Here is a 114,352-nt window from a genome sequence, read left to right on the forward strand (position 1 = left end):
TAGGCGACAGTCTCACTCAGTGCAATATCTCCCATATGATTCACAGTAAATTTTCTGTGAGACTGGAATTATTACATATATAATCTGAATTACAAAAGATTTTAGAGAGGAGCAGCTGATAATTCATCCTCTTGTGTTTAACCTCAAAACTACACTAGAAAAATGTCAGAAATTCCATCCACACTCTGCACTCCTTGGAGCACAGTGACTTTCTCTTGGTTCTTTTATAAGGGGCATGTCTACCACTCAAATTTCCCTTGATTACAGTAATATTTTATGGAATTACTATTTTTTTAATAAGTCTTAAAAGGAGATGGCATCAAAAAAGGAGCAGAACATAACTATTTCAGAGGAAACTCCATCAAATGACCCAAAGTACAACTGATCTCATCACAACATATTAAATAGATGAATGGAAATTCTGGGCAAATTCAATTCCTAAAAGTCTTTTAAAAATATTATGCACTGAAGTGGCTGTTATGAACAGCAGGTGAAAAATAACCCCCCAAAAAATCCCTGTGAAGGGTGGTAATTATAAATATTCATTCTATTTTGTTTTTAAATTAGCATTTTTTTTCTCCTGCAAATTGAAACAAAGCTCAGAAATACTTAAAACTTGCAAAATGTCATTGGATATATGATTTAACAGCCCTGATTAAAAAAAATAAATTGGGGGAGGAATGAAAACATTTTTGAACCTATTTCCATCTTTAGTAATTACTGTGCTATAAAATTAATGGTCAGTAGCTCAAAGTACTGCACAAATAATGAGGAAATCCTTTGTATCTCTCAAACTGATCAGTCAGCTGTAGGCTATTTGTATGATTTAATACATTAGAGACAAAAAATAGCGATAAATACAAGTCTCACTGTGATAAGAATTACTACAAGCTACTCCTTGTGTAAAATCAGTGAACTTGACACACTTTTGTAGCTACCAAGCTTAATAAAAACTGTGCTGTAACCTAAAATCACTGGGTTTTATTTTTTTTTTTTTAACTGCCTCCTCTCTCAGCAGTCAAAAAAGCCAAGCCAAACACAAATGGTGACACACTGAAAAGTGACCACAACCCCAACAAGAGCACAAAAACCTCCCTGGCCTGAGGCTACACTTGGAATTGTTTGTCCTGTCTGACACAGGCTGCAACTACAGAGATGCTCATCACGACTGGAAATGGTATTTTTATAAAAATTATTACAATTATTACACCTATCTGAGGCTAACATAGAATGTTCCACTTCAACTCACAGAATTAGACATGGAGACATCAAGTATTTATAGAAATATCTACAGACTGCAACTGTCTTTTATTTTTGTTGGTTTTTTTCTTTTTTTTTATTTTTTTAAATATCAGTGAACTGACTTTCAGAGTAAGGGTTTCATGACAACAGGTCACCCCACACTAGTTTATTCTTGGTGTTGCTGTTTCTTGGGCTAAATTGGTGTTAAACTTCTTCCAGAAGAGAAGAGAGAACTCTTGCTAAATGTTTTGCTGTGTGTTAAAGTTGTAGATTATTAGATTTAGCTTCACCTGTATTATTATCTGATGAGAAATGTTTTTAACAAAAGGGGAAACACTGTCTTAACCTCCTCTAAATGCAGATACACATAGAAAATTGGAAATTTCACACCACCCAGCTGCCCTAGACAATTAAAATGTTGCTCTAACAAGCAGTGCTGAAGTCCTGATCTTGGTATCGAGCAGAGATGAAAAAAATAGACATGAGAAATGTGTGGCATGAAAAGGCTGAATGTTAAATAAAGCAAAAATGTTAAATAAAGCTAAAATCCTTCTGGTTTTACTGATTATTCTGCAAAAAAACTGAAATCAATGGAATGTACTTAGGGAGGTTCATAGACCCACAATGCCATTTTACCTTCATCTGAAATGTAAAAGGAATGTAAATGTAAAAACACCCAATTAACACAGCTCTGTCACTGAACTATTGCTCTTCATTACAGGTTTAGGTGTTGCCAAGGTTAAACAGAACATTACCCAGAAGGACTGAAACTAAAGGATGAAATATCCATGGAGAGAGCCAGTCTAAAGATGAAACTTGCCTTTGTGAGATGTTTTGCTCGATATTTTCAACAGGCTGGACAAGTTAAATTGGCCTTTGAAGCATCCACAAAGAGAAACAACCACCCAAACCTCTGCCTTTGCATCCATCCACTCCCATGGTTTTCTCTGATTACATTCTTTGGGAAAGCAATCCTAAAAGATACTCGAGGGCAAGAACACAAATTCACAGAATCAGGGCAAAACCCCTCAGGTCCCACAAGGCCATTTTCAAAGCAGACACTTATAAAGAACTTAGGGAAGTGGTATCCAAAGATCATTTTTAGCTCAGAAACTTCTGAAGAACCGTGTCTGCTTCAGAGCTCAAGAGAGATGTCATGAAACTCCTACTGTGGCAAAGAGTCCTTGGTGGGTGGATCCTTGTCCAGGTGACACTGCAGGAGCTGGAGGTGTTGGGATCCCTGACGACTTCCAGAGGGAAGGGGAGGAAGAAGAGGAAGCCATCCAGGCCAGGCTCAAGGTCCTCCACTGTATGAATAATCTGCCTTGTTGTGCATCACCAGCTTGTTGTCTACAAAGTAGAAACTGTCCGACTGTGTCTCGTAGGGGTGCAGGATCATCTCTCGAACTGTGAGGGGGGGAAGAAACCCAATTAACACAATTGAACCCAAAATTAAACCAAATTAACCCAATTTAACCCAAAAACCCAATTAACAGGGACATATAGGAATGTGCTCCCTGTTAACAGAGTGACAAAACTGTCCTTTGTCTCCTCAAAAAGGAAAAGAGCCCAGAAGTTTCTCTCCTCAATCAGGTGAAAAGACACCTCATGGGACCTGGGGGACTTCACCTCAAACTTGGACAGGAGCCAGAAAGTCCCACCTGAGCAATTTACTGGAAAAAGAAGAGAACAAAGAAACTAATGGCTTTTGTGAGGTGTTTTACCAGGGGCAAGGGCCTCCTGCACCTGGCTGGGTTTTTCTCTGTAAAGGGTTTTGTTATTTTGCCTTTTATTAAAACTTTTTGTTTCCAACACTACCACAGAAGCCATCCTGCTGACTTTATGCTTTCTAAGGTAGCTGAGCTATCTTGGGTGTGAAATAGATCTCCAAGAGTTTATGAGACCTGGCTGGAGGAGACCCTTATTTCAGGCATACTCCCCAATGCTGGGCTCAAGCATTGTTCAGCATCCCCCAAGCAGCTGCAAAATCAGGTGAAAAAGCAAAACTCAAGTGGGAATTGCCCAAAACCACTCCTTGTTGGTGTCTTTTAAATAATTCAAGCATAATCATGGAGGTTTTAAGTTGGAAAAGCCCTCAGAGGCCTTGAAATCCAACCTGAATTCACTAAACCCTTGTGCCACATCCACAATTTCTTTGAATAATTTCAGGGATTAAAAATGTTCATAATTCAAATATATTATGGCAACATATAAAGGCGACCTCAGAATAAAAACCCATTACATTTTAGGTTGGGGTTCTTTTTGTTTTGTTTTTAAAAACAGTGATAAACCAGCAAACCCAAAGTAAATTTGTTCCGGCCAGACAGCAGAGCCTCACTGTATTTTCCACAGACTGCAATATTAGTGCTGACACACACAATTAGGGGTTGTAAAGAGGAAAATCACAGAGATTTAGTGCTTGTGCTATTGTCTCTTTTGAGAGAGGAGAGGAAATAAAAGTTATGTTCATACTAAAACCTCTCAAGCTCACAATATAGCACATCAAACATTAAAACAGATCATAACATTTAAGTTATCCATTTATTGGATGTCTTTTTAATCTTATTTTTTGCTTGTTTTATAACACAATTATCTTTTTTCTCCTTGATACCAAAGCTTCCCTTTTATGAATTAAAAAAAAAATAATAAACCCAAGCAACTGCCTGGTGTGTGATGAGATACATCCTACTAGAAAACAAAATCAGTGTTAACACAGATTTTAAAGGATGAATTATTCTACCCCATCCACTCTCTGGAGACAGCTTTTAAGAAAGGGCTCCCCCAAAACACCATGAACATCATGGTGTGACAATCCAGAAATGAAAGTTTACAGCAAAGAACTTACTGAGATCCTCCGAGAGCTGGGGGAATTCATAGATGTGCTCACAAGTATTTTTACTGCTGGGGATGCAGAAGCCAAATTCAAAATCAAAACTTTTCAGCAGCTGGTCACGGAAGTAGTGCCGCTCGATCATACGGAAATTATTAATGGGTTTGTCCCCTACTGTGAATTCCACCCTGAAAAACAAGGGTAAAACTGACGTGAGCTTTCATGCTTCAGTAAGATCTGCAATATTCCTGCAAGGCAGAAGAGAGCTCTGAAAAAAAAAAAAAAGCCAAAAATATAAAGCAACAGCACTAATCAAATTGCTGTTTCCTCTTTTACTTAAAGCGTTCTACAGGGACACACCACAGCATTAGATAAACATCCTAAAGCTGCCATGGGCAGGGACACCTTCCTCTATCCCAGGTTGCTCCAAGCTCCATCCAGCCTGGCATTGGGCATCTCCAGGGACGGAACAGCCACAGCTTCTGTGGGCACGCTGTGCCAGGGCTTCAGCACCCGCAGGGAACGATTCCTTCCCAATATCCCACCCATCCCTGCCCTCTGGCACTGGGAGCCATTCCCCCTTGTCCTGTCACTCCAGATCCTTTCCAAAAGTCCCTCTCCAGCTCTCTTGGAGTCCCTTCAGGCACTGGAAGGTGCTCTAAGATCTCCCCAGACCCTTCCCACTTTATTTTTCCTTTTTTAGCACCAATTCCTTCAGCACCAGGCTGAAACCTAAAGCGACAGAGATTTGGAGAGCCTCATAATAAATGAAAAAAGCCCCCTGTTCAATCACCTTCCTGGCAGGATGAACATGGAAAAGAGGGGTTTTTTTCCCCCAAGATTTCAACTGTTTTCTGTGCCAGGCCAAGGAGCAGGGGGGTTACTCACGTGGCTCCCACTTGCCGCAGTCTGAGGAAGGCGGGCGTGAACTGATAGCGCACGAAGCGTCCGGCGTTGGGGTCCACGTCCTTCCTGTCATTGTGCTCCCGCTCTGCAAAAGCACAAGGAAAGCTCTGTCAGAGCTGCCTGAGAGCCACAAACTCAGGGGAAACACTTGTGGTGGGGTTCTTGAGCCACCCGAGCCGGGGAATCGCTCTGGTGCTGAGCTCACACTTCTGTCCTGAGATGTCCACCCCTGGTCACTCACAAGGTGGAATGTTGAGAGATGGCCCTTTTGTTTGAGTAATTTCTTATCTTCTGGATTCCTATTCCTTATCTACTGGAGGATGATAAGGAATAGGAATCCAGAATCTTCTGGATTTCTATTCCTCACATCAGGACTGCAGAGTGACTCTGGACATGATATTTCCCCTCAGCATGCTTGGTTTGCTATCTATAAGCTACAGAAAACTTCCTCTCACCTGCAGGGAGGTGGGGAAGGGTTAAAAGTGCTTGGCCGGGAACAGAACAGCTGCCCTGGGTTTTTATCACCACTGGCAACAGGCAACACTTGGATGCTTACAAGTAACACCTAAAAATTAATCAAACCAAAAATAAAAGGCGAATGTTCAGTTTGTTTCGTTTGCCTGTTGGCAGTTTCTCCCCTTTGGAAATACCATTTTCCTGACTCCTCAGTGAGAGATGTTTAAACTAAGAGCTAAACTATGTGCAGGGGGCACAAGCTGAATAACAGCCAAGAAAAAACCACCCGGTGATCTCCTCCTCCTCCTCTGCTCCTGTTTACAACATCCATCTGTCCCTTCCCATCACAGATGGCAACAGGAAGAGCACAGCAGCAGCCAGCTCTGCTCACCCTGCTAGTACAAAGAGACACCTGAATAACATTCCTGCAGCAAGATGGGGCTCCTGCCCTCCTGCAGTGGACAGATTCTGCTACTTTTGTGAAATGTGTGGAGTTAAAGGAGTGGGAAAAAGCAAAAGAAAGCATTTGTTCATGGAAACCTTATTTTGCGTGTGCACTCACCTGAAGCCGCTGGCTTGGTGATTTCAAACAAGACTGTGCCAGATTCCATGTCCCGGATTTTGAACCTGGTGAAGTCTATCTTGTAAACATTTTCCTCGGGAGTGCACAAATAATCTGCAGGGGGGAAGCAAATTTAAATGAAGGCTGCCCTGAAATATCAGGAATTTCTGGCTGCTCTCTGGAGGCCACACCAGCAGTGAGAGCAGCCCAAATGCATCTCCACCACTGCCTGTTTTAATTCAAAACTGATGTCCCTGAAGACATCTCAGTTCTAGAGGCTCACACTGCCCTGCTCAGACAGGACAGGGGAAAGAATTCTCTCCCCCAACACTCAGAGGTCATCACCTTTTTCCAACTCTGTGCCAGCAACTCCTGCACCCATTTCCTCCCAGACTAGTCAGCAGCTCCATCAAATCCCAGCCTTTCCAGGGTTAAGAGGCTTTGCCTGTTTTAAAAACTGCCCTGTGGCAGAATGCGAGGGCTAAGCAGCTTTGGGAGCTAAGCTGACTGCACTTAACTGGAACAGGAGTGTCCTCCCCTGAGCCACCTCCCTGCTCCAGCCCTCTGCACACAAAGGGTGGCCTCTTCTCACCACACCAGGCCTTGTTTTCCTCAGCACTGAAATTATGGTGAAGCCTTTCCCTGTGTCAGGAAAACAGGGAGCAGAGCCCTTCCCTGCTGCGAGTATCTTTGAGAGGAAGTCAAAGACGGAATCACAGGATTGTTAAGGGTGGAAAAGCCCCCTAAGATCATCAAGTCCAACTTTTCACCCTGCGCTGCTGTGTTCACCACTAAACCATGTCCCAAGGGCCACATCCACAGGCCTTTTGAACATTTCCAGGGATGAGGATTCCACCACTAAAATCCCCCCAGCTTTGGCCTTCAGCCTTGCTGTGCCCTGAGCCAGCTCCTGGCACAGGAATCATCCTCCTCCTCCCTGGGGAAGGGAGCACAGATTAAATGCAGCTCCAATAACTCACTTTACCCTCACAAATTTAAAGAAATGCTCTATGCAGACAAGCCAGGTCAGCTTTCAAACAACAGCACATTTGCTTGATGTAGGAGACTGGTTCTGGGGGTTCCAAGGTGAAAATAACACTTTAACATTCTAATTCAAAACACTTTCTCAGCTACTAATTCCTGCTGTTAATCTGAGCTAATCACTTATTTCTGCGTGCTTTCCTGTTTCTGAAACTCCAACAAATCCATCCACCTGAATACATAAAAACAAGTTACAACTGCTCAGATCTCAGACCTGCCCATGCCAACACAACTTCAGCACAGCCCTAAGAAATCCAAGACCACTGTGAGAGACTTCTGAGCTCCTGGACACAAACACCTGGCACCAGCACTTTCCTAGAAGCCTTTTATTCCTTCCAAACCTCCATAACTTGGAGGACTGTCCAAATAAGCTCAGTACAAGGAGCAGAGGTGTTAAATGTTCTCCCTGGCCAGTTTTACTGCTCTCCAACAACCCCATATGGTGAATAGTCAAAGGAATGCCAGAGAATTTGTAGATGCCCCATCCCTGGAAGTGCTCAAGGCTGGGCTGGATGGGGCTTGGAGCAACCTGGTCTAGTGGGACGTGTCCCTGCATGGCAGAGGGGATGGAAGTGGATGATCTTTAAGGTCCTTCTTAAGCCAAAACACTCTGGGTTTCCACAATTCTATAAATGGGTGTTCAGGCAGAGGACAGTGCTCAAAGCATCCCTGGCATTTGGCAGGGATTTTCCCTTCCCTATCAACACAGCACAAGGAAAACTGACACAAGCACTCAACGTTTTTACTCCCACAAGAAAACACAAGCCTGTGTTAGGTCAAATATCCCAAGTACTGCACCAAAAAATCTTCCTTTCGCGCCTTTAGCAGTAGCCACGATGACAGGACAGGAATTTAAACCCATCCCTCGCCCTAGGCCCTGATGTTTAGCATTCCTCAGGGAGATGTCCTGCAATTACCCTGCGATTCTGGGCTCTGACACATCAGCCACCCCAATTCCTAACCCGCCCCACAACTTCCCAGCTCCGAGCGCCAGCATGCAAAACACAAACTGATGGAAGCAGGCACAGCTTCCCACAGCCCAGCTTCCCCTCCCCGGGCCCACGGCCACTGGCTGTTCCCTGGGAAGGCTGTTGGCAACAGGCAGAGTCACCCAGGAGCCCAGGACACCTTCCCTGGAGCGCGCTGGCGAATCTGAAGCGCCGCGTTTGTCTGCAAGTTAATTATTAAGTGTTTCTACTCCTGCAGAATTCCTGCCCATCCAGCACCATGGCAACAGCTTTATCCCCCTCCTTGGCAGCAGCGTTGCTGCAGTAACAGTGTCCATGACTCATCTGGAGCAGAGCAGAGCCAAGCAGAGCCTCCAAAGAGGAGTAAACCCCGGGTAGAATCCCCACCAGGCTCCTGCTCAGTGGTGCCTGCACCCTTATGCTGCTATTTTCCAACTCTTTTTGCCCTGATAATATTTTAAACCCTATTTTTTGGGGTTTTTTTGGTCTTTTTTTTAATCAGCATGCCAATATACAACTGGATGCCATCCGGGAAGATCAGCTGCCAGAATACTGCAATGAAATGGGTTTTTTTCCTCCTCTGGCAGTGCCCAGTCTCTTAGAAAGAAAAAAAAAAAAAAAAAAAAAAAGAAAAAACAGAGGAATATATATTCCTCTCACTCAGTATTACCTATATATTCCTCTCAGTCCGTACTACATTGGTTTCTGCTGTTCCTGCTCAAAAATCAATCAAAGTAGTCACGTGCTGGTTTTTTCCCCCCACACGTAACAGGAGCCTGGGGCTGCACTGGAAGGGCTTATTGGGAATGGGCTGCTTGCAATTGGCAGATCCTTCTGCTTAGCTGAGCACTGTCAGATTTGCTAATCTCATCCCATACACACTTATTTTTAAATTACTGTAGGGCCCAGTTGCCCACACTTCCGTGACTCACTGAAATGTCTCATCTGCCTCCCTTTTCCTAATTCAGCGTCGCCAGGATTTGGGGAAGGGAGGCAGCAGCCCTGGTTATTTCAGAGATCAAACCTCCATGGAGGGGATTGTTACAGAGAAACTGACAATGGTGGGTTGATCTCTCAGGATACAATATTTTCTTGTTTCTTCCACTTCCCCTGAAGCAGGTTGTGCTGTTTCCCTGTTAATAACCGAACCATCACGGTGTGTCCCTGAGCCTTCAGTACTCACCTGATTTAGGGATGAAGGCATGGACACAGCAGCACTGCCATGGAAAACCCATTCAGATTGGTTTTTATCCATAAGAACCCACATTCAGTAGTGTAAAAAAAAGGTCACAAAAGAGGAGTACTTCCTACCCTTTCTTAAAGCCCAGGGAACTGTCATATCCCAAACCCTTCCTGAAAACAATTCACCTGGTATTAGCAGCCACTTTTCACTCACATCACCATTCCTGATGGTGCCTTTCCAGCTTCTTTCCCAGAACCTCTGGATCATGCCCAAAGATCTGCAACTGCCCACTTTTAGAGACAATTTCTATCTGAAGATCTATCACAAGTTGTGAAGAGTTTGGATCGCAACCAACACCACTGTGGTGGTCTGAGGAAGCAGCAGAGGTGATTGGCTTCCTGAATCTAGCTCAATTAATTCCTTCACAAATCCTTCCTTTGTAGGAAAAAGCGATTCCAAAGTGACCCCAAACAGTTCAGTGGCCTCAAGCTTTGTTCTCAGAATCAGCAAGTGCTCCTTCCCCTGGTACATTTCTGAGGTGGTACTTCCACTGCCTAATCCTGGGAAGAGACAGTTCCTACCCAGGAAACCTCCCTGCGCTCCCAAACCCAACCAAAATTACAAAACAAACCAGCAGAACAATGCCAGCAGGCACTGCCTGTGAGCACTGGCACATCCTGAACCCTGGTGCAGAACTCCAGGTGTGTGTTTTAGCAGCTGGTGTTACAGAGGAGCACAAAAGGTGAGGGATAATGCAGAGCTAAATAACACAGGAAAGCAAACAAAGGCACTTTGTCCTCTGGACCTCTCCCTGTCATTTAAATACACAAGATCAGGTTTGCTCCTCGTGACAGAAAGCTAAAATTCAATGCTGTATTTCCAAATTTCCTTTGCAACCACCCCACCAGGCCTATTTTACAACAAGCTCATGGGCAATAGGATTCAGACTTTGTTGTGCTCCTTTTCAAGATCCCTTCTCCATCTCTGCAATCAGCAGGAAGCACGTGTCCCCTCTCACAGACACCAGGGATATTTCTGTGCTCATCAGAGTCTAATCTCAGATGGGGCAGCTCCTATTTTAAGGCCTTAAGAGCCCGCTAAGGAAAGCAGAGTGCACCCAGGGTAAGAAAAAACTGAAAATTTGGTTCTGGAAATGGGTGTAAATCAGGAGGATGCTGTACAAGAGACTGAGGCAACAGCAGAGACTTGTAACAGGAATTTGTCTCCCCAACACAGACAACAACAACAATTTAGGGAATGGATGAGAAGGGTCCTGTAGTTATGCAGGCCTATTTCCTAACATGCATTAACCAACAAGGTCAGGAGCTATTTTAAAGCCAACTCCCAAGACATAAGCCAGGTATAAAGCCAAGACAACTGCAGAGGAATTGCCAGGAGCTGGAGATTAGGAGATTATCAGATTGAAGAGTCTCAGGAGGAAGCAAAAATAGCCCAGACCCCACGAAGAGGCCGAGCAGTGACGCAGGACACGGAGCAGGACCTGAGGGCAAGGCAGGGCAGGCTCCAGGTGCTATTGATACACCTGCCCAGACAGCTTGGGTTCAGTTAAAGGAAAAAATAAACCATTTCCCTGCCCTCTGCCTCAGCCCTGTGACACCAAGGCAGCCAGGAAACAGGATCTGCTCCTGTAAAATAAATCCCTCCAGCCCAAACCATGGGGTTTGGAGAAGCAGAGAGCAGGGGGATTGCACAGGGAGGGAGCAGCTGCCCTCTGACCCAGCACTGGAATTAGGCTGCTGCAGGGCCCCAGAGGGACAATCCTGCACCACAAGGATCCCACGGGGGTTTTTCCACAGCAGCACATTTACTGTCAAGGAAGCAGAGGGATTTAGGGCAGGAGGCACTCCCCAAGGTCCCCAGAGCCCCTCAGCTGCCAAGCCCCACTGCACAGCTCACCAGGCTCTGATTTTTGTGGCAGCCTGCTCATCTCTTTTTTTCTTTTTTTAATTTTAGCTAGAGCTTTCCAGACTTCACCCTCTCACAATTAATTTGATCACAGCCCTGCAGCCTGTGGATGGAGCTGCTCTTCCCCCATTTCCAAGGCACCCAAACACTTTCTCCTACCCCCTTTTCACTGATTGCATTCAAAGTCTGAAACCACGTGCACAACATCAACTAAATCAGCTATTTTTGGGCTGAGCCAAAGCCAAGCTCTGCCCAGACCCTCAGGCTGAGCTCCTCTTATCTTTCCCCCTTCCACCACGGCCCAAACCCACCACCCCAGGAGAAGGAGGAATCCCCATAGCACACACACACACACACACTGTGTGTGCTGCCCCTGGGAATCCTAACAGCTCCTGTGGTGCTGTGAGACTTTGGGAAACACAGAGCCCTGGAAAAGCTCAGAGCCTGTGTGGGATGCTGAGGGAAGGGTCGTGGGGAGAGCAGCTTGGCACAGCTCTGCAACAAGAAATCAGCACATCAAAACACAGCCACACATCACAGCCCTGGACAGGGCAGGGCAGGGATTTATTAACCTCACAGACACACACAGCTCCTAATAAAATGCATTCTCCCCATTAATTGGGGAGGGAAGTCATGGTCCAGGAGCAGCTTTGAAGATGGATTCGTGCACATCTGCCTCACATTCCTGTTAGTGCCTCCCTCTCTCCTTGCCTATCAAAACCTCATGGATTTGGAAACTGATTTCAACATGGATCCTGTATGGTTTAGCATTACAGAACTTGAACTGCTGAGGCAGAGGGGAGGGAAATGGTTTATTTGGGGTTTTTTTCTTTAATTGACTGCAGGAAACTGTTATGGAAGTCCCTCAAGAAGGGCCTGGCCTGCCTAACCCACTGAGGCAGCCCTGTGCCAAGCTGGCCTTTAGCTAAAGCTGCCTAGAAAAGTCTCAGAGAAATCCCAAGTGACAGCTCAAGGAAGAGATTACTTTCAGAAATGATTACGTGCGTGCTCCTTATTTTTAGGGTTTGTTTTGAAACTCTTTCCAAGCATGTAATCAATTATTTAACCCCTTGGTTTCCTAAAATAAAATCAGCGTTAGAATAAAATTTAAAATATAAGATTTGATCTGGTATTCCAGGCAAAGTGTGTAGGTGATAAGCAGGGCAGCCTCAGAGGCTGGAGCTTGTCTTTTGTTACACATCTGACTCCTCTGATGCTCTGGCTGCCTCAGTAATTAATTGCAATTTGAAGTGAGCTCTGCCCCACTCCTTTGCTAATCTTAAATTAATCACGTCATGAGCTTTTTCCGCTTTTCCCAACCACAGTTGTGTGAGCCAGTGACAAATCTCACTAATTGCAGAGGAAATGGTTCTCCAGCCTTACACCTGATCCAGCTGGAGCAGAGCCAGACCCAGCCTGCCCAGGAGGCCCAGATATCCCAGGGCAGCATCCCAGACCCACCAGGCTGGACCCAGCGTGCCCAGAAACGCTGTGGGCACAAAAGCTGATGGGGAATTTAACACTGGGAGGACACAGAACGTGCAGGGCAGTTCACACAACTCCCCAGTTAAGCTTATTAGAAGCACATTAAGAGCAGAGCCCAGCTGGCTCCTGTGGCTGCCCACAGAGCCACATCCTGCCTCGCCACCCTGCCAGCTCACACTGGGTCAGCTGCACCCACTGGGAGAGCAAAGTCCAGCTGTGCTGCCTGATGGAAGGGTGATTAGGGAGGAATTCTTCCCTGTCAGGCTGCTGAGGCAATGCCAGGGGCTGGGCAGAGAAGCTGTGGCTGCCCCATCCCTGGAAGCGTTCAAGGAAAGGCTGGGTGAGGCTTGGAGCAGCCTCATCTAGTGGAAGGTCCCTGTGCTCCTGTTCTTGGTGAGGCACTTGGAACAAGGTGGGGTTTAAGGTCCCCTCCAACCCAAACCATTCTGTGCTACAGCCAGAATTCCACCTCTCCCTGGAGAGCTGGAAGGCTGCTCCTGGTGTGAGCATTCCTAGAACACACTTTTCCTGTGGCACCAAGCCCAGCTGGGCTCTGGTTGATGAAGCAACCCTAAAGCACAGCCAGCCCTGCCCAGGTCCCAGGCAGGACACAGCTCAGTGTGTGAGCTGAAGTGCCACTGGCCCAGGAGTTTGGATAAGGATGGATTATCCTCTCTCTGGAACAACAAAGGGCAGCCAGGGCACCAGGACATTTCTGCTGCAGCCCCACCACCGACTCCTCCTTCACCTCCAGCCTGCCAAAGACAGAATTGCTGCAACAGGGTGTGGTGTCTGCCCTGACACCCAGCACGTCCAAAAGGCTGGGGCAGCTGTGAACTTCCCTCCCACAGCCTGGTCCTTCCTCCTCCCCTACCTGAAGCAGAAGAGTGGAACAGTTTCACATTGCTATTTCTGGCCATCTGTTTTTAAGGGTGTCGAAATGAGCAAAGGCCATAGAATGCCCCAAATAATCATTAGGTGTTTAAAATCTGAAAAATATTCTTTGCTGTCTGTTAAACCCAACAGGACAAAAAAACCCTGAGCTTGAGAAGGGGAGTTGCAAAGTGTTCCTGGGTGATAAAATACAATATGCTCAACATGGGTGTACTGTTTACCTGTATCCCCAAACTCAGTGAGGGTTTCAGGTGTGGGGAGCATTTCCTGCCTCCCACACATCCAGCAGGACAGGAAGCACTTCCCAAGGTAAGCCTGGGACATCATCACAGTGCCTGGCTCTGACCCTGGTACCAGCAAGTCTCACAGCAGGATGGGAACACAACATTTTCATGCATTTCACATCCTCCCTGTGCTCCAGAGCACTCTGACCCAGGGCTGGAAGAGGCAGACAACAACCAGCTCTGCTCCAAGCCTGGCTCACCAGCTTAGCTCTCTGGGAAGGCAGGAGCTTACCAAGAGCAGCATCCATCCCCACTGATGCCACACGAGGTGACAGCAGGGCTGTGGGGTGGCCCTGTCCCCTCCAGACAGCCCTGGCGAGGGCAGGGACACTGAGGCTGCCATGAAGTGAGCACACAGAGCTTCACACGGCCATGGCTGGGATCCACCATCCAGCTGAGGATGCTGGCAGGATGCTCCAGTGCCTGCTGCGTGCTCTCCCTGCTACAGGCAGGGGATTTCTGGGCACTGAATCACGCAGCTGCACCAGCAGAGCTCGCAGAAGGGCACCCAAAGGTCCCCAGCAACAGCAGCCCCTCTCAGAGGAGCCTCTGTGAGCCCTTCCTGAGGGCTGACACGAGTCCCTGCTGGGCTGTGCTCCTCCCTTCCTGCTCACACACAGCCCCACGGGGCTGCCTGCACGCAGCAGCACCCACACCGCATCCTTCCTCTCCACGGCTCCTCACAGCCCCGGCCCGTGACACTGAGCTGGCTTGGAGGGCAGAGTGCTGAGGGGCACAGGGAGCACAGCCAGCCCCCCGGGCAGCCCCTCAGCCCTGACAGCACAGAGAGACAACCCAAAGGTCCTGGGAGATGGAAAAAGGACTTTTTGGGACACCGGGGCGGATTGTCCCTGGGCATTGCTGGCCTGAGGCAGTGCCATGGAATGGTTTGGGTTGGAAGGGACATTAAAGACCATCTGGTTCCAACCCCCTGCCAGGGGCAGGGACACCTTCCACCAGCCCAGGCTGCTCCAAGCCCCATCCAAGCTCATCTTGAACACTTCCAGGGATACAGCAGCTTCTCTGTGCCAGGGCCCCACCACTCTCCCAGGAAGGAATTTCTCCCTAATATCTAATCTAAACCTGCTCTCTATCAGTGTGAAGCCATTCCCCCCTGCCCTGGCCTTTCCTCAGCCCCGTGTGCTGCTGTCCCGAGCTCTTCTGCCAAGCACCACAGCCCCTCCAGGCACACACTCCCACCACCGCCTCCAAAATGCCCTCAAGACCTCGGGTGCTATTCTGGAGAGGGGGAAAATGGGTTGGGGGCTGCTTTGGAGTCCCCCCATGCTGTGGCCAGGGATCCAGCCCGTCCCATTGCCGTGGGAGCAGACACAGGGAATGGGGTGATGGGGAGAGCAGTGAGGAGCATCCCAACACCGACCTTCCAGCAGAGCTGGGGGGCTGCACTCAAGAAGAGAAGGGAGAACCTCTGCTCTCCCGCCGGTCCCCAGCCCCCGGGGTGGCACATCCCTCTGCGGGCTCCGTCCCCTGCCCTGCTGCATCCCCACTCCTTGTCCCCAGGGAAGGGAGCACCGCTTCCCCTTTTCCCTCTGGGTTTGAAAGGGCAAACAGCTCCTCTTTTCCCCCCGGTTTAGAGAGGAGAACCGGCTGCCCTTTTCTCCCCCCGGGGACGCGGTCCCCATCCTCCCGCCGCGCCATCCCCGGCACGCACCGCTGGTGACCCGCTGCAGCCCCAGCACATCGTCGGGCCCGATGAGCGCCTTTCGGCCCAGCTCCTCCTCGGTCCTGGCCGCCGCCGCCCCCCCGGCCCCGCCGCTCTTCTTCACCTTCATGGCCCCGCCGCCGCCGCCGCCGGTGTGAGCGGCCCCGGCCCCGCTGCGCGCCGCCGCACCGGGAGGGGCATCGCCATCACCGCCCCCGGCCCGCCCCCGGCCGCCAGCACCGCCCGGCGCCGCGGGAAGGCGGAGGAACGGGCCAGCAAGGAAAGCGGCTCCTCCACGCTGCTCCCAGGGGCTCGGGGCAAACCCTGGCTGCTGCAGGAGAATGGGGTGTCCCCTCCTGAGAAGCCCCCCCAGGTGAGGTGGGGACAGACCCCACACCTGGCCCAGAGCACAGGGATACCCGCCCCGACCATCTCCAGACCGACACACGGTGGAGGAGCTGCATGCCGGGCTGCCCCCGGGGGCTCTGGACCCACGGCTGTGATGGATTCCAGGAACTGTGCCCCCTCCCCAACCAAGTATTTTTGGCTAAATAGCCATAAGATAGGCGCCAGACCCATAAAGCAATGGAGTGGGGACAGGAAAGCTGAGCTAAGGGAAGGCAGGGCAGTAGGTACCCCCCCAAAAGGTTAAAGGAGTCACACAGCCCCACATCAGCCCCCCTAGAGAACAGGGGGTTCTTTATTTACACAGCAGCTTCTTCTGAACACAGCACCAAGCTGGGGGTGCACAAAGGCAGCACCCTCCCTCCCCTCTCTTTGGGTGCAGGAGGGCTCAGCACCCAAATTGAGACCCCTTCCCACTTCCCAAAGCAGCCTCTCTTCCCACTCCTGCATCCTGGCCCTGGCACACACAAGCCAAGCAGCCAGGCCTGGACCCTGGGGTGCCTTTCTGGGCCATGAGTCTGTGACAACAGCCCCCACAGGGTGGGGACAGCCCCAAGGCAGGGCAGCATCGCTCAGTCCATTTTGGTGGGCTCCTTCTTCCGCAGCCTGGTCTCCCGGACAATCTTGGCCAAGGACAGGAGAATTGGGACAGCCATGGGCAGGAAGAGCGGGATGTAGATGGCAAATTTCTGGTCATCAGGAAAGTAGAGGAGATGGAGGAGAGATGGGTCAAAGAAAGCCCTCTCTGAGCAGGTGACAGCCTCCTTGCTGGCCTGGAAAGCTGCGAGCAGGTGGCCCAGGGACAGCTCGGTCACAGCGCTCTGCACTGAGGCCACTGCCCGGTACACCTGTGTGGGAACAACACCAAGGGTCAGTCCTGGCCAGGGAGGGCAACAGGAACACTCAGCCCCTCTGCTCTCCAGCCCTACCTCAGAGGCAACATCATCCTTGATGACGATGTTCCCGATCTTGTCCAGGAGCTGGGCCAGCGAGGTCAGCGTGGTGGACACGGTGGCGATGTTCTCCACGGTGTGGGCCCACAGCAGGTGATCCAGCTCCCAGTCTGCCAGCCCCTCATTCCCTGGGCTTTCCAGCAGGAACTCGGGGGGCACCTCTTCCCGAGACAGCCCAAAGAGTAACCTGGGAGTAGAAGGGATAGTCCCAGCCTTCATTCCCATGAGCTCCCTGCTCTTCTTCCCTGTTGTGTTTAGTCCCAATCCTGCTTAATTGTCTCCTGGATGTGTGGCATGATAAGCCAAGCTTCCTATCTGAGGAAATGGGAGATGTGCCAGCATTCCTGGCCACAGAGCAGTGATGGCCAGTAGCCAGCACCTCGAAGGCCACAGAGAGCCACCCTCAGAGCCCACGGAGGGAGGAGTGAACAAGCTGTTTGGGTACAGCCTGTTCTGACCCCACTGATTTCCACAGAGGCCTGGGAGGGAAGAGCACATCCTCACCGGAGCTGGGCCAGGAAAACCTCCATCACTCGTGCCATGTCCACATCCACATGCACAGGGAGGGAGGCTTGGGGGGAAGCAGGGGCTTCAACGTTGTAAACCTGTGGGAATGCATGTTAATGAGACATAGCCAGGGCCTCAGGGACAACAGCTGGGACAGGGGAGCCACCAGCTTGTCCTAGCACCCCCGTGGTTCCCATACCATGATGCCACCCCAGCGAGGGCTGTGGAAGGCGTTGGTGCTCACTGGGGCTCCATCCTTGTCCTGGATGTACAGAGGGGAGTGGGAGCGCTCTGGCACATAGAGCAGGAAGTTCAGCACGGGGTAGAGTGATGCAGCACTGGAGCCTGAAGTGGGACAGGGTCACAGAACTCTTGTGGCTGGCAGGGACAGCAAGAGCAGCCCACAGCCCAGCTCCTCCTTCACAGCTGGGGGGAAAGGGAGCCCTGAGCAGATCCCAGTGAGCCACGAGCACAGTGCTCACCCAGCCGGGCCTCCACGGGGTTGATGACGTGTGGGAGGCTGTGAGCACTCAGGAGGAAGCTGGAGGACTCCTTGTCATAGCGTGGTGTCACTCCTAGGACAGCGTAGTACAGGATCTGCAGGCACACAAGGGACACATTGGCAGAGAAGTGTACCCCAGGGAGGTCAGGGCTGGGCTTTTCCCACCACCTCTCCCAGCCCTCACCTGTGAATCCACAGAAAAGTTGGCCACCAAGCTCAGCTTGTCCAGGACGGGCTTCACAAAGCGGTTCACAGCCCCCTCGATGTCCCAGTCCACCGTGTGGGACTTGGGGTCGGGGTTCAGCAGGCTGAAGGTGATCTCATACCCTGCAAGAACCCACAGCCTGTGAGCCACCGAGGCTGTGACAGAGCTCCCAAGAGCAGCAGGGCCTGTCCCCTCCTCCCTGGGCCAGCCCAGTGTGAGATGACACCAACAGAACAAAACAACTGCTACAGGCAAAGGGGTCTGGTAGCCCAGAAACCATAAAGGGATGTCATAAAAAGAGAAGGAATGGCATCTTCCCCAGGAGCAGAGGGTTTCCTGAGGCCTGGGAACACCTTCCCCAGGAGCAGAGGGTTTCCTGAGGCCTGGGAACACCTTCCCCAGGAGCAGAGGGTTTCCTGGAGACTGGGAACACCTTCCCCAGGAGCAGAGGGTTTCCTGAGGCCTGGGAACACCTTCCCCAGGAGCAGAGGGTTTCCTGGAGACTGGGAACACCTTCCCCAGGAGCAGAGGGTTTCCTGGAGACTGGGAACACCTTCCCCAGGAGCAGAGGGTGTCCCAGCCCAGGGAGCAGGGATGGATCCGTACCCAGGCTGGATTTCAGGCTGCGCCGTGCGTCGGGGCCCAGCTGCCCGTCGGGCACACGGTCCGAGAGGGCGGCGGCGATGGAGGTGGCAGTGAAGGACATCAGCTGTGTCACCTCCCTCAGCCGGGCCTGCAGGGCAGCCAGGCCACCCCCAGCCCTCAGCAGGGCGCTGCGGTGCTTCCCCACGTAGACACTGATGCCCTGGGGATGGGAGCAGAGCCCTGAGAGCAGCACGGTGCCACCTGTGACAGCCACCTGTGACACGTGCCACCTCCCAGGGGGGAAGCATGCAAAGGCTGGCACCACAGGGTGTCACAGACATCTTCTATGAAAGATCTTTTCCTTAGGATTTTTCCTCCTGAGAAGCCGAGAGGCCTCGGGAACAAAATGCAAACATTGATTATCTGCTGCTGTGGAATGCAACAGGTGCATCTGTGATTGGCCCATGTTGGATGTTCCTAATTAATGGCCAATCACAGTGACCTCGAGCCACAAACTTTTGTTATCATTCTTTCTTTTTCTATTCTTAGTTAACCTTCTGATGAAATCCTTTCTTCTATTCTTTTAGTATAGTTTTAATATAATATATATCATAAAATAATAAATCAAGCCTTCTGAAACATGGAGTCAGATCCTCGTCTCTTCCCTCATCCTCAGACCCCTGTGAACACAGTCACACAGGGCGCTGCTCCTTACCTGAGGCAGGAGAGAGGAGGTTTCAGGGACCACATACATGGTCAGAGAGCCCAGGGTGGTGTCCTGCAGCGGGTACAGAGCAGCATCAGCCTCTGGGGAAGATGGAAGCACTGCCAGGGTGGGGAATTTCACTCCAATCCCCGTCTCGCTCTGACACAAAGCAAAGTGTGTTCTCTGCTGTGCCAGCCTCAGGAAAAGGAGCTCCCCAGCAATTCCCTGCTCCAGTACCTCGTGCAGTGGCTGCAGCCAGTGCTGCCTCCTCCTGAGCCGTGGTGCTGCGATAGCGCATCTCATAGCGGGACGTGACGCTGCTTCTCACTGCGGGGCAGAAACCTGAGTGAACCTGCTGATGCCAGGCCTCCCACAGGAGCCTGGTGCTCACAGGGACAAGGGACAACCCCACGGGACACACAGCAGAAGGTCCTTTGGGTGCCAGTGGGATGAACCACTATGGGATGTAACATTGCACTGGCAGTGAGACAGCCCCGTCCCTTCCCTGCAGCACCCTGGGACCTCATTGTCCCAGCCCTGCTCCCTGCACTGCCAGCTCAGGGCAGGGCGATGCTGATGAATGGGGCTCGGGGAGTGAAGCCACGAGCAGGTGGGACCTCCACAAAAGAACAAGGCCACCCATGAGGAGCACGGGGCAGGGACAGACAAGGGAGTCTCTCACGGTTCACGGAAATCTCCATCTCCTGCACGTCCCTGAAGGGCAGCGGCCTCGGCAGATCCCTGGGCACCGATCCCGGGGCGAACACCACGGCCATGGGCACCACCAGCTGAACCTGCACAGGGCCAGCGTCAGTCCGGCCTCCCGAGCCCCCAGAGCCGCCGCCCCCGGGCCCGCCCGGCGCTCACCGGCTGCTGGCTGAGCCCATCGATGTCCGCGTAGGGCAGGGCAGCCCGGTAGGTCTCGGTGGTTTTCCACCACAGCGGCAGCCCCAGCACCACGGCGATGGTCGCGAAGGACAGGGCGGCGCGCCGGCCCCGCGCCCGCTCTGTTGGGACAGCGCTCAGCACCGGCCCGGCTCCTCGGGGAGCGGGGACGGGGAGCGGGGAGCCAGCGAACAAACACCGAGCATCCACGCCCGCCAGTACCTGCCTCATCCGCCGCCATCGCCGCCGCAGCCGCCACCATCTTCACTTCCTGGCCCAGCCGCGGGGGCGTGCCCTGCGCCAGCCCAGCCAATCAGAGCTCAGAATACCGAAAGCACCCAATGGGCGTGGCGTGCGCCGCGCGGCGGCACAGACGGGCGGGCAGCGGAACCAATCAGAGCACGTATCGGCCGTGAGGCGGAGAGCTTTGCCCTCTACGAACGCCGCGGAGGGACATGTGGCGTCGCCTCCCGTGGGCACCGGAGCAGCGCCGAGTACGGGGATCGGGCGAGGGACACAGAGGGAGCGGACCGGAGGTCGTCACCCGCCCCATCGCCCGTAGACGGAGCCCACCCACCCCCCGCCAAGCTCACGGAGCCTCACGATGTGTGCGGGCGGGCTGAGACTCAACACGGCTCGTTGCGTAAGTGAGTACAACACGCTGCCGGTGATGCCCGGAGCGGGAAGCGGGGGACAAGAGCTCCGGGGTGCGAGGAAAGAGGCGGCACAGCGCTGTCTCTACCATTTATTCGTTGTTAGGCTATTTGGTACACGGGGTGCACACGGCGAACACAACACAGGCGCCCCAAGGGCGGCAGCGACCAGGACTGCAAAGCTACGGCAGGGCAGGGGCACCCCCAGGCCTCCCCTCCTGCCCCCCACGCGGCCTGCCCTCCTCCCCTCACGGCCCGGCCGGAGCCCCCGGCCAAAGGGGCCCCCGGCTGGCTCCCCCCAGAGCCCGGCTGAGCCGGACCCCCCATTCCATCTGCGGACATGCCGCGGGGCGCTCTCCCCTTCCCCTCCCCGCGTGGCGGCTCCCCTGGGCGGCTGGGGTGGAAGCGGGGTGTGAGCGGTGGCGGGGAGGGGCCGGGGCGGGGGCCGGGGCCGGTGGGGTGCCCGGCCGGGGCTCAGTACGCGTGGTTGGCCACGTAGAGGGACTGCCCGGCGGCCCCCGAGTTGTCCCCGCTGCCCTCGTACTTGCCCAGCGCTGCCAGCCCGTTCACCTGCAGAGGAAGGAAAGGTCAATGGTTATGCTTGGGGTGTCACTCGAGGTCCCCAAGTCACTGGGGACACGGCCTTCAGGGTCCCCTAGCTCCTGGGGACACCTGGGGAGCAGAGCCTGGGGATGAGGCCCTTGGCACCCATCATTCCCCTGTGGGAACACAGCTCTCAATGTCCCCCCACAGAGACTGAACTGTGTCCCTTCCATGGGGACCATGGTTCAGGGTCCCCCAGCTCCTGGGGACACCTGGGGAGCAGAGCCTGGGGATGAGGCTCTTGGCACCCCTCATTCTCTTGTGGGAACACAGCTCTCAATGTCCCTCCACAGAGACTGAACTGTGTCCCTTCCATGGGGACCATGGTCCTTGGCATCCTACAGGGCACAGCCCTCGGTGTTTTATATCAGCCTGTGGGACATAGTCCTCAGCCACCTCCCCTCCCATGGGCACACAGTGTCCCCACCTGCCCCGCCCTTGGCACTGCCCTCCCAGGAGGGCCACCCCCATCACCTCTGCACGCTTGACAAACTCCTCGGTGGCAGCTTCGGCGTTGTCCTTCTGCCCACGCCAGGCGCTGAGCGCCGACGCCTGCAGCGCCCGCCCGTAGGAGAAGGTGAGGGCCCATGGCCGCACCAGCGGGCACGTGTTGATGGCATTGAGGTTGATGGAAGCCTCCTCCTCACTCTGACCCCCGGACAGGAAGGTGACACCTGTGGAGAGCAGGGTTGTGGCACGGGAGGGGACACAGGGGATCGCTCTCCTGGTCTCTGCCACATGCCAGGGCTGGTACCTGGCACGGCTGGGGGCACAGTGCGGCGCAGGGCGGTGACAGTGGCCATGGCAATCTCCTCCGGGCTGTACTTGGTGGGGCAGGAGTGCCCAGGGGTCACCATGTTGGGCTTCAGCAGGGTCCCCTCCAGGTAGATGTGGTGGTCGCTCAGTGCCTTGTAGACAGCTGCCAGCACCTGGGGAGGACAGGCAGCGTGGAGTCTCCCTGGCATGGCATGGCACAGCACGGTGCCCGCCCTGCTGCCAGCCCACCGCTCACCTTCTCTGTCACGTACTGGCACCGCTTGAGATCGTGGTCACCATCAGGCAGGATCTCTGGCTCCACGATGGGCACGATGCCGTTCTGCAAACAGCACAGCAGCAGATGCCATCACAGTGATGCCCCTGGGCACCCCTCAGCCCCATGGCTACATGGGGCAATGCTCAGACCTGCAGAGCAATGCCCAGCCTCGAGGCTCAAGGCCCCCCTTGGCGGTGACGCCCAGCCCCATGGGGGGATACCCAAGCTGGGAGGGTCAGTTCTGGGCCCTATGGGGTAATGTCCAGGTTTGTGAGGTGCACATAGCAATGCCTGGCCCCATGGATTGACACCTGACCCTGTGGGTGATGCCCGTGCCACAGGGCAATGCCCCATGCCCACCCACGTGAGGTGTTACCCAACAGGGGTTATGTGCAGCTGCTGAGGATGATCCCCAGGGATCACCAGCCCTGCACAGGCGCAGTGCTGAGCCTCACAGATGTGTGCCCACCCCCGTGGGGCAGTACCTGCCCACACAAGTCAATACCATCCTGCCCATCACTGCCCACCCTGTGGGGGACGGCAGCAGGCACATACCTGCTGGCAGATGCTGGCATAGCGGGCCAGGACGTTGGCGTTCTCCATGATGGCCAGAGCAGAGGGAGTGTGCTCGCTGATCTTCAGCACGCAGCGCCACTTGGCAAAGTCTGCCCCGTCCTTCTTGTACTGGGCACAGCGCTCCCACAGCCCATCCAGACCTGGGGGGCAGCACGTCAGCCCCACAGCCACAAACCCCATGGCCCCAAACACTCCAGCCCCAAACCCCCTGCCTCCACACCCCACAGCCCCTGCAGCACCTACCCTGCGTGGTGGTCTCGCCATCAGTCCCAGCCAGAGGCACAACACCCTTGTCCACCTGTGGAATGAGAGGAAGGTGATGCTGAGCCTCACCAGCACCCCCCAAGCACCCTGAGCACCCCACAAAGCCACCCGGACAGCCCCCACACCTTGATGCCCACAACGATGCCCTTGTCCTTGATCATCTGGACGAAGGGGGTGCCATCATCAGCCTTCTGGTACATGGTCTCGTGGAAGAAGATGACGCCCCCGATGCATTTCTTCACCCGGCTGTCAGCGCTGAAGAGGATCTGGCGGTACAGCCGGCGATTCTCCTCCGTGTTTTCCACTCCAATCTGGTTGAGGCGCTTGGCCATGCTCCCTGCAGGCACCCAGCACCCTCGTCAGCCTCCATCCGGAGCAGGGAAAAGGGGTGACGGGACAGATTCCCCCCCAAACTGACCTACGGACTCATCGGCTGCCAGGATGCCCTTCCCCGGGGCCACGATACGCTGCGCGATGTCCGACAGCTCCTTCTTCTGCTCGGCCGTCAGCGCGGGGTGTTGGTGCGTCATGGTGGCGGTGGCTGCGAGCGGACGGGGACTGAGTCACGCAGCAGCGCGGCGACACCCCGAAACCACGCACAGCCCCTTCCGCGGGCAGCCGGGACCCCGCGGGGCTGCCAGCGCGACCCCAGCGGCCAGGGCACGTTGTGTAAGCCTCGTGGCAGGGATCGTGGAGGATGCCGGGCAGCTCCCAGCCATTTTGCTGCCTGCCTGCCAGCCCGCCCCCAGCCCAGCCATCTTGAGGGAGCGCAGCTCCGCGGGGACCCACGCAGGACACGAGGGGACCGGGATGGGGGTGCCCTGGGGATGGGAATACCCCGCGAGGAACGGAAACAGCCCGAGATGGGGGTGCCGGGGGGGCGGAAATACTCCGGGAAAAGGGGAAAGAGAAACCCCAGGGAGGCTCTACCTGAGTTCTGGAGTTAGCCGGACTTTGGGGTACCCCGGAGACGGAGATACTCCAGAGTCGGGAATGACCCGCGGGGAGGTTACGCGGGCGATGACGATAACACGGGCGTGGGGATACCGGGGGGACGGAAATAGCCCGGGAATGGGGGACGGAGCCGCCCCAGGGCGGCACAACCCGGGGATGGAGGTACCCAAAGTTTGGGGTACTCCAAGGATGGCGATCGCCCGGGGCTGGCGCCTTCGTGGGGCCGGTGATGCCCCCCGGAGCCGGGGCGCTCGATCCCCCGGCCGACACCGTAGGAACTCGAGCTCCGCCAGCGCAGGAGGAATATCCTCGGTCCCCCCAAATCCCCAATACCCCCATGCCCGGGGGTCTCTCTGCCCTGGAGCGCCCCAGCGCGGACCGACCCCCGGGATGCCGCACGGAAACACCCGGGATGCTCGGGGGGCTGCCGCCTCCCGCCGGCGGGATCCCCCGGCTGTTCCCCCAGCAGCTCCCCCCGGCTCCCCGGCTCTCCCCGACCCCCGGCTCCCCCGTACCGTGTCGGGCGGCGGCGACGAGTACGGACTGCGGGCTGCGCGCTCTGGCCCCGCGGTAAATGTGGCTGCGGTGCCGCAGAGCTACGTGACCGGCGGGGCGGCACCGGGCAGGACCGGCCCCATGCCCCGCCCCGGCCCGCCCCCGCCACCGCCCGCTCCCCCCGCCGGCTTCGGCCCCCCCTCCCACCGGGGTCGTGCCCCCCGCCGGAGACAGCCCCCGCGCTGCTGGCGACCCTAAGGTGACAATCCCAGGCTGGGGACCCCGCTGTATCACACGTTTGCAGTGCTTTTCTGGTGATGCGGACCCGTCTGTGCCCCCCCTGCCGCCGCCCAGGGACAGCTGAGTCACCCCTTGTCACGGGAAGGCCCCCTCATGCCAACCAGGCACTCCACTGTGCCATCTCCAGTTGCTGCTGGAGACCCCTCTGTCCCACCACCCCTGCTTGGTTATGGGCAGGGACCTCTGCCACTCCCCTGCTGCTGATGGGGACCCTGCTGTGCCCCCCTATTGCTACTGCCAACTAAGGACAGCAACCCCTCTGTGCCACCCCCAGGCTGTGCCCCCTATTTCCACTATTATCTAAAACTGGACTTCCCCTTCATCACCCCTGGGCCGGGGACCCCCCTCTGCCACCCCCAGGCTGGGGCCACTGTTACTGTGCAGGATACCCCATCTAGGCCACCACTGTGCCCAGGAACCAGCAGCACTGAGCCCCAGATCCTCCAGGACAGGGTGGGGACACTCACAGGAGACCAACCCCCCTAAAAACCACCCTGAGCCGGCACAGGGACAATACCAGTGTCCCCACTCGCCCCAGGGGACGGCTGCCAGGGCCCCGCTGTGCTGAATCCCGCCGTAAAAGGAGGCTCAGCCACCCTGCATGGCCCTAATCCAGGGAAGGGAGCACATCTCCCTGCATCCCACACCCGGGGCCCCCCACTGCTGACCTCGCACCTTGGCAGCTGTACCTGACACCGTGGGGTCACAGGGCAGGGAGGAAGGCAGGGCCAAGGAGCAGAGGGCACTGCTTCCCCACGAGCCACCCACGCACCCGGGACATGCGGGCACAGCCCCAAACATTTCCCGGTTGATAAATCGGTGCCAGCGCCCCACGTGTCACGGCACCCGCCCCACACGGCTGTGGCAGAGGGCAGGGGAAGGTGATTTCCATCCCCCTTGGGCAGGAGAAAGAGGCCATTAAAAACCAGAGCACTTGTTGGAGTGCTGCTATTTTGGGCCATCGCAGGGGAGGGAGGGTGCCGCGTGGTCCCCATGGCGGTGGGGAGCATCCTCGGGGTCAGGAACACCGGGAGGGGGATCCCGCAGGAGCTGCCCCCGCAGGGAGGAAGGGAGATGAGGCTGGAGCTGTGCTGGGAGCTGGGGAGCCCCTAAGGGAGCCCCCCCTCCATGCAGCAGCAGCGACCAAGGGGGGTTGGGAGCAGGAGCTGGCAGAGCTCCCAGCACTGGCTGAGCCATGGGGATGCTGCGTGCTGGAGCCAGGCTGGGAGGGGGAAACATCCTCGTGCAACAGGCATGTGTGTGCCCACAGCCCCGTGATAGGGGTGCAGGATCCAACCTCTGGAACCATCCGTGATAAGGAGAGGAATCCAACCTCTGGAACAAGTTTCATGCAACAGGCTCGTGCCCGCAGCCCCGGGATGGGGTGCAGGGTCCAGACAAGCCCCTGCAGAGCAGGGCAGGGAGGGAATCTAGGGCAGGAGGAGGAGCAGGGAGCAGGGGAGGGAAGCTGGCTCAGCCCGGGCGCTCTGGCTGCTGCCGGGACCGCGGGGTGGGAGCCTGGGGAACGCGGGCCCTTATTGAGAGCAAACACTGGCACAGAGCGGGGGACGTGTCCCCCGCCAAGGAGAGGCCCTGGGGTGGCAGGGAGCTGTGCCCACAGCCCCGTGACGGAACAGGAGCAACCGGCACAGGCTGGACAAGTTGTCCCCACCCACAGCACCAGGAGCTTCCTGAATGCACACAGCAGGCAGGGTAAAAGCCAACACAACTTTATTCAATAAATAATTACAACATTAACAACAGGAAAGGTTTCAGGCTACAGGCTATAGCGGCTCAGCAGCTTCCTTGCTGGCTGGCTTCAGGCCCAGGTAGCGCAGCAGGCTCTGGAGCTCCTGGCAACCCAGAGCCGCCTCAGGGAGAGCCGGCAGGACCTGGGGACAGCAGCAGCAATAGTGTTTGGGTTGGTGGTGTTGCAGCCACAGCAAGGGTGAGAAATAAACTGTAAATCTCACCTCTTTTATCTTCTCCCGCATCTCCTCATGGGTCCTCAGCATTTTCTGGGTATGGTGGAACTTCATTTCCAGCCCTCGGACCTATGGTGGTGGGAAATGCCCGTCAGAGCTCTGCTCCAAACTTGGGCAGGGACGAGCCCAGAAGGGAGAGGGGACCCCTGCCCAGGTAAGGAGGGTTGGAACTAGGTGACCTTTATGGTCCCTTCCAACCCAAACCATTCTGATTCTATGACTGGAGCCAGGACAGCCCCTTGAGGCTCCCCATACCTGCTCCAGGTGCTTGTCAGTGAGCCGTATGTTCTCATCCTCTTTTTCCACGAGCAGCAGCCGCAGTTTATCCACCTGCAAAAGGAGCAAGCCCTGCTGAGACCCCTGTGGAGGAAAGCTCTGAAGTGGGGGACAGGGTGGGAAGAGCAAGGTCTGCAGAGGTCTCCTTGTGCATGGTGGGGTGACAGGAGGAGCCCTCAGCCCCGCAGCTCCCCGGCCTCACCTCCCGCCGCAGCATGACCCGCTCCTGGACGTAGGCAGTGTCCCCCTTGTGCTCCTTGCCCCTCATCTCCTCCCACAGCACCTTGGCCTCTGTCTCTGCACGCTGGAGCAAGCGCTTCAACTCAGAGACTTCTGCTTTCAGCCTCTACAGGGGAAAAAGAGATGCTGGGAGGGGTCCTGTGCCCAGCATCCCCCCGGGGTGCTGCCCAGCCATGCCCCCCTCACCCACCATCACTTCCCCACTCTTGTCGATGAGTTGCCACATCTTCTCTTCCTGCTGTTTCACCACGTCCTGCAGCTCCTTCTCATTCTGACAGGGAGGAAGAAGCAGGGTCAGGCAGTGGCCAGCCCTGGCCACCCCCAGCACCTAGAGCGGGTTTTCTCAGGTTTGAGGAGGTCAGACAAGCCAGGAGCACCCATGGGGCATCACCAGATTCTCCATGTCCTAGATCAGCGCCCGTCCCAGTTTGGCTCTGCCCTGGGGTAAGCACTGGCCCACTTCTGGCTCACCTCAAGCTTGGTCCTCAGTGCCTTGTTCAGCTGGGCAATGGTGGCAGCCTGGGCATCCACCTTCTCCTGGCTCTCAGCTGTCGCTTTCTCCAGGCGGAGCTGCAGGTCAGAGCTGGGAGAGGACAGTGGTGGTGAGAGTGTGGGGACCACAGCCAAGAACAGTACCAGGTACCAAACCCCTCCTGGGCCCTTGGTGAGAGAAGACACCTGGTCCGGTCCAGCCCAGCCAGCTGGAAAAAGCCCATCTAGCCATGACAGGAGAGGTCTGATCCAGGGCTGGACAAGAGGCAGACTCAGGCAGGCTGCCTGCAGGAAAGGCCATGCCCAGGACAGTGATGCCCCTGCCCAACCCTTGACACAAGCCCACTCTGAACTCACATCTCTGTCTGCAGTGCCCTGAACTCGCTCTGCTCCAGTTCCTGGATGCGGGAGCTCAGCATGGCAAGGCTGGAGACCACAGCTCTCAGCTCCTTCACGCTCTCCAGCAGAGTGTCCTCAGGATCTGCAGGCAGGAAAGAGCCCAATGAGCAACACAGAGGGAACATCAACCCCAGGGCACACAAAGGAAGGTGTGCTCATCCCTCTGCACAGCAGCCCTGCAGCTTCAGAGCAGGGTCCCAGACAGGGTGACAGCCCCAATACCTATTGCCTTTGACACAGATGCAACTTTGTCCTTGGCAACTCTACTCCCACTTCTGCTGGTTTCATTGGCGTCTATAAGAGGAGAGAACAGCAGCTGTGCCCAGCCCTGCGCATCCCCCAGCATGGGAGGGAGCAATCCCCATCCTGGGACTCCCCAAAACCCAGAGAGGGGGTGCCAGCTCACCTTTCCCTGCCACAGCTTTCAGGACGCTGCCCACGAAGGAGCTGCCAGCACGGTGTGGGGTGTGGCACGCCGGGGTGTGGAAGGCCGGGGTGCGAAATGCCGGGGTCCAGGCACGGCGCGGGGTCTGCCAGCCCGGGGTGCGGGCACCGGGGGTCCAGGCTTTGCTTCTCGATGGAGCATCATCATCATCCTTCAGAGGGGAAGGAGAGCACAGCACCAGAGTGCAGCTTGTGACTGTCCCAGCAAGCACAGGGTCTCAAAGCCATGCTATGGAGAGCCACCAATGTGTGACACCCCCCCCCCCACCCGGGCCATCCTGTCATGCTTGTCCCTAGCACAGGGCTCCCTACCTGCTCTTCCAGAGCAGCCTTGAGGCAGTCAGCGAGCTCCTGCAACCGCATCTTGCTCTCCATAATGTCCGTGGAGCACCAAGAAACTTTGTTCCTCTTTGTCTGCAAGTTTAGGAGCTCGGCCTTGGTGCTGTCCAGCTCCTTGCTGAGGGCAGCCTGCTCTTCCCTGTGGGATGGCACCAGCCTCAGCAGGAGCAGCATTTCCCTTCCTCGATGTGGGATGGGGACATGCCTGCCTCTCACCATGAACCAGCAATAATGCACATCCCACAGATTTAGGCAGCTTCCCTCAAGATGGGATCTGCTGTCCTTCCCCATAGCCTCCTCCACCCACCTGGACCACCACACTTAACTGGTGCGGCAGTGGTCAAAATGTCCCCTCTGACACCCCAGGAAGGGCCTGATTTCCAGAAACAGAGGGGTTTGAGTGGAGCTGGTGAGTGGGGCAGTACCGCAGGTGTTGGTGGGACTCCATCAGCTCCTGGTGCTGCAGGACACGCTCCTGCAGCGTGGCCAGCGTGGAGTTCAGCCTGGCCTCCACCTCCAGCAGCTGCGTGCGGCACATTTGGTTCTCCTGATCCAGGAACTGTAAGAGGGTGGGGAGACACAGCTGTGAGCAGTCAAGCAGAGACCCGAAGGGGTTCATTGGGACCCCCAGCACAGACCCTGCCATGCCTCAGGGCACTGTTTCTAATCAGGGGCAGCTTTACCCCAGCAGCCCAAACCCCACAAACCAGTTTACTGGGGACATAGGAAAGACTGAGGGACAGCTCCATGCCTGCAGGGGAAATTTATCTCCAAGAAAACTATCTCCAAGAGCTGCCCAGCCCCCTCCCTGGGAATCCCTGCCGGGCAGGATGAAAAGCTGCGCTACGTGCGGGATGTCAACTGCCCTGACGAGCTCATCCCCCTCCGTAGGAGGGCTAATCCCACTCCTGGCCATCTGCCAGCCTTCCCAGAGAGGAGAGGCCGTGATGGGGGCCCGGCAGCGCGTGATGGCGTGGGCAAGGTCAGGCAGCTCCTACCTCCCGGCACTCGGTGGCCTCCCCCAGCTCCTGGCACAGCTCCTGGCGCTCCTGCTGCAGGGAGTTCCTCTCCTGAGCCAGCCTGAGGGGATGGGATGGGATGGGATCAGGGGGTGCTGTGTTTTGGGGGCCAGAGGTGGGATGGGGCTCAGGATATAAAGGCTCAAACCCACTGGGCCATCTCTTCCCACTGCTTCTCGTTCTCCTGCTGCAGTGCATCCCGCTCCTGCTCCACGCGGGCCAGATTTATCATCACAGAGTTCAGCTCTGCGAGGGACAGAGCTGTCAGCCAGGGGGACAGGGGCAGCTCCAGCCCCCACGTCTCCCACCCCTACCTTTGCCCAGGCGTGAGTTGGCCACTGTCAGCTTCTCCAGCTGAGCCTCTGTGTCCTTCAGGGTCACCAAGGTCTTCTCCAGGTGGCAGGATGCCTGTGGAGACACAGTGCTCGCTCTGGGGTGCTCTTGGGGTGCTCACCTCCCCATGGGGTGTTCTCACACCAAGGGGTGCTCCAAATCACCCCGTGCCTCAGACACCTCACAGCACTGAGAGGAGGCACCCCTGTACCTCCTCCTTGGCTTGAAGAGCTTCCTCTGCTTGTTCCCGTGCGGCAGCCAGCTCCTCCAGGCAGCTCTGCAGCTTGCCAGGCACACGCTCCAACAGGCCATGGGTCTGGGACACCAGGGCCCTCATCTGCTCCCGCTGGGAAGGGAGACAGCACCAGGCAGAGCTCAGCATGGCACTGCCATGGCACTGTCCTGCTGTGTGATCAGGGACAGGTCATGGCACCCAGGGCACAGAGCCCTGGCAGGGCTGAGCCCCCACTGGACACCCCTCACCTCCTCATCCAGGGCCTTCCTTTCCTTCTCCAGATTTTCAAAGGTGACATCTAAGAATTCTCGGAAAGACTGTGCCTCGGCAGACAGGGATGCCTGTAGGGTAGGAGGAATGAGTCAGCACTGCTGTGGTAGAAAAGCCACATTTAATGGCCATGAAGGAAGACAAGTACCAGCCCTGAGGCCAAATCTGCAGTAGCTTCCCAGCAGCAGCACCAGAAAACCTCTGGTGCCCCCAAGCCCATCACAGAGCATCACCCAAGCTCAGGATGTGGCAATGCCCTTGCAGCCCCAATCCAGCGTGGGTAGCTGGGGATGGCACCACACTCAGTACCTGCAGGTTGATGGCTTGGGCCAGCAGCGTACTCAGCTCTTGCTGGGAGGCCAGGCTCTGGTCACGGGCACTGATCTGGGCGCTGGCGTGGGCACAGAAAGCCTCCAGGAACAGATATCCCTGCAGAGGAGAGGATGCTGCTCCAGCCACGCTGTCACACAAGGGGAGACTCCCAGGAGCCATCCCTGCACCAGCCTAGGACTCCTGCTCCCAGGGGGGCACAGCCCACACCAAAAATACATCCAGAGGGCTCCATCACATGGCACTCCTTGGGATTGTCTTCCTCTGGGATGCCAGGGAGATTCTCATCCCCAGAAATGGGTGGAGATGCAGGATGCCCCACCAAAGGCATGAGGACAGCTGAGACTGCCTCGACCCCACAACAGCTGCCCCCTTACCTGATCCTTGGCTTGTAGGGCTTCATCCACTCGCTGCCTGATGGCATCCCGCTCTTCCAGGCAGCTCTGCACCTTGCTGGGAGCACTCTCAGGCACAGCCTGGCACTGGGACACCACGGTCCTCTCCTGCTCCCGCTGTGGGAGGTGACAGCACCGTGAGACACCAGGTACAGCTGCTGTGAGTGCCAACAGGTCTCCCAGAACCCAGGGGAAAGGGGAAGCAGAGGGATGTGTGGAGCTCACCTCCTGCACCAGGGCTCCCTGCTCATCCTGCAAGCTCCGAAAAGCGGCATCCGCGAGGCCCCGGAGCAGGAGGCTCTGGCTGCTCCAGGTGCTCTGGGGAAGGGACAAGGACACTGGTCTGTCTTATGGCAGCTGGCACAGGCAGCACCAGGGGGATATCTGTGCCCTGTGTGGCTGAGATCTGGCACACTCATGGCCAGTGGCACCCAGCTCCAGCTGCAGATCTCGCTCCACTCCCCACTGCCACTGCACAGCCTCTGCTTTCCCCCACAGCTCGAGGCAGCGCTGCCTTCTCCCAAGGGCATCCTCCAGAGCAGAGGGCACTTCACACCAGCCCCGCTCCACCCTGGGGCCAGCAAAAGCTGGCCAGCCATGACACCTCCCCTCCTCCTGCCACGTGCACCAGGGATGTTTCCCCCACGAGGGTTCAAATCCAGCAAGACTCAGCGGGTTGATCCAGGCATGATAATGCAGGACCGGGCGCGTGATGCAGCAGCCGCGCTTTACTTCCACTCCACCAACCCAGACGGGGTCACTGCTTGCCAGGGGCACAAGGACACCGTCACGGCACCGAGGCTGCAGGGGACAGGGTGGCATCACCTCAGAGAGGCTCTTACCCCTTCGGGGTGGGTGGTGTCTGTCTGTGTGAGCACGTCCCTCTGTCTGGCCGGCCCCGCGCCAGGCCGCAGCCGCTGGCTCTCCTGCCAGTCACGCAGCTGCAGCGAGAGGGCCTCGATGATGATGAGGGTGCTCTCCAGCCTCCCCTCCAGCTCTGCCCGTGGCAGGGTCTTCATGTGCTCCCGGGGACAGCTGAGGACAAAGAGAGGGGCTTAGGGCAAGGACAGTACCCACAGGTACCACAGCCAGGTGGGGCACGTTCTCATACTTACTGCCAGAGCAGGGAGTCTGTTTCCGCAGCGCTGTCCTTGGCACAGGGGAGGCTTCCCCTGGATGTGTTCACACTCCTGTCCCACATGTCCCGAGGGGTCATGAAGGTGCCAGTGGCCATGGAGAGCACTGGGGTCATGCTGGTGCCCGTGGCCATAGAGGGCACTGGGGTTATGCTGGTTCCAATGGCTGTGGTGGGCACTGGCGTCGTGCTGGTGCCAGCCACCGCAGTGGGCACAGGGGTCATGCTGGTGCCAGCGACCACAGTTGGCACAGGGGTCATGCTGGTGCCAGCGACCACAGTTGGCACTGGTGTCGTGCTGGTGCCAGCCACCACAGTGGGCACAGGGGTCATGCTGGTGCCAGCGACCACAGTTGGCACTGGTGTCGTGCCAATGCCAGCCACCACAGTGGGCACAGGGGTCATGCTGGTGCCAGTGACCACAGTTGGCACTGGTGTCGTGCCAATGCCAGCAACCACAGTGGACACAGGTGTTGTGCTGGTGCCAGCGACCATGGTGGGCACAGGGGTTGTGCTGGTGCCAGCGACCATGGTGGGCACTGGGGTTGTGCCGGTGCCAGCGACCGTGGTGGGCACTGGGGTTGTGCTGATGCCAGTAACCACAGTGGGCACAGGGGTTATGCTGGTGCCAGCAACCACGGTTGGCACAGGGGTCGTGCTGGTGCTGGCGACTGCGGTGGGCACAGGGGTGACACTGCTGCTGGCATCCTCCTGTAGCTTGCGGAGGGGCAGGCTGTGCCACAGAGACTCCGTCAGGAGCGAGGTGTTGAGGGTCTTCTCCAGCCACACCAGTGGCAACACCCAGGACACAGCACCCAGGGTTGATTCAGGTGAGGTGACAGGGGTGACAGTGGCTTCTGACCCAGCAGGCTCCAACCCACTTTCCTTGATGGGAGAGAGGCCAGGTGGGCTCTCTTCTGGGGGGACAGGGGTGGGGAACTCTGCTCCCTCAGGGGTGCCTTGGCAATGCAGATGATCAGCACTCCCATTTGCAGATGGGGGCTCTGAGGCCGCAGAGCTGCCGGAAAATTCTGGAGGTTCTGCTCGCCACCTGCGGAAGGGAGTCTTCTGCGGAGTGGAGCTGGTGCCAGGGGGCCCTGGGGTGCAGGAGGCTGTGCTGGCATTGCCAGGGGACCCAGAGCTGCACGGGGGTAGAGCAGAGCTGCCTGGGGAGTTTGGGTTGCGAGACACTGAGCTCATAATGTTGGGGGGCCCTGGGGTGGTGCTGCCAGGGGATTCCAGAGCGCAGGGCCCCAGGACAAGGCTGCACATGGTGCTGCCAGGGGACTCCAAGATGCTGGCCAGTGGCATGGAGCTGAGTGGGGAGACTGGCACGGTGTTGCCAGGGCACTCTGGGGTGCTGGATCCTAGGATGGAGCTGCACAGGGAAACTGGAATGGTGCTGCTGGAACGCACTGGGGTGCTGGGAACAGGGAGGGAGCTGCACACAGAGACTGGCACAGCGCTGCTGGTGGGCTCTGGGGTGCTGGACACTGGGATAGAACTGCACATGGAGGCTGGTATGGTGCTGCTGGGGGGCTCTGGGGTGCTGAGAACAGGGATGGAACTGCACACAGAGACTGGCACAGCGCTGCTGGTGGGCTCTGGGCTGCTGTACACTGGGGTAGAACTGCACACAGAGACTGGCACAGCGCTGCTGGGGGGCTCTGGGGTGCTGAGAACAGGGATGGAGCTGCACACAGTGACTGGCATGGTGCTGCTGGGGGGCTCTGGGGTGCTGAAAACTGGGATGGAGCTGCACACAGTAACTGGCATGGTGCTGCTGGTGGGCTCTGGGGTGCTGAGAACAGGGATGGAGCTGCACACAGAGGCTGGCACAGTGCTGCTGGGGGGCTCTGGGGTGCTGGACACTGGGATGGAGCTGCACACAGAGGCTGGCACAGTGCTGCTGGTAGGCTCTGAAGTGCTGGGGCCCAGAACTGGACTGCACAGAGGGGCTGACACAGCGTTGTCAGGGAGCTCTGGTGTGCTGGACACTGGGACAGGACAGCCAGGGGCCTCTGGGCTGGTGCTGCCGGAGGTCTCCAGAGAACCAGGAACAAGGGTGGCATTGCTGGGAGCTTCAGAGGCACCAGGCTTAAGGATGGGAGTCCCGAGGTCACGGGTGGAGGTCCTGCGGGACTCCAGGGTGCAAGGCACTGGGGTGGTGCTGCTGGGGGGGCCCATGGTAGCACTTCGCGGGGGTTCTGGGGTGCAAGGCACCGTGGTGATGCTGCTGCGGGGGCCCCGGGCACAGGACACCGGGGTGGCACAGTCCTGCAGGATATTTTAGGGGGAAAAGGGGGTCAGGGCAGCCCTGCCCTTTCCCCCTGCACCCGCAGCCATTCGCCCCAGTGTCCCCATTTCCCCCATGCAGGAAATACGCCCGTCATTCCACTGCGCCAGCAGCATCTGCCCGCCCAACATTCGCGGTTCCGGGACACCCCGTTACCCGGCCCGTCCCGTTCGCTATCCCGCACACCGACCTTGAGCCGCAGCCGGCGGAACAGAGGGGTCAGGCTGGTCCGGTCGGCGCCCGACTGCAGCTGCAGCTCCTGCAGCGGGGCGCGCCGGGGCCGCTGCTTTGCCTGGCGGGGAACCGGGGCGGGGGGGTCACCGGCGGCAGCACCGGCAGCTCCCCTCCACCACACACACACACACACACAGATACCGGGAGCGCTGCACTGCACCCGCCGCCCCTTCGGGGACCCACCGGAACATCCAAACCCAACCCCGCTCCGGCCCGCACTCACGGCGGGGGTCTTGGCGCGCCGCATGGCCCGGCAATGCTCCCGGTATCGGCCTCGACTGCGGCTGCGGTAACTCTCAACCTCGGCCCCGCCGGGTTGGGGCTGGTCTCGGTCCTGGTTCCCGGTCCGGGCCCGCCGGGTTGAGGTTTTAGGGCTGGTCTCGGTTCCCGGTCCGGCCCCGCCACCGCTCGCGCGCCGCCGGTTTGAAAACCACGCGCGGCTCTGATTGGCTGCGCCGCGCGCGCGTCACCCCGCGGGGCGACCGTTGGGGCACGTCCACTGCCGGTGATTGACATGGGGTGGGCGTGGCTTCACCCATTGGCCACGCCCCTGCCGCAAGGCGCAGCTCCGGTAGGGACAGACGGATGGACAGAAGGATGGGCAGGCGGATTTAGCTCCTCTTGCATCGCCTGCCCCGCGATAACCATCCCACACGGGCCCCAGACCTGCCCCAGCCCGCCCCGAGGGAGGTTGTCCGTCCCCGCTCCCCCGCCCCGGTGGTCCCGCTTTGCCCACCACGAGTCAGGGCAGCACCGCAGCAGTGCCCGCGGCTCTCGGGTTTATTGCTCCCGCGGGGAGAGGTACAGAGCTGAGGTACCCGGGGAGGAGATCGGGGGGTACCCGGGTGACCCCTTGGGGACCCGGCCCAGCAGGGTCCGACCCGCTGCCGGGGTGGGGATGTCCCTGAGCGATGCCGAGGGTCCCAGCCGTGGTGGCTCAGCCAGGCCAGGGCCGGTCCGGGAGGGCGGCGAGGTCGTAGTCAAAGTCAGCGAAGGTGGCGGGGTCGGGTGGGGGCTGCTCGGGGGGTCGCGGGGCCACTGCCACCACCACCGGGTCCTTCTGCAGCAGCTCGGCGTCGAAGGCCACCCCGCGGAAGAAGGGATGGCCCTGAAAGTGGTGGAGGTAGCGCAGGCGGTACAGGGGGTTGTGGCACAGCAGCTGCGGGCAGAGAGAGGACAGTGAGAATGGAAATCTCGGCTTCCAGCCCAGGGCCCAATGGGGATCCCAAAATCCGGGCAGAAGGGTTACCTCGGCGAGCAGCCGGGCCAGCTCAGGGCTGAACTCGGGTGGGCTCTCGTAGCTGCTCTGTTTGACACGTTCCAGCATGGCCACATGGTCCCCCGCTGGAGCCACGGGGAACTGGGGGAGCACAGAGTGAATTCAGGGTCTCCCTGAGGTGTCCCTGTCCCCCCACCCTGCAGTCCTTACCTTCCCACTGGCCAGGGCAAAGAGCAGGACTCCCAGGGACCACCAGTCGGCTGCATGGCTGTAGGGCCCCCCACTCAGCACCTCTGGGGCTGTGGGGGGAGTGGGTGAGCACCTGGGGGTCTGTGCCCCCCAGCACAGCCCCCCAGAACAACCCCCTTACCCATGTACTGCAGGGTGCCACAGATGGTGTGGGCTCGCTCACCCCACTGCAGGTACCGGGAGAGGCCGAAATCAGTGAGCTTGAGGTGCCCTGTGGGGCCAGAGGGTGTCCCCATTGACAGGATGTCCCCATTGACAGGGTGTCCCCAAGGATGGGGTGACCCCATTCACAGGGTGTCCCCACGGATGGGGTGTCCCCAAGGCAGCGCCACAGGCTCTTACCTCTCTCATCCAGGAGGATGTTCTCCATCTGAAATGAGACAGGCACTGAGGTGGCCTCTCCATGCTGGGGGTCCAGAGACCCCCCTACCCCATCCTCCAGCCCCCAGCCCCACTGCCACCCACCTTGACGTCTCTGTGCATGATGCCCAGGTCGTGGAGGTACACTGGGGACAAAACAGAGCCATCAGTGTGTCCCCTCCCAGCCCAGCCACCCCGGGGGTGGCTGACCCTGCTTGCAGGTCTCTGCTGCTGGGGACACTGGTGGCTGTCCCCAGCTTGGGGGGTCACTCACCCAGCACCAGCACCAGCTCGGCGGCGAACAGGCGGACGGTGGCCTCGGCCAGGCAGCCAGCTGTGCGCCACAGCGCGTGCAGGTCCCCCGTGCTGCAGTAAGTGCACACTGCGGGGACAGGGGACAGGCCTGAGTGGCACCGGGGACACTGGGGTGGCACGGTGTGCAGAGGGGTCAGACACTGGGCTGGCACAGGGGTGCAGGGGGTCACTGGAGCCATGCACTGAGGTGGTGGAGGTGCTGGGGTTATAAAGGCAGCAAGGTGGCACAAGCACCTGGAGCACACTGGCAGCAAGGTGGCACAAGCAGCTGGGCAATACGGGCACTGGGTGACATACTGAGGTGACAGGGATGAGTAAGATGACATCAGCACCAGAGCCCTGTGGGCACTGGGAACACACAAGCACCTGGGACCACACAAGGTACCAAAGTGACCAAGTGGTCCTTGGGGGTCACACAGGCACTGGAGCACACGAACCGCAGGCACAGCCATCAGGGCCGGGCAGGCACCAGCACTGGGGTGCTCTGTTCACCCCCACACTGGTCCCTGCCCCGCCGTGGCTTGTCCCCGTCTGTGTCCCCACCCGTGTCCCCCCCGCAGGCCGCGGTGGGTGCGGGGCTGGAGGCGGCAGCCGGAGCGCCCGGCTGGCCCCGGGGCCGCGGCGGGGGGAGCGCGCAGTGCGGGGACACGTGTGCGGGCGGCGGGGACACGTGCGCGGGCAGGGGGGGCCCGCGGGCAGATGGTCACTCACTGATGAAGAGGTGGCGCTGGCCCTGCCAGCTGTCCCCCAGCCCGTGCACGAACGGGTGCCTGACCTGTCTCTGGGGACACAAAAGCGCACAGAGTGAGAGGCCCCCGGGCAGGGGACCCCGCTCCTGCCATCTCCCATCCGCAGCTCCTGGGGTCCCCATGGCCGCCCTGAACCCCTTCACGGGCTGGGATCCCTCCCGGCCCCCCCTCACCTGGATGCTGACTTCTTCTTTGCACTGTTTGAGGGTGTCACGGCGCAGCACCTCCACTTTGGGCACAACCTGGGGGGCGAGGCGCTGTCAAGGAGGGGGACAAGGGCAGGTGGGGGCACCCAGGGGCCCCAGGGGCAGCACCCACCTTCACGGCGCAGACCTTCTCCCTCCCACAGTCCAGCACTTTGAGGATGGTCCCGAAGGAGCCTTTGGCCACGAAGCCCAGGATCTGAGGGGAGGAACGGGCTGAGCACGCCATGGAGATGGATTTGGGGCGCTCAGAATGGGGTCCGGCCTGGGGTAAGGTGAGGGGCACAGAGCACCCAGAGCAGACGCTGGGGACCCAACAGAGACCGCAGCAGGATTCATGGGGACCCAGAATGGAGCACAGGGACACGGGGGACAGGGACACGGGGACACCAAGGAGGCAGCGGTGGATTTGACAGAATGCACAGAACCCTGCGGGTCCTCGGTGGGATGCCACGCTCCGGTGGGGTGCGGGGGAACCCCGGTAGAGCACACCGAGACCCGGTACGGGCACCTGGCGGCGGCGGGGATGGAAGGGGAGCCGGCGGAGCGGCCGGGGACGCCGGTAGGATGCGCAGGGAGCCGGCAGAGCGTGCGAGGGGAGCCCGGTGAGGCAGCCGGCGATGCCGGGATGGCGGCACGGGATGCACGGACGGCACGAGAGGATGCTCAGGGCGCTGGGGGACCCCGGTAGAGACGTGCAGGAAGCCCGGTAGGACGAGCAGGGACACCGGTACGGGGTGCGAGGGGACCCGTTAGGGGACTGCCGGGACTGCCGGGGCGGGATGCACGGGGGAGCACGGTCGGGGACCCCGTTCGGAGGGTGGGGGCTCCGGGACGGCACCTTGAGCTGCTGCTGGCGGGCGGAGGGGCGGACGGGGAACTCCGGCAGGAACAACGAGACGAGCTGCGGCAGCGGCCACCCGGGCAGCGGCGGCTCCTCGGCGGGGCCCCGCGGGGCCAGGGCGAGCCCCGGTACCGGCACCGGGACCGACACCGGCACCGGCACCGACCCTGCTCGGCTCAACAGCGCCCGCACCCACGAGCCCACGGCGCGGCCCTGCGGAACCGGGGACAGCGTCAGCGAGGGGACCCCGGGGCGGGGGATGCCCGGGGGATGCCCGGGGCTGATGCCGCCGCACGCACCTGGGGGGGCCGCACCGGAGCCGGGGTCGGGCCGGGGCCGCTGCTCGTCGCTCCCATCGCGGCGCCGCCCGGCCGCGCCCCGGGCCCGGTCCCCGGTAATCGCCGCCTTACATAACCCCGCCGCCCCGCCCCGCCCCGCCCGCCGCGACCACCCCCCGCCCCGGGGCTCGGCGGCGGAGCTGCCCCTTGCACGGTGACACCCACCCGTGACCGATACCCCCCCATCCGGGACCCCCACTACACACCGGGGGGCTGCTCACCCACCCGGGACTGATCCCAGCCCCTCTCCGGGACCCCCTCATTGCACACTCTGCGGCTCCCCCTTCAACCTTTCCTTTTCTCTTTACACCCCACGTGCTGCAGCCCTGAGGGGATGCCTGCAGTCCCTGCAGTCCTCTTTATTTAAACTCATTCCTTTTCCAGCATGGCCCTGGGCTCACCGAGAGGACTGCAGAGGGGTGAAGGCACAGGCTGAGCCCAGGGGTGCCCTGAGCCCCAAATTGTGTGCCCTGAGCAACTGCTGGGGAAGGGCAAGGGGTGAAACCCGCAAGGATGGGGGGCTGCCGGGCTGAGATGGGGCACGGTGCTGAGCCCAGCACTGCAGGGTGAGGCACTGACCTGAGCCTGTTCCAAATTAAAAACTCTTTATTTAAACTCTCTCCCTTTCCCCTTTCTCCCAGCCTGGAGCGATCCTGCTGCTTCACCAGGCCCAGGGGCTGGGCCCAGCACCCGCACAGCAGGGAGGGGGGGAAGCTCCCAGGGGCCCTTGGCACGAGGGTTCTGCACCCCACAAAGCAGCCCCGGAGCACCCTGTGCCCACATCCCCGTGCTGCTCCACCCCTGCCCCACAACAACGGGGCTACCGAGGGCCTGCACGTGGCTGAGCCCTCCTCGGGCACTGCTGGGCAGCACAGCCCCCCCTTCACCTTTGGGGTGTCCCCCCAAGTTGGGGGGGAGCACGGGGCACCCCAAGTCCCTTCCCGGCCTGCCGGGTGCTGCCGTCATTTGCGCCTGCCGAAGATCGACTTCTTGCTGGGGTTCTTCTCGCCCACGCTCAGCCCGATGAGCAGCCGAGCCTTCTCGTCCTCCTCCTGCTGCTGGATGGTCCCGTCGGATTTGTTCTCCAGCTTCCCCCGGGCCTCGGCGCCCGCTGCCGGCTTCAGGCGCAGCTTCTCCTTGATCACCTGCCCCGGAGTCAGGGGGCTCAGCCAAACCCCGGGTGACAGCCTGAGCTGCTGAGCCAGGGCAGCTGCTCCCCACGCTGGGGAACGTGCCACCCACCCTGGGGTCACCATCTCCATCCTGGGCAGAGCAGCTCTGGCAGCCTCAGGGATGTGGTCCCACGTACCTGCGCCACCAAGGCTTTGCGGCTGTCCCTCTTCACCGCCATGGCAAAGTCCAGCCATGTCCATGTGTTGTTGTGGTACTCCAGGCACGGCAGCACCAGGTTCAGGTCACCCCAGTCCACGCTGTTCTTCTCCCCCTGTGTGACAGAGGTGTCAAGCAGTGTGGGGACGATGGCCCAGAGCACCCCAAGCACGTCCTGTCCCACTGGTCCCACACCTTGTAGCTGACACAGAGTGGCACCTGCGGGATCTTGATGTAGATGAAGGAGTTGTTCATGGCTGCACGCTCCTTCATCTTGTCGATGTCATCCACGGGATGCTGGGGACAGAGCAGAAGCCATGAGCAGAAGGGAAGGAGAAGGGACATAGCCAGGAACCAGCAGGGAAGGGACAGCCGGGCACTAGGCCACAGCATTGCTTCATCAGGGAGAGGTGAGAGCTGCTCTGGCACAGTGTTGGAAAAATGAGATACAGGGATCACATCAAGCCTGCAGGCGCCTGGTTGTAAAGGATGCAAATCCTCGTGGTGGGAGGGAGCAGGAGAAAGCAGACAAGCGTGGGAGGGAAGTGTGGGAGGACATGGCTACCCAGCACTGCAGTTAAGGAAAACAGACTGGCACCACAGCAGGGCTCTCAGATTCCCCCCTCATGGCAGCAGGAGGTACCTCAGGTGCTTTTCGGAACGATCTTCTGACCCCTGATGTCCGGTTCAGTCCCTGAGCAACTCCCTTCCCTGAGCCCAGCGAGTCATCGGCCCCGATCAGCTGCCGTGGCTTCACCACGGGGATCCCTGGGGCAAACAGGGTGCAAGGTGGTGGTGGGGGTGTCCAGCCAGGGGTTAGCCATGACCCCAACCCTCCCACCACCTCCCTGTCCCACAGGGGAGACCACAAATCCCTGTTCCTCAACTCATGGCCGGACAGCAGCTGCCCGCAAAGATAATCCTGGACATGCAGCCAGAGCTGCTCAAGGACATCCAGAGAGGAGGGTGATCATGAGCCTCTCACCTGTTGTCACCAGCTTGGACTTATCTTCCTCATCCCCCACCTCCTCCTCCTCCACATTACGGCCAGGGAAGAAGAAACCCATCATTCTGTGGAAGAACTGGTGGGTGAGCTGGATGGTGAGAGGCACCACGTTCACCTGTGGGAAAGTGACATGTCAGAGCCAGGCACACATTGCCTGTGCCCCACAGAGAACCTGGCACCTCCCAGCCCAGCCCTGGCACCTCAAAATGCTCCTTGATGGAGATGCCTCCCACGGGAGGCCGGACCTTGCTGAAAATCCTCAGGGCCAGCTGCCGGCCGGACTGGCAGGAGCTCTGGGGACGCAGCACCACCTGCAGGGAAGAGGATGGGTGGCTGGGGTGAGGACAGGCCACTCTGCCACACCACGTGGGTCCCCAGGATGATGCAGAGCTGCTCCTCCAGCTGCCACTTGCCTTGTACACAGCGTTGGGCAGCAGGTTGTTCATGGTCACCCAGCCCAGTTCCAGCAGATGCTCGGCCGTATCATCCGACTTGTTGACCTGTGCAGACAAAGCCATCAGCTCCCACTGTCCCCATGCCCAGCTCAGGGGCTCTGGGCACTGTCCAACTCCACACCTTGCTGTAGAGGAAGCGCTGGAGCTCCAGCTCAGCAATGCCCAGCTGTCCATCCTCCTCTGTCAGGCGCCAGCGTGCCTGGGCAAAGTAGAACTCAGTCCTGCGTGCCACGCTCACGTCCTCCGGCTGCTTTCGCAGCTCCATCTTGTTGGCTCGCTGCAGCTGGAAGTCCTTGAAGCACCTGCAGCACAGAGGAGAGAGCAGGGATGTGGGAGTCCTAGAGCAAGGGGGACACAATGCTGGGGAAGGCTGAGATCATAGAATCAGAATGGTTTGGGTTGGACACCTCCCACTGTCACAGGTTGCTCCAAGCCCCATCCAGCCTACCCTTGAATACTTCCAGGGATGGGGCAGCCACAGCTTCTCAGGGCAACCTGTGCCAGTGCCTCACTGGGAAGAATTTCTCCCTAATATCCAATCCAAACTTAGTCTCAGTTTAAAGCCATTCCCCCTTGTCCTACCTGATCAGTATGTTCAGCTCCTCGCTCTCCAGCTGCAGGTCAGCTTTTTCCTGGCTCAGCTGCTGCTGCAGCCGGTGGTTCAGGTCGAGCAGCACCTCGTTTTTGCTGTCATCCTTCAAGGACTGAAGGACAGACAACCCTCAGCACCCTCTGCCCTGGAGCAGGGATCCCAGGGAGCCAGGGATGCGGGCTCACCTTCATGTTGGAGTACATCTGCTTCTCCAGCTGCCGGATCTGGGCCACGTGCTGCCTCACGGCCTCCTGCAGGTGTAGGATACTGCTGCGCTGCTCCTCGGGGTTGCTGGAGATTTCCAGCTGGAAACGCACCCTCTGCTTCTTCTCACTGTGCTCCTGAGCATAGAACAGGGCAAGGTTAGGCCTGCCTGGGTGCAGGGAGTGGCACGGACACCTGGAGCCCCGTGAGTACCTTGCGTTTGGGCTCCACGTGCAGCAGCAGGTTGTTGACTATGTCGAGGATCATGGCATACTGTGCGGGGTTGGTGGAGATCTCTAGGTCGTGGTGGATCAGGGTGAAGGTGTCCACAGCTCCTGTAGGCATACAAAGGGCAAGTGGGGCCTCAGCATGGCCAGAAATGTCTTGGGGACCCCTCCTGTATGCAGCCCTCTGACCTCAGCAGGGCCAAAAGAGATCACCCCTGGAGTTAGCCATGGGTCAGCCCAGAGCTCTAACCCCACAGCACACTGCCTGGCTGCACCCACCCTCCTGCTTCTTCAGCAGATCCTCCTTCTCCTGGTTGGCAGGGGTCTCAGGGGGCTTTATCTGCGTGGCCAGCTCGGGGTCGATGTCGTGGCTGTAGCTGATGTAGTACATGCGGCAGCTGCAGCGAGAGATGATCCTCTGCACCTGCTGCGTCTGCTGGGCTTCCGAGGGCTGATTCCAGTCTGGGGACAGGCAGAGGGACCACAGTCAGAGTGCCACGTCCCAGCACAGTGGGACTGCACAGTGCAGGGCTTGGAGCACCAGCCACCTCCTGGAGCCACACAGGGACGGGACAGGTGCCCTAAGCTCTACCAGCCTTGGAGTCACACCCAAGCGGGACTGGGGTAGGCACAGCAGCCAGGGCTGTGGGCAGTACCTGTGGTGGTGCTGACCATGCCCCCCACTGCTTGCCCGCTCTCCATCAGCTCCTGCACTGAGTCCAGGCTCCGCTGACGATGCTCCTCAATATTTTTCACCTGGGGAAGCAAGGAGGGACTGGCTGTCCTCACTTTCCCTGGCTTGGCCAGGGCACTGACAGCCCTGCCTGCGCCCCACGTAGCTCACCCACCACACACTCACCTCCAGCCAGAGCTGGCCATGCTCCCCCTCAGAGGGGCTGCTCTCTGTCGTGGCAAAGTACTGCATGCCGTCCAGCAAACAAGTCCAGGATGTCTTCTGCTTCAGAGTGTCTCCATACCAGGCAGGGTGGTGCTGGCATTGCAGCAGCTGTGCCTTCGCAGCGGACACTATCACACAGCCCTCCGTCTCTGCACCACGCAGAACCATCTGTGGGGAGAGAGCCCCCAGGGGTCAGATGGACCTTTCTGGGGCAGGCACAGCCCCTGTCAGAGCCAGGCTGAGGGGACAGGCAGGTACCTGGCAGTTGACCAGCTCGATGAGGCAGTTGCGGTTGTAGATGTCGTCGGTCTGGCAGGCGGCGATGCCGCAGAGCTGCTCGCTGGCCCCCGACTCCTCTTCTGTGAAAACCACGAACTTGTCCGTCTCCTCAATGAGCTTCTGCAGCATGTAGGCCCCTGGGGAAGGAGAAAGGTCAGTGCAAAGCTGTGGGGGGGATGTCTCACATGTACAGAATGAAAACAGGCACAGCTTTGAGCTGTGGGTTTCCCCTTGCTCCCCTCCCGGCTGTGCTCACCCCCTGAGGAGGCTCTCTCAGGCCGGCCGCTGGTGATGGGAGCGGTCACTCTGGCAGGGATGGAGTGAGCAGAGAGGGGGCCACGCTTCAGCTTCTTGGCCTGCAGCTGTGTGTCGATCTTCAGCCCCTTCAGGGCCTCTGTGGACAGGTTCCGCTTGAGCACAGCCGCTTTCTTGTAGCCATCGTAGAGGCCGAAGGCGATGTCCCGGTTCGTGGTGGTCCAGGACGCCCGCAGGTCCACCAAGTGCAGCTGATGTGTGTGGAAACCATCGTCCCCATCGCGCAAGGGCAGCTCCTGGGCACAGAGGGACAGTGTCTCAGCACAGCAAAGTCACCCCTGCCCTGCCCAGTGGCCTCGTGCACTGGGATTAGGAGCCCTGCCAACCCTTCAGGCAGAGCATGGGGATTAGAGCCCAGACCACCCCAGCGACCACAGCATGGGCACAAAGTGAGGTGCTTGGTAGATTGGAGACTCTGAAATTCACTCTCTTCCCCAGCCAAATCCCTTCCCCATTGCACCCAACAACCAACATCCCCTTGTGCTGGAGTTGCCACCAAGCTGCTGTGCCCTATTTGCAGTGGTACCTCCTCAGCCGTGCGGTTGCTGTGCCGCTGGTAGGTGAGGGAGGACAGGCTCAGCAGGTGGGTTTTCTTCACCAGGGTGTCGAGCTGGTGGTCAGCGTTCTCATCAGAAGTGGAGGCCATGAGGTGCACGGTGACCTGGCTCAGGTCACTCACCATCTGTGTGATGCTCCACTCCGAAATGAGGCGTCTCATCACCGTGCCAGCTGGGGGACAGGGACAGGGCTCAGCCAGGGCCCTGCTGTGCCTGCAGTGCTGCTGGCAGGACTCCCACTCACCTTGTGGGATGAGCCGCTGTGTGCCCCGAGTGAAGATGTGTCCCTGGCAGCATTCCACCTGGATCCCCCGCTGCTGGGCAAAGGAGGCCCAGTAATGCACCTGAGAGGGAGCAGAGAGCAGGAGCTGAGAATCCAGCAGAGGCAGAGCAGGGAGGAAACACCAGATTTCCAGCCCTAGGGATTACCTGCAGCCGGGGGAAGAGTGCAGTATAGGACAACTGCTTGTAGTGCTGTCCCAGCTTCTTCTTGCTGGGTTTCATGTTGTTGAAGAGCTTCCCACGGCAGATGGGCCGTGTCACGCTGGTCCACGTGGCCCAAAAATTCTGCATCCAGCGGAGGGTGCTGCTGTAGAGCAGGATCCGGGGCTGGGAGTACTCTGAGAATATACCCACCATCAGCCAGCACCATGGGGCCAGGACCCAACCCACAATCAGCATGCCCTGCCCTTTTCCCCCAAGGATCCCCAGGATGCTGTCAGCCACCTTTACTGGGTTGTGTCAGGTCCATCCGGATGGAGAGGTTGAGGTTCTCGGAGCGGAAGGCACGGTAGGAGTCATACTGCTGCCCCACTGGCACCTCGGGCAGGAACTCGGGGGAGCGCAGCACCACGCCGTGGTGGTCATGGGGGTTCCCATGGCACAGCCACTGCAGGTCCAGCGTCATGCACAGGTCAGGCAGGTGCAGGAAGCAGCAGTCGTCATATCTGAATGCAGAAAGAGATCCCAGTCACCCCCCAGCACTGGTGAGGGCCCCCTGTGCTCGTGGCCCCACACTCACTTGGAGGCTGTCCGGACGTTGATATCCAGGTTGCCCTTGAAGACAAACTGCCCGGGCTTCCAGTGGAAGGAGAGTTGGCTCCATTCCCAGTGCATGTTCTCTGTAGTGTTGTAGGGGTCCTGCAAGGGCAGGTGTGAGGAGAGGCAGGTGTGAGCTGACCCCAAACCATGTTGCTCCCCAGTCCAGCAGCACCCACCTCGGTGGCCAGCTGGTGCAGGTTGGCCTGTTCAATGTCCATGTGCCAGTTTCCATGGAAGAGAAGGCGGCTCTTGTCCCACCAGGGCAATGGGGCACTGGGGTCCTCTGAGGGCTTGGTGAGGAGATCCACACACTGGCCAATCAGGGTCCAGGCTGGGTCCCAGCAGGGCCCCCACACGATGGTGTACTGGGAGATCACAGCTGGGGACACAGTGCTTGGCTCAGCCATTTGCCCTGTCCCTACCCCACCACAGACCTCCCCATTCCTCCAGGTCTTACAGTGAAAGTCATGGTAGAACTTCAAGGGTGGCATGTTCCTCTCCACCGTGGCGTCGCCCCAGGGCAGCCCCAGCTTGAGGAGCTGGCGGCGCCGGGAGCAGGCCTGGCCACACTGCTCGGCCCCGAGCAGCCGGCCCGAGAGCTGCCAGTTCCGGATCTCAAACAGGTACCGGGGGTAGTCACGGATCCGCACTGCGGGGGGAGGAAGGGCTGAGGAATGGGGCAGCAGAGAGACAGGCAGCCCCCCACTCTGGGACACAGTAGGAGCCATCGTCCTGTCACATCTCTGCTTCCTTCCCACTCCCTTTGAACCTCCAAAAATCATCTTCCCTCCCTGGTTACGCACCACGTGGTGCCAGGCCACACAGCCATTGTGCTATCCCCCAAGGGCACCCCCCACAAAGCAACTCACCAAAGAAGCTGCCAACTGTGCCCTTCATCATGCGGCACCACTGGGTGACCATCTCCAGACCCTCTGTGGGGAACGGGCTGACATCATCCATGTCCCTCATCTGCTCCAACACACGCTCCGTGCCATGGAAGGACTCATCAGCCATGGCCACCAGCTCCAGGTGGGCCAGAGTCCATGTGAGGAGGGCTCTCCTCATGGGGGTGTTGGCGTAGAGGCGCCGCGAGCGCTGGATGTAGATCTCGATGTTCTTCTTCTCCAGCGAGGCGTAGAGCTCCTCGATCTTGCGGGCAGGCAGCAGCTCCCCGTGCTGCTTGCGCAGCGCAGCCACCTTGGCGTCCAGCAGCTGCAGCCGCTTGGCGCTCTCCTTGCTCTCGTCCTTCATCAGCTCGTAGTTGTCTCGCAACTTGACCTCAAAGACGTCATCCAGGAAGACCCAGGAGAAGTGGGTGACTTTGAGCAGGAGGTCGGGGGGCAGGGCAGCGCTGGAGGGGCGCCCAGGGCGGTGCAGGCCCTTCAGCCACTTCTGCACGCCCACGGCAGCGTCCAGCGTGCGGGAGAAGTCGTACTGGTAGGGGAACTCGATGGTCACGCTGGCGAAGGAGAAGGCCCAGCCGCGGTTGCGGAGGGTGCGCAGCGTGGGGAAGGCGTCGCGGTGCCGCACGACCTCCTCCAGCTCCGGCAGCAGCTTCACCTCCACCTCCTTGAAGCTGAAGATGCTGTGTCCATCAAAGCCAGCGGCCAGCTCGGGGCAGTAGCCGTGCAGGGCGCCGCCGTGCCAGCTGACCGAGGTCCGTTCCGCAGCCAGGCTGATGTAGTTGGCCTCAGAGACAAAGGCTGTGAGCTTGGCAGAGCTCAGCTCCAGGGACAGTGACAGGAGTCTTTTGGGAGGGGGCCCTTTTGGCTGGAGGGGCGCTGGTGACTCGGTAGGGGTGGCTGGGTGGGACACGGGGCTCTCTGGGGCTGGGGAGGGAAGCGTCCTGTGGCCGAGGGCGCTCCGCAAGGCTTCGTGGCACTGCAGGGTGGCCAGGGTGTGATGGTACAGGTGCATGTGGTCAGGTGGGCTCCACAGCACTGCCAGCCCCTCGCCGCACTGCACCTGCACCAGAGACAGTGAGCAGGCACCACGTCACTGCAAGGGCCAGCACAGAATGGCCCCGTCCTCCCCACAGCACCTTTCGTGCCAGCCAATCCTCCCCCTGCCCCATCTACCCCAGAACAGGACAAAGCAGTGGCCCAACAGCCAAACCAACCTCCAGGGAGCGGATGCTGCTGTGGTAGGTGACACAGAGCACGGAGACGTTGGCCACTGGGTTGGGGATGGCAGGAGCTTTGCAGCACGGCTGCATTTTCTCAGTGATGCTCTTCACCAAGGCCAGCACCATGCCCTGGACGCTGAGCGTGCAGCTCTCAGCACTTCCCAGGACAGTCAGCGTGTCCAGCCGCAGCTCCAGGGCACCTGGAGAGACAGCAGGTCAGTGCTGGAGGCACAGCACAACATGCCAGGGTTATTCCAGGACAGCCATCTGGGATCAGCTTGGATGCTACCTACCCACTACAGCTGAGAGTGTGAACAAGTTCACATCCTCCACCTTCAGATCCACCTTCCAGAGCAGCCCCCAGGGCTCGCTGGAGGCAGAGGGCGGCTGCTTGGCAAGTTCAGCCCCATCAGGCTTTGGGCAGAACAGGGGCAGGACCCTGGCCAGGCACTCAGTGCAGGTGTCAGACGACTCCACTTGCAGCCCCCGGATGGTGCAATCCAGAAAGAGCGTATCCGACTGGGCACTGGACATGCCCAGGGGCTGGTTGTAGCTGCCCTGTAGGACAAACAGGATGATCAGTCTCAGGCTGCAGGACATCCCTGTGCCACCCACATGGAGTCTGAGACTGAAAGCCCCCCTTCGTCCCTCAGTTTGCCCCTCACCTGGAGGTTGAAGGAGTCGAGGATGAGGGCCTCTCCCCACACGTGCATGTTGGGGGGATGTGGGGCACGCTGGATGTGGGAGTCGTTGCCCACTCGCCAGCACAGGTGGTCCACGGCCACCACTGCTCGCTGGTGCACGCTCTGTGGCCGCAGGTGCTGGTAGTCTGTGGGCACAGACGAGGGGGAACTGCAGACAAGGCTCACCCAAACATGGGCACCCCAAACACAACCAGGCAGGGATCCACAGCCCCTGGCCACACACACATGGGCAGCACCACCTTCTCCATCCCCACCCTGCTGCCTCTCCAGCAGACCCCAAGAAGAGCCCAGCACGTCCCTGATCCAGCCTGTACCTGCAGAGATGGAGTTGAAGCCCAAGGCGAAGGGTGGCGTGTCCCCCAGCTGCACGGACACGTTGACGTTGGACAGCGAGGCACACAGGATGATGGGCGCTAGGATTTGGGGATAGCTCCTGCACAGACAAGCAGGGATGGGCTGTTACTGGGAGCTGTGTGCCACAGAGCCTGGCAGGGAGCAGGCCCAGAGGGATATCCTCCCTGCAGAGGCTCCCTGATCACCTCCTGACCAGCCTCCCCATCCCACAGGTGGTGCACAGATAAGGTGCTGAGTGCCCAGGAACCATGCCAGAGTGTGGCCAGCAAGAGGAAACAAGCTGTGATACCAGCAGCTGCACTGAGGCCATGTTTACCTTCCCTTGTGCCCTTGGCTGGGGACAGGCACCGCCTGGCACCTGTATTCCTGTGCCAACAGCCCCAGCCAGTGCGAAAACTCTTGGTGACGGTAGTGGATGATGCAGGTGTTGAGCAGCACAGCAGCCGAGAGGTCAATGGCTGTGACCTAGAGCAGGGAAAGGGCCAGGTGGCAAAAAACTCATGCCAGGAGCCAAACCAGCCACCCCCAGGGGACAGAGTGTGCCCAGCGCTCGCTCACCTGCACACTGGTCTTCAGGGAGTTGAGGCACACGATGCGCTGGCGGCTCTGGGACAGGAGAAGGCCATCTGTGGGGGACAGAGGAGCACAAATGAGGGGTGGCAGAGGGCAGGGATGGCAGCCCTGTCCCATCAGTGCTCTCCTGGCTACTTGCCCTCCAGGTGGAGGTCTACACTCATTTGGTCCAGGTCTGAGGTGGGCGTGAAGTTGCGCAATGGGATTTGCTCCTCCTCACGCTGATATAGAAACTGCAGCAGCTTCAGGCTCCAGGTGAGGTGCCTGGAAGACACAGGGAGTCACTGCCAGGAGGGAACTGCACTGTCATGTCCTCCACTGTCATCTCCTTGTCTCTCATCACCAGCTGACCAGCACGCTGGCATGGACAAGCACAGCAGCCCAGCTGCAGCACAGCTCAGCGCTCTCATGCCATCGCCTGAGGATCCTGTCAGCTGTCCTACTGGAGAACCAGCTCACGTGCCTTCCTCCCTCCCCAAGAGCCCAGCTCAGTCCTTCCCACTGGAGTGGGCTCTAGATCTTGATCTCTGCAGTACAGCAGAGCCAAGGGACAAGAAAGGAATGGCACAGTTGTCCCCAGGTTCACGTCCCCAGCACATTACTTTGGATTCAGACAGCCTGCCCCTCACCTCTTCTGGCTGTTCATGGACAGCACCATGCTGGTGTTCTCCAGCTTCATCTCCACCCTCCTGGGGATGAGCTTCAGTGTGTCCCTGCTCAGCACAGACAGGGATTTCGAGGGCTCCCCTGGGCCTGCAGAAGGACAGACAGAGTCACAGGAAGGACTTGCCCAAACCCCCACACTCGGGGGTGATCCCACAGCCAAACCCTCTGGCTCCAGAGCAACCATGGGGACCACCAGCCCCTGCCCTGCCCCAAACTTGTTCCTGTCCTCGTCCTGACCTGCGCTGGGCTCTTCCCCCACGCTGCTGTGCTGGGCCCCAGCAGTGACGTGGTGCAGGAGGGGGCTGCAGAAGAGCCCCTCGTGCAGCTCTGCCTGCAGCGCGCGGACGCAGAGCCGGACGCCCACCAGGCGCCGCTTGCTGCTGATCTCCAGGGACAGGGAGAGAGCCAGGGCCAGCTCTGCCAGGCACGTGTCATCCTGTGCACAGGGGACACAGCAGGGAGCACACAGGGAGTCACACAGTGCCCTCCCAGTGCCTGCTGCAGGTGGAGAGCAGGGCACAGCAGAGAGCCCAGCGCCTGCCAGCATCACCCAGCCTCGGGGACACCTGAGACAGGTCCTCAGCGTGTCCCAGAGAGGCATTACCCAGGTTCCAAGTGTGGCATTTCTCCCTCCTCCAGCACTCACCAGCTGGCTGCTCCTGAGGACTTTGCTGTTCACCTTTGTCAGGCTCACCTCGCACGTCAGGCTGGGGAGAGCAGAGAACAGAAGGAGGATGTGGGTCCTGCTGCTGCCAAAACAAGTTCCTGCCCTCTTTCCTGTGGGACACAGGGACCCCCAGGTCCCTGCTCCAAGTGTTCCCAAAAGCAGAGCATGCCCTAACTCCATGCACGTCACATTACTGAGAGAACACACAACTCAAGCTTCCTGTGACAGGAAAAGGAACCAGGCCAGCCTCAGAGGAGGTTAATGCGTCACACCACAGGTGACATGGGATGCTGCTGAGTGGGACAGAGAGAGGACACACACAAGGCTGGGCTCAGAGGAGCTTCCCTGCCCTGGAAGCAGACAGGGGTACGAGCACAGCATTACCTCTTCCCATTGCCATTGAGGAGGAGACGTGTCTGGCTGGCCTGGATGTGCCAGAGAGACTCTGAGGTGGCCACGTGCAGAACCATGATGTTGATGGAATCCATGTGGATGGAAAAGAGCTGGGGGGAAGGTGCTGCTGTGAGGGATATCCGACAGCAGCGCAGCCCACAGCAGCCTCTCACAGCCCACAGTGCCTCACCTGGCTAAGGAGCCTCAGCAGGGAGGGTTTAAGGGTCAGCTCTGTCTTGCTTTCATTTCCATCAGCTTCTCTGGGAGCCTCTGGGACGGACGGCTGGAACCCAGGGCCTTTCTGGAGATCCGTGCGGATTCGCACCTCGCCAAAACACAGCTCAAAGTAGTGCCTGGGGAGCAACAGCACAGGCAGCTCTGACAGGAGCTCACACTTGGCACACCTGGCCCTGGCACCAGGGATTCCCCTACCCCAGGGACGTGCAGGACCAGCACAAGGGCACCCAAAAGATACTGTCACACGACCAGCAGAAGGGCAGCCACACTGTCACCTCCAAGTGTGGGTCACTCCCTCACAGAGCTGACCCAGGGCAATAAGGATGGCAGGAAGGTGTAAAGGCAGCAGGATGGCAAGCAGGGCGAGGGGTGAGGCAGACCCCCAAGGGGAGCAGGCAGGGAGCTGGGGAGGGGGCACGTACGGCAGCTCCCGGCTCAGCTTGCTGGAGATCCAGATGTTGTCGATCTCCTGTAAGGACACACAGCTAGATCAGAGAAGAAACAACTTGGCTCTGCCTTGTGATGTTCATCTCAACATTCCCACTCCACCCCCAGTGCCTGGGATCATGCAAGGAGCAGCCAAAACCCCAAGTCTGGCCATGGCAGGAAGGGACTGGCACCAGCCATGGGGGTGTTCAACAGAAGAGTGGCTCCATGGATTTGCTGCCAGCCTGGAAGTGACAGCAACCACCCTCCCTGCCTTGTCTGGCAGTGACCACCCCTTGCCCAGGTACCCACCACAGTCTGCTGCTCCCGCTGGAACTTGAGGCTGATGTTCTGGGCCCAGAAGAAGCCAAAGGAGCCGATCTTCAGCTCTGCATGAAGCTTCTGCCGGCACCAGGTGACAGCCAGGCGACATGCCAGCCATCTGTGGGGACAGGGGGAAGGCCAGGGTCAGCCTCCCCACTGGGGTTGGGGTCTAGAGATGCTCTTTGTCCTTTGAGCACCAGCTCCAGCATCCACAGCTGGATAGGAGCTCCAAAGGACTCATGGTGGGAAACAGACCCTACAGGACCATCCCCAACAATCCCTGACAGCCCCCTCCTAAGACCAGACACCTCCACACCCCCCTGGCCCCCATGCCCACCCCTGTGAGCTCCTCTGAACTTCTCCAAGCCCCCAAGCCTCTAACACCAAGCTCTACAACCCCCCAATCCCCTGCAGGCTCACCTCCCAGTCATGCGACCCCCCAAATTCCTGACACCCCTCCAAGCCCTCTGTGTCCCCTTTGCTCCCTTCCCCCAGACCCCCAACACCTCACCCCCAGCCCCGCACGCCCCCCGCATCCCTGACACCACCCCAACCCCCCTTTACCACCCCCAAAACTCCCCCAAAACACCCGCACGCCACCGCCAGCCCCGCGGCCTCCCCTCGACCCTGCCAGCTCCTCCCAGCCCCGCTCAGCCCCACCCGCCGCGCTGCCGCCCCCCACTCCGCTGTCCCCCCGCTGTCCCCGCCGTGCCCCCCGCCCAGCCCCGTCACCCCGCTGTCCCCAGCGGCAGGCCCTGACCGCGCCAGCAGCCCGGCGAGCAGCGCCACGAGCACCACGGCGAGCAGCGCGGCGGGCAGCGGCGGCGGCATGGCGGGCACGGCCCCGGCGCGGCCCCCGGCCCCGGAGAGACCCCCTCCCTCCCGCCCGCCCCTGCCCCGGCCCGGCCCCGCCGCCGCCGCCGCCGCCCGTGGGGCCGCCCGCCCGCGCACCCCGAGTGGCCGCTGGGAGGGGCGGGACGGGGCGGGGCCCGGCGGGGACAGCGGCGGCCGCAGCGCCCCGCCAGGGCCGCACCGGCATCGGGACACGGCGATGGGGACACGGGGATGGGGACACAGGGACAGCGGCGGCCGCAGCGCCCCGCCAGGGCCGCACCGGCATCGGGACACGGCGATGGGGACACGGGGATGGGGACACAGGGACAGCGGCGGCCGCAGCGCCCCGCCAGGGCCGCACCGGCATCGGGACACGGCGATGGGGACACGGGGATGGGGACACGGGGACAGCGGCGGCCGCAGCGCCCCGCCAGGGCCGCACCGGCATCGGGACACGGCGATGGGGACACCGGGACAGCGGGATGGGGACACAGGGACAGCGGCGGCCGCAGCGCCCCGCCAGGGCCGCGGGACACGGAGATGGGGACACGGGGACACAGGGGTGGGGACACAGGGACAGCCGGACAGCGGGATCGCACCGGCACGGGGACAGAGGGACAGCGGGGTGGGAATAGAGGGACAGCGGGGACACCGGGATGGGGACAGCAGGGACACCGGGAAGGGGACAGAGGGATAGCGGGGACATGGGGATGGGGACAGGGATGGACTGCAGCGGCACCAGCATGGAGAGAGCAGGGACATCAGGACAGCACAGGGGTGACACCAGGGCAACACCGGCATGGGGACAGCAAAGACACTGGGAGAGCACCGGGATGGGGAGACAAATGACACGTGGGCAGCACCAGGATGGAGAAAGGAGTGGTATCAGAACAAGGACAGGGGTGGCACCAGGATAGGGACAGGAGTGACACCGGGTCTGGCACTGGGATGGAGTGAGGAGGGTGACACAGCAGGTCCAGCACAGAAATGGAGCGAGGAGTAGGGCACGTCACACCAAGTCTGGCACTGGGATGGAGCAAGTGCAGATGACACCAGGTCTGGCCCCCAGTGCCAGAACATCCCCTGCATCCCGCACACAAACAGCCACACCACAGGGCACAGTTCAGCACTTTTATGGCCCCAGGTCCTTGCAGGGCATGAGGAACAGTTTGGGGTACAGCAAAGGGTAGAGCTCCCAGGGACAGCAGTCCTTTAAGGGCAAGGGCCTTGGACAGAATGGGCTGCAAAGGGACAGGGTGGAAGCTTGGGAATTTGTTTTCGGTCAGGTCTGGACGTTGGGCTTGGCTTTGTGCTAATTTGGGATCTTCAGACCTGCTTTGTGCCGACCTAGGATGTTGAGCTCTGTTGTGGGTCAGGCCTGGACATTGGGATGTACTTTGTAGTGGTTTTAGGATGTTGGGAGCTGCTTTGGGTCAGGTCTGGATGCTGGGGCCTGTTTTGTGTCAGATTTGGAACAATTAAATCTGCTCCACTTTGAATTCAGGATCTGCTTTGTGCCGGGGCGCTGTGTCAGTGGTGTGTGTCAGTCCCAAGGTGGGGACAGGAGCCATCCCCTGGCCTCAGCAGTCCCGAACACAGCAGGGCAGCGCCCAGAAGCTCAGCATCAGTCTGTCCGTCCCTCACAGCTCCGCGTGGTGCTGCTCCATTTGGAATGCCTCGCTGGGCTGCATGAAGATACCCTCCATCACCTTCCAGTAGTTATTCTGGCTGGAGGCGGCCATGCCGTGCACCTCCTTCTGCCCGTGGATGGGCCGCCCGTACTGCTCGCCCGTCACCGAGAGGAAGACGTCGGTGGAGGTGTGCTGGAAGCGCACCTCGTCCTCCCGGGCCCAGTAGGTGCCACTGCACACCACGGTCCAGTCATCCAGGTAGTCACCCTCGCCAGCCTCCCCGAAGGCACTCACCTCCTGGGGGGAAAGAACAGCTCGTTTGGGGCCGGGATGGAAAAATGGAAAAATGAGGTGGGCAGAGAAACCTGGTTGTGATTGAGGCTCTGGCTGGGATTCAGGCACTGGCAGGGCACTGGGGGGTTGGGAGGGAGTTGGGAATAAGGTGGGACTGGGCAGGGACCCAGCTGGGACCAGGGAATAAGGCAGTGCTGGTAGGGACCCACTCTGAACTGGGGAACAAGGTGAGACCGGTGGGGACATGGGGGACACATCTGGGGCCAGGAATTAGGAAATGCTAGTAGACATATGGGGGATCTGGTAGGGAGAACCTAGGAGAATGACTGGGGAATAAAGTGGGGCTGGCAGTAACATGGGGAACGAGGGGACCCCAGCCGGGATGGGCAGGGACAGGAACAACCCAGCAGGGACTCAGGGGACCCGCCAAGAGCCGAGTGACAAGGTGGGCCCCATCACGCCCAGGGAAGCACACCGAGCCCAGGGACGCGGGCCGGTGATCCCGGCCGGTACCTGGTTGCCGGAGAGCGGCGATGTGAAGCGGTGGCTGTGCAGGTTGCGGCCGGTGCCCAGGTGCGTGAGGCGGATGGCCTGCCCGCAGCGCACCGGCGTGCCCCGCTGGCACACGGCGGCCGTGCGGCCCCGCACCCGCCAGTAGCTGTTCCCGTCATCCGCCGCCGACACGCCGGTCACCGACTGCTGCCCGCTGCCTGCGGAGGAGAGAGAACCACCATCACTCACACCCAGCTCAGCCGACCGAGGAAACCGAGGCGGAGGGGGGCGCGCCCGTTACCAGAGCCGTAGCGCACATCGTGCGAGTGCAGCCGCACGTTGTGCCGCACGTTGAGCAGCTTCACCACGGAGCCGCAGGTGACGGGCCCGGGGTCGCCGCGGCCCGCCGCGCCCAGCGCCGCCGCCAGCAGCGGGAGCAGCAGCCGCAGCAGCGGCACCGGCGGCCGCCGCGCCGCCTCCATCCCGCAGGAAGCGGAAGCGCGGCCGCTCCGCCCGCCGGGAGGTCGCGGCTCGCCCGCTCCGCCCCCCGCGCTCGCCGCCGCCGCCACCGCCTCCATTTTCCCTCGGCCCCTCGGGTAAGGCCGCGCCGGGCCCGGTGAGGCGGCGGTCAGCGGTGGTCCCTTACCGGGGGAAGGGCGAACCCGCGTTTGTCCCGGCCCGGGTGTCACGCCCGAGCCGGCGCCGCGGCGGCTCCGAGCCCCGGTGGAGGCGGCAGGGACGTGCCCGAGGTTGGTGTCGGGCTGCGCGGCGGGCCCGGTGCGGGGTGAAGCGGCGGCGGCGGGCCCGGTGCGGCCCTGTGGGTGGGGCTGGAGCCTCCCGGGGCGGCGGCGGGCAGGGCTTGGGGGAGGCCGGGGCCGGGGAGGCTCCCCCGGGGCCCGGAGGTGCCGCAGCCGCCGCCCCTGCTGCAGCGGGGCAGCGCTGGTGCGGAGGGTGGGGAGAGCTGAGGGTGTGAGGCGATGGCGTGGGGAGCATCGGGAGGCTTTTCTCGGAGCGGGGAAAAGGGCCTGACCTTCGTTTCTCGCCGCGCTGGTGGTCCTGGATCTCCCTGCGCTGTGGGTGTGATTCCCGGATCGCTGCTCCGCCCGTGTGATTGCCAGACCTCCGCATTAGGCTTTCCAAACTAATATCGAGGTGCTCCCTGAAAAGCCAAGGGCCTGGGAAAGCCCTTTTGGGTTTAATAAATGACTGAAAGATATCAAACCCTTGATTATCACTCATAGTGGAGTAAGGTTATTGTGGAGATTCATATTCATCCCTGCTGCTTTTTCTTCCTGAATACAATGATGTGGAGAAGGAAGGTTACTCCTAAATTATTTAGGATAACTAAATTCTGAGGAGTTGCAGAGGCCAGATAACACCGGGTGGGAGTGCTAGTGTGGTAAATGAGATATGGCAGAAGGTGTAAGGAAGGTAACAAACATCACAAAATTGGCTCTACATCAGCTCCTCTTATTCAGGGAAGAGCAGTAGGCGTCTCAACAATTGTTTCTTTTAAAACGACTTCTACACCCCGTTGTAGCCTAAGAGGGATATTTTGAAATTAAAGGAGGAGAGAATGAAATAGAAAACATTGTTATGCTGCTGAGTAAATGGTTGGCAGTTTGTGTCCTGGCAATTTTGGTTAGACTGTCCCAAAAATGGAGCGCTGTAAAACACAGGGGCAGGAGCAGAGCAGGTTTTTGGGCGAGAAAAGCCTTCGTGTCCTCACCTTGGAGGAGAAGCTTGCTGACAGGAGATCTGATCCAGGTGCATGAAGTCATGGGCAGGTCAGAGAAAGCGAGGAGGGAGCATCAGTTTTCTGTTTCGGGCCGGAAATTATGATGCAGCAGGGCTAAAATAAACAGGCGGAAGTGTTCTTCCACACAACGTGCTATTAAATGTGTCACCCTGCCACAGGACGTGCTGCCACCTGATAGCATCGGGGGCGGTGGGACCTGCAGCAGCATCAAAACCAACACAGCAGGTATGGGAAGTTCCTGAGCTGTGGTGGCTGCCTGGACTTTCCCCATCATTGGTCCCCAGTCATCACTTCCCCCCGTGTTCCTCCCACTGAGCAGGGTGGGAGTGTCAGGTTCAGATGCAGGCTTCAGAAATCTGCAAAACAGCTGTAAAAGCTAAATATGAAGTGATGTATTGCTGATGTCAGGGCTGGCAGGCCCCAGTGGCCATCAGAAGTCCGTGTGGGTACCAAGAAATGCCTGTGAGGAAGGGCTCAGCGTTGAGGTGCCTGTGAGGGTAGTTTCTCATGGTGGGAGTGCCTTGCAGTGCTTCACAGGGATGTTTCTGTGAGGTTTATAAGCTTCAAATTAAAATATGCCACAATTATTTTGTCTGAGTTCTGTGGTGGGACATAGCCTGAAGATCTTTGCTTAGTTATTGGTGTTAAATCCACACATTCCAGATCAACCATGGCTGGGTTTTTTTTTTTTTTTTAATTTAAGAATACTGATAATTATTTAACTGAGAAATACACTGAGAGCTTGAGGGGGTAAAAGAGTGGTGTTATCTTTGCAGTTCATTTGGGTTTTTCCCAGTCAGACATTTGTTGCCAGTCTTGAACTCCTGTGGATGTACTTGGGCTGTGCTGAAATTAATTTCATGAGCATTTAATCACAAAATTAATAGATTTGGCTTCCTTAGGCTCTGCATTTTGAATCGAGCTCCCCAGCTCTCTTATTCTCACTGAGCTTTTTGAACCCTCTGGTTTGACCCTTTGAAATGTGGCCACGAGAGCTGATGTTCAGTGGTGGCTTTGTCATTGTGGTTCCCTGGATCTGTGTGATCCTAAATGGACTGTGAGTTGAATCATGAAGTGGCAGAGGTTAGAACCATCCCTGCCTAAGCACTCTCCCTTCAAAAAAAAACCCCACAAAACAAGTGTTAATGTGGGATTGATGTAGTTTCTTCCATAAAGGATGAGGAGAAGTCAAGGGCTGTCTTTGCTGCATCCATGCTGTCCTAAAGCCAAGGTGAGCACCTGGCTCTGTTGGTTTGTGTATTCACACTGCAATCCTGAGGTTGATTGCTGAATAATAAATATATCTTGCTCTGAGGGCACTGCTTGGTTATTCTCTGAACACCACTGAGGTTTCCTGCCTTTGCTGGCATCCCTGTAGCTGGGACAGTGTCAGATGTTTCTGCTTTCTCTCACCCCACACCTGCTCAGGTGAAGCTCTTGAGGGACTTGCCTATTCCCAATGTCCATGTTTTCTATTCACACTGGATGTGTGAATGATTTCTGAAATCCTCAGTCTCTCATAAAGCAGCATTTGTTGTACAGGCCCTGCATCACCTCACAGAGTCTGCAGCCAATGTCTGTCTTGGTCCTGCCCTGATCAGAACTCAATGGTCCCAGTGAAAAGGTGCTTGTGGACTCTGGATCAGTGCCACTGTGCCCTTGAGCTGAGCAAAGTGCAGACACTCCTGATCAGAACAGCTGTGCTGGCCCAGCACTCCTTGGTCCAGAGTCTTTAAACCCTCCTCAGGTCTCTCCCTGTGTGACCACACCAAATTCCACCTCTGCCCACTTCCCTGGCTTGTGTTGTCTCAAATTAAGTCCTCCTGGCACAGAGGGTGGGAAAGGCACTTTTAATCAATATCTGATTTAATATATTGCATCTCTTTTCCATGCTAAGTGACATCCCTGCTGTCCTGAGGTGAATTTTGCTGGAGCTGAAAGCACCTGGGTTTGTGGGTGGTTGGCTCATGTGGAACCTGCTTGGCTGGATCATTAAATAAGATGGTTTTCTCAAGTTCTGTTTGTTCCCCCATGTCCAGACAAATTTGAATTGACATGGAGTAAAATTGCCAGGAAATTTTAGAGCAAGTGATGAGGAAGAAAGTTGGAATCATGAGTTAAATTCTTCACTGACAGAGAATGGTGAAATTGGATGTGGTGCTTTGACAAGGTGGGTTTGTGTATTGATCATGGGCAGGAGATAAACGAGGTTATTAGACTTGGAAATGCTCTAGGAAAAGCCACTCAGCCTGCAGGTTTGTGTATGTTAATACACCCTGGTGAATACCTGGAGGAGGAGGATTGGTGAGAAAGTGTGAAGTTGGCAGAATATTCATACACAGGCTGGTAAACATAATCTCTGTTTCTGTATTATGTGTACTCACATGATTCATCAGGAACACACATTAAGACATCAGTGCTGCCCTCTGAGGTGCTATTTCTGAGAGGGATGCTTAAATACAACTGTTTAACTTCTGAAGTGTCCTCTTGAGGATGGGGATCCCACACTGAACCAGGGCAGCCACGTCCTGGCTGGATGCAGAGCAGTAGCCTTGGCCTGCTGTGATTTCTGCGTGTCTGGAGCATCCCGCACAGGAGTTGGCCACAGCCACATAATCTGCAGCCAGGGAGTATGAGCTGCTCTCTCCACTCATGTCTGAGATCTGGCAGAGGTCTTCCCCTCATCTTTGTTGTGGGTTTTCTTTAATGAGATATGGATGACACGTTCCTTCGGAGCTGCTCGTATTTTAAGACTTAAAAGATCATCCAAGATCAGCCTTGGGCCTTTTAACTCTAACTGAGCACTAAGTGCCTGTTTTTCTCCAAGTTGTTGTGTTTGTGCAGCAGATGTGTGGATCTTGGGGCAGAACAAGAAATCTGCACACAAGAAGTGTCATGGCAAAGCCTTGATCAGGTTGTCCTGTATGGGACTGATTTCCTTCAGTGGGGAAATGATTATGGGAATGTTTTAAAGCGTGTTTGTTTAGGTATCATTCCCTGCCATATGGAATTTTTTTCCCCATCTTTTTTTCCCCTGCTGTTTTTGTGTGTTGAATTGCATCAGATGTAATTTAACATGGAGGTTTTGGCTTTAGATCTGACACCTCTGAACTGCTTTTTGTACTGCTCCTTCCCAAAGGCCTGTACTTCTTCCTGGGCTGGCATTTTCATCCTCTCAGCCATTTGAGGAGTTCATTTGGTTTTCCTCATAGATGACTCTTGTAAGGCTCAGTTGTTTTGATGTATGTAAAAGGGAGATTAAAAAAAAACTTCCTTTGAAAATTTCAAAAATATCAATGAGTTTGTTACCACCAGAAGTGGAAGGCTCAAAGAAACAGAACTTGGCAAACACTCTTCTTCATGCCAAGCTTGATTTATGTTGTGTCCAGAAACCCCAGTTGGGAAAAGCATCAAACAAAAGGTTGTGGATATAAAAAACACTCTGGTTTTGTAGTTTTCTTGTTGCTTCCTCAACTCTGGATGGAGGCTTCTGACATGGAACATCCTGGCTGTGGTCTGGTTTGTGGGCAGCCACAAATTCCCTGCCCTAGCCCAGGACCCCCAGACCCCTCCCCAGTTTGCTCTGGGGGCTCTGCAGAGTCACTTACAGATGGTGCTTGTGGCTCAGTCAAGGCCCTTTGCAGAGTCACCCTGGCTTCATTAACTGAGTGAGGATTAATCATATGAAGATCCTAATTAGCTGGGCTGTGTGCCTGACCCTGTGCAGCATCAGTGGGAGGGCGTGGATGTGCTGGAGGCTCTGGCTGTGAGCACGTTCAGCCACAGGAGCCACGAGTGCTGCTGTGCCAGCTCTGCCCTCCTCACCCAGACACGGGCTGCTGCCTAATCTCTGGTGACAGGGATGTCCAGGCAAGGTGGACACTGGGTAATTCAGGGCCTCTGTAGATAATATGAAGCCCTTCTTGCTTTAGCTGCCTTCTCTCCAAAACCTGAAGGGGGAAGTGCTTGTGTTCTGCTTGCTCAGCTGATGCCAGGCATGTTTCCTCTTTCCCCAGCTGCCGTGTGAGAGGTTGCAGCCATGTCTGACTTTGTGGAGAGCGAAGCAGAGGAGTCAGAGGAGGAGTACAACCAGGATGGGGAGGTTGTACCCAGAGTAACCAAGAAGTTTGTGGAGGAAGATGAGGATGGTGAGTTTGCTGAATTGTTGGTGTTCATTGCTGTCCTGTTCTGCATTCTGTGGCTCTGCAGATGGAGCAATAACTGTGCTGTAACAGCAGGGCCATCTGTAGTCAATAATCTCAGCTGTTTGAGTGCTTCCCTTCCTCCAAGTGCTCCAAGTGGTATTTATAATTGGCAATAAAAATACACAGCTTCACCCTCTGGGACTTGCAGTTGCACAGTTTGATAGTAAATGGTAAAAGCAGAGGAATTCTCCCAGTGTGACCACTCCACCTGTTCCCTCTGCAGAGAGAGCACGAGACAAGAAGTGGGGATCTGGCAGGAGCAGCTGGCTGGGTTCTGTGTCAGTGAATTGTTCAGTTCAAACTCTGTGTGGATGGTGTGGAGGAAGATGCTGCTTGCACAGGTCCCAGTGGATAACCAGTAAGTGTCTTAACACGTGCTGCTCTTCATCCCAGATGAGGAAGAGGAGGAGCTGAACCTTGATGATCAGGATGAGCAGGGGAACCTGAAAGGATTCATTAACGATGATGACGATGAGGAAGAGGAGGAGGAAGCCAGTGACTCTGGAGACTCCGAGGATGACGTTGGCCACAAAAAGAGAAAGCGCAGTGAGTTTTGTGATGGTTGTTACTAGCAGGGCACGGGGTAATGCTGGCAGAGAGCACCCTCTGCCCTGGTCTGTGTGAGCTGTACCATTTTGGGTGAGTGCATTCCCAGATTAGCAAAGGGAGAGTGTAACTTTGCTCTGCTTCTTCTCCAGCTTTTGATGACCGCCTGGAGGATGATGACTTTGACCTCATTGAAGAAAACTTGGGTGTTAAAGTCAAAAGAGTGAGTTGTGTTCCCATGATGCTGTTAATGGTGTGGGGTGTTTTAACACGGGAGAGGGTGGGCTCCAGCCTGGCATGAGCAGACAGTGCCTCACATCAGCCCCTGCCCTCTTGGAAAGGGAGAGCTGAGTGCTTGAAGGAAGCAGGATCTATCCCTGCCCAAGTGATTGGGACCTGGCTTCCCAGAGTTTGCAAAACACTTTTTTCTGGTGCGTAAAGTCTGCTGTGCTCCTCCCTTTCCACCTCTTCAGGACAGTCTCATCTTCCATCCCCGTGTGGAGCTAGCCTCAAGGTCAGCACAGGCTGTTATGGGCTCTAAAGCTCTTTCTGAAACATTAGAGTCACATCAACCAAGCCAGCACTGGTGGTGACAGCATGCAAGTGACACAGCTCCCAAGGGGGTGGCTCCTCTCCCCTGTGTGCCTGTGCTCCCTCCTGCTCCCTCCCAGGTGCCTGCAGAGGAAGTGCAGTGCTGAGCCAGGGCTTGTGAGCACTAACGAGGAATTGTCCCTGCAGCAAAAATTCAGGCGAGTGCGAAAAATGTCTGATGATGAGGATGATGAGGCAGAAGATTATGGAAAGGAAGAACACGAGAAGGAAGCCATTGCTGAAGAAATCTTTCAGGATGGTGAAGGCGAGGAAGGAGGGGAAGCTGTGGAAGCTCCTGTTGCTCCACAGGAAGAGGAGGAGGAGGAGGAGGAAGATGAATCTGGTGAGTGTGGATGGTCAATTACATCCAGTGTTTGTCCTAGGATTAAAGCACAGGAATAAAATTCAATTTCTCTGAACTAGAAGTATCCAAAAGGCTGTGAACCTGTCATGGTGAAGCTCTTGTTGTTCTGATTAGTGCAGTCCTTAGAATTAAACGTTTCTGGGTGACAGATTTGGTTTGTCTGTCTGAACCACTTTGTGCAGTAGCACATTATATGTGCTGAGGTCTTGAACACCTCCCCTAAGCTGCCTCAAAAATTAAAGTGCTTCAGAGGAAGGCACTCAAGGCACTGTTTAGTACCTCATAGCACAGTGCATGCCTGCCCTACCTCTCTTCAGCATCAGCCTCTCACTGCTGCTACATTACCCAAAAAGTTTCAAGAATTCTTTCTACTGTCCAAAGCAGCCAGGCCTTTCCTGACTGCATTTTCAATGCACTGAGCTGCAACTCAGATGGCTTTGCCTGCAAGCTTGCCTGGAAGTTTGTTCCAGCTTGTTACTGTGGTTCAGGCTCCTGGACTGTGTGAGATTGCTGTAGGAGATGCTGGGCAGTCTGACAGGCAGCAGCAGCCTAAGTCTGTGGTGGAGGCTCATAGTTGCACTGGCTGAGCTTTGTCAGAGCTACCAGTTCTGTATCTGAGTTCCCTGACCACTGAATTATTTGTCAATGTCCAGACATTGATGACTTCATTGTGGATGATGATGGACAACCTCTGAAGAAGCCAAAATGGAGAAAGAAGCTTCCAGGATACACAGATGCGTAAGTATTGATTGGAAGTTGGCCTGGAGCCTTGAAAATAGTGCTCAACTTATTTGGATCTTGCAACTGCAGAGTGATTCAGCTTGTGGTTGGGTACTGCTGGTCTTTTTCCCAGAAGAAACCTGGTAAATTTAGACACAGAGCTTTTAGTGTGTGATTTCTGAAATGTGTGGCTCCTTCCTTTTTTACCTTTTTCCCCTGGATTTTTTTTAAAGGGATACCAAAACCGGGCCCTTAAGAGACATATTTACAGTAAAGCTCAGAGTTAAAACTCCAATCATGGAGTACTTGTCTGTGATTTTTTAGCCTGGGTGTAAAACTAAAGCTTAGACTTTGTGTTGCTGTCAAGATATTCTGTGAACTGTTCTGTGCGCTGTGGGGCTGAGCAACAAGGTATGTTTTGTAATTTTTTTTTTGCTTTCCAGTGCTTTGCAGGAAGCCCAGGAAATCTTTGGTGTGGACTTTGACTATGATGAGTTTGAGAAGTACAACGAGTACGACGAGGAGATGGAGGAGGAGTACGAGTACGAGGATGAGGAGGCGGAAGGGGAGACGCGCGTGCGGCCCAAGAAGGCGGCCAAGAAACGCGTCAGCCGCCGCAGCATCTTCGAGATGTACGAGCCCAGTGAGCTGGAGAGCAGCCACCTCACGGACCAGGACAACGAGATCCGCATGACAGACATGCCTGAGAGGTTCCAGGTGAGGCAGAAAAGCGTTTTGGCTCCCAGGCTTGGACCTGCAGGCTGGCAAGCTGCTGGATGGATTTTAGAATATCTTTTTCCCCACTTTGAGGACCTTACCTGTCAAATGTACAGACAGGTTAAAACTGCATGCAGAAGTATCAGTGATATGGGAGCTGTTGTACCTGTGTGAATCTGGGTTTGGCTCCAGTCACAGCTTCTCTCTGGCCACTGGGTGCCAGTGTTGCACTGCTGAAGTGCAGGGCTTGGGCTCTGCTGAGGTGGCTTTGTGCTGAGTGATGTTAGGAATCCCTTGAGCTGGATATATGGAGAGCAAGATGCAGTGCCAGAGGAGACATGGGAAGGTTTCTAGCTTACCTGTATGCCAGCCAACACATAACTGCTGTAACCAGCTTTACTCAAGGTGATGAAGCTTACACTACTCTCAGTACAAGGTACTGTTTGTGCTGTGAGGAATCCTTCTGGTGTTTCATATTTTTGTCTTAATTTTACACTATATTCAGATTTCACTGAAAAATCCATCTCCCTTTAGTGTATATTAGTGTAATTCTGTGCAGAGGTTTATTACCCTTCTCTGTGAAATGGGATGTGTGAAGCTGCCAGTTTACCAAAGGAATTTTTTCCCATGCCAGTCTGTGCCATGGAAGGAAAGGCTGTTTGTGATGGTGGCTGTAGGTGACCTGTTCACACATATTGTCACCTTCATGGATGTCAGTGGTGATTAGAGTAGCACCTCTGAAAGAGAAGTGGCTGAGACTGAGTGCCCAGAGAGGCTTTGGAGCTCCTTTAACTTTTGTTACTCTGTGGCTGCAGCAATGAAAGTGGTAGCAAGGCACAGATAGATTGGAGCAGAGGATGTAACTGCAGAAAATTTGGGTGTCTGGTGGGAAGTGGAGATATCCTCACTTGATTTTCACAGCAGACTTTGCACCATTGCAGGCCTTTCCACAAGCCTTTGACAGGATTGTAGCTGCCTTTATCTAGTGTAAAGCTGATGCAGTTTCCTGTGTGCTCAGAAGGTGCAGACATTGAAGTGATATCCTTGGCACCCCGTAGGTGGGGGTCCCCAGAGGTAACCTGTAACTCAAAACAATAATTTCCAGGCTTCTTGGAAACATGGCAGTGCAAGCCCTGGTGTTGCACGTGCCTGTGCTCATGGTGTTGTCTCTTCCCAGCTGAGATCCATCCCAGTGAAGAGTGCTGAAGATGATGAGCTGGAGGAAGAAGCTGACTGGATTTATAGGAATGCCTTTGCAACGCCCACCATCTCCTTGCAGGTAAAGGACTGTGCCTGGGGCTTGTTCCAGGGCTCTGCTGATAGGAATGTGGTGCCTAGTCCCACCTTCATTTCTGGTTTTGAGCAGGTCATTTGACGTGTGTGTGTCTTCATTTTTGCATCCGCAAACAGAGGAAAAAGGAACAAAAAAAGCTGAAAGAACCACAGTTTCTCAGCCTTAACCTGGGGCTGCTCTTTTAGGGGTTCAGCTCAGGAGCAGAGTGAACACAATGTGTTTCCTTTTCAGGAAACTTCTGACTACCTTGACCGTGGACAAGCCAGCAGCTTCGGCCGCAAGGGGCCCAGCACCATCCAGAAGATTAAAGAAGCCCTGAATTTCATGAGAAATCAGCATTTTGAGGTAATTTGCAACTTTTCGTCATTACCAAGGTCTGTCTCCTTTTCCTGACAGGTTTAGCATGGCTGCTGGAAACATTTAGGGTACACAGAAGGGTCTGAGATACCATCCCTGGTTGTCTCTCCTGTGATGAAATGATGCTCCATTGGGAACTACAACTCATTTTATGTGAGCTGTGGAAATGCAGGTTTTTAAGGCTTATTTGTCAGAGCTGCTGTCATTAATTTTCCCTGATTGTGGACAATTTTAGGCTGAATGAGGTGGGGGAATTTCTCTTGAGCCTTGGTTGATCCATCCAGTCTGTTCTCTGAGGTGTTCCCTGATGTTGCAGAAGTTTTTTGGCCTATGTGATGTATTCTTTGGTGGAGTAAGAGCTGCCTCATTAGTTTGTGGTCCCACATGGAGCAGAAGCTCTGTCTGGGCTCCTGGCTGCCAGTAGCAGCCCAGTCCCCTGCTCTGGGCTGACGAGTCTCATTTCTGCCCCAGGTCCCGTTCATTGCCTTCTACAGAAAGGAGTATGTGGAGCCAGAGCTGCACATCAACGACCTGTGGAGGGTCTGGCAGTGGGATGAGAAGGTGAGAAATATTTTCATTTCTGCTCCTCCCATCAACGTTTGTCCTCCTACTTAGCCTGATACTTTCAGCAGTTTGTTTTGGCCATGTTTGGGGTTTTTACCTGGGGTTTTTTTTGTATTTTTGCTGTTGTATGGTGGTAAAAGGATATCTGACAAAATAGGATTCCAAAAAATCCTCCTCCTTCACAGAGTTCCTATTGTGTAGTGACATTTCCTGCCAGCAGTGCAGGTTGCTTCTCTGCTATCAGATACAAACCTGAATTTTGTTTTTTTCTATTATTATAATACATCTATGAGATGAAACCTGCCACATGTCACATTTGGCTTTGGCTGTGGATGAAGATTTTAATGATCATTTTGAGATGACAAATATCCCTGTTTGGGAAGGGAGGAGAGAAGGTAACACCCTGCAGTGGGGTGTTTCACTGGAATTCTTTTGCTCCTGTGTCAGTGGACCCAGCTGAAGATCCGCAAGCAGAACCTGACTCGACTGTTTGAGAAGATGCAGGCCTACCAGTATGAGCAGATCTCTGCTGACCCAGACAAGCCCTTGGCTGATGGAATAAGGGCCCTGGATACTACTGACATGGAGAGGTAGGGTGCCAGGACTTGTATATTCATTCCAAAATGAGTTAAAATGTCCATTGACTTCCCCAAACAGCACAGGCACTCTGGCCACTGTGGTTATTCATTGTTGTGGTGTTATGGGTCTTAGGACGAGGTGAGAGATGAGAATTGACTTCAAGTTCTTAGAAGGTTGATTTATTATTTTATGATATATATTATATTAAAGGAAAATTATATACTAAAACTATAGTAAAGAAAGAGAGAGGAGACATCAGAAAGCTAGACAAGAAAGAATAATAAAATCTTGTGACAGACTCAGAGAGTCTGACACAGCTGGCTGTGATTAGTCATTAATTAAAAACAATTCACACACTGAGTAAATAATTCTCCAAATTACATTCCAGAATAATTAAACATAGATAAGCTGAAGCTTTCTAGCTTCCCAGGAGAAGAAATCCTGGCCAAGAAAATGTTCAGAAAATATGACAATAACAGGCCACTGCAGAGCACCCACAAAGCCAATAATGAGAAATACTTAAAATTCTTTTGTGAGATGAATCCAAGGGCTCTTCCTCTGCCTGACCTGAGTCAGAGCAGGTTCCTTGAGTGTTCTGAGCTGCAGGCAGGGTGTAACATGCTGGTTTTGTGTAGGCTGAAGGACGTGCAGTCCATGGACGAGCTGAAGGACGTGTACAATCACTTCCTGCTGTACTATGGCAGAGACATCCCCAAGATGCAGAATGCTGCCAAGGCCGCTCGCAAAAAGCAAAAGCGGATCCGGGAGGATGGTGAAGAAGAGGAAGGTTTGTCTCCCCACATTTGATAGCTTTCCTCCTTGTGGGCTGCTTGAAAATCCTGGTTTGAAAGAATAGGAAGAAAGTAGTGGAATGTACAATGCATCTCTGCTGGTCATTCTGTCTCAAGTTAGTTCCAGGTCTTTAAGGCACCTTTGAAAATGTTTAAGGTTTACCACATAAGGTGCTTTCCAAATGCACAATGCATTTCTGGTAATCATTCTGTCTCAAGTTAGTTCCAGGTATTCAGGCACCTTTAAGGCACCTTTGAAAATGTTCAAGGTTTACCACACAAGGTGCTTTCCAGTGGAATATGAATGCCACCCCTTGTGGCAGGGTGGCATCAGCAAACTTGATGTGTGTTCTAATGTGCAACCCAGAGATACTCCTATTAAAACTGCAAGAGTGACACTGAAGATAGTTCTTTTCCAACCCTGAATAATTTTAAGGCCACTGTTACCTTTGAGATGCCTTTGTGGGATTTAGGGGCTCTGTTGCACAGTGTAGGTTGTGTTTAATCTCTTTATTGTGCTTCTGACACGCTCCAGCTGTCTGGATGCCTCTCTAATGTGTCCTTCCTGCAGGTGAAGGGGAGGATGCAGAGGATGATGAGCAGAAGGGGCCTGAGCTGAAGCAGGCTTCCCGAAGGGATATGTACACCATCTGCCAGGCAGCTGGGCTGGGTAAGGCTCTGCTCTGTCCTGCTGAGCCTGCAGTGGCCTGGCCCACATGCTCTGCAGGGTGCTGTGACTCACCTGTGGAAGGAAGACTGGTGGTTTTGCTCACTATTAGCCACAATATCTGTGTCCTCATTGCTTTTTGTTTGTTTTTTTTTTTTTTCTTTCACCAGATGGCTTGGCTAAGAAATTTGGTCTGACACCTGAGCAGTTTGGAGAGAATCTCCGAGACAGTTACCAGCGTCACGAGACAGAGCAGTTCCCTGCAGAGCCCCTGGAGCTGGCCAAGGATTATGTGTGTAGGTCAGTGTGGGGGGGTCTCTGTGGGGTTACTGTGGATGTAACACAAGTGAGAGGATCTGAGGACATTCTTCTAAGGCTTCATGTTGCCTTTTTGCCTGCAGTCAATTCCCAAGCCCAGAAGCAGTGCTGGAAGGAGCTCGGTACATGGTGGCTTTGCAGATCGCCAGGGAGCCCCTGGTCAGACAGGTCCTGAGACAAACTTTCCAGGAACGAGCTAAAATCAACATTACACCGACCAAAAAGGGGAAGAAGGTAAGGAAGGGAGCTTTGACTCTGTGGGTCAGTTCAGGGAAGGATCTAAATAACACACAAATGCTTGTTCTCCCATGTCAGTGGCAACTCTGAATAAATCTCAGAGCAACACTGAGCTGGGCTGTTGCAGAGCCCAGCTCAGCAGTGTGCTGCATTTTTAGTCTTAGCATTTTACCAGATGAGATGTTGCCTTCAATTATTGTCACAGTCTCTGTTTCTCTGGGACTGGGAAGCAATTCCACTGTGTCCTGCTGGGGAAGGAAATGCAGACTGTCAGGCATAGGGCTGAGGGGGTATTGAATAAAAACCATTGTCTGCTGTGGCATAGACAGAAGGGTCTTTCTTCGTGAATGGCCTGTGTGCATGCTGACTGTCTCTCCTCTTTCCCAGGATATTGATGAAGCCCACTATGCCTATTCTTTTAAATACATGAAGAACAAGCCTGTGAAGGAGCTGAGAGATGACCAGTTCCTGAAAATGAGCCTGGCAGAGGATGAGGCACTGCTCACCATAGATATCAGCATTGACATGAAAGGAGTGGAGGGGTGAGTTCCTCCTGGCTCTGCCATTTCTTACTTGGCAGAGCTCATTCATGCAGTGCTCTTTGAGCACCTCTGTAACCCAAATTACTTCTGAAAGTCATGGCCTGGTAGTTTCCTGCACCTCAAAGTCAAGCAGCCTCTCAGGGTATTGCTTTTTTTGTCACCTTGTTGAGAACTTCAGCAGACGTCTGTCTTAATCACTTGAAAGCAAACTCTGAAACCTTGGAATTTTTGCAGATGATGTTTGTTTCCCAACCAGCTTAGTTCCTTCCCTGCCCATCTGAGTGGCCACACTGTGCAATATGGCTGTGATCTGTGATGCTGAAGCATCTCTTCAGCAGCTAAAGCAGCATTGGATGGGAGGGTTGGCTCTTCCCTAATTTTTCCAAGCAGCTACCTGAATCTGAGGTGTGCGGGAATCTGCCAGTGATGGGTCCATGCAGGTGTCTGGAGCCTTTCTGTATCTCCTCTTCTCCTTTCCTGCAGTTATGGCAGTGACCAGACATACTTTGAGGAAATCAAGCAGTTCTATTACCGGGACGAGTTCAGTCACCAGGTGCAGGAGTGGAATCGGCAGCGCACCATGGCCATCGAGCGCTCCCTCAACCAGTTCCTCTACGTGCAGATGGCCAAAGAATTAAAGAACAAGCTCTTAGTGGAGGCCAAGGAGTATGTCCTCAAGGTGAGATGAGGCACAGCTGGGCTTACAGACACTGGCAGCCCTGCAGTGTTCTGGGGATGGCTGCTGACGGCTCATACACAAGTTCTTGGGGAGGAGAAAGAGGCAGGGATTGAGTCTGGTTCAACTTCTCCTCCAGAGGAGGGTTATGCCAGGCCCCTGCAGTGGATTTTCTCACTCCTCTTTGTCCTTTCTCTGCTCTCCCAGGCTTGCAGCCGCAAACTTTACAACTGGCTGAAGGTTGCTGCATACAGGCCAGACCAGCAGGTGGAGGAAGATGATGATTTCATGGATGAGAACCAAGGGAAGGGGATCCGGGTGCTGGGCATTGCCTTTTCATCAGCCAGGTAGGAGGGAGGGAATGCTGTCTGCATGCATGTTCAGCTTTAGCAGTCCTCCATGTCTGAGTGATCTCTGTTTGACAGGGACCACCCTGTGTTTTGTGCCCTCGTTAATGGAGAGGGTGAGGTGACAGATTTCCTCCGACTGCCACATTTCACAAAGAGAAGGAATGCCTGGCGTGAGGAGGAGAGGGAAAAGAAGGTGAGCCTTGGTGCAGCTGTCACTGAGAGGAATCTAGGTAGCTCAGAACAGAAACCCTCTAGCTTTCTATTCTGATTTTCTACTTTCTTTCCAGGCCCAGGATATTGAAACATTGAAAAAATTCCTCCTGAACAAGAAGCCTCACGTGGTGACAATTGCAGGCGAGAACAGGTCAGTCTTTGTGCTGCTTCCACTTGCCAGTCTCTCTGCAGTCCTTTCCTTGTGCCTGTCTACATTTCACTGTTTCTAGGACCCAGCTATATGCTCTCCCCTCAATCCCCTTGGTTGTGTCTCCCTAGAGATGCTCAGATGCTGATGGAGGATGTAAAGAGAATTGTTCATGAGCTGGACCAAGGGCAGCAGCTGTCCTCAATCGGAGTGGAGCTGGTGGATAATGAACTGGCCATCCTCTACATGAACAGCAAGAAGTCTGAGGTGAACCTTCTGCTACTCCCTCAGTCCCTCCCTTAGTCTGTTACTCATTCATGCTGTGTCATCCTCCGTTTGTTGTGCTGGCCTTGCATCATCCTCTGTCTCATATGATCCATCTGGACAGTCACATACTGATCTTTGGATCAAGGCAAAACATCTTAGGCTTCCCTGAAGAGATCATCACCAGCAGATGCACAAAGTGGATATTGATGTAGTTGGAAATTAGTGAGATTGTTCCATTACTAATTGCATAAGAGCTCCTGGGACCCTTTGACCTCAGCTTTCTTTGCCGTGAGCACCAAGTGCTTCCTTGCTGCAGTCCCTGTCTGATGTGTCTTTGCTGCTTGTGGTGCAAAGTGTGGAAGCCCCACGAGGGTTTTCCCTGGTTCTGTGTCCTGTTGCAGAATGAATTCCGGGATTACCCCCCTCTGCTGCGCCAGGCCGTGTCCCTCGCTCGCCGCATCCAGGACCCCCTCATCGAGTTTGCCCAGGTCTGCAGCTCTGATGAGGATATTCTCTGCCTGAAACTCCACCCTCTGCAGGTAAATTTTCCTTGGGCTAAAAAGATCCTTCTCTGCAAGAGAAAGCAGCCTGTGAGGGTTTGCTTTCAAAGAAAAGGTTTCCAGGTTAAACTTGTGCAAGTTCTGCCTGTTCTGTGCCATATTCAGGCTACACAGCACCTTCCTTTTTTTTTTTTTTGCTTCTTTCTCATCAGCCTTAAGGCTGTTCTCAGGGGTAGCTGAGGTGCTACACAGCTCCTGGGTGCCAGTGTGTTGTGTTTGGCTCGTGGCAGAGGGCTGCACAGAGCCATCTTTTGCAGGGCTAACACCTCTTGTCTCTGCCAGGAGCACGTGGTGAAGGAGGAGCTGCTGAACGCGCTCTACTGCGAATTCATCAACCGCGTGAACGAGGTGGGGGTGGATGTGAACAGGGCCATTGCTCACCCCCACAGCCAGGCTCTGCTGCAGTACGTGTGTGGCCTGGGACCACGCAAAGGCACTCACCTGCTGAAGGTAAGGATTCATTCTGGGCCTGCCTGCAAAAGCAGCACATCACCAGCTGGCAGCTCTGTTGATGCGTTTTTACCTCGCTGTGCCTCGCCCCGAAGCTACCACGTGGACTTGGTGTCCTTGAGAAACACAAACAGCTCAGCAGATCCATCAATCCCAGCCAGCTCCCAAACCCACAGGAATGGATGTGCTGTCAGAGTGTCAAGACACCTCCACAGTGTAGAAAACACGAGGCAGGAAGCCAAAGCTTTTCCTGAGAGTTGGAGCCGTGATGATGTGGAATCATCATCTCTCACACAATGTTGAGACACTGGCAGGGAGCAACAGCTTAAGAGCTGTGATGAGCGTGTGTCAGATGCTTTAAACACTACAGTGTGAATCCTGTGCTTTTTTTCCCAGACAAAAACAATTTGGGTTGGAAGGGACCTTAAAGATCATCTAATTCCAGCCCCTGGCCATGGCCACAGACATCTTCCACTAATGCAGGTTATTCAGATCCCCATCCAGCCTGGCCTTGAACAATTCCAGGCATAGGAATTCCACAACCTCAATGAGCAATGTTATGTTTGAATAGCAGGGTTTATACTCTTGCCTCTCTCAAGGCTTACATTCTTGCCTCTCTCTGCAGATCTTAAAACAAAACAACACCCGTCTGGAGAACAGGACCCAGCTGGTTACAATGTGTCACATGGGACCCAAAGTGTTTATCAACTGTGCTGGCTTCATCAAAATTGACACAGCATCACTGGGTGATAGGTGGGTATTGGGTTGTATTTGATGTCCTGTGGGATCAGTGTGAGTGACAGGGTGGCACAGTGACCTTCCCTGAGTCAGTGTTCCCTAGAGTTTCTGTGTGGCCCCTCTGACTTTAGGCCAAGTTCAGGTATTGCTGGTTGTTAATCTGATTCTTACAGGCAGCTAAACTCGCACAGCAGCAGTGTGTACTGCAGAAAATTAATTATATGGCTTGTTCTGGTGTGAGGGACTCTTTGTGGTCAAGAGGAACTAGACTAAAACCAATTGTTCCCTAAAATAGTTGTCATGGAGTCATCAGTAACCCATAGGCACTTCAGCTTAATTTCTGTCTGGTCCTTTCAACAGTATTTTATTTTTCTAAAGTTTCGAACTTGAAAAATAACTCAGCAATTTGGCTTCCTCTTAAACCAGTAGTAGTACTGGGAAGTATATAGAGCATTAAGTTACTGGTAACTGCACAAGAGGTGTTTTGAGGACAGCTGTAACCTTGTTTCTGGCTAGATGCATGATTTCTTCAGGGTTTTTTGCCCTTATAAAGCAATATGAGAAAGAACACCTGGCTGAATCCCTACACTGAGTGATCCAACACTCCTAGATCCCTTGATTCTTGCAGGATACAAATCCCAGAGATGCTGAGGGTAAAGTGTAGCCCATCCAAACAGCTCATTGGCAACACTGAGTTTGTGTGAGGAGAGAAACTGGAGGGAGCTGTGTGCTCATAGAGCAGCTGTGGTGTGCAGGGATCAAATCCACCCAGCATCCAAAATACCTGGCTGTGTTTTTGGAGCTGCAGACTGGAGTTTGCCAGGTCTTGCCTTGGCTCCTGTTGGTTTAGCAATGAATAATTCAGTGTCCTTTTTGGAGTGCTTTGCTCCATGGAGGGCAGCAGTGCTGCTCAACAATGTGCTTGATCACTGAGCTGCAGGAACAGCTCAGAGCCTGATCTGAACATTGGTTTTATTTCAGCACTGATTCCTACATTGAAGTCTTAGATGGCTCTAGGGTCCATCCTGAAACCTATGAATGGGCCAGGAAAATGGCAGTGGATGCCCTGGAATACGATGAGTCAGCTGAGGATGCAAATCCTGCAGGAGCTCTGGAGGAGATCCTGGAAAACCCCGAGCGCCTGAAGGACCTGGATCTCGATGCCTTTGCTGAAGAACTGGAAAGACAGGTGCACTGGGGGTTCCTGGTGCTGAGAAACAGAGGGGGAGCTCTGCTGCCCAGCTGAGATTCTCATGTTTTATAGCTTTATCCTTTTTGGGAGCTGGGCATTAGCTATGCTGTTGTAAAATGTATAAATGGCCACAATGAGCAGTCAGAGTCTGACAATGGCATGCAGTAAATGCTTGCAGAAAGTACACTTGGGGCAGGGAACAGTAATTAACCATTTAAGCTCTTCTCCCTGATTTTTTTTCTAAATATGTTTGTCCTTCTGACCTCCTTAACATCCTGTGACTGAGTTTCACCATTTGTTGGTACCTGCTGCATTCCCCTTTTTTAAATTTGCTGTTTCATAAGTTGCTCGGGTTCTTCTAAAACTTACACTGCATTTCCTACTGACCTTCTTCCTGCTGCTCATGCCTTTACAACCTCTGAATCCCCCACAGGGCTATGGTGACAAGCACATCACTTTGTATGACATCCGAGCTGAGCTAAGCTGCAGATACAAGGATCTGAGAACCCCGTACCGCTCTCCCAACACAGAGGAGGTCTTCAATATGCTGACCAAAGAAACTCCTGAGACATTTTACATAGGTACAGCCCTGTTCACATCCCTGCTTTCTGTCCTCCTGAGTTGACACAGGATGTGTGAAGGTGGGGCAGAGGGATCTTAGTGAGTGTGTGTGTTGGTGTTCACAGGGGTCTGAGGATGAGGGAAGAGACGAGGATCTGACTCCATGTTTCAGAAGGCTTGATTTATTATTTTATGGTATATATTATATTAAAACTATACTAAAAGGATAGAAGAAAGGATTTCATCAGAAGGCTAGCCAAGAATAGAAAAAAGAATGAATAACAAAGGCTTGTGACTGACCGAGACAGTCTGGATAACTGGACTGTCATTGGCCATTAATTAGAAACAGTGAGACCAATCACAGATCTACCTTTGCATTCCACAGCAGCAGATAATTATTGTTTACATTTTGTTCCTGAGGCCTCTCAGCTTCTCAGGAGGAAAAATCCTAAGGAAAGGATTTTTCATAAAAGATGTCTGTGACAAGCGTGATGCTGGGACAGTGCTGTGGTGGAGTGTGAAGCAGCTTTTCAAGTACTTGTGTGACCTCCTAACACCTTCATGCACGGATAACAACCTTAGATGCAGGGAACTGCCCAGCTCTGCAGATTTTCATTCTTTCCTTCCCCTCTCCCATCACCCCACAGGTAAAATGATCATCTGCAATGTGACTGGGATTGCCCACAGGCGCCCACAGGGAGAGAGCTACGACCAGGCAATACGGAATGATGAAACTGGCCTTTGGCAGTGCCCCTTCTGCCAGCAGGACAACTTCCCAGAGCTCAGTGAGGTGGGGCTGCTTCTCCTGCCTTTCTCAGGGGGCTGCTATCACCAGGAGTGTTGTGGAGGATTTTTGGGAGGCAAGGAATCAAAGCCAAGATTGTGTCTGCAGTGCCCCAGGATCCCAACCTGATGTGGCCTTTGGCTGTAAATAAAATCTGTTGCACTTCTGACTAATTGCCTCAGTACAGATTTGACAGGTCTTTTATGGCTGCATTATGGCTTTTAGAGTGAAATGGACCTGGGGCTAAGCTGACCAGTTCTTTGCAGACACATAAAGCATTCTTGTTTGTGGTCTGGGATTGTGTTTTATGCAGAGAAAAATTGCCTGTGACACTGAGAACAGAAGGCTCTGCCACCTTCTCAATTTTAAGAACTTATCTGGACCACCTGCTGCTTAATGCAGCTGTACTTTAGGTCCCTTCTAAACACTGAATTCCAGGCTGGGTAATCCGTGACTTTAAACCCCTATAGTGTTCATTAGAGACCAGCCCTGGCTACAGGCTGGTGTTTAGGGTCTAAAAATGTTCTGACCTTCCTGGTTGCAATGTCCCATAAGCTGAGCAGAACTGGAGGAGGAAGATTGCATTACTGGGTAGCATTTGTTGAAGTCTTCTGTCCCCTGCCCTTCCACAAGTCTCTGCTGGCTGCACCACTTTGCTGACACAGCTTTTGGACTTGTTTTGAGTATGAACTGCTGGGGCTATTTTGTTTCCATGCTGAATGATTTATTTGCTTTTGCCTTGCTCAAGGTTTGGAACCATTTTGACAGCGGTTCCTGCCCAGGTCAGGCCATTGGAGTGAAGACACGTCTGGATAATGGCGTTGCTGGCTTCATCCCAACAAAATTTCTTAGTGACAAGGTGGTCAAGAGGCCAGAAGAAAGGGTGAAGGTATGAAAGCAGTGGATTTTCACACTCCCAGTGAGAGCTGGAAGAGCCTGGAGCCAATACCAAAGACTCAGAGTTTGGTTAATAACACTGTTCTTAAATGACTTTTCCGACCTTATTTTCATGTAAGGACTTTAAATCAGCAGGAAGGTCAGGTTCTGGTTAGTGTCCTTGTCCCACAGTGCAAATCTCCCTTGGCAGCTGGTGGGACCCTGTTAATCAGTTAACACGTTGTGCTGCAGGAGGATTTATTGTTGTCTGGCTGGAGTCTGAGTTTAGGAGACCAGAAGGCATTCTAATGCAGAGCTGCCCTTTGTTTCTGGCTTTCTAAAGAGTTCACTGAACTGCTTTTGGACAATCATTTTCCCTCTTACAGCTTTTCCTTCCTTCTCCATTAATTTGTGGAGGTTATCAGAGTTACTGGTCCTGCTCAGGACAGAGTTCTTAAAGAAATGGAGTAACATCTTTTTATCACATAATAAAATAGTGGTTTAACATCTTTGCTGTCTTTTGGGGTCCTCAGCAGGCCATGCAGGTGATGGATAATCCTGTAAGCTCAGAGGTCTTAGCATTTCTTTAAAGAATTATTAATTAACTTCATCATGGTTAATTGAACTAAGACATTGCTGTTTTTGTGGGGGGATTTTCTGCCTCACAATTTATTAGAGCAGTCCTTTGGGTGTCTGCTTCTGAGCATACATGACTGCTTTCTTACACATCTTGAAGTCCAGTTTTGCTGCTCCCATTGTGAAAGATATTTGAAATACAAAAGGTGATTGTCCTCACCCTCCAGACATGCAGTTTTCTATGTGATGGGTAATAGGTAACAGATGTGCTGGAGAGCTGCCCATTTTTCTCTCAGTCTCTTTGATTCTGGTAATTTTTGGGATCAGCTGACTTCCAGTTTGTGTAGAAAGATCACTTTTAAAGGTTGTATCAGTCTGAAGTGGCTGAGGTGATTTGTATCTCCTCAGTGCCAGCAGGATCCCACACGGATTGTTCTGTAGCTCAGGGATTCTGGTGTATCAGCCAAACCTGCTGCTCACCCTGGCACCTCCTCTGCAGGTGGGAATGACCGTCCACTGCCGCATCATGAAGATTGACATTGAGAAGTTCAGTGCAGACCTGACCTGCAGGACCTCAGACCTGATGGACAAGAACAATGAGTGGAAACTGCCCAAAGACACCTACTACGACTTCGACTCCGAGGCAGCAGACCACAAACAGGAAGAAGACATGAAAAGAAAGCAGCAGAGGACAAGTGAGTTCTCTTCACTTCTCTCTCCTTTGTAATTCCAGCCTCCCCAGGCTGCTCCAGGACAATCAGCACAATTAGGTACAGTTGCATTAAAGCAGTTCCTCTTGGAAGGCTGAAGGTTCCCTTTGTTCCCCAGCGTACATCAAGAGGGTAATTGCTCACCCATCATTCCACAACATCAGCTTCAAGCAAGCAGAGAAGATGATGGAGACCATGGACCAAGGGGATGTGATCATCCGGCCCAGCAGCAAAGGGGAGAACCACCTGACTGTCACCTGGAAGGTCAACGATGGCATCTACCAGCACGTGGACGTCCGGGAGGAGGGCAAGGAGAATGCCTTCAGCCTGGGCTCCATGCTCTGGATCAACACAGAGGTAAAACCTGCAGAGCACACCTGGGAAAGGGAATGATTTATTTTATAAGTTGACACAGCCCTTCTGTCCTTGCAGCTGCTTTCACACTCTTGTCTTTTCACGCTCTTCCAATGCATTATCTGGATCCTTAGACAATACTTGTCTCTTTTTTTTTTTTTCCCTCAAGCCTTGCTGTGCAGAGTGTATGACCAAATACACCCTAAATACCTCTTTAAATGTGTTTGTTCAAAGGAGTTTGAAGACCTGGATGAAATTGTTGCTCGTTATGTCCAGCCAATGGCTTCTTTTGCCAGAGACCTGTTGAACCACAAATACTATCAGGACTGCAATGGTGGAGACAAGAAGGTGAGACAATCCCAGGATGTGGTAACTGCTTAGGAGGATATCCATGGGCTCTGTGTGCTGCTGAAAATGTGGGCTCCCCTGGAGCATTTATCTTCTTTTTTTTCTCTAATTAGAAGCTGGAAGAGCTGCTGATAAAGACCAAGAAAGAGAAGCCAACATTTATTCCATATTTTATTAGTGCCTGTAAAGACCTACCTGGTAAATTCCTCTTAGGATATCAGCCTCGAGGCAAACCAAGGTAAGTGAGAGGCAAGCCCAGCTTCTGCACTGAGTACTCCCAGTAACAAACCTCAGCTGACTGCTGCCAGTTTTTCTTCCAGCTCTGTCAAAATCCCTGTAAATCACGCCTCCCCTTTGCCAGGATCTGGCCTCCTGACAGTGGAGGACCCAATTCTAGCAGTAAATCTCACCCAGGAGATTCCCATGTTTCTTAACCATCTGGCTGCCACGAGCAACACTGCCCTGTACTGTGGGAGTGTAGGCAGGGAGGGATGGGTTTTTCATGGAAAAGCAGATTTTTCATGGAAGGGCAGGGTAGTTTGAAGCAATTGTTTAAAGATAAAGTGCCTTGGGTGGATCTATCTGTTCATTACCAGGCTGTGGTTGTAGTCCATGCCTGTTCTGAGTGTGACCTGTCAGTGAGTGGCTGGCACGTGATGTCTCATGCTGTCCCTGCTGTCCCAGGATAGAGTATGTGACAGTGACACCGGAGGGATTCCGCTACCGGGGCCAAGTCTTCCCTACTGTGAATGGACTTTTCCGATGGTTTAAGGATCATTATCAGGACCCTGTCCCAGGTGAGCACCCTGAAACTTCAGTGCCTCAGCTCTTTGTTTATCACACAATAGCAGGGGCAGTTATTAAAGGACAGTTCCATCTTCCTTGTTCCAGAAATGTGTCCTAGGATTTTTCTGTGTGTGGGAAGTTTCTGAGCAATGCTTGAAGTGCTTGGCTCCATGCACCAACCCACTGAGAGCTCTCCTGAGAGTTAATCTTTCATCAAGTGGGCTGTGCAGCAAAGTCTGGCCCAGTCCCTTTCCTCTCCTTTGTCTCCCCCACCATACAATCCAGCCTACACCATTCCCTGGTAGCAAACCACCATGCCAGAACAACTTCACATCCTGAGTTTCAGACCAATGGCTGCTCCTCCAGGAGAATTAATCAACCTCTTGGTGTTTTACGCAGGTATCACCCCCAGCAGCAGCAGTCGGACCAGGACTCCAGCCTCCATTAATGCTACTCCAGCCAACATCAACCTGGCAGGTCAGTGCAGGCCATTCCCAGTTGGGACTGGGACCTGAGCTTTTCCTCCAGGCTCCACTTTTCCTAATGCAGCGTGTCTCCCTTGCAGACCTGACACGTGCAGTGAATGCTCTGCCACAGAACATGACCTCCCAGATGTTCAGTGCCATTGCTGCTGTGACAGGCCAGGGACAGAACCCAAATGCCACCCCAGCACAGTGGGGCTCCAGCCAGTACGGCTACGGGGGCAGCGGCGGCGGCAGCAGCGCGTACCACGTAGGTGTCACTTCCATTTCTGCTGGCTTCTCCTTGCTGCTAAAACCACTGGGAGCCCAAGGAATCCCTCACTGCCTGGTGTCCCCAAGTCCTGGTTTTGTTCCCATGGTGCTGCACAGGCTGGATTCTTGAACCAGGTTTCCTTTTGCCTCCCGTGACTGGAGGAATGAGGCACGTAACACAGCCCTGCTCTGGGGGGAGTTGGAGCAAGGAGCAAACTGCTCTGGCCCCCAAGGAATGTGGCAGGGTGGAGAGGGGGGATCCAGCAGTGAGGGCACACAGCCTTCTGATTGTGCCCCTGGATTGGCAACGTGAGCTGCCAGTGGAGGAGATTAGCTGGGGAGGTATGCGCTGAGTGTGCAGGGCTTTTCAGCTCAGTGCTAATCTCTGAGCTGCACCAGGGGAACACCTCAGCCTGACCCAACACCCAGGGGCTCTGCAGGGAGCAAGATGGAATTGGGCAGCTTTGGCTCATGGTGATGCCTTTCTTGATGTGTGCCTGCTCCCAGCCCACTCTGCAAGCTCCCAGCTGGCACCAAGGCAAATTCCAGCTGCAGGAGGACTGAGGAGCCTGGGTGCAAAAAACACATGCAGGGTGCAAAAAACACACCCAGCTGCTGCACCCAAAGAAGAGATGCTGCAAGACAAGGCTTGCAGAGAGGAGTGATCCTCCTTTGGAGCACCTTGGGAGGCTTTCAGGAAGTTTGGCACAGTAAATGCTGAGCTGGGGATAGGCAGGGACTGTGGATAACTCGATGTATTAATCATCAAAACATCTGAAAAAAAAAGGGAGGTGAAGTCCGGGGGGCAAAGACACTAAGCTCTTCATGGGACAAGAAGCCAGCTGGCTTGGGTTGTGGGAGGCAGCCATCCTGGGAGCTGCTGCACCTTCTCTGCAGCCTGCAGAGGTAGAATTTATCTGTTCTTCGTGCCTGCTGCAGGATGTCGTTGCTGCTGGCTTGCCCCAAATGTCTCTGGTGACCCTTGCCTTTGCTTGGCTCCAGCATCTCCCCTTGGGCTGAGCAAGGAGGGCAGGCTGTGCTGGCCCAGCTCTCAGGGGAGCAGATGTGCTGTGCTCAGCAGGGCTGGGGGCATGCACAGTGAGGGTGGGCACCCTCCTGGGTGGGCAGGGCAGTGCAGGACCCCCCCAGCCTGGCAGGGTCCACCCTCTGTCCCCTGACAGCCTCTGCTCTCTCTCCACAGGTGTTCACAACTCCAGCACAGCAGCCAGTGGCCACCCCTCTGATGACCCCCAGCTACTCCTACACTACTCCCAGCCAGCCCATCACCACGCCCCAGTACCAGCTGCAGGCCAACACCACACCCCAGTCCACCCAGTCCCAGTCGCAGCCCTCATCCAGCTCCAGGCAGAGGCAGCAGCCAAAGTGAGTAGCTCTGAGTGCTCCCATCCCTGTCCTGTCTCCATTGCTTTCCTTGGTTTTGTGGAAGCAGCATGATGGGGAGGGAGGGAGGGAGGGAGGGCAGGGAAGTTTATTTGTCACATCTCACGTTGTCCCCGTGTCCTTGCAGGACCAACACCCACGCTGCCATCGACTGGGGCAAGATGGCCGAGCAGTGGCTGCAGGAGAAGGAGGCTGAGCGGAGGAAACAGAAGCAGAGGTTGACCCCTCGCCCTTCTCCCAGCCCCATGATCGAGAGCACGCCCATGTCCATCGCCGGGGACGCCACGCCTCTCCTGGATGAGATGGATCGATAGGACCTGACACCCGACACCTCCGCTCCCCGCTCTCCCGGCCCGGGGGAAGGAGAGGGAACAATAGGAAGCGACTTCCCTTAGACACATAACTCCTGTTTTATACGCCGTGGGATGGTGGGAAATGACTCTTGGTGATGTGCACCTGAGCGAGAGAATAGACTTGGCAGGGCTGGTTTAAAAATATATACTATATATAAGAAAAATATATCATAGAAAGGAACACTGCATCGGCCTCTGCGTTCTAGGCTCCGATTTTGAGGCACCTTTGGGAACTTGGCAGAGCAGACGTGAGGTCAAAGGAGTCTGTCCTTGTACATGCACAGCACTCTGCTTTCACCCCAAAGACTGGGAAGCAAATGGAGCTGGAAGTGCAGTGCCCTGGAGTGAGCCTGTTTCCTTTGGATCCTCCCAAACCCTGACTGTCACCTCCCCTCGTCCCGAGGCCACAAAGCAGAGTCGTGGGGGTTGTGACAAACGACCCAGAGTTCTCACCAAGTTCCTGTTGTTGTTTGCTCCATGTTTTCATGCGTGACAGGCTCAGCAGAGCCTGTGCCAACCCCAGCTGTGTCTGGAGGGGTCCAGCACAGCAGCTCGGGGTCTTGCTGGAGATGCAGCTGTTGTACCAAAGGCTTGCTCTCTCCTCTGGCTTCTTTTGGAACAATATTTATTTAGTTTTGATTATTTTTTTTTTAATCAGACTGCGAAATAAAGCGCCAGCCTGTGGCAGCTTCCCCAGGCAGACACGTGGGATGAAGCAGCACGGAGCAGCCCGGAGTGCATGGCCTCCTCCTCTGTACCCCCTTCCCTGCCCAGCTGTAACCAAGAGGGGTGAATAAATAGAGTTTTTACTGAATGCTAGCTCAGAGGTTTTCTGCCTGCACCCTGCCCTTCCCTTAGGATTTGCTCAGAGCAGAGTTGCTTGGTGGAAGTGGATGCTCCTCCTGCCTTTGTTGCTTGGTGTTGCCTTCTGTGTGCTGCAAGTTTCGCAGAGAAGCTGATTTCTGTTGTTAACAAATAAGGTTTTGTTATGGATGCACCGCATGGAGACATCACACTGACATCGGGGGCACCTCCCTGTGGCTGTGGGATAGGGAGGGACACCGGGAGAGGGATAAAGTGGATAAAGGAGCAGCCCAGTGTGGGATTGCCCACATAGGAGAGACATTTCTGAAAGGGAAAGTTCCTGCTGCACACACTCTCCCCTCTCCTTTATTAGTAGGGATTTTCTATGGAAGCAGAGTCTTTGTTCCTTCCCAGTGCTCCTGGTCAGCCTCCTTTGCTAGGAAATGAGCAGGAACAGCAGATCTTAGGAAACAAAGCTCTTCTTTGCATGTAAATGCTCCTGAAGAATGGCAGCGACCCGGGAGACAAAGCAAAGCTCTTTGCACAGAGAAATGCAGGTCCTGGCTTCAATGCCATCCCCTCTGCAGTGCTGAGGGGCTCACAGGGTCCTGTTCCTCCCAACGCCACCCAGGCCAGTGGGGAGAGCCGTGTGGGCTGGGGCCCACAGCTCCGAGCTCACAGGTGGCTGAACCTGGCGCTATTTTGTTATTTCATGAGACTGTACGATAGGAATTTGACTGGGAGCAGCTCCTTACTGGTTGGACCTGAAAGAGGGGAGGCTAGTTGTGTGTTGTTGCCTCCTTTCTGGCTATCTTTGTTTTTAGTTTTTCCTTGCTGTCAATAAAAGTTCTACTTTTGGGAAGCTGCTCGGCGTGCCCCCTGTCCGTGCTTCCTGCCGGGATGCCGTGGCTGCCACAGGGGCTTTGCAGCCACAGAGGAAGCAATGCCTTCCTCCACCCTTGGAATTCCCCCCTGGCCTCGTGTGATCCGCTTATTTCAGGGATTTGGGATTGCTCTGCACGTTCCTCAGCGTGGGCTTTGCTGTCTGCTTGGCTCCTGGCGCTCCGGCTCTGTCCAATGCTGGTATTTGGTGCTGGTGCAGGAAAAATCTTTCCACCACCTCATGAGAACGCTGGGCTGATCCATGCCCCACCCTTGGAAGCATTTGGAGGAGTTGGTGGCCATGCCCTGTTCCCTGCTCCTGGCTACAGGGCCCAGACAGGGTCCCCACCCACGAGAAAGGGACACAGGCGGCTCTCTGTGCCCCTGCTCTTCCCAGGCAGTGTCTGCCTTTGTCCCAGGGCTGGAAAAGTGTCTGCTGTCCCACCCTAAGGAGCCTTGCAGGCATTTGAGGAGCCTTCAGGGAGGGCCAAGCCCCTGTTCCTCCCCAAGGAAAGGAGAAGGAGTTGATGCTGGTGTGGGAGCATGGGAAAGGCAAGGCATTAAGAGGATGAGAGAGAGCTTGGGTGGTGCAGTTCAGAGAACTCCCAGAGAAAATGGGATGCCTGGGGAGCTGGAATTTAACCCCCTAGGAGGGCAGCTAAAACTGGGGCCAAGAGCTGTGTCCCCAGTGCCAGGATGATGACATTGAGCTGAGGGGGGCAGTGAGGAACAGCTCAAACCCCTGGATCCCCACCCAGCTCTGGGTGTTCTATGGGATCAGCCCCAGGATTTCCCCTGGATGCTGCCCCAGTGCCATCCTTTCCCCCACAGACAAAACCAAGGATGCTTGAGCAGATGTGAATTTATTTCACAGCCAGGACCCGTGCAGGGCTCAGGGAGGACTCAGAGCTGCACCTCTCATGCAGGCTCAGCCTCAGTTTTACTTTTCAGCCTCTTCTTTCTGTTCCTCTCCTTCCTCCTCCTCTTCCCGCTGGTGGTGGGCACCGGGGAGGGAGTGGCTGGCACTGGCTCCCTGCCCACTCCCTCCCGTGCTGGGGCATCACTCAGGATGGTGTTGGATGATGGCAGCAGGGCCCAGGGATCAGCAGGGCCAGCAGGACGGCTCCGTGCCCCCTTTTCAGAAGAGCCTTTCTTTTTCAGACCTTTCCCCTTATTCTTCTTATCTTTCTTCCTCTTCCTCTCTTTCTTGCCTGCCTTGGGGGCTGTCCCGGTGTGATGATCCACTGGGAGCTCACGATGATCCCGCGGGGGGCTCAGGGGGACTCCCCTGGGCCTGGCTGCCCTGTCGATGAGCTCCCCCCCAAACTCATACAGCGCCGGCTCTCGGGGCACCGCCACGGCCACCGTGTTGTACGCCCTGCACCTGCCAAAACCCAGGAGGCACCGCAGGCTGGGACAAACCCCACAGGGCAGGGGGACGGTCCCCAGGGCAGGGGGGCACTCACCAGACATAGAGATAGGGCTCCACACACTCCTCCCTGTAGGTGAACTCGAAGCAGGGCACCTGGATGACGTTGAAGAAGGCCTGGCCCACGGCGCGCGAGGCCGTGTCGTTCACCCGCCGCAGGCACTGCTTCAACCTGCCCGGGCACAGCCAGCTCAGGGGGTGCCCGTGCCCCTGGCACACCACCATGCTGTGCCCCTGACGCGCCAGCGTCCTGTGCCTCTCACACACCACCATGCCCATCTGCTACACCTCCTTAGCTGGGGCCCTTCTGGAAATGTGCCTGAACGCTAAGGGTTGTCGCAGACATCTTTTGTGAAAATCTTTTTCTTTAAGATTTCTCCTTCTGAGAAGCTAAGGAGCCTCAGAAACAAGATGTGAACAATGGTTATCTGCTGCTGTGGAATGCAACAGGTGGATCTGTGATTGGTCTCGTGTAGATGTTTGGAATTAGTGACCTCTCTCTCTCTGTCCGAGCCACAGACCTTTGTTTCCATTTCCTTCTATTCTTAGCTTAGCCAGCCTTCTGAGATGAAACTTTTCCTTCTATTCTTTTTAGTATAGTTTTAAGTAATATATATCATAAAATAATAAATCAAGCCTTCTGATAGAGTCAACATTCTCGTCTCTTCCCTCACCTGAAAACCCCTGTGAACTCCATCACAAAGGGTCACTCTGATAAAGTGAACATGGAGGTGTACCAGCCCTCTCATTTCCTGCTGCTTAGAAAAGCAGGAATTGAACCTACACTAAAGGACTCAAAACCCTCCACACTTCCTTTATGTTACTTTCTAGTAGGGTCAGCTAAACAAGCTATGGGGCCCATACCCTGAAAACGATGGTTCAACTCCTTCCCCTGCTAACGAACTCCCCAAGCAAATCTAATCTTCATCATTAGCCTTACTCCTAGGAACAACCATTACTATCTCAAGTAATGAGATTGTATTACGGAATTACCGCCTTGAAATCACACACTCGCCATCCTCCCATTAATCTCAAACCCGTCACCCACGAGCACCGAAGCTGCCGCCCCCGGGGGGGTGCCCGGTGCCCCGGGGCGGTGTGGGGACGCTCACCGGCGGTCGCAGTCGCAGTGGCTGATGGTGTGCCAGCGCAGGTTGCGGTAGCCGTAGCGCGCCGTGAACGGGTGGATGACGTGCTGGCAGTGGTCGTGCTCCCGGCAGCAGCGATCCGTGTCCCGGTGCTCCCCTGCGGGGAAACGGGGCTGCAGGCAGGGCTGGGGCTGGGCTAGGGCCAGGCCTGGATTGGGCTGGGGCTGGGCTAGGGTCAGGATTGGGCTGGGGCTGGGCTAGGGCTGGATTGGGCTGGGGCTGGGCTAGGGCCAGGCCCGGATTGGGCTGGGGCTGGGGTCAGGACTGGATTGGGCTGGGGCTGGGCTGGGGTCAGGACTGGATTGGGCTGGGGCTGGGCTAGGGTCAGGATTGGATTGGGCTGAGGCTGGGCCAGGGCTGGATTGGGCTGGGGCTGGGCCAGGGCTGGATTGGGCTGGGGCTGGGCTAGGGTCAGGACTGGATTGGGCTGAGGCTGGGCTAGGATCAGGACTGGATTGGGCTGGGGCTGGGCTAGGGCCAGGATTGGGCTGGGGCTGGGGCTAGGCTAGGGTCAAGATTGGATTGGGCTGGGGCTGGGCTGGGATCAGGGCTGGATTGGGCTGGGGCTGGGCTAGGGCTGGATTGGATTGGGCTGGGCTAGGGTCAGGACTGGATTGGGCTGGGGCTGGGCTAGGGCTGGATTGGATTGGGCTGGGCTAGGGTCAGGACTGGATTGGGCTGGGGCTGGGCTAGGGCTGGATTGGATCGGGCTGGGGCCAGGCTAGGGCCAGGCCCGGATTGGGCTGGGGCTGGGGCTGGGGTCAGGACTGGATTGGGCTGGGGCTGGGCTAGGGCTGGATTGGGCTGGGGCTGGGCCAGGGCTGGATTGGGCTGGGGCTGGGCTAGGGCTGGATTGGATTGGGCTGGGGCTGGGCTAGGGCCAAGCCCGGATTGGGCTGGGGCTGGGCTGGGGCTGGATTGGATTGGGCTGGGGCTGGGCTAGGGTCAGGACTGGATTGGGCTGAGGCTGGGCTAGGATCAGGACTGGATTGGGCTGAGGCTGGGCTAGGGCTAGGGCTGGATTGGGTTGAGGCTGGGCTAGGGTCAGGATTGGATTGGGCTGAGGCTGGGGTCAGGATTGGATTGGGCTGGGGCTGGGCTGGGGTCAGGCCTGGATTGGGCTGGGGCTGGGCTAGGGCTGGATTGGATTGGGCTGGGGCTGGGCTAGGGTCAGGGCTGGATTGGGCTGGGGCCGGGCTAGGGTCAGGACTGGGCTGAGGCTGGGCTAGGGTCAGGATTGGGCTGAGGCTGGGCTAGGGCTAGGGCTGGATTGGGCTGGGGCTGGGCTAGGGTCAGGGCTGGATTGGGCTGGGGCTGGGCTAGAGTCAGGATTGGATTGGGCTGGGGCTGGGCTAGGGCTGGATTGGATTGGGCTGATTTATGCATGGAATGATACTGGGGTAGATAAGGATGGATGGGCTCAGCTGGATCAGCATTTGGATGGGGACAAGGCTGTCACTGGCTGTGCCAACACCACACTGGGAATGAGATTGGGGTCCTGGGCAGGGCCACAGGAGGGTTTAGGCTGGGATCAGGATAGCGACAGGGAATGGAGCAGTATTGGGATGGGGACTGGGGTAGGTAAGGAGGGGTGGGAAGGGCTCAGCTGGATCAGCGCTTGGGTGGGGACAAGGCTGGCACTGGCTGTGCCAACACCACACTGGGGATCAGACTGGGGTCCGGGAGCAGCACCACAAGAGGGTTTAGGCTGAGATGAGGATAGCAACAGGAAGTGGAGCAGTATTGGGATGGGCTTTGAATATATACTAAAAAATAAATAAAAGGCGAGTAGTCCATTGGCAAAAGAAGATCTGCACTTGTGAACTGAGCCTTCCTTTCCACTCAGTTTCAGCCATAATTCTTAAGTGCAATGTCAGGATCCACCTCTTTGTTAGGCCAAGCAATTTGCAAAGCACAATTCCTCACTGATTTCCTATCTTAAATAATGAAGGTTTTGTAGGGCCAGAAGAGAGGGGAAGAGTGTGAGCAGGTTTTTTCCTAATGGTCAGCCTTACAGGAGAAGTTTGGATCAAAATATTGGTCAGAAAAACAGGAAGAGATGACAAAACCCTGGGATGGGGACTGGAATGGCAGCAGGATGGACCACAGAGTAGGCTGGGGACAGAGGGTGGATCAAGAGTGGAGCAGCACCAGGAGGAGGAATTGTGACAGGAACTAGGTAGAGGTGAACCAGGGTTGGACTGGTGCTTGGGTGGGGGCTGAACTGGACAGACAGGGATTGAACTATCGTGGGAACAGGAGGAGGCCAGTACTGGGATGGACTGGATTGGGATTGGTGAGGACTGACTTGGGGATGGGTTGGGGATGGGATGGGATGGGAAGGGATGGGATGGGATGGGATGATAGATGCAGCAGCATCCCTGCCGCCCTTACCCAGCTGCTCGTAGCTGTCGGCGTTGCTGCCCGCCCCGCACCACAGCGTCCCGGGGTAGGTGAGCCCGCGGCGGGCGCGGGGCCGTCCCGGCGGGGCCGCTCCGGGGGCAGGCGGCAGCAGGAGGAAGAAGAAGAAGAGGAGGAGGAGGAGGCGGCAGAGCAGCCCCGGGGCGCACATGGCACCGCGCCGCTCGCCGCCGTGGGGCCGCCTTATAGAGCAGCGCAGCCCGCCCACGCGGGGCGGCCCGGCACGGCTTGGCACGGCTTGGCACGGCACGGCACGGCCCGGCACGGCGCGGAGAGTCCCGCAGAGCCGGGGCGCTGCCGCCGCTCCCGCTCCCGCCGCCCGTCCCGCGGGGAAGGGCTCAAGGGCTCGCCCCTGCCGCGGGACCGGCCCCGTTGCTGTGGCAGCCGGTGGGGTGATGTGGCGGGGCCGGTAACGAGCCGGCCACAAACCCCCGCCCCGTGACGCGCCCGCCCCGCACAGCCCCCGGCCCGGAGCGGCCCCCGACGGGAGAACGGTGCTCCCGGCATCCCTGTGTCCCTGCATCCCTGAATCCCTGCATCCCTGAATCCCTGCATCCCTGTGTCCCTGCATCCCTGCATCCCTGCGTTCGTCCCTGTGTCCCTGCATCCCTGAATCCCTGCATCCCTGCGTCCCTGCGTCCCTGCGTCCCTGAATCCATCCCTGCATCCCTGAATCCCTGCATCCCTTCATCCATCCCCGCATCCCTGCCTCCCTCCCCGAGGATGCTCTGGGCGGCCCCGGATCCCGGCCCACAGATGCTCCCTGGATCCCCCCGTCCCTTCCCGCGGTGCTCCCCACATCGGCACCTCCCTGTGACCGTGCTCACAGGGCTCTGAGGGTGAGGGAAGAGACGAGGATCTGACTCGGTGTTTCAGAAGGCTCGATTTAGTATTTTATGATATGTATTATATTAAAACTATACTAAAAGAATAGAAGAAAGGATTTCATCAGAAGGCTGGCTAAGAATGGAAAAGGAAGAAAGATAACAAAGGCTTGTGGCTTAGACTTTCTGTCTGAGCCAGCTGACTGCGATTGGCCATTAATTAGAAAAACCAACATGAGACCAATCACAGATGCACCTGTTGCATTCCACAGCAGCAGATAATCAATGTTTGCATTTTGTTCCCGAGGCCTCTCAGCTTCTCAGGAGAAAAAGTCCTAAGGAAAGGATTTTCCATAAAAGATGTCTGCAACACCTCCCCATGCCCCATGAGTGCGTGCTGCGTCCTCACATCCCATCCCAGGGTCGCTCCCTGTGGCCCTGCACATCCCATCCCACGGATGTGCCTTCCCCAGGCCAGCCCAGAGCCTGTGCCCAGCCGGGCTGGCTGCCCACTCTGCCATTCCCAGAGCGCTGCCAGGGCTGTCCCTCCCGGGCAGCTCCTGACCTTGGGGCCCCTTGGCAGTCAGGACACAGCCCTGGCTCAGTGGGACGCTGTGGCAGCCAGCTCCCAGCAGGGCAGGACAGTGCCTGCACACCCCAACGGGGACGTGCGCGGCCTCAAAAAATCCCTGTGCCGCCCAAGACCACCCAAAACTGCAGGAAACCCCCCTGAGCATCCCCCTGGCTGGCTGGCACAGGGTGCCACCCCTCTGTGCCACCCACACTGGGTGCTGGGGACACTCATGTGGTTTACAAACAACACAGCCTCATTTCTTCCCAGCACAGCCCTGCCTGGCTGGGACAGCAGAGCCAGTGGGGGACATCAGTAGCCCACGGGAAGGGTTCTTGCCTGGCTCTGTCCCCGTGTCCAGCTGGCTGAGGGCGCTGGCCCGGTGCCACAGGGCTGCCCCTGCTCAGCTGTCGCTGTCTGTGACGCCCCTGTGACGCTCCTGCTCGGCTCAGCCCTGCCACCAGCACCAGGTACGGAGCCAGAACGGGAGCCCTGGGCCCTGGGGTGCCACGTGTGGCCGTGGGTGTGGGTGGGGGGCACCAGGCCATGGGGAGGTGGGGAGGTCTCACCCCCCTTCACGCTCAGTGCTTGCAGTGCCTGCAGTCCCCACGCATGGACCTGTGCCACGTCCCTGCCACCCGGGAGAAGGGCTGGTACCTGGCACTGATGGCTCCCAACGTCAAAGGTCCCAACTATGCCTGGCTGGACCCGTCCCGGCTCTACTGCCACCCGCAAGTACCCAGCGCCCGGGGTGGATGGCATCCACGGGGTGCCCGGGCTGGGCTGTGCCTCTCCAGGGGCTGCTGGGGTGCCCACGGGGGGCTGCCCACACCCAGCCCCTCCACTCTCCCCCCAGGGCCTGCAGGACTGCGTGGCCGACCTGCTGCAGCCCTTCCAGGGAGATGCCATAGACATGGTGGCCGGCGTCGACGCCATGGGCTTCATCCTGGGTGAGCAGGGCACGGCTCACAGGCGAGCACAGCGTCCCTGGCCCTTGTCCTGGGGGTCCTGACGGTGCTGTGCCCACCTGCAGGCGCTGCAGCCGCTGCCACCCTGCAGAAAGGCTTCCTGGCCATCCGCAAGGCCGGGCACCTGTGCGTGCACACGGAGGCTCAGCCCTACAGCGACTACTCGGGCCGGCAGAAGCTGATGGAGATCCGCACCGATGCCATCACACCAGGTCAGCCAGGGGTGCTGCCCTTCTGGGGGGCTGCAGGGTGGGCATGGAGCACTCAAGCACAGCCTCTCCCCCCTCCAGGCCTGCGCATCCTCCTGGTGGATCAGTGGGTTGAAACTGGGGGCACCATGAGAGCGGCCATCGAACTGGTGGAGCGGCTGGGGGGGGTCGTGGCAGGTAGGAGAGGGCACCCATGGGTGCAGCGGGACAACACTCGCTCCCACAGGCTGTGGTGGGCAGCGCTGAGCCCCTCGTGTCCCCACAGGGGTCGCTGCCATCTGCATGGAGAGCAGCGAGGGAGGGAAGTGGATCCAGGAGCGCTACAAGTGCTCCCACTGCGTCCCCCCACGCCTGCAGCCCCGCTTCGACCAGCACCAGCTGGGCTGGGAGTGACGTGGCGGCGTCACCTCGTGTGTCCCCCTGAGAGGGACACATCCCCCCTGGCTCTGCAGGACCGGGATGCTCCTCGGTGGCAATGGAACTCGTCCTCAGTGGCAATGGAACTCGTCCTCAGTGGCAGCCATCCACCCGCCTGCTTGCCTGTGAGCCTGGGGGCTGCACCCGGGGACAGGGACACCCACAGCCACCCCCAGCCCCCTGCCCCCAGCCCCACGCCTTTCTTACAAAGCATAAAAAAAGATTTTATTAAGACAAAAGGGAGCCTGAAGGCATCTCCCCCTGCGAGCAGTACCTGGGTTTGCATAGCTACAGGAGCCACACGGGTGCTCCTGCGTGCCCCAGCGGGGGTGCCCAGGCAGGCCAGGGGTGCCCAGGCAGGCCAGGGGTGGCAGGGACATGTCCTCGGGGCCGGCTGGGGTCGCCCCTCTTTGGTCCAGAGCACAGAGGGCTCGGGGCTGTCCCTCACTGGCAGCACTTGGGTTTCTTGCGGGGCGTGGACAGGTACAGGTCGCTCTCCTTGCTGCTGATCCCTGAGGGGCAGAGCAAGGGGAAAGGGTGGCTGTGAGGGTGGGGGGACACGGGGGACGCCCGGGAGGGGCCGGCCGGGGGTTACTCACGCACGGTGTCGCCGATGCTGCGGGCGCCGCTGCCGCGCTCCAGCTCGGCCAGCACGCTGCTCTCAAAGGTCAGCGCCGCCACTCGGAAGAAGAAATCCCGCACGTTCTCCCCTGGCCCACGGCAGGAAGAGACCCCCTGAGTGCCCCCCGAGCTGGCTGATGCGGGATCTGCATTTCCCCACCCCGCTGGGACTCACCAGTGAGCGAGGACACAGCCCAGTACTCGGCCTGCATCTCCTGGGCCACCTTGAGGGCATCCTTCTCCATCAGGCTGTACTGGGCCGGGGTCTGCCAACAGGCCGGGTGTGGGTGGGTGACAGGGACAGCCAGGGCACGGCCTGCCCACAGGGAGGGGGACACACTCACGCTCAGATCCTTCTTGGAGCCCACCAGGAAGAGGATCACGTTGGATGGGTCGTTCTCCTTCAGGGCATCAGCCAGCCACTGCCTGTGAAGCCACTGTCACCAGCTGGTGGCCAAGCACTGTCCTTGTGCTCACGCAGCACAGCAGCCCCACGGCCCCTCTCTGTCCCTAAGGTCCCCACGCCCATCCCTGTCCCCACCCCTGGCCATGCGTCACCTACCGTGTGTGCTCCAGGGACCCCACGTCGTTGACATCGAAGACAATCACGATGGCTGGGGAGGAAGGAGGGTGAGATGGGGACGGGGACAGGGACAGAGGGTGGGCGGCCGGGCTGCAGGGGGAGCTCACCCTGTGCTCCTCGGTAGTAGGTGGAAGCGATGCACTTGAAGCGCTCCTGGCCGGCCGTGTCCCACCTGGGGGGGGTGTGGCAGGTGAGGGGGGGTCGCAGGGGTGAGGGGGGAGGGGGCTGGCCAACACTCACAGCTGCAGGCTGAAGGGCACCCCCAGCACCTCGAACCGCTCCATCTCGAAATCCACGCCGATGGTCGCCTTGTAGTTCTTGTCAAAAGTGTCCTTGCAAAACCTGGGGGGAGTCAGGGGGTATCAACATCCCCTGGCCCCTTGGGGGGCTCAGTGCCCCCCGCCCCCTGGGCCAGAGCTGGGCTCAGCCCAAGGCGCTGCTGCCCTTTGGGAGAGAGGGATCTTTTCCCCCCCTCTCCATCCCCTCCGAGCCTCCCGGGGCTCCCGTTACCGATTGATCAGGCAGGTTTTCCCCACCGAGAGATCGCCCACCACGATGATCTTGGAGATCTTGAACCTGCAGCGAGGGGGACACGCGGGGGCTCAGCAGGATGGGGGCACCCCCGGGCTGTCCCCGAGGGGTTTGGGCTGGTCCCATCATCCCATCCCGTCCCCGCCCGGCCCCTCGCGTCCAAAGGGCTCCCCATCCCGGCCCTCCGCGGCTCATCCCGTACCCCCGAGCTCCCCCGGTGTCCCCCCGCTCCGTATCCCGGCCGCTCCGCGGTTCATCCCGGATCCCCGGTGTCCGCCCAGCTCCGTATCCCGAATCCCCGCGCCCTCCCCGCGTTCCTCCGGTGTCCCCCCCGCGGTTCATCCCGGATCCCCGTGCTCCCCCCGGTGTCCCCTCCCGGTTCATCCCGGATCCCCGCGCTCTCCCGGTGTCCCCCCCGCGGTTCATCCCGAATCCCCGTGCTCCCCCCGGTGTCTCCCCCCAGTTCATCCCGGATCCCCGCTCCCGCCCCGCTCTCCCCGTGTCCCCCCCGCTCCGCATTCCAGCGCCGTGACGCAGGGCTCGGCACCGGGCAGCTCCGGCAGCCACGCGGCGCCCACGCCGGGACCCCCGGGGGACCCCCACGCGCGGCTGCGGCCCCGCCGGTCCCTGTCACCCCCCAGGCCGAGAGCGGGGACCCCGAACCCGCGGGACAGACCCCACGGTGCCCGTCCGCTGCTCCTGGCAGGCTCCGGCCACCGTGGGGTGGAAGGCGGGGCGGGCGTGCAGGGCGGCCTCCTTGCGGAAACACTGCGAGGGGACAAAGGGGGACAGCGGGGTGAGCGCGGGGTGAGCGCGGGGACGGCCCGGGGTGGCGGGGCCCCCTCTCACCGCGGGCAGCTCGGCGATGACCCGGTCCCTGCGCACCGGGGCCAGCACGTTCATGGTCCGCGGGGGACAGCGGGGATGGGATGAGGGTCAGGCGGGGTCTGGGGACACAGAGAGCAAGGAGTGGCCGTGTCCCCGTGTCACAGATGTCGCCGTGGACAGCACTGTGGATCACTGTTGTCGCCGTGTCCCCATGTGGGGCTGTCCCCTTATCACACACTTTTCCCTTGTCCCTGTGTCCCGATTCCCCACGTCACCGAGGATGGCTGTCCCCACATCCCTGCCACCTCGAGGTCCTTGTCACCTCCCTGCCACCCCGAGCCCCCTGCCTGCGGCTGTCCCACACCCCGTGTCGCAGCTGTCCCCGTGTCCCACATCCCGAGTGTGCCACCCCAGCGTGTCACTGTCCCCCTGCCACCAGATGTGGCTGTCCCACACGCGTGTCCCAGCTGTCCCCATGTCCCGCCACCCTCACATTCCCGCACACCCGGGTACCACTGTCCCCGCCATCCACCTATCCATCCACCCCCGTGTCCCAGCTGTCCCCACGGCCACCCTAGGCTGTGGCAGTCCCTGCCCCGCAATCTGTCTGTCCCCAAGTGCCACCCAGCCCCATCCCCGTGTCCCACCGCTCCCCGCGTGTCCCCCCCGTCCCGTGCACAGATCCCGCTGTCCCCTCGCCTCATGCCAGTCCAACATCCAGCTCTCCCCGCCTCGTCCCTGTCCCCACGGCGAGGAAATGAAGCGGGGTGTCCCCGTTACCGCCAACCTCCCAGCGTCGGTAGCGGTGCTCGGTGCTTCACGCCCAGTCCCGGAGCAACCGGCGTCCTGGCCCCTCCCACGCCCCCGAACGGGGGCGTGGGAGGGGCCAGGACGCCGGTTACTCCGGGACTGGGCCATTGAGCTGCTACCACCGCGGCGGGACCCCGGTAATCCCCCGCCACCCCGGGGCTCACCCCGGTCCCGCACCGCCACGACGGCGGGAAGGGACAGTAGCGTGCCAGACTACAACTCCCATGATGCCCTACGGCACGCAGGACAATGCTGCGCGTGCGCACAGGAGTCCCTTAGCGAGTACTACCACTACCGACATGCTCAGAATATGTCGCGAGAGTTGGGCCGGAGCGGTGGTGGGGATTCCGTCTTGCTCCCGCGAGATTTGGGGGTATAAGCCCGTGCTGCGCGGAGCGGGAGACCCCTTTCGGCTTCCGCCTGGCCAAGATGGCACCCAAGGCGAAGAAGGAGGGTGAGGGCGCGGGGCGCTGGGTCTGGGTTGGGGTTCCCGGGCGGCGTGTGGGACCCCGCGGGGTGCTGGTGTATGTGGGGGGGAGCCGGGCTGAACGAAGCGGGGAGTGCCGCAGGGTTGCAGCGCTGTGTTCAGCGCGGGCACGTGGAGGGGGTGGGAGAGGCCCGCCAGGTTGTCTGAGGGAGGTGGGGGGTGTTCCCATCTCGGTGCTAGGAATCGTGCGCGGCCAGGGAATGAGCGCCTTTTCCCGCAAGGAAACGGGAGACTTTTAACTCAGTTGGGCGTTCTGGGGGCTCCTCGTGGTTGGATGAGGGAGCCCGGGCCGCTGGGTGAGGTCCTGCCGGGGAAGCCATGCCCAGCCGGGGAGCGCACCCCGACCCTGCAGAGCCGTGTGGCGCTGACTGAGCTCTCCTCACAGCTGTGCCTCCGAAGACAGAGGCTAAGGCAAAGGCGCTGAAGGCCAAGAAGGCCGTCCTGAAGGGGGTCCACAGCCACAAGAAGAAGAAGATCCGCACGTCGCCCACATTCCGCAGGCCCAAGACGCTGCGGCTGCGGAGGCAGCCCAAGTACCCCCGGAAAAGCGCCCCACGGAGAAACAAGTGAGTGTGGGGAGGGGGCTCTGCCCTGCTGGGGCGTTTGGGGGTGGGAGCAGCCCCGTGAATGGGGACCTGGTGGTTTGGGATGCAGGTGATGATTTTATGCGACCAAAGCCTGAGAGTTTGTGATTATAACCTTAAGTGACTGATGCACCCCAAAGAAAGGCCCTGAAATTCAGAGGAGCACCTGCCAGCCCTCTGTTAATCACAGCATCTCTCTTGCAGGCTGGACCATTATGCCATTATCAAGTTCCCTCTGACCACAGAATCAGCGATGAAGAAGATTGAGGACAACAACACTCTGGTGTTCATCGTGGATGTCAAGGCAAACAAGCACCAGATCAAACAGGCTGTCAAGAAGCTGTATGATATCGATGTGGCCAAGGTCAACACGTTGATCAGGTGAGAAGGGGGAGGAGAACAGGTCCCTGCTGGGTGTGAGGTGCTTCATTTTGGCAGAAAATGGGAATACATGTGTGAGATTGAGCAGATGTGGGGTAAAGCTCCACAGCTAAGTGCAGCTTTGGACTGAGCACATCTTGGTGGAAGTGGGGAGTGTTGGCAGAGCAGAGGGTTGGTTTCCTCAGGGAGCACTTCTGGCACCCAGGGAGTCCTGTGCAAATGATGTAAACTTCAATTTCACTGAGTAATGTGATGTTTCCAAAGGAACCACTGATGCACACAGGGGTTGCAGGAATGTGGAGCAGAGGGGAGGGAGGAGTTGTCTCTGTCCTGATGCCTCCTCTTCCTCTCTAGGCCTGATGGAGAGAAGAAGGCTTACGTCCGACTGGCTCCTGATTATGATGCACTGGATGTGGCCAACAAGGTGAGATCTCTTTGAAACTTGGAAGGTTTTTTTTGCACTTTGTCTCGTGTCTCCTCCACTGATTGTTCTTCATGAGGCATTTGTGTGGTGGCACTTGTGTGGCTCTGTAGCCAGACAGGATGTGAGTACTGAGGAGCCACGTTCTCAGTCAGTCCAAGGTGATTGAGGCAGGCAGGAGGCAGAGGTGGTGCACAGTGGAGTAGGGGAATGCACAGCACAAGGATCACTGTGGGATGAGTGCACAAAGTGGATGTGTGAAGCTCTTGGGCAGGTCTGGGAGGAGGAAGCCTTGGAGGACAGGAATCCTGGGGAGATGCAGTGATGTCTGTGGTGGAGGCTCTGCCTTTCTGCCACCATAACATCTGTTTTAACATCCTTTGCTTCTTTCCAGATTGGAATCATCTAAACTGCATCTGCCGGGGACTGTACAGACTAATAAACATTGTGACACCACTGAGGGCTCCTGTGTTCTGTGACAGCACAGCCCTGTGCCAGAGAGAGCCCCCAGCAAAGTCCTGGGGCTCCACTTCTTCAAAGGGGCTCCTCCTTCCCTTCCTGCAGTGGGTGGGCAGGGCTGACTGCTCCACCAGAGGGTTTGCAGGGGCACTGCTGCCCTGCTCAGAGGTGTCTGAGATCCTGTCAGCATGAGGTGACACCTAAATCTCAAATATCTCTGCATTTACCCCCAGGCCTCTTGTGTCTTGCCTTTTCTTGCACAGGGTAATTGGGATGCGTTTGTGATCAGTGTTTTGGGTGTCCTGCATCACTTCCTTGTGGAGCAGAGCACAACAAAAAGCTGTCAGTGGCTCTGATGTGGCACAGGTGACCTGTCACACCATTTCCCCAGCCTATCAGCTCTCTGCTTATGCTGCAGGTTCACTTGGAGCCCTCCTGCTAATCCAGCAGTGGAGGCTTTGTGGGTTTTTCTGGCACACTCCACGTGCTTGCAGCGTGTGAGTTTCGCTGTTGCTGTTCCTCACGGGGTTCACTGTCCTCAGGGTTGTTTCCAAATGCTGCTGTTGCTGCCTCTGCCTGTTTGGCTGTGAGTCTCTAGGTGAAACCAGGTTTTAGTGTTTGGAGTCAGGAGAATGTGGAGCATTGGGTGAGCAGGGAGTGGGGGAGTTATGGAAAAGTCTCCAGGGTACTTGAGCTTAAGTACATACTTAGACTCGACTGAGAAAGATGATGAAAGCCCTGACCAAATATTGATTGGGCTAATTGGGCTCTTGAATGGTGGGACACCAAGTTCCTCCAGGCCTCTTGTGGAGGGTGGCAGATTCCCAGGACAGTGGGGGATGGAAAGCAGGAGCTGCTCTCGGGTGGAGCTTTGTGCTGGGCTGTGTGGCCCTGGCTTGACACCCCTCACCTAGGCTGGGGGGAGGTGGGCAGGAGGTGCTCACTGGCTGTAAGGGGTTAAAAACTGCCTGGAGGGAGGAGTGCTGCTTCCCTGGGTGCTTCCCTGGCACCACCAATGCTGCCTCTGCCCTGTGGGTGCATGGCAGCAGGGTCCCCTGACCCCCAGGCCACCTTTTTACACACGGTCACCCCAAGAAAGACGTGGGAGAAGTTGCCACTTTTGTAGCAAAGCTGCTGTCAGTGCTGGGCAAGGAGAGCCTGGATGTGCTGCAGGCAGAGGCTGGGAGGGATTCCACATCAGCATGACTTGCAGTCAGCCCTGGCCTTGGCTCAGCTCTGCCCAGTGGTGCTGCCCTGGTGCTTCCCTGGCCTCTTGCTCCTGGCTGCCAGCCTGCCTGATCCACAGCTGGGGATGCTCCTGCTGGAACCAGGAGGGGAACAGCAGCAGCTGCCTCCTTTGGGAGCTGTGTCATGCCTGGCCTTCCACACTGGTTTAAGGACAGGAGAAGTGTGAGCTGGTCTGAGCCTGTGACCTGCTGGGACAGAGCTGTGTCTGCTTCAAGTGGAGAGACAAGGGGAAATGTGCAGCAAATAAGGGTGAGGGGAAAATTAACATTTGAGCTTAGTTGTGATTGTAGCTGCAGTAATTTAAACTGCAGAGGCCACGAGGCTTCAGCTGCAGCTGGAAGATGCACACACAGCTGTTGGGATGTGCTGCTGAGAGCAAGGCTGGGCCCTGCCAGGGCTGCTGAGCTCTGCTTTGAGCGAGGAGGGACAAGGAGCAGGTTTGGAGCTGGCATCGATCCCTGCCCACACTGTCCCAGCTATCACATCTCAGTTCCAGCTGCCAGGCTGCTCCTGGCACTGTGTCAGTGCACACCAGGGAGTCCCACCAGGATCCATCCACATCCTGTGGGTGTTTCCCAGCTCTCTGGTGGAAAGGTGATCCCCCCCTGCCTCCCCTTAACCACTGGCTCATTTCATCCGCAGTTCTGTCTCTGCCTGAGCCGGGCAGGTGCTGGGGTGGGTGGGACGCATCGTGCCCAGAGCAGGGGCTGGGCAGGAGTGCCTCTGAGCCCTGCTGCTAACTCTGATCCTGGAGCTGTTACCATCAGCTGGATTTGCCTCTCTGGTGCTCCACAAGACCGGCTGGGCCAGTTCTGGGCCAGAGCTGAACCCCCCTTCTGCTCCCACTGCTCTGGGAGAGCTGCTGGAACCACCCTGGTCCTGTGGCTGCAGGAGAGGGCCCAGCACGCTCACAGCGCTGCAGCTGCACTGTGCCAGTGAAGACTGCTCCAGGGGGATGCAAGCATGCAGCAATCTTCCAGGAAGAGCCCTTGGCCTCACATGGCTTTTCCATGCCAGCTCCACTTCACGTGGCTGCCGGGTGAGTCACACAGCCCAGCCAGGCTCCTCACTTCCAGACTGGAGACAGGCAGGTCAGGCACTGCCACAAGGCTCAGCACCTCTCCTGGTTCCCTTCAACTGTCCCCTGCACAGCCCTGAGTCTCTGGAAGAGCAGAGGAATGAGGAAGAAGAGGGGAACCAACCCATCCACACAAGAAACAGATTTGTGCTCAGGGCTTAACCGGGTTGGCAAGATCCAGCAGGCTGAAATGTCCCTAGAACAAAGCCAGCAGCAGGAATGTGTCTTCTCCCTCCCTGGGAATAGGGCACATCCTTCCCCACAGCCCTGGCCCAGGGGGAGTCCCCAACCTGCTCTGCCCCACAGAAGAGCCAGCCCAGGTGTGCTGCGGCAGCAGTAAATAGACTGATTTTAATGCACATTACACCCAACATCACCACGGGAGGGACTCCTCCCCTCCCTCACAACCCTTCCAGGCATCAGCTGCAAAGCACAGCCACCCCTGGCCCTCCAGCTGCCGGCAGGGAAGCTGGCTTGGGCTGCTTCTCCATCGGCCGTGCCTCTGGCTTCAGCAGCATCCCCGCGGCTCGGCGAAGCTGTCGGGCTGGTCCAGCAGGGAAGCGCTTTTAGGCAGCAGAGCGGGTGAAGGCAGGGCCTGGGGCCAGGGAGAAAGCCCTAAGGCACATCAGAGCAGCTTTGGAGAGCCCAAAACTTCCAGGAGCCGGAGGCCGGGTCCCCCTCGGCGCGCACGTCTCAGTCTATCAGAAACTTCTCGCCGTCTACGTCTCTCCCCGCAGAGCCCTTGCGCAGGGAGGGGAAAAAATCGGAGCGGAGGAGGCGGGAGAAGTACATGAGGATCATGGCATCGAGCAGCAGGAGGTTGGCAGTGAGGAAGGCACCCTGGCCCTGCAGCTCCACGTGGCGGAGGAAGTAGCAGGTGAGGTAAGCCTGGGGCGCCAGGCGGAAGGCGAAGTACACCACCAGGTTGATGTATTTGTTGGCCTCGTAGAGCGCCGGGGAAGGCACGTTGCTCATCTTCAGCAGCATGCGCACCGTCAGGAAGATGTTGCTCACCTCCACCAGCAGCAGCAGCACCGCTGCCACCAGGAAGCGGCCTGTGATGATGAGCGAGACAAAGGCAGAGATGGCCTGGGACACAAACACACACACACAGAACAGGGTCAGCTCGCCTTGCCCTGGGGAAAGCGAGTCCTTCCCTGCCCTCAGTGAGAGCACACAGTTCCCCCCACCGAGATCCCAGCAGGCACCTGAGAGCTTAGAGAAAACCAGATCCCCCAGGACCAGTTACACCTCCCTGTGCTGGGTTGAGCCTCCAGCTCTTCCCCCTCCCAGCTCCCAGCCTGTCTGGCTCCAGGCGCTCGGAGCCGATCCTGGCAGGCGTCCTGCCCTCGCCTTGTTGGTGCAGAGCCTACCTGGCAGCCAGGGTGAGGCAGACACAAGGGCTCCAGCTTGCCCATGAAACCTGGGTGGGCTGATCCCTGGGGTGTGTGGAACCCCCCCCGTGCTGGTTATACTCACCATGGCATGGTGCACCAGGTACTCCCAAGAGGAGCGGGACTGATGGTTGAAGATGATGTCAAGGGTGTCGTGGATGAAATAGCCTGTGGGATGAAGGAGAGCGTTCAGAAGGTCTGGCTTGTGCATCGTGAGCCACTGTGGAAAGGAGCAGCAGCGAGGAGGAGGAGGAGGGTGGTGTGACTGTTCTTCAGGTGTCAGAAACATCTCCACCCCATCTGGCTATGGAGACACGGCCATTCCCTGGGGGTTGGCAGCCTGTGGGCTCCACGCTGTGATTAAGGCAGGAGGCATGGAGCTGCCCAGCCCTTGAGCCAGTGGCTCGTCCCGAGCCAGCATACCGGGCGAAGCTGAGCAGGGAGTGGGCAAAGTCCGGCGGGGTGGCTGCGGCCACTGCCCTGCCAGGCTCCTTACCTGAGGAAAAGCAGACCAGCAGGTGCCCTGAGACGCTGTAGCCGTCCTGGATGTCGGAGAGCAGCTCCGGAGAGTGCCAGAGGCTGCGAGTAAGGAGAGCAGGAAGCGGGTCAGCCTAGGCTCCGGGACGGGGAACACCGGTACCCCCTACCCCCTGCCCACTCCCCAGGAGTGCCCGGCTCGCGCCGTGTGCACCGTACCCGCCGCTCCCCGCGCTGCCCTACCTGAAGAGGGCCCATAGCCCCGCCAGCACGGAGTGTGCGAAAGAGACGAGGAGATTCCTCCAGCGCCAGACGCGGCCGGGACGGCTCCTTACGGCGGCGGGCTGTGGCACGGCCAGGGCCAGGCGGCGCAGAGCCGCGAAGATCGCCACGCTGCCGCCCACCAGCGCCGCCGAGGCCGCCCGCCAGCCCGGGCCCATCGCGCCCACTCCCGGCGGCGCGCGGCCGCGGGGCCACGCCCCATCCCCGACCACACCTTCGCTCCGGACACGCCCCCCGCATGCGCCAGCGGGGCCACGCCTTCCCATTGGGCACTCCCTCCGCGCTGGCCACGCCTCCTGCGCGCGCGCCTGCGCGGGGTTGGCTGCCGCTGAGGGGGCGTGGCTGCGGCGTTCGTTGAGAAGCGGCGCGCTGGCCACGCCCCCCGGCCGTGTGTGCGCGCACGTGTGCGGAGCGTGGCGCGCCTGGGCCGGTGTGCGGGGCCCGCAGGTGTGCGGGGCTGCTCGGCGTGCTCCTGCTGGGCGGGCGGGGCATTGAGCTGTGCGCCAAACACCGCCCGTGGGGCCCTCAGATACCGCCCGTCTGTACCGGGCAGCGCGGGAGGGTGACTGCAGCCTGTGCCCGGCAGACGTTGCACATCTGTGCTCGGCCCTGCACATCTGCCACAGTGCGGCACAGCTGGCGTGGGCTTCGCACATCTGTTCTGCGCCGTCTGTGTGTCCCCGGCACGGTGTGGCTGTCGCCGGGGGTTGCGGCTTATTGTGTCGAGGGAGGACGCCCGGGAAAACATTTGGAAAAGTAGTGGGAGCAGCCACAAACGCTCACCTCAAGGCACGGCGGGGGGGCTGAGGCACTCAGAGGTGCCCCCTAATACCAGGCTGCAGTAGGATAAGACTGAAAGACGGTGGGATCCTGATTCCTGCGTGGGGGTCCTGCCCCATCGCTGCCCCACGCTGCAGGGCGCCGGCTTGCGCCATGGGGCTGACCCCCCCTCCCCGGTGAGCCGGGCTGGCTGTCGCTAGATGGCAGCAGGGCCACGTGGCAGTGCCACCACTGCCATTCTGTCACTGTCCCCACTCCAGGACAGAGGCCGCCCCTCCTGGGTGCAGGGCAGGATCCGCTTCCACGCTATAGCCGCCATCGCGCCCGGTCTCGGGGATGCTCGTGGTCCTGGGGGAACTAAAGCAGGTCTGGGGGGCCATGGAGGGGACTCGTGCCCCTTGTGCTGGCCCCGCAGCAGAGCAGTCCCCGCAGTGGGTGCCCCTCCCGGCTTGGGGCTGGAGGCTGCTGGGGACACCGCCGCTCTATGTGGGTGCGGGGGGTCCTGCTGGCATCCCGCAGTGTGGGCGGGCAGTCCAGCGCACCTCAAACCTCTCTGCCCCGTCTCTCTCACACTCGAGAGGGTCTGGCTGCCGGTGGAACTGGGGTGTCACCCAAGCGGGGGGTGACGTTACCCCCCGACCGAACCACGGAGCCCCCCGGCCGTACACAGCCGTACACAGCGGCGCGGTTTGTCCGCCCGCGGCCGCCGTAGCAGCGCGGAAGTGTCTCCATGGAGACGGGAGGAGCCGGGCCCAGGGATGGAGAAATACGAGCGGATCCGGGTGGTGGGGCGAGGGGCCTTCGGGTGAGGGGCGCCGGGGATGGGCGATGGGGACGGCTACAGTCCTTGTACCTCCGGACGGGAGGCCTTTGAGCCGCTTCCCTGGGGCAGCGAGGCGCTTGTGGCCACGGCAATGCGGGGTCGGCCGGGGTGTGACACCCCGGGGGGACATGGCACAAAGTGTGTGACACCCCGGGGGGACATGGCGCAAAGTGCGTGACACCACGGGGCGGGGGGATTGCGGGCGACCTGTGTCACCCCAGGGTGATGGCCAGGCCCTTTGCTGTGTCCCCCTCCCCGCGCTGAGGCCCCGTCCCTGTCCCCGCAGCATCGTGCACCTGTGCCTACGCAAGGCCGACCAGAAGCTGGTGATCCTGAAGCAGATCCCGGTGGAGCAGATGAGCAAGGATGAGCGGCTGGCAGCGCAGAACGAGTGCCAGGTCCTCAAGCTGCTCAGCCACCCCAATGTCATCGAGTACTACGAGAACTTCCTGGAGGACAAGGCGCTCATGATCGCCATGGAATACGCCCCAGGTGGGCCCTGCTGTCCCCTACAGTGCCTGTAGCTGCTCCCTGGGCAGGTCCAGGGCGTGCCAAGCACTTGGCTCTCTTTGGGTCAAGCACTTTGTGCTCCTTGTAACAATCCTGGCTTTGCACCCCCAGGAGACCAAGCCTGTCTCTCTTGAGGAGACATTTTTGTAGAAGAGTATCTGTGGTTCTTGATGGACACCAGATTGACCGTGAGCCAGGTCACCAAGCATTGATGCAGGTTGTGGAGTCACCATCTTTGAAGATACTCAAAAGATTCTGGTCCTGGACAAGCTCAGTGGCTCTCCTTGAGGAGTGACCTCACAAGGTCCCTTCCAAGCTCAGCCACTCCATGATTATATGCCTTACACCTGCTGACCATATCCAAAACAAGGAGATTTCAAACCTCTCTGTCCCTGATCAGCATGCTACCATCTGCCCTGCCTCAGGTTTCAGCCACATTTCCCTGTGTCAACTCTGTTGGCCCCACATTTCTAACAAGGTTTCCTGTGGAGTTTCAGATGAAATCAACATTTGCATGAGGGTTTGCTCAAATCTGTATGTGAGCCCTGAATCTGGACCTCCCCTCCTGACAGGGGCCTCTCTGTGCCACGTGGCCTCTTGGACTGCAAGAATTCTGCTCTGCAGAACAGGCTGATCTTGTTCTGCCGTGGAGGTTTATGTCCTCTTCCAAGAGCTGTAATTTTAGTGTTTCTTTTCCTGCTTTTGATAATGTATCAACGATAACTTCTCTCTGGCTGTTTCTTCCTCCCACCAACTGCGCTGCCGTTGTTCAGGAGCATTGGAGGATGTGCTGCTTATCGCAGCAGGATGTGTTTATCCCACATGCTTGCCTTGTTAGGATGCCAAAATGGCAAAATCCCCCCAGTTTTAGGCCAGGTTTGTGCTGTCCTGTGCCCACAGCCCTTTGTTTGCTCCTTGCAGGGGGCACTCTGGCAGAGTTCATCCACAAGCGCTGCAATTCCTTGCTGGATGAGGACACCATCCTGCACTTCTTCGTGCAGATCCTCCTGGCCCTGCACCATGTGCACACCAAGCAGATCCTGCACCGTGACCTGAAGACCCAGAACATCCTCCTGGACAAGCACCGCATGATCGTCAAGATCGGAGACTTTGGCATCTCCAAAATCTTGAGCAGCAAGAGCAAAGCCTACACAGTGAGTGGCAGGGCAGTTCTCACCCCCTGGCAGCACACTGGGAATTCTGGATTTGGCTCACAGTCATCTCTGGGAAGTGGCTTTAGGCAGTGCTGCTTCGTTCCGTGGCTGATATCTTCATGGCTGAGTTTGCTGTGGCTCTGTGGGCTGCAGAAAAGTAAAAGGTGGGAGAGGATGAGGTGTCTGAGTCCATGGTGAGGGCAGGCAGGGTGGCTCTTGCTGGGGGTGGTGTTTGCAGACTCGTCTGACACATCCTTAGCAAATAAATTCCTGCCTGTGCACTCCCATGCTGCCTTAATCTCCTTTCTCTGCTTGACATTTAGTGTCTCTCCCCACCTGGGCTAATCTGACCAGACGTTTGTATCACGCTCTAAGCTCTGATTCTCTCAAGTGGATAGAAGCAAAATTAGAGGCAATCACTGTATGTGTCACTGGAAAGGCAAATCCTCTTGTTTTTCACTGAGATTTTCAGGCAGCTGTTGATGCCAAGGGAACAAAAGGCCAGCTCTGTGGAGCTTTGCTTGGTGGTGTTCCAGCCAGCTCTGCACCAAACCTCCCTCTCTCCACCTCTCTGCCCCAGTTTCACTGCGCTGTGGTAAATTTTTGTCTCTTGTAGGTGGTGGGAACTCCGTGCTACATCTCCCCAGAGCTCTGTGAAGGGAAGCCTTACAACCAGAAGAGTGACATCTGGGCCCTGGGCTGTGTGCTCTACGAGCTCGCCAGCCTCAAGAGGGCTTTCGAAGCTGCGGTAAGAGCCGTGCGGTTTACACGTAGCACAGAGAGCCGTGGCCTCTCACAGAGGTGAAAATGTGTGCTGGGATCACTTCTCTGTGAAGGCAGAGGGCAGTGCTGAGAGCTCCTTCCTCCTTGGCCTCGCCCCTGACTGCCCAGCCGCTGTTTGTGTGTTGTTTTCTCTCCAGAACCTTCCTGCCTTAGTGCTGAAGATCATGAGCGGGACGTTTGCCCCGATCTCAGATCGGTACAGCCCCGACCTGCGGCAGCTCATCCTCAGCATGCTCAACCTGGATCCTTCCAAACGGCCCCAGCTGAACGAGATCATGGCCCAGGCCATCTGCATCCGGCCCCTCCTCAACCTCTACACAGACGTGGGCAGCGTCAAAATGAGGAGGCAAGTGACACTGCCACCTCAGTGTCCCTTGGGAGGGGCTGCCACAGCCCACAGCATGGCTGACCAGCTGACTGCCTCCCTTCTGAGCTCCAAAGGGAGCATTTTCCCAATGCCACTCTGCTGTGCTGCCTAATGTGCAGCTGCTGCTGGCTGAGCTCGGCCGAGGGGCTCAGAGCCAGGCAGGTGCCATGGCAGGTGTGGGCTTGTCATCACAGTGACAGCAAACAGAGCATGGTGAGCACAGGGGGAAGTGAGCTGGTGCCAGCTCTCCTCTCTCAGGTTGTTTAAAGCAGTGCTGGGAGTGATTCCACCCATGGCTTCTGCTGTAGCTCTGCCCAGATTCTGTGATCCAGGGCTCTGCAGGACATTAAAGGCTGGGTTTTGGTTTGGCAGGCCTGAAAAACCCTTGGCTCCGGTGCCCACAGTGACCCACAGCCGGACAGAGGGACGGGCAAGCAGTGCCAGGCAGAGGGGTGAGTTCTGGCATGGTGTGTTCAACTCAGCTCCATTTGGAAACACCCTTTCCTTTGGATGACACGAGTCAGAGAGGCACTCAGGGTTCTGGAGAGAGGAACTTTAGAAATCTCACCTTCCCTGAGCTCTGGAGGAGCCCTGCAGCCCCTTGGACCAGCACAGGTCTGGCTCTGGCAGCTGTGCTGGCACCTGCACTGGCTGCTGCTGTCACTTTTCCCGTGGGAGAAGAGTCAGGGATGCACATGAATGATTTCTGTGTGCCCCACAGGTGCCCGATGTGGTTCAGGCAGGACAGGAATCCCCCCTCCCCTGTCCTCCATCTACACGTGGGGCAGTGGCATCACCACCCCCCTGCGCCTGCCCATGCTGAACACTGAGGTGGTGCAGGTCTCTGCTGGCAGGACACAGAAGGCTGGGGTCACCAAATCTGGGAGGCTCATCCTCTGGGAGGTGAGTGACAGGGAAGCTGGGATGTGGAGCCTTGGATGTGTGATTCCTGTGAAAAAGGCATTTCTGCTCACTCACAGACCCTGGCACTGCCTCCTCCAGGCCTGCAGTCCCAGCCAGGGTGTGGGTAATGCTGATAAGCCTGTGGAAGGGGTTCATCAGTGTTCTCCAAACCAGCTCTTCCATGGCTTCTCTGCACCAGGCTCCTCCCATGGGTGCTGCTGGGGGTCCTTCTCTCCCAGGAGCCACTGAGCAGCTCCAGCCTCAGTTTGTGTCCCGCTTTCTGGAGGGCCAGTCAGGAGTGACCATCAAACACGTGTCCTGTGGTGATCTTTTCACAGCCTGCCTCACAGGTGAGCTGCTGCCTCCTGCCTCCACCTGCCTGACTCCCAGAACCCCCTAAAACCCAGTGGGAGTGCCTGGGGAGCCTGCTCAGAGAGGAACCAGAGAGGTGCTCTGGGCTGGGGTGACACAGAGGCCTCTGTGGCCTCTCATGTAGCATCAGGTGGGAATCAGAAAGGGCAAACATGGTCCTCCTGTGATGCCACACTGGTCAACTTGGTCCCAACCTGTCTGGTGTAGGGAGGGCCGCAAACAGTTGGACTTAGGTGATTGATCTTAAAGGTTTACATTATTCTATGATTCTATGAAATCTCCTGTGCTTGTTGTCCTGGTTGCACTGGTGTCACCTGAAACCAGAACTGAATGGGGACTGCAGTGTGAGGAGAATATCTGTCACATACTCTGTGAGTGTGACATGGGCACATGCAGTGACCAGCAAGGACTGATTTCACGGTGAGGAGTCAGTGTGAGCTGCTGCAGGGCTGGTTGTCCTCACACTGCAGGAAAGCTGGGTTTGAAGCCCCCTCAGAGCAGCCCAGGAAGTGTTCTGGTTGGAAGTGGAGCACACACACCAGTCCAAGGCCATGTTTGTGGAGCAAAGCCCTCCCAGTGGTCCTGTGGGAGCTCTGTTTGTTCTTCTCCTGGGGGTCAGAGCAGCAAACAGCAGATACACAGTGGGCAAACTCCATGGGCATGTGTTTATCCTACCTCCCATGGAGTTTCCTGCCACCTCTGTGCTGGGCAGCTGCTCAGGGACTGCCTCTGTGACTTTAACACCTTGACAGACCCTGGGGTTCTCAACTCCTGCCTACACAGCTGCAGCAATGCTATCTCAGTGCTCTTATCACTGCTGTTTGTTTGTCGAGCCGTTGCAGCACGGTGAGGCTGCAGCTCCCTGGGAGCCCCTGCAGCTCCCTGGGAGCCCCTGCAGCTCTCTGGGAGCTCCTACAGCTCTCTGGAAGCTCCTGCAGCTCCCTCGGAGCTCTCTGAAGGCTCTGTGACCCGTGCAGCTCGTTCTGAGTCAGAGTGGGTCCAATGTCCTGGGAGCCACGGCCACCCCTCAGCTGTGTCACCTCGCAGGGCCTCACGTGTGCCTTGCAGGGCCTCCCATGTGCCACTGACAGGGCTCCTTTCTGCTCCTGCAGACAGGGGGATAATCATGACCTTCGGCAGCGGCAGCAATGGCTGTTTGGGGCATGGAAACTTCACGGATGTGAGCCAGGTTGGTGGAGAGGTTGCTGGGTGTGCTTCTCCCCCGGGGTAAAGGATGGATCGTGGCTTCTGCACCACGTGAGGGGGCTCATCCCAGCTCCAGGGATGTGCATCCCAGGCATGCTCTGGCATCTGACCCCCTCCCCCTCCTCTCCCTGTCACTGCGGGTTTTAAAAGACCCAACCTGCCTCTCTCTTTCTCTGCCCCCCCTACACAATGATCCCTTTGAGCGTGGGGGAAGTCAAGAGCTGCCTTGTGGTTGCTGTTGGCAGGCTCCCAGCTTGGAGCCTGCCTCCAATCACACACCTGCCTGCTTCACTCTTGGCCTGCAGCTGCCAGGGTTCACTGAGAAAAGTTATTTTTCAAAGGAGCCAGTATTTAAAGAAGAGCTGTGTGTTTCCGATTGGCTCGGAGCACTGGGGCTGAGGGCTCACTGCTCCCTTCCAGCTCCTTCCTCGGATGTGGCAGCAGCCCATGGCTCCCAGCCGAGCCTGGGGACTGGTGCCATTTGTCACTGTGCTCAGCTGGCCCGTTTGTTCCTGCTCCTCCCAGAGCTGAGCTGCTCCCTGCTTATGGCTGGGGAGGGGAGCCCAGTTGGAAGCAGCAGCCAGATCCCAACAAACGGTGCTTTTCACTGGAGGATGATAATGAGTATGAGGCGAGGTGTCAGATCTAACAGCAGGTCACAGCAGGGGCCGGGTGAAATGTGGAGATCCTGCTCCCTCCAGCCCTTAATGAATCCGAGCCGTTAACTCACTGCTCCTCTGAGCCAACACATCCTGCACCAAGCCCCTGCCTGCTCAGAGCAGGCGTTCACAGCCCCTGGCACTCCCCACATGGGCAGGGGGGCGAATCCCAACCCTTGCTGAACTTCTTCCCTCTCCAAACTCTCGTGCTGGCTGCTTTCTTCCGCCCCAGAGATGTTTGCATTATCTTCTGTGCTGCGTGCACGTAGTCTCTTATCCCTTTGAAGACTGTTTGGAACAAAAAAAAAAAACCCAGAAATTTCTCTGTTGTTTGTGTTGGATGAACGCTGGGATGCTGCCAGCGCTGTGTTGAGTCTGGGGGGGCCGGGTGGGAGGGATGGGAGCAGCCGGGCAGGCTGGGAGGTCTGGGCCGACGGCTGCTGCTCTTCCCCTGCCAGCCCAAGATTGTGGAGGCCCTGCTGGGCTACGAGATGGTGCAGGTGGCCTGTGGTGCATCTCACGTCCTGGCGGTCTCCAACGAACGGGAAGTGTTTGCCTGGGGCAGGGGGGATAACGGTAAGAGAAGTCTGTTTTGCAGAACAGGGCTCGTGCCTGTTCCCGCTCCCCTTGCTGGCCCTGCTTGCCCACAGTCCCCTCCAGATGTGCCAGGGTGGGTGGCTGTGGAGGAGCTGCAGCTGTTTTGCTGCATACCAGGGTCCCTGTGCTTTGGGTTTTGCTGCTTTCTGGGATCCTGAGCTGGGCTCTTGCAGCAGCTGTGTCAGTGCTGCTCTCAGTGGGGCTGTGCTCAGGGTGTGTTCCCATCAGCTGTTCCCTGCTCTGTTCCTCCTACCAGGTCGGCTTGGGCTGGGCACCCTGGAGTGCCACAACTGCCCCCAGCAGGTCACAGTCCCTCCGGAGCACGAGGCTCAGAGGGTCATCTGTGGCATCGATTCCTCCATGGTGCTCACAGTGAAGAACCAGATTCTTGCTTGTGGGAGCAACAGGTAAGAGGGGTGAGGGTCCATGCCCCACATTTTACCCTCCTGGGCCTGTCTGTGTTGTGACCAAGGGGCTCCAGAAGACATCCTTGTGTGATCCCAGAGATTTTCCCTGTGCAGGTGTAACAAGCTGGGCCTGGACCAGATCAGCTCAGCAGAGGAGCCTTCCCCAGAGGACCAGGTGGAGGAGGCCACTGTGTTTGTGTGTGCCCAGTCAGCCCCCTTGAATCAAGAGCCCATTGTGTGTGCTGACATTGGTACAGCACATTCAGCTGCTGTCACAGGTGAGGGTGTGTGCCCACATTCTGAGAAGGGGGACACCTGCATTTTCCCTGTCTTCCTTCTGCCTGTTTCCCATGGACAGTCTCTCAAGAGACACCCTGCTCCCAGTGTTGAAGCTCTGTGGAGCAGGATGCTCAGCCTGGAGACAGCAAAGAGCTTCTAGGGTCTCAGTGTGTCCCAAGTGACGGCCAGTTGTGTCTCTTCTCTCTGCTGTCAGCCTCTGGCCACTGTTACACCTTTGGCAGCAACCAGCACGGGCAGCTGGGCACCAACTCCTGCCGCAACAGCCGCGTGCCCCACCTGGTCGTGGGGCTGGAGACCATGAAGGTCACCGTGGTGGCTTGTGGAGATGCCTTCACTGTGGCCATTGGAGCAGGTGAGGCTGAAGGCCCCGTGTCCTGGGCTGCAGGAGGCCAAGGCAGGTGTGCAGTGAGGTGTTTATATCCCTTTGCAGATGGTGAGGTGTGCACGTGGGGGAAAGGAGCCAGGGGACGCCTGGGCAGGAAGGATGAGGAGACAGGAGTGCCAAGGCCAGTGCAGCTGGAGGAGACACATCCATACCTGGTGACCTCTGTTGCCTGCTGCCACGGGAACACACTGCTGGCAGTAAAGCGTGAGTAAAGGCTTTGTGCCTGTGATTCTGCCATGAGGACCCAGCCAGACTGGGGCTGTGCTGAGTAACTCTGGCATGTAAGCTCACTGTTATTCTAGTCCTCCTTGAGCTGTAGATGAATAGAAATAACTTCAAGCCCAAAATAATTCCCCTACTTCCCTTCAACTCTGTGACACTGCCTCTCCCACTGGGCAAGGGGAGCAAAGGGATGGCAGAGGCTGTCTGGTGCACTCCCAGACAGGTAGGCTGGCCAAGCTACCCTGCCAGCGGTCCACTGAGTATCCAAAAAGAGCAGCTCTCTAATTGATGCTGCTGAAATAGAAGCTGAGATTTGAGGCGTCATTTTGGCTGCTGCCTTGCCATTGTGGTTTGGAAAAGATAGCAATGGTTTTGTGGTTCCTCTCTGCTAGGGCCAAAGGCAGCATCGTGGCTGGGTTAAAACGTGCCCATGGCATGACCTGCCCTTCCTGCCTGGATGCACAACGGGAGCCTGGCCCAGACTGCTGCAGGGGCCTTTCTTCCTCCTGTGCTGGGCTGATGATGGCCTCAGCCTGGGCTGAGGGATTCCAGCCCCAGCCCACTTCAAGGAGGCTAATTACAGCCCTGAGGGGAGGAGGCCCGGCTGACAGCCCCAGAATCGGCCCTGGCTCTGTTCCTCCCCTGCAAGTGCCCAGCTCTCATGTGATGTTTGCTGCCACGTGAAGGGGCAGGGAATGGCCGAGTCCCCAGGCTCAGGAACAAGTAGGGCATTTGTCATGGCAGTAAAAGGGTTTTGTCTCTGCAGGAAGACTGCAGGCTGCTCTCCCCTTCCGCTGCTCGAGTTGCCCTGCACTCTGTGGCAGCTGGTCTGTGGACTCCCACCTGCAGCACTGTAAGAGCAGGGACTGAGTGTGTACCCCCACTGCTGTCCCAAAACCTTGTCCTGTCCCAGTACCAGGAGTGCAAACTCAGCGGTGTGAGGGCAGCAGCCTTGCCTGCCCCAGCATCCCTCAGCAACCAGCGTGCAAAAAAGCACTGAGAGCTCTGTAAAAAGCTGAGATTTGGGCTTTCACACAGCTCAATCTGCCTGGAAATTTCTCCAGCGAGAACACGAGATCTGGTGACACATGTGATGTCATTGCTGCTGTGATCTGGCCCGGGAGGGTGCTGGCACAGGCAATCTGCACTCTACCTTTGGGGTGGCTGTTCTGCTCCTCCCATGGCACCAACTCCACTTTTGACTGGCTTGGGCTGCTGCCCAGGTTATCATGAGCTCCTGCTGCTCCCTTCTCTCAATCCCACTGCAAACAGAATAACTGGGAGAAGCCAGGCTGGAGAGGAGGAGAGCACAAACCTCAAGAGATTGCATTTTGTCCTACTGGGTGTTGCCTTGCTTGTGCCACTGCTGAGGTCTTGCAGTGGCTTCCTGTAGGGAAGAGGACAGGGATTTTGGTGCCCATCTGTGGGATATCAGGCTTGTGTGGGGCAGAACACTTCTTGTAGCTTCATCAAAGTGGGGCTTCCAGCTAAATCTCAATCTTTTCTCTTTTTGTTTCAGCTGTCGTGGAGGAGTCGCCTTCCCAGTGAGTGAGAGCAGCCACATCCTGCTCTTCCTGCTGCCCACGGTGGCCTGGCTCCAGAGCTCCTCAGCTGCACTCTGAAGGCAGCAGTCTGGAAACAGAGATCTCCTAACGATGGTTCCCAAGGAACCAGAGCTGGTCTCACTTATTGAATTGTCACTGTGAACCTCCAGTGCCTGAGAGTCACTGCGCTGGACGTGCCCAGAGCTCTGGTGCTGCCTTCAGGGGGTCACACCGTGCCTCTTCCCCTCCCTGCTGGAAGTGCCTGTGTGGAAGAGTGATGAGCACAGAGGTTGTTTTCCTCTGTGGAAACTGTTTCTGGTTACAAAGCCCAGGCTGACAGCTCCGTGTCTGAGAGAGCTGTCAGCCTTTGCACAGCAGCGTCTGGAGTCAGGGCCCCAGGCGCTGTGCTGGGTGACTAAATGCAAACCTCTTTGCTAATTAGAGAAGTCTGTCCTTTCCCATCCCCCCCCTAAAACGTTTCACCCATTTATTGAGCACACTTTGGAGGGTCCTGCCTGCACGGCTGGCCGAGCTCTGCACGAGCAGCCTCCCTGTGCTGCACAGCTCTCCCCAGATGCTGCCTGGGGCTTTCCAATTACAGCCTCCCCTGGCCCCAGGAGCTCGCTGGAGGATCCTCCAGCTGACATTTGTCCTCAGGCTCCTCAGTCCTGCTGCTGACCGGCTCACTGGCTCCCAGCTGAGCTAGGGAAGGCAGCAAAACACAGCCAGTGATTGTCAGTACTTGGAAGTTTTTTAACCCAGTTTTG

At 57.1% G+C, this 114,352-nt stretch overlaps 14 protein-coding genes and 2 non-coding genes across 24 annotated transcripts; 6 read left to right on the forward strand and 10 right to left on the reverse strand.

The window, feature by feature from the left end:
- Positions 1 to 2,401: 2,401 nt before the first annotated feature.
- UNC119 (unc-119 lipid binding chaperone) lies at positions 2,402 to 15,570 on the reverse strand. Its single transcript, XM_063174283.1, has 5 exons — positions 15,450 to 15,570; positions 5,997 to 6,110; positions 4,961 to 5,063; positions 4,088 to 4,260; positions 2,402 to 2,649 (listed from the first exon to the last, which is right to left on the reverse strand). Exons 1-5 carry the CDS (start codon positions 15,568 to 15,570, stop codon positions 2,537 to 2,539), a joined length of 624 nt encoding a protein of 207 aa, XP_063030353.1. The 3' UTR covers positions 2,402 to 2,536.
- A 542-nt stretch (positions 15,571 to 16,112) lies between these two features.
- On the reverse strand, positions 16,113 to 20,467 carry PIGS (phosphatidylinositol glycan anchor biosynthesis class S). 2 transcript variants are annotated; one of them, XM_063173905.1, is made up of 12 exons: positions 20,411 to 20,467; positions 20,171 to 20,310; positions 19,986 to 20,097; positions 19,541 to 19,630; positions 19,313 to 19,404; positions 18,619 to 18,817; positions 17,992 to 18,134; positions 17,788 to 17,902; positions 17,505 to 17,650; positions 17,303 to 17,403; positions 16,775 to 16,985; positions 16,113 to 16,693 (listed from the first exon to the last, which is right to left on the reverse strand). In XM_063173905.1, exons 1-12 carry the CDS (start codon positions 20,448 to 20,450, stop codon positions 16,418 to 16,420), a joined length of 1,665 nt encoding a protein of 554 aa, XP_063029975.1. In that variant the 5' UTR covers positions 20,451 to 20,467; the 3' UTR covers positions 16,113 to 16,417. The 2 variants fall into 2 exon arrangements, with proteins under 2 accessions (XP_063029975.1, XP_063029974.1); XM_063173904.1 differs by having other exon boundaries at positions 19,313 to 19,422.
- Positions 20,468 to 20,917: 450 nt separating this feature from the next.
- ALDOC (aldolase, fructose-bisphosphate C) lies at positions 20,918 to 24,899 on the reverse strand. The gene is made up of 9 exons (XM_063173855.1): positions 24,787 to 24,899; positions 23,736 to 23,858; positions 23,443 to 23,654; positions 23,297 to 23,351; positions 23,033 to 23,193; positions 22,457 to 22,540; positions 22,199 to 22,373; positions 21,919 to 22,118; positions 20,918 to 21,411 (listed from the first exon to the last, which is right to left on the reverse strand). The coding sequence occupies exons 2-9, from the start codon at positions 23,845 to 23,847 to the stop codon at positions 21,316 to 21,318; spliced, it is 1,095 nt and encodes a 364-aa protein (XP_063029925.1). The 5' UTR covers positions 23,848 to 23,858; positions 24,787 to 24,899; the 3' UTR covers positions 20,918 to 21,315.
- A 1,881-nt stretch (positions 24,900 to 26,780) lies between these two features.
- On the reverse strand, positions 26,781 to 34,471 carry SPAG5 (sperm associated antigen 5). Its single transcript, XM_063173737.1, has 21 exons — positions 32,939 to 34,471; positions 32,666 to 32,858; positions 32,049 to 32,141; positions 31,806 to 31,940; positions 31,408 to 31,527; positions 31,077 to 31,169; positions 30,805 to 30,939; positions 30,575 to 30,668; positions 30,413 to 30,506; positions 30,240 to 30,321; positions 29,667 to 29,800; positions 29,215 to 29,380; positions 28,865 to 29,054; positions 28,681 to 28,752; positions 28,417 to 28,540; positions 28,039 to 28,150; positions 27,758 to 27,838; positions 27,530 to 27,673; positions 27,307 to 27,381; positions 27,040 to 27,120; positions 26,781 to 26,958 (listed from the first exon to the last, which is right to left on the reverse strand). The coding sequence occupies exons 1-21, from the start codon at positions 34,468 to 34,470 to the stop codon at positions 26,851 to 26,853; spliced, it is 3,858 nt and encodes a 1,285-aa protein (XP_063029807.1). The 5' UTR covers position 34,471; the 3' UTR covers positions 26,781 to 26,850.
- Positions 34,472 to 36,250: 1,779 nt separating this feature from the next.
- On the reverse strand, positions 36,251 to 39,783 carry RSKR (ribosomal protein S6 kinase related). Its single transcript, XM_063174246.1, has 12 exons — positions 39,727 to 39,783; positions 39,425 to 39,640; positions 38,699 to 38,782; positions 38,554 to 38,622; positions 38,343 to 38,412; positions 37,591 to 37,698; positions 37,422 to 37,462; positions 37,299 to 37,326; positions 37,078 to 37,167; positions 36,918 to 37,006; positions 36,738 to 36,848; positions 36,251 to 36,647 (listed from the first exon to the last, which is right to left on the reverse strand). Exons 1-12 carry the CDS (start codon positions 39,781 to 39,783, stop codon positions 36,426 to 36,428), a joined length of 1,185 nt encoding a protein of 394 aa, XP_063030316.1. The 3' UTR covers positions 36,251 to 36,425.
- Positions 39,784 to 40,353: 570 nt separating this feature from the next.
- BLTP2 (bridge-like lipid transfer protein family member 2) lies at positions 40,354 to 53,978 on the reverse strand. Its single transcript, XM_063174213.1, has 39 exons — positions 53,898 to 53,978; positions 53,126 to 53,255; positions 52,810 to 52,856; positions 52,341 to 52,503; positions 52,142 to 52,260; positions 51,737 to 51,797; positions 51,328 to 51,526; positions 51,054 to 51,177; positions 50,564 to 50,688; positions 50,410 to 50,477; positions 50,168 to 50,316; positions 49,812 to 49,930; positions 49,459 to 49,622; positions 49,087 to 49,351; positions 48,788 to 48,993; positions 47,538 to 48,633; positions 47,126 to 47,317; positions 46,845 to 47,047; positions 46,649 to 46,767; positions 46,354 to 46,574; positions 46,057 to 46,247; positions 45,872 to 45,971; positions 45,597 to 45,799; positions 45,012 to 45,306; positions 44,735 to 44,892; positions 44,438 to 44,644; positions 44,235 to 44,334; positions 43,858 to 44,040; positions 43,565 to 43,686; positions 43,333 to 43,488; positions 43,138 to 43,259; positions 42,677 to 42,857; positions 42,514 to 42,600; positions 42,301 to 42,411; positions 42,080 to 42,215; positions 41,738 to 41,862; positions 41,290 to 41,391; positions 41,075 to 41,209; positions 40,354 to 40,910 (listed from the first exon to the last, which is right to left on the reverse strand). Exons 1-39 carry the CDS (start codon positions 53,966 to 53,968, stop codon positions 40,728 to 40,730), a joined length of 6,738 nt encoding a protein of 2,245 aa, XP_063030283.1. The 5' UTR covers positions 53,969 to 53,978; the 3' UTR covers positions 40,354 to 40,727.
- Positions 53,979 to 55,088: 1,110 nt separating this feature from the next.
- Positions 55,089 to 56,870, reverse strand: SDF2 (stromal cell derived factor 2). Its single transcript, XM_063173952.1, has 3 exons — positions 56,690 to 56,870; positions 56,410 to 56,606; positions 55,089 to 55,899 (listed from the first exon to the last, which is right to left on the reverse strand). Exons 1-3 carry the CDS (start codon positions 56,868 to 56,870, stop codon positions 55,612 to 55,614), a joined length of 666 nt encoding a protein of 221 aa, XP_063030022.1. The 3' UTR covers positions 55,089 to 55,611.
- An 88-nt stretch (positions 56,871 to 56,958) lies between these two features.
- On the forward strand, positions 56,959 to 83,530 carry SUPT6H (SPT6 homolog, histone chaperone and transcription elongation factor). The gene is made up of 37 exons (XM_063174130.1): positions 56,959 to 57,137; positions 62,164 to 62,295; positions 62,746 to 62,898; positions 63,051 to 63,121; positions 63,637 to 63,832; positions 64,507 to 64,591; positions 65,017 to 65,290; positions 66,468 to 66,569; positions 66,816 to 66,929; positions 67,413 to 67,502; positions 67,953 to 68,095; positions 68,720 to 68,871; positions 69,447 to 69,545; positions 69,713 to 69,842; positions 69,944 to 70,094; positions 70,485 to 70,639; positions 71,123 to 71,318; positions 71,523 to 71,662; positions 71,741 to 71,858; positions 71,953 to 72,029; positions 72,158 to 72,293; positions 72,695 to 72,832; positions 73,136 to 73,303; positions 73,929 to 74,056; positions 75,023 to 75,230; positions 75,667 to 75,814; positions 76,442 to 76,584; positions 77,327 to 77,467; positions 78,530 to 78,725; positions 78,859 to 79,097; positions 79,329 to 79,442; positions 79,556 to 79,680; positions 80,127 to 80,239; positions 80,628 to 80,705; positions 80,794 to 80,960; positions 82,164 to 82,345; positions 82,491 to 83,530. Exons 2-37 carry the CDS (start codon positions 62,187 to 62,189, stop codon positions 82,675 to 82,677), a joined length of 5,166 nt encoding a protein of 1,721 aa, XP_063030200.1. The 5' UTR covers positions 56,959 to 57,137; positions 62,164 to 62,186; the 3' UTR covers positions 82,678 to 83,530.
- A 1,752-nt stretch (positions 83,531 to 85,282) lies between these two features.
- Positions 85,283 to 89,923, reverse strand: PROCA1 (protein interacting with cyclin A1). Its single transcript, XM_063174247.1, has 4 exons — positions 89,374 to 89,923; positions 86,944 to 87,076; positions 85,869 to 86,003; positions 85,283 to 85,786 (listed from the first exon to the last, which is right to left on the reverse strand). Exons 1-4 carry the CDS (start codon positions 89,921 to 89,923, stop codon positions 85,321 to 85,323), a joined length of 1,284 nt encoding a protein of 427 aa, XP_063030317.1. The 3' UTR covers positions 85,283 to 85,320.
- A 1,252-nt stretch (positions 89,924 to 91,175) lies between these two features.
- Positions 91,176 to 92,579, forward strand: LOC134427703 (adenine phosphoribosyltransferase-like). 2 transcript variants are annotated; one of them, XM_063173762.1, is made up of 6 exons: positions 91,176 to 91,265; positions 91,381 to 91,530; positions 91,652 to 91,745; positions 91,829 to 91,975; positions 92,054 to 92,149; positions 92,238 to 92,578. In XM_063173762.1, exons 2-6 carry the CDS (start codon positions 91,408 to 91,410, stop codon positions 92,363 to 92,365), a joined length of 588 nt encoding a protein of 195 aa, XP_063029832.1. In that variant the 5' UTR covers positions 91,176 to 91,265; positions 91,381 to 91,407; the 3' UTR covers positions 92,366 to 92,578. The 2 variants fall into 2 exon arrangements, with proteins under 2 accessions (XP_063029832.1, XP_063029833.1); XM_063173763.1 differs by having other exon boundaries at positions 91,219 to 91,265; positions 91,390 to 91,530; positions 92,238 to 92,579.
- Positions 92,580 to 92,588: 9 nt separating this feature from the next.
- On the reverse strand, positions 92,589 to 95,960 carry RAB34 (RAB34, member RAS oncogene family). 6 transcript variants are annotated; one of them, XM_063173759.1, is made up of 11 exons: positions 95,927 to 95,960; positions 94,974 to 95,071; positions 94,801 to 94,892; positions 94,104 to 94,169; positions 93,834 to 93,935; positions 93,701 to 93,765; positions 93,573 to 93,624; positions 93,355 to 93,436; positions 93,186 to 93,276; positions 92,993 to 93,099; positions 92,589 to 92,901 (listed from the first exon to the last, which is right to left on the reverse strand). In XM_063173759.1, the coding sequence occupies exons 2-11, from the start codon at positions 95,025 to 95,027 to the stop codon at positions 92,593 to 92,595; spliced, it is 1,020 nt and encodes a 339-aa protein (XP_063029829.1). In that variant the 5' UTR covers positions 95,028 to 95,071; positions 95,927 to 95,960; the 3' UTR covers positions 92,589 to 92,592. The 6 variants fall into 6 exon arrangements, with proteins under 6 accessions (XP_063029829.1, XP_063029826.1, XP_063029828.1 ...); XM_063173756.1 differs by lacking the exon at positions 95,927 to 95,960 and adding an exon at positions 95,740 to 95,818; XM_063173758.1 differs by lacking the exon at positions 95,927 to 95,960 and adding an exon at positions 95,733 to 95,789.
- A 109-nt stretch (positions 95,961 to 96,069) lies between these two features.
- Positions 96,070 to 98,091, forward strand: RPL23A (ribosomal protein L23a). Its single transcript, XM_063173764.1, has 5 exons — positions 96,070 to 96,216; positions 96,635 to 96,815; positions 97,038 to 97,214; positions 97,569 to 97,638; positions 98,030 to 98,091. The coding sequence occupies exons 1-5, from the start codon at positions 96,192 to 96,194 to the stop codon at positions 98,042 to 98,044; spliced, it is 468 nt and encodes a 155-aa protein (XP_063029834.1). The 5' UTR covers positions 96,070 to 96,191; the 3' UTR covers positions 98,045 to 98,091.
- On the forward strand, positions 96,897 to 96,967 carry LOC134428011 (small nucleolar RNA Z17). The gene has a single exon (XR_010030286.1). It is a non-coding gene; the product is annotated as a small nucleolar RNA Z17 (small nucleolar RNA).
- LOC134428023 (small nucleolar RNA SNORD42) lies at positions 97,428 to 97,493 on the forward strand. Its single transcript, XR_010030298.1, has one exon. It is a non-coding gene; the product is annotated as a small nucleolar RNA SNORD42 (small nucleolar RNA).
- Positions 98,092 to 100,743: 2,652 nt separating the features above from the next.
- Positions 100,744 to 102,731, reverse strand: TLCD1 (TLC domain containing 1). The gene is made up of 4 exons (XM_063173662.1): positions 102,535 to 102,731; positions 102,311 to 102,393; positions 101,900 to 101,982; positions 100,744 to 101,509 (listed from the first exon to the last, which is right to left on the reverse strand). The coding sequence occupies exons 1-4, from the start codon at positions 102,729 to 102,731 to the stop codon at positions 101,114 to 101,116; spliced, it is 759 nt and encodes a 252-aa protein (XP_063029732.1). The 3' UTR covers positions 100,744 to 101,113.
- Positions 102,732 to 104,089: 1,358 nt separating this feature from the next.
- Positions 104,090 to 114,020, forward strand: NEK8 (NIMA related kinase 8). Of its 2 annotated transcripts, XM_063173908.1 has the most exons (15): positions 104,090 to 104,158; positions 104,463 to 104,668; positions 105,608 to 105,840; positions 106,457 to 106,588; positions 106,761 to 106,969; positions 107,363 to 107,442; positions 107,712 to 107,893; positions 108,093 to 108,243; positions 109,378 to 109,454; positions 110,589 to 110,706; positions 110,984 to 111,134; positions 111,249 to 111,412; positions 111,628 to 111,786; positions 111,865 to 112,023; positions 113,561 to 114,020. In XM_063173908.1, the coding sequence occupies exons 1-15, from the start codon at positions 104,112 to 104,114 to the stop codon at positions 113,587 to 113,589; spliced, it is 2,097 nt and encodes a 698-aa protein (XP_063029978.1). In that variant the 5' UTR covers positions 104,090 to 104,111; the 3' UTR covers positions 113,590 to 114,020. The 2 variants fall into 2 exon arrangements, with proteins under 2 accessions (XP_063029978.1, XP_063029979.1); XM_063173909.1 differs by lacking the exons at positions 104,090 to 104,158; positions 104,463 to 104,668 and adding an exon at positions 104,974 to 105,111.
- The last annotated feature ends 332 nt before the right edge of the window (positions 114,021 to 114,352 follow it).

Source organism: Melospiza melodia, chromosome 21 (genome assembly GCF_035770615.1).
Source record: "Melospiza melodia melodia isolate bMelMel2 chromosome 21, bMelMel2.pri, whole genome shotgun sequence".
In the NCBI taxonomy this organism is placed as follows: Eukaryota; Metazoa; Chordata; class Aves; order Passeriformes; family Passerellidae; genus Melospiza; species Melospiza melodia.

What these genes read in the sequence shown, in the direction of transcription:
- UNC119 (XM_063174283.1), bottom strand. Translation starts at nt 15,570, where the DNA reads ATGAAGGTGAAGAAGAGCGGCGGGGCCGGGGGGGCGGCGGCGGCCAGG. An exon ending in GCTGCAGCGGGTCACCAGCG is followed by an intron (nt 6,111 to 15,449) that starts GTGCGTGCCGGG and finishes TCCCCCCTGCAG; the next exon opens with ATTATTTGTGCACTCCCGAG. An exon ending in CACCAAGCCAGCGGCTTCAG is followed by an intron (nt 5,064 to 5,996) that starts GTGAGTGCACAC and finishes GTGCTTTTGCAG; the next exon opens with AGCGGGAGCACAATGACAGG.
- PIGS (XM_063173904.1), bottom strand. Translation starts at nt 20,450, where the DNA reads ATGGTGGCGGCTGCGGCGGCGATGGCGGCGGATGAGGCAG. An exon ending in GGCTGCAGCCACTGCACGAG is followed by an intron (nt 19,423 to 19,540) that starts GTACTGGAGCAG and finishes CCACCCTGGCAG; the next exon opens with TGCTTCCATCTTCCCCAGAG. An exon ending in GTTTTCCTGGCCCAGCTCCG is followed by an intron (nt 16,986 to 17,302) that starts GTGAGGATGTGC and finishes TTCTACTCCCAG; the next exon opens with GTTACTCTTTGGGCTGTCTC.
- ALDOC (XM_063173855.1), bottom strand. Translation starts at nt 23,847, where the DNA reads ATGACGCACCAACACCCCGCGCTGACGGCCGAGCAGAAGAAGGAGCTG. An exon ending in GGCAGCCGATGAGTCCGTAG is followed by an intron (nt 23,655 to 23,735) that starts GTCAGTTTGGGG and finishes GGGTGCCTGCAG; the next exon opens with GGAGCATGGCCAAGCGCCTC. An exon ending in TGGCGAGACCACCACGCAGG is followed by an intron (nt 23,194 to 23,296) that starts GTAGGTGCTGCA and finishes GCTGCCCCCCAG; the next exon opens with GTCTGGATGGGCTGTGGGAG.
- SPAG5 (XM_063173737.1), bottom strand. Translation starts at nt 34,470, where the DNA reads ATGTGCAGTTCTATCCCAGTGTCCAGCACCCCAGAGCCCACCAGCAGC. An exon ending in ACACCACCCACCCCGAAGGG is followed by an intron (nt 32,142 to 32,665) that starts GTAAGAGCCTCT and finishes TCCCTTCCCCAG; the next exon opens with AGCACCTGGAGCAGCCAGAG. An exon ending in ATCTGTGTCAAAGGCAATAG is followed by an intron (nt 28,541 to 28,680) that starts GTATTGGGGCTG and finishes TCCTGCCTGCAG; the next exon opens with ATCCTGAGGACACTCTGCTG.
- RSKR (XM_063174246.1), bottom strand. Translation starts at nt 39,783, where the DNA reads ATGGGAGCGACGAGCAGCGGCCCCGGCCCGACCCCGGCTCCGGTGCGG. An exon ending in AGAAGGTCTGCGCCGTGAAG is followed by an intron (nt 38,623 to 38,698) that starts GTGGGTGCTGCC and finishes CTCGCCCCCCAG; the next exon opens with GTTGTGCCCAAAGTGGAGGT. An exon ending in TGGCACCCTGCAGTACATGG is followed by an intron (nt 37,007 to 37,077) that starts GTAAGGGGGTTG and finishes CTCCCCCCACAG; the next exon opens with CCCCAGAGGTGCTGAGTGGG.
- BLTP2 (XM_063174213.1), bottom strand. Translation starts at nt 53,968, where the DNA reads ATGCCGCCGCCGCTGCCCGCCGCGCTGCTCGCCGTGGTGCTCGTGGCG. An exon ending in GAGCTGAACATACTGATCAG is followed by an intron (nt 42,858 to 43,137) that starts GTAGGACAAGGG and finishes TCTGTGCTGCAG; the next exon opens with GTGCTTCAAGGACTTCCAGC. An exon ending in CCATCAAGGAGCATTTTGAG is followed by an intron (nt 42,216 to 42,300) that starts GTGCCAGGGCTG and finishes ACTTTCCCACAG; the next exon opens with GTGAACGTGGTGCCTCTCAC.
- SDF2 (XM_063173952.1), bottom strand. Translation starts at nt 56,870, where the DNA reads ATGGAGGCGGCGCGGCGGCCGCCGGTGCCGCTGCTGCGGCTGCTGCTC. An exon ending in CGATGTGCGCTACGGCTCTG is followed by an intron (nt 56,607 to 56,689) that starts GTAACGGGCGCG and finishes TCTCCTCCGCAG; the next exon opens with GCAGCGGGCAGCAGTCGGTG. An exon ending in CGCCGCTCTCCGGCAACCAG is followed by an intron (nt 55,900 to 56,409) that starts GTACCGGCCGGG and finishes CTTTCCCCCCAG; the next exon opens with GAGGTGAGTGCCTTCGGGGA.
- SUPT6H (XM_063174130.1), top strand. Translation starts at nt 62,187, where the DNA reads ATGTCTGACTTTGTGGAGAGCGAAGCAGAGGAGTCAGAGGAGGAGTAC. An exon ending in AAGAAAGCAGCAGAGGACAA is followed by an intron (nt 78,726 to 78,858) that starts GTGAGTTCTCTT and finishes TTTGTTCCCCAG; the next exon opens with CGTACATCAAGAGGGTAATT. An exon ending in AGCCAACATCAACCTGGCAG is followed by an intron (nt 80,706 to 80,793) that starts GTCAGTGCAGGC and finishes TCTCCCTTGCAG; the next exon opens with ACCTGACACGTGCAGTGAAT.
- PROCA1 (XM_063174247.1), bottom strand. Translation starts at nt 89,923, where the DNA reads ATGCAGGGACACAGGGATGCCGGGAGCACCGTTCTCCCGTCGGGGGCC. An exon ending in CGACAGCTACGAGCAGCTGG is followed by an intron (nt 87,077 to 89,373) that starts GTAAGGGCGGCA and finishes GTTTCCCCGCAG; the next exon opens with GGGAGCACCGGGACACGGAT. An exon ending in GAGCCCTATCTCTATGTCTG is followed by an intron (nt 85,787 to 85,868) that starts GTGAGTGCCCCC and finishes GGGTTTTGGCAG; the next exon opens with GTGCAGGGCGTACAACACGG.
- LOC134427703 (XM_063173762.1), top strand. Translation starts at nt 91,408, where the DNA reads ATGGACCTGTGCCACGTCCCTGCCACCCGGGAGAAGGGCTGGTACCTG. An exon ending in CACCGATGCCATCACACCAG is followed by an intron (nt 91,976 to 92,053) that starts GTCAGCCAGGGG and finishes TCCCCCCTCCAG; the next exon opens with GCCTGCGCATCCTCCTGGTG. An exon ending in GCTGGGGGGGGTCGTGGCAG is followed by an intron (nt 92,150 to 92,237) that starts GTAGGAGAGGGC and finishes GTGTCCCCACAG; the next exon opens with GGGTCGCTGCCATCTGCATG.
- RAB34 (XM_063173759.1), bottom strand. Translation starts at nt 95,027, where the DNA reads ATGAACGTGCTGGCCCCGGTGCGCAGGGACCGGGTCATCGCCGAGCTG. An exon ending in GTGCCCTTCAGCCTGCAGCT is followed by an intron (nt 93,766 to 93,833) that starts GTGAGTGTTGGC and finishes CACCCCCCCCAG; the next exon opens with GTGGGACACGGCCGGCCAGG. An exon ending in GCTCCAAGAAGGATCTGAGC is followed by an intron (nt 93,277 to 93,354) that starts GTGAGTGTGTCC and finishes GCCTGTTGGCAG; the next exon opens with ACCCCGGCCCAGTACAGCCT.
- RPL23A (XM_063173764.1), top strand. Translation starts at nt 96,192, where the DNA reads ATGGCACCCAAGGCGAAGAAGGAGG. An exon ending in ACCCAAGGCGAAGAAGGAGG is followed by an intron (nt 96,217 to 96,634) that starts GTGAGGGCGCGG and finishes CTCTCCTCACAG; the next exon opens with CTGTGCCTCCGAAGACAGAG. An exon ending in AGCGCCCCACGGAGAAACAA is followed by an intron (nt 96,816 to 97,037) that starts GTGAGTGTGGGG and finishes TCTCTCTTGCAG; the next exon opens with GCTGGACCATTATGCCATTA.
- TLCD1 (XM_063173662.1), bottom strand. Translation starts at nt 102,731, where the DNA reads ATGGGCCCGGGCTGGCGGGCGGCCTCGGCGGCGCTGGTGGGCGGCAGC. An exon ending in GGGCTATGGGCCCTCTTCAG is followed by an intron (nt 102,394 to 102,534) that starts GTAGGGCAGCGC and finishes CCTTACTCGCAG; the next exon opens with CCTCTGGCACTCTCCGGAGC. An exon ending in GCTGGTCTGCTTTTCCTCAG is followed by an intron (nt 101,983 to 102,310) that starts GTAAGGAGCCTG and finishes TTCATCCCACAG; the next exon opens with GCTATTTCATCCACGACACC.
- NEK8 (XM_063173908.1), top strand. Translation starts at nt 104,112, where the DNA reads ATGGAGAAATACGAGCGGATCCGGGTGGTGGGGCGAGGGGCCTTCGG. An exon ending in GGCAGCGTCAAAATGAGGAG is followed by an intron (nt 106,970 to 107,362) that starts GCAAGTGACACT and finishes TTGGTTTGGCAG; the next exon opens with GCCTGAAAAACCCTTGGCTC. An exon ending in TTTCACAGCCTGCCTCACAG is followed by an intron (nt 108,244 to 109,377) that starts GTGAGCTGCTGC and finishes CTGCTCCTGCAG; the next exon opens with ACAGGGGGATAATCATGACC.